Source organism: Coffea arabica, chromosome 3e (genome assembly GCF_036785885.1).
Source record: "Coffea arabica cultivar ET-39 chromosome 3e, Coffea Arabica ET-39 HiFi, whole genome shotgun sequence".
NCBI lineage: Eukaryota > Viridiplantae > Streptophyta > Magnoliopsida > Gentianales > Rubiaceae > Coffea > Coffea arabica.
This window is the reverse complement of record NC_092315.1, coordinates 32467386-32611564: the sequence shown is the minus strand read 5'-3', so window position 1 is coordinate 32611564 and position 144179 is coordinate 32467386. Positions and strand designations below refer to the sequence as shown.

General features: G+C 36.7%; 3 protein-coding genes, 1 long non-coding RNA gene and 1 pseudogene across 4 annotated transcripts in view; 2 read left to right on the top strand and 3 right to left on the bottom strand.

The window, feature by feature from the left end:
• The first annotated feature begins 48631 nt into the window (after positions 1 to 48631).
• LOC113737977 (chlorophyll a-b binding protein of LHCII type 1-like) lies at positions 48632 to 49370 on the top strand (annotated as a pseudogene).
• A 15382-nt stretch (positions 49371 to 64752) lies between these two features.
• LOC113737523 (uncharacterized) lies at positions 64753 to 66373 on the bottom strand. The gene is made up of 3 exons (XM_027264747.1): positions 65647 to 66373; positions 64941 to 65054; positions 64753 to 64838 (listed from the first exon to the last, which is right to left on the bottom strand). Exons 1-3 carry the CDS (start codon positions 66371 to 66373, stop codon positions 64753 to 64755), a joined length of 927 nt encoding a protein of 308 aa, XP_027120548.1.
• Positions 66374 to 101246: 34873 nt separating this feature from the next.
• Positions 101247 to 107955, bottom strand: LOC113737522 (uncharacterized). Its single transcript, XM_027264746.1, has 2 exons — positions 106783 to 107955; positions 101247 to 101501 (listed from the first exon to the last, which is right to left on the bottom strand). The coding sequence occupies exons 1-2, from the start codon at positions 107953 to 107955 to the stop codon at positions 101247 to 101249; spliced, it is 1428 nt and encodes a 475-aa protein (XP_027120547.1).
• Positions 107956 to 137015: 29060 nt separating this feature from the next.
• LOC113737165 (uncharacterized) lies at positions 137016 to 140898 on the top strand. Its single transcript, XR_003459948.2, has 3 exons — positions 137016 to 137434; positions 139739 to 139794; positions 140372 to 140898. It is a non-coding gene; the product is annotated as an uncharacterized lncRNA (long non-coding RNA).
• A 512-nt stretch (positions 140899 to 141410) lies between these two features.
• The window catches only part of LOC113737521 (beta-1,3-galactosyltransferase GALT1-like), a 2842-nt gene continuing 73 nt past the window's right edge, over positions 141411 to 144179 (bottom strand). Inside the window, exons 1-3 of the mRNA XM_027264745.2 lie at positions 144094 to 144179; positions 142139 to 142246; positions 141411 to 141988 (exon numbers count right to left, since the gene is read on the bottom strand). The exon at positions 144094 to 144179 is cut by the window's right edge and continues 73 nt beyond it. Of these exons, the coding sequence (XP_027120546.2) occupies positions 141779 to 141988; positions 142139 to 142246; positions 144094 to 144179 (404 nt within the window). The 3' untranslated portion in view covers positions 141411 to 141778. The remainder of the gene's footprint in view (positions 141989 to 142138; positions 142247 to 144093) is intronic.

Genomic DNA, 144179 nt, shown 5'->3' with positions numbered 1-144179 from the left:
GCCCAGTCTCACTCCGCGCAGAGACCACGGAAAGTGGCTCTGATACCACCTGTAACAGTTCTCAGGGTCACATCACAGGGTACCTATCAGCTTGCCACCCGCACGCGGGCATCCCCTACGGAGAGTTTCACTTCGTGACTCTTTACGAACGAGAGGCTAGGGGCTTTTCCAGACGAAGGACTTAAGGTCCCAACTGTCGGCATATGGCTCTGATACCACCTGTAACAGCCCCACTTTCCCCTAAGGCGAACCAAAGGGTTTAGCGGGCTGCCTGCCCAACTCTCGCCAGGACTAACGAGCAGTAACCCGCGATCTAAAACGTTTCGGGAAAGTAAAAGCGCGCTCGAACAAGCCACAAGAACCAAAATAACAAAAGAATAAAAAAAAATGAAAATGATGAATAGTGCCTGGAATAGTAGAATCCGAAATCCCACCAACCATTAATACATTGCAATTCAACATTTACAACCAATTTGGCATGCCAAAAGCTATTCATCATGGATACACATGTTCGGTTTGCCAATCAAAAGATGAACCCAATACACATTAGGGTTTCATGCAAAGAGCTATTCAAAATAGACATATACATGGCTCAATTTGGCAACCAACAAGTATGATCTTCCAAAAAATGATCATTTTCCTGTAAGGAAAACAAATGGAACAGAGTGAGCTAAAGCCCAGTGAGCAACTATCACATAAGCAACAAAGATCACCTAAGCATAACCGTTCATTTCAAGTATCCAAAGAGGAAGCAAAACAAATCGGTAAAAGGATACGGACGGCTCTCAAGAGCCCATTTCCACGCTTACATTCTTGATCCAAACTCATTGACCCTCCGTCAATGTTTAAGAATACCAACCGTAGAACCCACTTCACTCCCATCCCTTCCACCAAACATACCCCAACCGGGCCCGCACTCCAATCAGTAGCTTTTGGTAATACTCGAGTATACCGGAACCAAGAGTCTCATTACTACAAGATTCCCCAATACAGTCCCCGTGGCATGTCAATTTTCACGACCAAGCCCTCGCCGGCTCGATTCAATTGACTACCAACGGGGTTGAGCTCAGTAGTACAGTAAGGCCGTTGGATACTCGTCCAAACGACACCAAATCAGTTTTTCATGAAGTGAATTCAATATCTCATATAGCAAGTGCAGTATATCAGTGAAGCGGTAAACAGTCATTAACGGTATCACAAGGGGTGAGGGCGGTCAAGTACACCCTCACCTCAATCAATTCCAATAGCCAAATAAACCTTCAAGGCATCAAAATCACATATAGCAAAGCCACATTGTAACATTCAAGTGAGTAGTATACTCACCACTCACGTAGGTGAGGTTTCATGTACCGTCGTCAAAAAGGTCGCCGTGAACCCTCGTCACGTCCTAAAACACGTAAACAAATGCAATGAGACTCGATAACGAGTCCTAAATCCATGCCAATCACAACCCCAATAGGGTTTCATATGCATATATAAGCATACTAGCAAACCAGCAAATCAGGAAATGTAACTATATTAGCCCTCACAACAAAAACAGTTTTGGCCTCCTTATGCGGTAATGGTACAAAATGCGCTACGCTTATCGGATGAGGGTGTAAGACCCACCATCTCGAAGCTAAAAGACAGGGCTACAACAATGTAGAAGGCCACTCAGTCCAAATCCTAGCACAACTAGGTCAAAATGCAGAAAACCAAACCAGAACCGTAATTGCAGGTTTACAAATCACACTATGCTGTAATTCGTCTAACTCAGTCTATACAGGTCCAAATGCATTGATTCCAAAGGCATGCAGTAGCTAAGACATCAAGCTACATTTCATCAGAAGACACCAACATCCAAATCCAAAGCAATTCCAGTCAAAACAGACGATTACAACCGCAGTTCGCACATTCTGATCAACCCAGAACAGCAACAGTAAAATTGACATATCTCATTCTACACTACTCCAGTTGCCCTGAAATTTTACAGGAACCTCAAACACATCAATACCTACAACTTTCATGTTTTAAGCAAAGGCCAATTCGGCCTCTAACCATATGATCCAAAACCGGACAGAAAGGGGGTTATGAAACCCTAACTTTTCACATTTCCTTCCAAACCCAAAATTGGTTGGAATTTCCTATCATTTACATCCACTAGAATCATAACCCCTCATTACCAACCATCATAACTAACCACAACATCATGATCACATTAAACCAGAAAATTCATCAATAAAATAAAAACTTCACCAATTCATCTCAAACCAAGAAATAAATCACAAATTTCAGCACTTTAGCCACCATTAGGCACAAATTAAGCATCATTAGGTGTAGGAGGAAGTGTAAGCACCACTTATCAAGTAAACAAGAGAGAGGGAGTTGTAGAACACCTTAGCTTCCTTAAAAAACTTCACCAAACAACTTACTAGCACCTAATGGAAGGATTTTATGGAGTAGAAACTAGTTTATGCACTTGGTTTGGATGATTTGAGCTAGTTGGAAGCTTGAAAATTGGAGAAGTTTCTTCCTTCTTGAGCTTAAGAGAGTCGGCCAACATGGAGAAAGAAAGAGTCAATTTTAGTCAATTTTTTTTGAGATATTTAACTTAATGGGAAAAAGTCAAAAAGGTGAATAGTGTCCCATAAAGTCAACCCAATGATATAGTGACACTTGGCACCTCATAAATGCATTTCTATCCTTTTGTTACCTCTCACATCAATCACTTCACCTCCTCTACTTATCTCTTAACACCCGATAAATGTTACACAGTATCCGAAACTTAACCTTATTGGCCGAATTTTTCCGAACTTATCGCACTAGTGGGGCCCACGTCCATAATCTATCCGTAATTTTTCAAAAACTACCCAATACTAGAAAAATCATCTAAAAACTATAATTACCCATAAAATCCACCAAGAAAATTTTTCTAAGCCAGAAAATGCAGAAAACATGCAATTAAAGGGGAAAAACCCTAGGAAAATTATTAGGAAAAATACGGGTCCTCACAAAACCTTTGAACAGTGATTGCACTAGTCAATTTGACTGAACCATGAACCAAGAGCTCTCTGATTCACTCCCCGATCCAGGTTTAAAGGCACTAACTAAAAATCCAATTGGCATTTTTCCTAATTATTGGTAGTGGATAGTCAAATTAACATTTGTATAATATAAAGTTAAAAGCTTATCAGTTGTACGGGAAGCTTACTTGGTGCCACTAAAAGTCATGTTGATGCACTTTGAAGTAATATTTTCAAAATTCCAAAAAAAAAAATTAATATGGGGATTTCAATTCCAATTTAGCGCAAGAGCTGGCCAACCATCTTTATAATAAAAATGTTTATCAACTTCATTCGAGGGTTTTAATAACTAATCTCTGGTCAGGATATGTTTTTCAAATTCCAGGAATCTCTAACCAGTCTTTCCACTAGTAATAAGAAAGCTAAATAAGAAACGGAAAAACAAAGCCAACAAAAGGCCAATTTAGCTCCTTAACCCGTACCAAGAAAAAGAGGAATTTTTTTTTCTAAAAAAGAATAAACAAGAATTAAGACTCACTAAAACTTTTGGTTGTGTAATGTATTTGCTTGTAACCTTATTTCAGGAAAAAGAGAATGAACAACAATAATTTGAAATGAATCATCCATGAATTGAGTTACATAATCATATATTAAACTAATATTATTAAGAGATATAATGTCCCATATTGATTCACCGAGGAATTCCAATCATATTAACAAAAATCCTGTGCTACTTCATACCTACCGGTTGATTTCGAGAGGAAAACCCAAACTTTTTAGCATAGTATCGAAGTTCGATCTTGTCGGTTTATCAACTCATTTACCCTTCCACTCGCGACTTGATTCTTTATCTTCAAGCCTGTAGGCCGTTAGGGCTTTGTTAAGCTCATTGATTTGCACCAATGCTTCACGAGCCATCTTTGTTTCAGGTGCTCCCGCTTCTCATTTTATCGAGAATCCACAGGTATGAACACAAAAATCAATCCTAGCATCTTGAAAGGAAGAGTTCCATCGGCTTTTGTCCGTATTAGAACCTTTAGTAGGTGGCCACAGGTCTAATTTTGCTTGTGGGAGAAAGTAATGCTGATTTTGCCTTAATTTTGTTGTGTTTCACATGCTTGATAAAGGAAAAATTCTTTACTAATGCATTGATATTAAGCCATCATGGGGATTCCATTGTATGTTGGAATATTTTTAACTTTAGGACATCCATTTATTGGGTCGAACACAAAATTACTACAAGGAATAATTAAATCAAGCAGTAGGATTGTAGACTTGGGTTCCATTTGATAAAACTGAATCTGAATTTTGAAATCTGAATACTGAAACAATTAATTTACTGAATTTTAAGCACTAAAAAGAGATATATGAATGTCTGAATCTTAATGTTGAACCTATTTATACTGTATGAATGTCTGAATCTTAATGCTGAACCTATTTATACTGTTTGATAAACATTTATAATAGAATGCTTGATAAGTTAAATTGTACAATTTTGCCCTTCTATCTTTTCATCCAAAAAGGAAATAGAACCTATGATTCAATTAGCCTAAAATAATTAGGTATGAAAATAACAATATTTATTCTTAAATCAAATTAATATAAAAGATGAAATATATTATGGAAAACATTAAAAGAATGGATAATTTTAGAAACCTCCCCTGAGGTTTCTTACAATTTCATTGAGCTCCATTGAGATTAGAAAAATTACATTTATCTCCCTTGATTTGATAGTTTTAATAACCAAACCTTAAAATAATATTGACTTGGTCAAATTTTTAAGTGAAAAATAATTATTGACTTGGTCAAATAATATTAACATTACAATCCAATAATTCATATAACATCTAAATTCAACCTAAAAAATTTAGAAATGATTGTTTGTAATTTCTTCACATAGGTTATCCATGAATAATTGATCGGCTTGTCGGGATCTTCTCTTACTTCGTCGCTTGTCTCGTCATCTTTGATAAGGGTTTATTTTACGTATTTTTTAGTGCAGTTTATTAGTTAATTTTGGGTTGATTATTTAGTTTTATAAATAAAATAACTAGGTTTTGGTAAAAATATACATTTTTAGTAAAAGTGGCTAATATTGCATTTCTATTGATTTTAATGGTAAAAACTTCATTTCTATGCAGGAATGATGATTCAATCACCAATGGATGTCAAGTGAGGTGAAAAATAGACAATTGGTGATGAAGTCAAGTGGTTAAAAGAGAAATGAAGTGAAAAATGTTTAAGTGAGGAAATGCAACTCAAGACAGTTTTGACACTCTTCGGTATTTTGACTATATCTGGAGCTACATTTATTGGATTGAGGTGATCTTTATAACGTTTTAAATCTAAGAAAGAGACCTACAATTGGTATGAAGACATCGAAATCTAATTCTGCTGTTTTCATGGACAAAAAGTTGGAATACAAAAGTTGCATGCTGTGGTCGGAAATTGAACTGGAGTTTGACCAGGTGGTAGTATTTCGACCATATCTCAGGCTACAAAACTGCGAATTGAATGATTTTTGAAGCATTGGAAAACTAACTCAAAGGGCTACAACTTTTGTGTTTTGTACAAAAGCCAGCTCGGCCTTTATCATGGAGAAAAGCGCAGTTGAAGCAAGGCCAAAGTGAAAACACGAGTAGAGGAAACGCGAGTTGTAGCCACGTTTTGTGTAGGCGCGTTTTCTAGCCGAAATTCTGCAATTTGCTCTGCCATTTCTCTTGTGTTCATACTACTTTCCAGCTATAAGTTGCAAGGAAATTCGGTGCACATGCTTCAGAAGACAAAAGGGCAAGAAAGGTGGCTTATTTTCAAGTCAAAAACCTTTGTTATTGACTATCCTAACAAATGTTTAGATTTGGGAATCAAAATGTGGAATTTGACTTGGAAAAATGGAGCTTTGGAGTAGTTTATATGCAGAGACATTTGGGAGAAGCAATTATCATACGGGAGAGAACTTGAAGTGCAGAAATGTAGTTCTTTCATTTCCTTAGTGTAGGATAGTGTAGTAAGTGTAGTTAATCCATTCTTGTATAATAGCTACATTAGGATGAAGATGGAGATGAAGAAGGAGGAGTTGAAGCTCAAGTGACATGGGTTATCTCTACTCCAATTCTTTATCTTTTGTATTGGATTCTTAACTATGGTTATTATGCAAGTTCTGGAATTTATGTTTATTATTTGTTTCTAAATTTATGCCTTGGGTTTGGTTGAATTTCCTATGATTGTTGGTGTTTATTATTTGGCTATTTGATTGCTAGTATTTGAGCAAGTTATTTAGCACTTTGACTCTTGAAATCATGATTAATCTGGTACCATTAATTGTGATTATCTAAGGTGTTGTTTCTGCAATGAAATTTGAGATTTAACACTGGTTCAAGAAGTGCTGAACATAAGAAATACACTCACGAAAGTAGAGGTGCATCTATGTGGTTTTAAGTGATTCATTTCATGTAATTTCACTGAAGAAATGGACTTGTAGCTAATTTCATAACCATGAAAATAGGTATGGATTAGTTATGAGTATAATTGATTCACTACGAAAGTAGGTTTCACATGCATGAGAAAATTATACCATAACTAGCCTAGATAGTAGTATTCAATGATCTAAATATAGCACTTCCATGAGTAGTTAGGGATACCATAATTTAAGGAGCTTTCATTTGTTATTTTGTATAATCTCAGTAGGTTAAATTTGTTATAATTCATTGATAGTCTAAATAATAGAGAAGTTTTAGTAATACCGGTAATTATTCACTCTTCCTCGTGGGATCGACCCGATATATACCCTAAACTACTAGTTGACTTGTATACTTGCAGTGAACGGGTATAATTCGATTTTTTAACTTGTACGTATGTAAAATACCCGTCAAGTGTCAACCTCTTCTCCATTTTGTATTATGGCATCATTAAAACCAATAATCATTTGCAAAAATTCTTCACAAATAATTGTGAAGAACAATGCATACAATCACAATTTAGAAATGATTGTTTGTAATTTCTTCACGTAGGTTATGCATGAATAATTGATCGGCTTGTCGGGATCCTTCTCTTACTTCGTTGCTTGTCATCTTCAACCTCTTCTCCATTTTGTATTATGGCATCATCATCATCATATTATTAAAACCAATAATTATTTGCAGAAATTCTTCACAAATAATTGTGAAGAGCAATGCATACGATCACAATGTTTCTTTGCGTGGGAAAAGGGTATGGTTTCATCGTTTTGAGAATGGGAAAACGAGCTTTTAATACTCCAAAAGCACATTCCATTACATTTCTCAATATTGCAAGTACTTGGTTACATCGTTCTTTTTTTTATTATTTTTATCTTGCACGAGAAGCATTCCAAAAATCAAACAACCAATATCTAATATTTCACTATGGTGTCATAAAGCCACGTGTGTGTGGATAAGTCGCATCACATAAATAATAATTATATTTATCTACACAAATATATATATATATATATCAAAATATAATGTTTGTGGATGAAAACTACTGCAAAAAAAAAAACACTATTTGTAAAAAAATTTAACCTACTGGAGGAATATGAAAGTTGCGTGTTGGGTCTGCTAAGGCTTTTGACAAAACTCTAGGGTCATGTGCCACAGCTTCCCAATCCGCCAAAACGAATGTGAAAATCATGTTGAAATTACAAATAGCTAGTACATTTTGCATGCACTTGCCTTTTCCTGTCCCTCGATATGGAATTTGTTCATTTACGGGTATAATTGTAGGTATAAGTGTTCCATCTAATGCACCTATAGCACCCTTTTGAATAGGACAAAAAAATCAATAATTAGATACATATTTAACTTGAAAAAAGATCACTTAGACTTGAAACTACCTAAAATATTTGGAGAAGTCAACGTTGCCGTTGACTTGCATGCTGGTTTCGTTAAAATTTGAGACAATCATCTCTTTCAAAAAATATAGCATAGCTTGTAGCACTTCATAAAAATATGTATGAATGGTATAGGTCAAATGACTATATCTCCTTTTAACCATGCAATTTGTATCAATGACCCATAGTTGTGAGAAACATTGCTACTTTTTCTTCAACTGAAATAAAACGGCTATTTTGTAGCCAACCTCTATTTCTCAAATGAGTGCACAAATTCATAAATACTTCTTTTCTCATTCGTAATATTTCTATAGAGTGTGCAGGATTTTCATGAAGAATTTCATTTACATATTCATAATCTCTCAACATAGAATTTGTATCAGGCCTTCTTCCAATATGTCTCATTTGTTTTCTTTTTAGAATTAGTAATATTAATACAACTTTTAAAATTTGTATTTGCTGGTCCATCAACATCTGCAAGATTCAAATTGAGTATATCATTAAAAAAAAGTGCACAATACACTTCTTCCAATTATTATTTGACAAACCAAAAAAGAAAGTAAGAATAGTTAGCTAACCTATATATTATAATGTAATCCATTTATAAGAAAAGTTAAATAAAAATATCACATAAAAGAAAATAATTTATTCATTATCCCAAGAAAAATAAAACTATATTACAATGAAATAATTTATTCATCATCCCAAGAAAAATAAAATTGTTTGCCAATGAAGTTGTCTACAAATGAAATAAATTTAAAAGACACAAGATTGCAAAAAATCAAAATAAACCTAGCTTTCTTGCATTCATTGCAATCCAATTCGATCTAAATTCTTCATGTTTTTCTGCTATCTGGATCCATTGCTTTTTTTTTTATGCCAAACCTCGTACACGAGGGGGGATGCCAGCCCCAATTTATTACAAAATCGAAACATTACAAAACAGTCATTATGGAAGCGAATCTTAATAAATTCTTGTACGGAAATTAGGGTAACCTAAACTATCAAGCCTGACATCACCACGAACCATGCCAGGGAGCGATGCCAAAGAATCATAAGTACAAGTCTCTTGTAGGTCAACCCCTGAATTAGCAAGTTGATCAACTGGCTTATTTGCCTCTTTATAGCAATGTGATATAGCTTGAAAAGAATGCCTATATTGCAACAACTCCTCTAACTCCCCTTGCAACTCCCAAGGGCACGCCGAAGTTCCCTGAATCATGTTAGCTAAAACAAGTGAGTCAGTTTCAACATGCAAGGCATCATAGCCACATAATAAACATTGCCGGACTCCAAAGAGCATCGCCTTGAGTTCCACATGTAAGCTTGTCAAATTGCCAAAGAAACAGGAGTAACCGAAGATGAAGTGACCATGTCTATCCCACACCAAACCGCCTCCACCACTTAGCCCTGGATTACCTCTAGATCCATTGCTTTCTATAAGCTTTACTTTCACAAAAAATACTAGAAGCTGCCAGGTACAGTGGGTCCATTTCTGTTAAACTCTACATCTTATCTAAAATCTCGTTACAATCTTTAATACTTGGTCCATCTGACTTTTCCAGGATGTCAATAACATTCATCAATTGACTATCAACATCACATAGTTTTTCAATATTGGTTTTTTTTTTGGATGTTTGCCTTCACTCTTGATTTCCTGTTCTGATTTCTTAGCTGAAGAAGAGGCCATGTCAACTTCTTCCATTTCCAAATTGATACATGTCTGTGTACAAGCTTCAAGACCATCCTGTGGTAATCCCACCTTAAATGGACTCCACACATTTTTTCCACTAGCCACAATACCATCAAATAATGCCCTCATTTCATTTGGATATTCTAGTGGATTATAATGAAATTTGCTTGCTTTAGGACTATCCTATAACGATATGTACAAAAAAAAAACTATTTTCAAAAGTATGTCGATTATTTAACTAATAAAATTGATATATAAACTTAGGTACCTTTAAGTGCTTTTCCCATTGCTTTGAACTCCAACTGATGGTATTCGTAATTGAGTCATAATGAGTATTCCCTGTGTTACCAATGAGTTTTGCCTAAATTATATATTTTTGTTTCACATAATCCCATTTATTCTTCGATTGTCTTTGCATAAAATCGTCCTTATTTTCAGCTTTCAAAGTTGATCTAATTCGTTCCCAACATTTTTTTTTCAAACTGCTTCCACTGTAATTATTAGGATGTGCTTCAATCAAACATAATTCTATAAATCACCAGAATACTTCCGGGTCATTCCAATTAGCCCTGACAGAATTCTCTGGTTTCATATCTACATTGCACATAGGCAGACCTATATATCCTAACAAATAGAAAAGTATAAAAAAATAAAAGGAACCAAAAAACAACGATAAAAGGAATTTTTGTTGAATATCCAAAAACACCCATAATAAGGATAAGGCATATTAAAGTTGTGAGGACCCAAAAATTTTCTTATTTATCGGATATTACAAGTTTACTTAAATATTTATTTACTCATTTTCTCCGAATTATTCATTTCGACCATTTAAAAATCCATTTTATATGGAACAACGCCTCTTTTATATTTTAAAACGTTTTGTTGGAAAATTCACTTTTCAAAAATTCATTTAGTTCAGAATAACAAGTACACGTTTTCGAGGTTATATTTGAATCAGGAGTGTATTAATATTGGAGAATTAAAAATGATCAATAGTAGATTAAGAAAGGTTAATCGAGGAATTAATACTAGACTCCTGTGAGGACTCGCAAAATTTATTATTTTAAATTCCTATTTCGAGCTCATTTGAATATTTAATTGCCCATTTATTCCGATTATTATTTTTGTTGATCTTGATCCCTATCTTTTGATATTTACAAAACAAATGGATGATACTAATATCTTTTGAAGATATACTTTCAGTTATGAAGTTATTTGATTCCATGAACAAGTGCAATTGAAAGAAGACAAAGGTTGCTGAAAGCTGTCGGACGCTCAAAAAGACTGCATCGGACGTCCGACAACCATTGAGTATCTTCGGACGTAGAAAACCTGCCTACCGGACGTCCGAAAGGATGAAGAACATCAAGAAGGAAACTCTGTCAGACGCTCGTGAGGAAGCATCGGACGTCCGGGAGGATCGGACGCACATCGATCGCATCGGACGTCCGAGAAATTTCGCAAAGTTTTGATGACTCTCTGACGACGTTCGGACGCAGATGCTGTCGGACGATAAAATCTCATCGGACGTCCGAACGACAACTTGGCTGATTTTCGGACGATGGGATCGGACGGTGATTAATCCGTCGGATGTCCGACGGCCCCAACGGCTAGTTGACTGTTCAGCTACTTTCTATCCGTTGGAAGCTTTAATGAGGCATTTTCTTGGTCCTATATAAATAGTGGTTGGCCAGATACTTCAAATAACTTTGGCACACTGAAGATACAAAAGATCTAGAGAGATTTTAGTGAGAAAATACTCTTCAAAGAAGATTTGTAGTCTTAGTGGTGTGAGGTTCATTGTAAGCTTTTCATTTGTGAGTGAATACTTCATGAGTGTAGCTCTGTGAGGGTTATCCGAGTGATAGTAAAACTTTCTTGCTTGACCAAGTGCGGCTTGGGGCGAGGAGGAAGTGATCCTTCCTTTGTACACAAGAATGATTGTAATTCATCAATTTGAAGTAACTTGTTTGAATCAATCTACAAGCTCAAGAGGAGTTGGGTAGTTAATTGGTTTGTAATTCTTTCCTTTTTATTTACTTACTGTTACATTTGTGATCTTTGCATTGTTTATGTTTGTCTCATTGGTTGTTTTCGGGTCTTACAATTGGTATCAGAGTTTGGTCTCCTAGAGATTAAGCTTAACCGCTTAGAGTAAAGATCATGGCAACCATAAAAGTTTCCTTTTTAGAAGGGCAATCTATTGATAGACCACCTATGTTTAATGGTTCTCATTTTAGCATGTGGAAACAAAGAATGATGATTTTCTTACAATCCGTTTATATTGAATTATGGTATGTGGTAGAAGATGGTCCTTATGAAGCTAGAATAGTTGACTCTACCACTAATTTGAGTAGATTAAATACTAGACAAGAATTGAATGAAAAAGACAAGAGATACCTTTCTTTGAATGCCAAGGCCATGTATATATTGTACAATGCATTAGATGTAAATGAATCTAGTAGGATTAAAGGTTATAAATCAGCTAAAGATATTTGGGATAAATTGTGTGAATTTCATGAAGGTAACCAAGATATTAAAGAACAAAAGAAATCTTTGCTTGTTTCTTAATATGAATTTTTCAAAATGCATCCTCTTGAAAATGTTGATAAGATGTGTAGTAAATTTTGTGACATTATTCAAGATCTTAAATTGTTTGGAAAAGAATATTCTTTGAGTGAGAAAAATAGAAAGATTTTGAATGCCTTACCAAAAGAATGGGAAAACAAAATAAATGCTATAGAAGAGGCAAAGGATTTAAATTCTATGTCCATTGAATCTCTTGTGAATTCCCTAACCTGTTATGAATTAAAGCTGAAATTCAAAGTGCAAGAGGAAGAAAATGCAAGAATATATAAGAGAGACATAGCTTTTAAAGCATCTAAAGTGGGGGATAACCCATCCTTCATGGGTAATGAAAACATGGAAGTGGACAATGATATAACTCCTCACATCAAAAGTTTCAAGAAGATCTTCAACAAGAGAAGTTTAAGAGGAGATTACAAAATTACATGGGATGAATGCAATTCAAAAAGAGAAAAAGAAGAGTTGGCCCAAATAGCACTAATGGCCTTTGGAGAAGATGAGGTAAATTCTTATCACTCTTCTAGTGATGAAGATAATGAAGATGATGATGTGCAAATTCTTATGATTAAAATGCATAAAAGTTTGAGAGAATCTTATGCTAAAAATAAAGATTTGAAAACAAAAATAAATGATTTGTTGGAGAAAACTCCAAACTTTTTCAAGAAAACAAATGTTGAGAATGGAAAATGATGATTTAAAAAATCAAAAAGGTGTTTTTGATTGCAAAAATAATTTGAAAAGGAAGTTGGAAGAGAAAACAAAGTTTTATGAAAAAATGTTGGAGGAACAAAATTTATTAAAGAAAAGAATTAATGACTTGAACGAGTTTCTCCAAAATGAAAAATAAAAGTTTTCTCAAACAAAAGAAAGCAAATCTTTTCAAGGCACAAATAAGTTTGCTATGATAAGAAGTAAGAAAATTAGTTGCATTAAATCCACTTATGTGCAAAATACTTCTATCATGTGTCACTTTTGTTGCAAATTTGGACATATGCAAAATGATTGCTATGTAAAGAAAAATATGAGAAAAGGTATGAAATCCATGTGGATTGCTAGATCATGTTGTACTAACTCCCAAGGACCCTATAAAAAATTACAATTGGTATTTTGAAAGTTTTGACATTCTATATGGTCTTGATTTGAAAAATAAAGGGGGAGTTTGCTTTTTGATTGATGCAAAAAGGGGGAGAAATGGATGCAATGTGTAAGGGGGAGTTATTCTGAGATTATGAGTTTGGCTCTTGAAAGTTTTGGATGCAATGATTGAGGGGGAGCTTATACTTATTTTTGTTTCTTTTCATCCATTATTTTGTCATCATCAAAAAGGGGGAGAATGTTGATCTTGATCCCTATCTTTTGATGTTTACAAAACAAATGGATGATACTAATATCTCTTCAAGATATACTTTCAATTATGAAGTTATTTGATTCCATGAACAAGTGCAATTGAAAGAAGAAAAAGGTTGCTGAAAGCTGTCGGACGCTCAAAAAGACTGCATCGGACGTCTGACAACCATTGAGTATCTTCGGACGTAGAAAACCTGCCTACCGGACGTCCGAAAGGATGAAGAACATCAAGAAGGAAACTCTGTCGGACGCTCATGAGGAAGCATCGGACGTCCGGGAGGATCGGACGCACGCTTCGGACGCACATCGATCGCATCGGACGTCCGAGAAATTTTGCAAAGTTTTGATGACTCTCTGACGACGTTCGGACGCAGATGCTGTTGGACGATAAAATCCCATCGGACGTCCGAACGACAACTTGGCTGATTTTCGGACGATGGGATCGGACGGTGATTAATCCGTCGGACGTCCGACGGCCCCAACGGCCTCAACGGCTAGTTGACTGTTCAGCTACTTTCTATCCGTTGGAAGCTTTAATGAGGCATTTTCTTGGTCCTATATAAATAGTGATTGGCCAGATACTTCAAATAACTTTGGCACACTGAAGATACAAAAGATCTAGAGAGATTTTAGTAAGAAAATACTCTTCAAAGAAGATTTGTAGTCTTAGTGGTGTGAGATTCATTGTAAACTTTTCATTTGTGAGTGAATACTTCATGAGTGTAGCTCTGTGAGGGTTATCCGAGTGATAGTAAAACTTTCTTGCTTGACCAAGTGCGGCTTGGGGCGAGGAGGAAGTGATCCTTCCTTTGTACACAAGAGTAATTGTAATTCATCAACTTGAAGTAGCTTGTTTGAATCAATCTACAAGCTCAAGAGGAGTTGGGTTGTTAATTGGTTTGCAATTCTTTCCTTTTTATTTACTTACTGTTACATTTGTGATCTTTGCATTGTTTATGTTTGTCTCATTGGTTGTTTTCGGGTCTTACAATTTTCTAACCTCTTTAGACCTAATTACATGGGTCTATAGCTTCGTTATATTTTTAAAGTGACTTGTGTCAAAATTTAATTTTTGGAAGCTCGTTAAGTGAAAATAGTGATTACACGATTGGGGATTTTAGTTGATTTGGAAATACAATAAGCTTGGAAAATTGGAGACTTGCACATTGTCTCAAAATAGGTATTTTTATATTTAAGTGTTCAAAGGTTAGTTAGTTATATTACTGTTATAGGATTTCTTAGAAATTTCATTATCTCGCGCTTAAATTGAAAATACGCGTTTTTACGTATGCGAGTAATTGAGGAACCTTAGGCCATTATTTTGGGACTATTAAGAGTGAATAATAATAATATGAATGCAAGTGCATTAGAGGTTTAGTGCACTAGTGCAATAAACTCGCGAGGAATCGAGCCGAAACGCACGCGGATGTGCACTAAGTTAGTGGACAGCTTAAGTGCAATTGAGCCACACGTATAAGCTTACCATTAGAAGCTCATATCATCGGCATTTCATTCCTCTCCTACGCACAAACAGCCGAGCAGCCAAGGGAGAGCTAAACCAGAAAATTCCTCCACCCTCTCTCCTCAATTCCTTGCTCAATTTCCTCCAAATTTCACATGCAACCCTCAAATCATTTGGTGATCAAGATAAGCTAGGAATAGAGCTAACTAACACGGTTTTCCTCCAGCTCAAAGTGACCGAAATTCTCTGCCTTGGCTCTCTAAGAAAGTAAGTAATGATCCACTACTTAATTCTTGGTTTATGGAAGCTAAATTACACTCATGAGCTCTTGAATTCTCATGGGCAGCTTTAAATTGTTGAAAAATTGGTGAGTGGGCTCTATGAAATCCCACAATGACTTGGATGATCTGATTAGCTAGGATTGGATGCTGATTGTGTTGATTAAGTGCTAATTTAGTAGAGTTAAGTGGCAAAAATGAAAAGGAAGTCAAATGAGGAGCTGCATGTGATGTTGCCGATTCTGCCCTGCTAATTTCATGCATTTTAGTGTATTTTCTTGAAGTCCAATTGACTTGATTCTATGAAAATATGAAATATAGGTTGTGTTTAAGGTTTCCTCAAAATTTTACGTGATTTGGGTGAGTGCATGTTGAGTTTTAGAATCTGCCAAAACTGGGAAATGATTCCCGTCACTACTAGACAGCCAGTTTGTTTCGGCTATATTTCATCGCTCCGATGTCAGAATCAAGTGCCGTTTGCAGCACTGGAAACTAAACATTCCCAACTTTCATTTGGTATAAAATTCAACCCCTAATTCCACCCAAGTACCCCGTACCAACCGTTTAAAGATAACTGTCCTGTTTCTCTGTTTTTCTGGAACGAAGTTCAGAAGCTACAACTTGAGGCTCAAATTTGAGCTAGTTGTGTGTTGAATTTCAAAACGATTTCTTCTGTGAAATTATAACTTTATGAATTTATTTTCCAATGCCACCAACCATGCTCAATTCCGAGTTGAATTGAGTGATTTGTGATCAAAATACGAAACCTGCTCTGTCTTTGAAAACCCTTAATCTTGGACAGAATTAATGTTAGACTTGGTATGGACTTGCCAAATGAGTTTTTGGAGTTAAAACATCTACCAAATGTACCATGAATGTTCCTTAGGCTTTTCCTATACAAATGAACCACGTTTGAAGGATTTTCTTTGGCCAAATGGTTGGAATGGAAAACAAAAAGCTCAAGACAGTTTTGCCTTAGGATTTTTGAAACTTTGGTTGTTTGGTGGACTACCATTCCGAAGTTATTTCTCCATGAAATTTGGTAGAGGGACAACCCTTATATGGTAGTATTATACGGCTAATTATGGTGTTATTTCGAGGCCGTTTCATGGCTCAGATAAATTACCAAAGTTCATGACTTGAGTTTGAAAAACCCATGTTTCACAAGGAAATTTTGGTAACTTTGAGTTGCCATATCTTAGTACTCAAAGCTCTGTTTCCCATTCCGCTTGTTTTGTTGTAAACTTGGATTGCGACTCTAAAAGATTTCCAAATTTCAAGAGCTAGTTCCAATCAAGTGAATTTTGCCAAATTTTCAAAGTTGGCCAAAAACCAATCTAAATTGCCTTAGAAACCAAAACAGAAACTTTGAGCTTATTTTTGAATGTTTTCCATTTGGAATCTTAGAAACATGTATTCTAGAAACTTTTAGTACCTTGGAAGAGGTTTCCAACGGTACCAAGTTTTTCAATTTTTGACTTGTAAAACGTGAGATACGATTTTTCTAATGTATCATATCAAAACTGAAAATTTTCAAATTCCAAGGAAATGGAGTTTTTAAAAGTACTCCTTATTCCTTTGATATTACCTGAACGTTTTATACTTGATTTTAAAGATGAAAACTTGATTTCTCTTGCACTTTAAAACTCCACATTTGAGCCTTAATTTGTGAGTAATTTAGACTCATTTTTAGTAAAATTTTCTAGAATTGCACAAGGGTGCAAACTTCCTTGATAAATGGGGTTTCTAAGTGATTTTCACTATTAATTGTTCAGGCTCGCATGAGGACCTTCAAGAGGATCCTACGGTAGATACTTGAACTCCAAGTAACATTTCTCCTTGATTGACTGGGTGAGTGTCAAATGCATGTCTACTTGCACTTCGCTTGAGATTTGTTGCCTATATGAGCTCTACTGGAACCTGTTGTTATTTGAACTGTACTTGTTGGGGAAAGTGTGTACTTTACCGCACTTTATCTCCTTTACTTGGATCAATACATGACTTGCTACATGAATTACATGAAATTGCTGGATTTTACATGTACATGACCTAAAGTCGGATGCAGAGAAAAACTCATCGACTAAAACTTGGTTTGTTTCTGAAAACCTAACTTGTGGGGACGCCCAAAATCCAATGGTTATACCTCGTAATCTCGCAGCCAATCGTGAGGTCTTGGTCGGGAGAACTTGGTAAATCTTGGGACCTGAAACTTGATCTTTTGAGATCTTGCTTGGCATACTGGTATAGTATCGCCTTTACATGCCTGTTGGTTACGGATCCGAGTGGGTGAAATGATGGATGGAGGAAAGTAAGTGGAGAACTACGGATTGGAAATACCAACCCGGTTGACGGAGAGTCATCGCGGGAAGGTATACGAATGACCCTGACAATGCAAGTGGAATTTAGCTCCTGAGAGCTACCATATCCTTGAATTGTTTCTGGTTACATTCCATTTGAATTGGCAATTACTTGTATTTTATTATTTGACCTGTTAATTGGGCTTGTTATTTGGACTATGTGATTGCATGTGTGTCCTTGGCCTCACGAGCGTTTTGCTCACCCTGTAGATTTGTTTTCCTTAACAGGATTTGGCATGGAATGGTACTTGGAGGAACTCTTTTGATACACTTTTGGCTTAGGGTTTTAATATATTTTGAGTTAGACCTCTTACTGGTTGTACTTCGGAAACCTAATATATGGTTTGAATATTTGATATACCCGGATGTAGTATATTTTGGGTATTGATGTACTTTTTGAGAATTTAATGTAATGATTGGATAAGCGTTATGTATATTATTAAGTTTGGAAGTTTCCGCACTTTCTTACTTATCTAGTGTTATTGAATGATTTTGTTTTAAGCTTGAATGGATACTGCTTAAGTCCTGGCGAGAGCTGGGCAGACTTCCCGCAGAAACCCTCTGGTTCGCCTTAGGGAGAAGTGGGGGCGTCACAGTTGGTATCAGAGCCTAGGTTTCAGATCTTTGTAGTGTGTCCTAGGTTAAAAGTTTAGGATGCCAGACTGTGGAACTGGTTGGAAAGTTAAGTGACTGCTCGTGGGAATGAAAACTAGAACTTAGGTTTGAATTAGTGGATGATAAGGAGTCTTGATCTTGTGTGATACATGTGGGATAGTATGGGATGATCAAATCCAGTTTATTTAGTGTATTTGGTCCTATTTAAGTTTTTAATCTTAATTGTAAGTTACGGAAGGTAATGGTGGCATTGCACCGTCTTGGGGACGCATTATGGTAACCATGGCCGTGAAGGGCCTAGGGGAGGGCTCGTTGGAAGTGTAATCCAACTCGCCGAACAAGTACGTTATGTGATTTCCAAAGGATTTACTCGTGTCCAAATAATGGAGTGTTTATAATGACCGATCATCAGAAGTGGCTATTTCAGGAAAATAGGGTGATTCAAGGGGATAATCGAGAACCGAGGGCGATTGCGGATGCCTAGACTACTAGAATTTTTGAAGTGGAGATTGAGATATTTAAGGAGCGAGGAAGACAAAGACTCCTTGTGAGAAGCTTTAAAAAGCTAAGAATCGACTTTGTAGACACCAAATTTTTACTTATTTCATTTTTATTTATTTTACTTTTATTTTTAATTGTTAGTCTTTTGTTTTACTTACTTAATCTCAGGGTTTTAGTTTAGACATCTTTTTAGCTTTTTAGATACTAAGTTTTGTTTTAGTTTTAATTGTTATTATTTCTCATTATTTATTTCTTAATTAGTCGCTTAATTTTGATTAAAAAAAAAACCGAGCTCATACACCATGCTGCACTTGATCTAAACTCCACTCCATACATTTTCATCTGCAAAAGGACGCAGATAAAAAAATGGTTTTTTCCACTCCATTGTTGGCTCAATTTTCTCCTCCGTCTGATGATCTTAATAGAAGACACTTGGCTTAATCCAAAATTGATCAGAAAAACATGGAAATCTAAGGCTGTAAAAATGCAAGAGGAAAGGGAGTTTTTCGAACCGTAGATGTTAGGTTTCAGGAGAAAGTTTGGATATAAAAGAGCCGCAACCGAGAAGGTTTAGGGGGGTTTTTAGGTGACGGCTGAAAAGCAAGAAAAAACAGAGGGGAGCTAAGAAAGGAGAAGGTTTTAGGTGACGGCTGAGAGGAAAGACAGAAAGAGCGGAGCAGGAAAACCAGCAAGTGACGACTAAAAAGTGAGAGCTTTGAGAGTAAAAGGGAACGGGATAGAGAGAAAGTGGTGGCGGGAAGGTTGAAGAGTAAAAGAAGGGAAAGATCTGGGTAGAACAGAAGAGGGAAAAGAACGAAAACTAGAAGACTGGAGAGAGGATAGGAGGAGGAAATCTTCTCGGATCAGGCTGATTTTTGGCTCTATTAAGATACGATTTTCTCGATCAAATCGATCTCCTTCTGGGTTGTTTGAGCAATCTGGAACATCTACAATATGAGGGGAGTGATTTTCGTTCAGAGATATTGAAGAGAAAACCACGGGAAGGTAGCCAAATCGGAAGCCAAAGTGACAACTTCATCAGTACCGAAATGGGTTGACTAGGAAAAATCATGACTTTCGTGGAACCCAACTTCAGTTTATTGTAAGTTTTGTTCTATTCTTTATCTGCTGCATTTTCATCTTCTTGAAAGGGTCTGGGTTGAGAAATCTTTGGCAAATGCAAAACATGGGATGGAACCTTGACGGTAGAATGTATGTTCTTGTGATTTTGGGTTGAAAGTTTGCTGTATTTGTTGAATTTTGCTGCTACGTTACGTTGCTTTAGTTGTTCTCTGCTGCCTGTCTATTTTTTTCCCATGTTCCCGCAAGTCTGTTGTTCGCTCCCCTCTACATCAGTGGATGTTGGTTTCATGTGTTTGAGTGTTTAGATTTTTGTATGCACTTGAACTTGAGTTTCGACAAAATCTGAGTTAAGGAAAAGGCAACAGTCAGCAGCTATGTTTGAATGAGAATAAATGGTATTCATGAATCCGAAAGTGCAGCTTTTGCTTTGTAATTTTTGCTGGGTTTGATACATCGGATGGGTTGGGTGGATTCCGTTTAGAACTCAGAAGTTGATTGTGAATACTTGCTCCTGTTGCTTTGCAAGTTCCGTAACTCGCTGTTAACTTGTGATAAACCCATCTAGAGTTCACCAGAAATCTGGTTTTGTTTTTCTGTCGTTGCACACTCTGCCACTTGGATCCTCATTTGATTTTCAATAATTTGTTTCCTGCGGTTGGGTTGTTTTGATCAAAGGGTGTTCAAGTTTTTTAATGGGTTTTGGCTAGTGAGTTTGCTGGTCTTTGTTCGAATTTGCAAAGGGTGTTTGAATAGGTTCTAAAGTAACAGTAGAACACCAGCAATGAAGAAGATGAAGCTTCGTAACATGCATGAAATAATTCTGAATTTTGCCACTTTAACCCCCATTTCATCATTTTTGTTATCATATGTTCTATTGGGTCTCTGTCGGATCTTCAGTAAGCTTGGCATTAGATTTGAGCATGTTAATGGTTTATGTCTTGAGGTATACTAGTTGGTAGGATGCGGTAATTGCTTTATCATGTTTTTTTATTTGAGTTCATGGATGGTTTATACAAAGAGTAAGCCGCAAATTTGCAGCAGACTATAAGAAAGGTATTTTCGAAATTTTCTTTGCATGAGAGATTGCCAGAATTTGTATAACTCCATTTGGATTTGTTGGCCTGTTGAGTTATGCTTGTCTTTGGTTTAATGTCGAAGCTTGGATCGATTGGCTGAGCTTTTTAATTGCGAGTGCATTTGAAAAACCCAGAATGTCAAAAAGGGAAGGAACCAGTAGAAACAAAGAGTTTTTCCTACGTAGCATGCATGCATAAAGCTTCAGGAATTGCCTTTTACCCCTTGATTTCTATTAATGCCATTATGGCCCAATTCTGTTTTAATCTATTGCAATCAGGTCCTAAAGTAGTTGCAATTTGAACCATTACTTGACCCTTTCTTTACTCTTGGACCCTTGAAGTTCCTAATATGTTTTAATTGGGTTTGAGTGCTTGATTAATGTTTGCAATTGGGTCCTTGGTGGGTCCCTTTCTTAGAAATTATGCATTATTTGATTTCATTTAAGTTGCAATTAGAGAGGGATTTGGTGATTTTTGTTTATACTTTGCTATTTGAGGTGCCTTGACCCTTTTATTGTTTTGAAGCTAATATTTCCTTCATTTCATTACCATTGCAAGGGAGGTAACCTCTATCTCTTTGAGTTTATTTCTCCTACGTGCTCCTACGTGTTATGTGCGAATATGCATACTTTAATTCGCCTTTCATTTTATGTTTAATTGCCTATCTCGCTTTCTTTTCATTTCATTTTTTTTAGCAAGTCATTTGAAGGCACTTGAATGCCAAATTTGTAATAGTTAGGTATTTATTTTATTTATTTTATTCCGTTTCCCCTTTAGATTGTAGTAGGCATCCCCCTTTGTAATAGATAGGGCTTATGTGCTATGTGTTTGTGCGTGCCTATGTGTTTATTGCTTTATTAGGCTCTTGCATTTAATCGAGCATGCTAAGTGTTATGTGCTACGTGTTTATAGGTGACTTGCATGTCTACTTGCTTTCTATAATCGTAGATGAATATGATGGATGAATGCGTATATCATGGCTAGTCCAATGCTAGTCATGGTCCTCCCTTTAATCCTCACAAGTCCAACGCTTGTGATAAAGCATTTAGTGAAGGGCTAGTCCAATGCTAGACCCATTAGGCCCGTCCCTCTCGCTAGTGCATTTTTTATGTCTCATTACATTCCATGCATTTTTCTTAGTTTTTTAGCATTTGGCATGCTCCTCCAACCCTTTCCCCTTCATTTTAGGTTTTTGCATCTTCATGCTAGTTATAGGGTACATTTGTTTGAGAGTCCCCTTTCGGTAAAGGAAACGAGCGAGTGTGGCTACAAAATAGCCTTAGCACGCTAGTTCTTCCTTCTAATCAAAGGGAAAATTAAAATCATGAAGTTAGGAGTCATTCCCGTACCCGACTTGATGCATTCCTCTAGGTTCATACACTCTCATTTTATCATATCACTTCCTCACTTTCTTTATCCACATTTTCTCACTACTTATATTTTTCTCACTCCACATGCCATGTTTGCACATTTTTCTTCTTTCCCTATCACTTATTTATTTTTCTACCTCACAAATTACACCCAGTTGCACTTATATGCATTTACTACTATTATACCATATTTTCATCCACTTGCACACAAACACCTTTATTTGCTCAATTGGCACACATGCAATTTTCTTACATTTGCATACTTGCACTTACATTTGTATTTTTATTTTTATTTTATTTTGCATTCTTCTTACATTTTCACACTTGCACTCATATTTGGGTCTTCATTTGCATCACCCGTGACCTCTATGAGAGTTTTCCTTATTGGCCATCACAACTCATGTGGTTGGGACCAAAAAGCCTCATAAGAGACATTTTAGATTTAGGATTGCATTTTTTTTCGCATCCATTAGTCATATCCGACATGCAACACATACTTTGGGTAGAAGAATTAGGAAAAGAAGGGCTAAGTCACGCAACTAGCTTTGGTTAGGTTAAGGGAGTGCCTTAGGCTTTGCCTTTGCTTTCTCCTTTATCAAATGTGACCCCCGATCCCTTTCTTTGGTTACGTAGACCTAAAAATTCTTTAAAAAGGGTTTGTTTACTTTTCTTTTCCAAAAAATCACTTTTGGGTGGCTTGGTACACTCTAACTCTATACCAAGTGGCGACTCCTTTTCTATCTAAAACCCTTTGTTTGGCCAAACCGTCGCATTTCACAATCCCACGGCCTTTTATTTTCACTTTCACACACGTTCACATACATATCCCACACACTACTTTCACACCTCAAAAAGTGGGGCGCGACAGCTGGCGACTCCACTGGGGACCTCCTAAGTAGGTCCAAGCATATGATTTAGCCATTTTTTTTTCGTTTTCTACCCTTGTTATGCGTAGCATTTGGATATTAGGGTTGCATTTTCCATTTTAGGACCTTTTACCTCGCGCGCATATCAAACTACTCCCTCACTCACGTATGTATGATTGGTTGGTTGGATGTATGTTTTACTTGTTTTATCTCGCACTTTGCATTGCATTTTGGGGGGGGGGGGGGGGTTTGTCACCTTTAGAGCCTCGCGTTGGGTCTCAACCCTTTCCCTCAAAATAGGGAACATTTCATACGTGCACGTTTATTTACTGTTATCCCATTTTATTTTATTTTCGTGGGCTCTTTCCCACACCGCCTTGTAGGACTAGGAATGGTTTCTCTAGATATGTGGATGGTGTGCTCTGCGCCCATAGCAGTACCTAGGGGATCGCTTGAGCCACCGACCAAGGGTCTTGGGATTGATGACCCATTCCCTTAGGTCTGAAGGCTTGGGGACCTTTTTAAATCTTATCGAGTCTAGTTGCATTAGTAAGCCCCAGCCTCATGCATCCATGTTAGAGTTTTCCTAAGTTAGAGTCAGTCTCACCCTTTTTTAAGCACATTAGGCACGAGGGAAAGGGTTCCACCCCTTTTACATGCTTTTATTGTATTTCTTTTCTTAATTGCTCCCAATATGTTATGTGTACTATCAATTGCACTAACCATTTCGTTGTTTTTTTTGCTTGCATTCATGTGCCTTAGCAATAAGAGGCCTCTTTGGCTCTCTTTTAGTGACTTACCCACTAGATAACTCACATGTTTAAATTTTAGTTATTACACTTAATTTTCAATAAGTACATTTCATTTTTAGACCTTTTCCCCCGATGCATTATTTATGTCCTTTACGCCATATTTGTCACATATTTACATCGCTTTAATAAATGGCATCATGCATCCACCCTAGAAAGGGAATGCCATTTAGGGGATCCCGTGTTAGGAATAAAACCATCTTATGTCTCGGATACTTAATCCAAGGAGACTTGCACGTTTATATTTTGTACCATCCAAAGGGATAGTGCACAAGATAAGGTAGGATCCGATCTTTTCGAAAATGACAAAGCAATTTTTCCACATTGGAATATGAGCGTCTAATAATCACTTTTGGCCATTTTGTCAACATTGGTAAAAATCCCTTGTGTATAGGACATTAATTCGAAGAAATTCACAAATAATTCTTCACTATTGAGATGATAAATGAATTGAGGCCAAAATCTGATTTTAGAAGGCTCATAGACCAATGCATCGCAATAAATTTTTTGAAACTACCAGTTGATAGATTGCTTTTTAAATAAGCTGTTAATTCTATTCAATCAATTGGACCATTTCATTCATCAATTTCATCCAGTCCATTTTATCAACTTGTTCATTTTTAAGGCAACCTGGTCGATTTGGAATTCATTTGACCAGTTTACCCTTTTTTAAGGCAATCTAGTTGATTTTGAATAGATCACCAACTTCATTCAAATCATTTGATTGGTTTACCCATTTTTAGGGCAATCATCAACTCAAAAACCAACTACCATTTTCATTTGACCAGTTTACCCTTTTTAGGGTGATCTTGTCAATTTTGAATAAATCATCCAATACATTCGACCAGTTTACCTACTTTTAGGGCAATTCGGTCGATTTTGAATAAATCATCATTTCGTTTAATCAATTGATTTCATTTAATTCATTTGAGTAGTTTAATTCATTTTAGGGTTGTCCATTCAATTTTGAATAAATAATCAAGTTTCATTCAATGCATTTGACCATTTTACCCTTTTTAAGGTAATTTAGTCAATTTTGAATAAATCATCAATTTCATCCTATCCATTTGACCCACTTATTCCCTTTTAGGGTTTAAGTCTAAGGTTCACTGAATAAATTGGTCGAAACATTGCAACCCTTTCAAGAGCAGGCTTTTTTGCACATCATGCGTCGATCAAAACAAGCAATCCATTCGGACTTTGTCCTCATTTTTAAGACAAATGTCTCTTCTCACTCCAATTGGCCAAGTTTTCAAATTATTTTTTTCATTCAATCAGTTGATTGGATTCGTCAGGTATGGTATGGTGCCTACCCTAAAGGATTGCATTTTTATGCTAGGCCTACTCTTGGCATAAAAGGGCTCCCCCATAGGACATGCATACCGATTTTGCAGTCTTACCTACTAACTCGGGGTATTTTTTCTTTTGTTTCCCCCCTCCCCTGCATTCATAAAAATGCTTTAATAAGGTGAAAATATTTTTCTATGTCTGCTAAAATTTGAGAACTACAGGTATTATCTGATTCTTGGGCAGACCATACAATGAAAACATGGAAGATCCATCTGAAGGCTCTAGGCTAAAGTCTGAGAGATTTTGCAATTATTTTTCAAAGGAAAATTCTGTTTATTTGATTTTGTTAATACCTTTTTGGCCCAAAAGAAATTGTATTATGTGGAGCTCTTTAGAAGTTTTTTTCTTCTCATTTGTATTATAATTAAACGAGAAATTTTGTTCTAAACTTTTTCAGTAATAAAGCTTTAGACAATTATTGTTTTGTATATAATCATGTACATTTTATTCTTTCTTTTGCTCATTGGAGATTTCATGATTAATTTTAAGAAATAAGACCAAGTTGAGATTTCCTCAACCTCTTGCCTGAAAATTCACAAGATTAGTGATCCAAACTGTACAATAAGAGTGCCCAGAATTAAAAAAAAAAAAAAAAAAGAGCCACTCAAACTGATCGGTCACTCAAAAGGCCCAATGAGATACCTTTTCTCCTTCACAAAAGCATCTCAAAATAAAATCAGTCACATTGATTGATAAATTGCAAATTGGGGCAACCTTGGCTTGAAAATGTCCGCTGTGTCTAATTATATTCAACTCATATCTAAGTGAAAGCAAAAATGTGCATTATTCTTATTTGTTTTGAAAATTTGGAATGATACTTCAAGCGTTCGTTTCTCTATCTATACAGATTTTATCATTTGCTCTCCCATTTGAGCCTTTAAAAGAATAATTTCGTTTCAAATGAGAGCCTTAATGATCATTACCCTGCATCGGAAGATTTTCAAATATCAAAAGGAAATGGATTTTCAATGTGCAATTCGTTACTTTGGTTGTCGTGAAGCGTAAGAATGATGCTTTGGCCATCGTTTCTACAACCTAAACACTGTTCTACCCCTTGCATCCTCCTTTGAGCTAAAATGGGTGGTTCTTTTCAAAAGCACTTATGATCGCACCCCACATTGGGGAAGGAGATTGGAGAATTTTCCCAAAAAGAAGAAAAGCAAAATGCTAAAATTAAAAGAAAGAGAGAACCCCAAATGGGAAAATTTGATCCTACCTGGGCTTCAATTTTGAAAGAAAAAAAAAGAGAAGAAAAGAAAAGAGAGAAAGAGGAAAGGAAGAAAAGTTGTCCGGCGGATCCCCTATGTTTCACGGATATGGATGAACAAGGGTCTTTCTCAGTAAATTGATTCAGATGCATGCAAAAATTTCGCATTAATGAAAATTTTCCTTTCAGAGTTAATGTATGGAACGGATTAAAAGTCAGGCCCTCTTCTTTTCCAATTAAGCATTCTATCCCTAGTTATCCCTTTTGAGCCTTCAGAATAAATCACTTCATTTGGCAACCCCTGAGAATCGCAAACCCCACACTGGGGCAAGTTTGAGTTGAAATAGAAAAGTCCCAAGAAGTGAAAAGTGACAAAACAAACAAAATCAAAAGAAAAAAGAAAGAAAACCTCAGTTGAGCATAAACTGGGGCAAATTTTTGGAAAAGTTCAAAGGAATGGTAGAAGGCCGAAGAAGAAAATCAATCGAAAGAGAAAAAAAGAAAAGAAAATGAAAAGAAAAGCCTCAATGGAGAATGAACTGGGGCAAACTTTGATTTAATCCTAAAATAGGGTTGACACAACAATGCGATCTCAGATTCTTCAAACCGCTTTTGAAATCCGCTTTCAAACCTTAACCTTTCTAAGCACCCCACCTGACCCCATTACAAAAGCTGAAAGTCCTGACTTCTGTTCTTTGCAATGGCCCTGTCAAGAAAATTTCTGATGCTGAAAAATTTTAGCTGTATTTCTAAATTGCTTGGGTATGGGGTTGACGCTACTCACCATGTGAAAACCCACCAGGTCGTTGGAAAAAGGAAAAGAAGCAAAAGCAAAGCAAGAAAAGTAAATGCAAGAAAAATGTAGAAAAAAATTCGACGCTGAAGTCCCTGGTGAATGCTGAGAAAAATGCAAACCAAGTCCAAGATCTTTGAGTTCAAAATAGGGGCAATTTTGGGAAAAAGGCGATCTACGGTGCAATGTCCTTGAAAGTCTTATGCTTTAAATTATCGTTTTCAAGCCGCATTACGAGCACATAAAGTCCATCGTTGACTTATCCTTCATGACAACCCAAAGTGAGGATTATGCTCATAAGAAATTCATCAAATCATTTGTGATCATAAGGGTATAACCCGTTTCCACATGTTTAGCTATCACTTCTGTCCATACGTTACAAGCCTAAAAAGCTTATATGTTGACTAAATTTTCTTAAGAAATAAGGGTGACAAACTATTTGCTTTCACTAAGATGTGATATTGAAGGGTTTACATACAATTTTGGGCACAAGAATAAGACAAATCCTGACCTCTCATTTTCCTTAGCCACCTCAAAATCAGAAATAAAGTCACTTGATTGGTCCTGAAAGATGAACCAACCAGAAATGATGACCCATTATCCAAAGCATCGATGCTAAAGTGAGAAAGAAATCTTTTGTAATTTGGCATTATTTTGAAAAATTCATCATGAAATTTTTTATGAGTTTAAGCAAGACGTTCAATTTTCTTCACGTTATATAGGAAACACAGTTTCTTATTTTGTTCAAATAAATGGAATTTTTGCAATAAAATGAAGAGTCATCCAAACAAATTTTTGCAATTAAATGGTCCCACACTGGGGCAAATTTTTATTTGTAAAATTTCGCAAAATAAGCCCACACTGGGGCAAATTTTTTGATCTCAAATCAATCATGTTGCTCTTTTCATGAGTAGTAGTTGCATCAATTTTAAAATTTAAGTGCATGATTGTGCTTGGATAAGCCCCCTGTGCAGGTATTCGTGGCTGAAAATAATGAAGAAGCATCCAGTGATGTGGAAGGCTGATACTGAAAAGAGAAGCAAGACGAAAGGACCCGACACTGGGGCAGATTATCTTTGAAGAGATTCGCTCAAACAAAAATCCGAAAAAAAAATTCAAAAAATTCAAAAAAAAAAATCAAAATCAAACAAATCAAAAATCAGAAAGGTCAAAAATCAAAAATCAAGTTTAATTTCTTGTTTCTTGACAAATCAAATTCAATTTCTTTTCCACATACCTCGTTGGGACCGGGTTTCATCCCGCCAACCTCGTCAGGATCGAGTTTTATCCCGCTGACCAATGAACGTTGGGCCTGAATTTTGTGCCGCCAACATCACAAACGTCACGTTGGGCTTGGATTTCGTGCCACCAACATCACACACGTCATGTTGGGCCTGGATTTTGTGCCGCCAACATCACAAATGTCACGTTGGGCTTGGATTTCGTGCCACCAACATCACACACGTCATGTTGGGCCTGGATTTTGTGCCGCCAACATCACAAATGTCACGTTGGGCCTGAATTTTGTGCCGCCAACATCACAAAAATCACGTTGGGCTTGGATTTTGTACCACCAACTAAGGCAGGTTCGGGTTTAATCCCACTGACCAATGCATCACACTGGGGCAAACTTTTGGATAGTTTTCCAAGCAAGTCTTATACAGTTTTTTCACACATACTAGCGTTTCATTTTACATTGCCACTAAACATGGGTCAGTCCCACTAGTGGGCATCCCATGATTTTAATTTTGTTCGGGCCAGTCCCATGATTTTAAGTTTTATTCGGGTCAGTCCCATGATTTTAAGTTTATTCGGCTCAGTCCCATGATTTTAAAGTTTATTCGGGTCAGTCCCATGATTTTAAGTTTATTCGGGTCAGTCCCATGATTTTAAATTTTATTCGGGTCAGTCCCATGATTTTAAGTTTATTCGGGTCAGTCCCATGATTTTAAAGTTTATTCGGGTCAGTCCCATGATTTAAGTTTTTATTCGGGTCAGTCCCATGATTTTAAAGTTTATTCGGGTTAGTCCCATGATTTAAGTTTGTTCGGGTCAGTCCCATGATTTAACTTTTTGTTCGGGTCAGTCCCATGATTTTAAATTTTGTTCGGACCAGTCCCATGATTTAAATTTTGTTCGGGCCAGTCCCATGATTTAAATTCCTGTTCGGGTCAGTCCCGTTTTAAATTCCTGTTCGGGTCAGTCTCGTTTTAAATTCCTGTTCGGGCCAGTCCCGTTTTAAATTTCTTGTTCAGGTCAGTCCCGTTTTTAAATTTATTGTCTGGGTCAGTCCCATTTCAAAGTTTGTTAAAGGGGTCAGTCCCCATTTCTAAAGCGTCCATTGTTCGAGACATTTTTGCGGCCAAACAACACAGGTAGGTATTTGGTGTCTACTTCTTTGTCTCAGGTTTTTCCAAAATCCAGACAAAGAAGGGCAAACTGTAGACACCAAATTTTTACTTATTTCATTTTTATTTATTTTACTTTTATTTTTAATTGTTAGTCTTTTGTTTTACTTACTTAATCTCAGGATTTTAGTTTAGACATCTTTTTAGCTTTTTAGATACTAAGTTTTGTTTTAGTTTTAATTGTTATTATTCTCATTATTTATTTCTTAATTAGTCGCTTAATTTTGATTAAAAAAAAAAATCGAGCTCATACACCATGCTGCATTTGATCTAAACTCCACTCCATACATTTTCATATGCAAAAGGACGCAGATAAAAAAATGGTTTTTTCCACTCCATTGTTGGCTCAATTTTCTCCTCCGTCTGATGATCTTAATAGAAGACACTTGGCTTAATCCAAAATTGATCAGAAAAACATGGAAATCTAAGGTTGTAAAAATGCAAGAGGAAAGGGAGTTTTTTGGACCGTAGATGTTAGGTTTCAGGAGAAAGTTTGGATATAAAAGAGCCGCAACCGAGAAGGTTTAGGGGGGTTTTTAGGTGACGGCTGAAAAGCAAGAAAAAACAGAGGGGAGCTAAGAAAGGAGAAGGTTTTAGGTGACGGCTGAGAAGAAAGACAGAAAGAGCGGATCAGGAAAACCAGCAAGTGACGACTAAAAAGTGAGAGCTTTGAGAGTAAAAGGGAACGGGATAGAGAGAAAGTGGTGGCGGGAAGGTTGAAGAGTAAAAGAAGGGAAAGATCTGGGTAGAACAGAAGAGGGGAAAGAACGAAAACTAGAAGACTGGAGAAAGGATAGGAGGAGGAAATCTTCTCGGATCAGGCTGATTTTTGGCTCTATTAAGATACGATTTTCTCGATCAAATCGATCTCCTTCTGGGTTGTTTGAGCAATCTGGAACATCTACAATATGAGGGGAGTGATTTTCGTTCAGAGATATTGAAGAGAAAACCACGGGAAGGTAGCCAAATCGGAAGCCAAAGTGACAACTTCATCAGTACCGAAATGGGTTGACTAGGAAAAATCATGACTTTCGTGGAACCCAACTTCAGTTTATTGTAAGTTTTGTTCTATTCTTTATCTGCTGCATTTTCATCTTCTTGAAAGGGTCTGGGTTGAGAAATCTTTGGCAAATGCAAAACATGGGATGGAACCTTGACGGTAGAATGTATGTTCTTGTGATTTTGGGTTGAAAGTTTGCTGTATTTGTTGAATTTTGCTGCTACGTTACGTTGCTTTGGTTGTTCTCTGCTGCATGTCTATTTTTTTCCCATGTTCCCGCAAGTCTGTTGTTCGCTCCCCTCTACATCAGTGGATGTTGGTTTCATGTGTTTGAGTGTTTAGATTTTTGTATGCACTTGAACTTGAGTTTCGACAAAATCTGAGTTAAGGAAAAGGCAACAGTCAGCAGCTATGTTTGAATGAGAATAAATGGTATTCATGAATCCGAAAGTGCAGCTTTTGCTTTGTAATTTTTGCTGGGTTTGATACATCGGATGGGTTGGGTGGATTCCGTTCAGACCTCAAAAGTTGATTGTGAATACTTGCTCCTGTTGCTTTGCAAGTTCCGTAACTTGCTGTTAACTTGTGATAAACCCATCTAGAGTTCACCAGAAATCTGGTTTTGCTTTTCTGTCGTTGCACACTCTGCCACTTGGATCCTCATTTGATTTTCAATAATTTGTTTCCTGCGGTTGGGTTGTTTTGATCAAAGGGTGTTCAAGTTTTTTAATGGGTTTTGGCTAGTGAGTTTGCTGGTCTTTGTTCGAATTTGCAAAGGGTGTTTGAATAGGTTCTAAAGTAACAGTAGAACACCAGCAATGAAGAAGATGAAGCTTCGTAACATGCATGAAATAATTCTGAATTTTGCCACTTTAACCCCCATTTCATCATTTTTGTTATCATATGTTCTATTGGGTCTCTGTCGGATCTTCAGTAAGCTTGGCATTAGATTTGAGCATGTTAATGGTTTATGTCTTGAGGTATACTAGTTGGTAGGATACGGTAATTGCTTTATCATATTTTTTTATTTGAGTTCATGGATGGTTTATACAAAGAGTAAGCCGCAAATTTGCAGCAGACTATAAGAAAGGTATTTTCGAAATTTTCTTTGCATGAGAGATTGCCAGAATTTGTATAACTCCATTTGGAGTTGTTGGCCTGTTGAGTTATGCTTGTCTTTGGTTTAATGTCGAAGCTTGGATCGATTGGCTGAGCTTTTTAATTGCGAGTGCATTTGAAAAACCCAGAATGTCGAAAAGGGAAGGAACCAGTAGAAACAAAGAGTTTTTCCTACGTAGCATGCATGCATAAAGCTTCAGGAATTGCCTTTTACCCCTTGATTTCTATTAATGCCATTATGGCCCAATTCTGTTTTAATCTATTGCAATCAGGTCCTAAAATAGTTGCAATTTGAACCATTACTTGACCCTTTCTTTACTCTTGGACCCTTGAAGTTCCTAATATGTTTTAATTGGGTTTGAGTGTTTGATTAATGTTTGCAATTGGGTCCTTGGTGGGTTCCTTTCTTAGAAATTATGCATTATTTGATTTCATTTAAGTTGCAATTAGAGAGGGATTTGGTGATTTTTGTTTATACTTTGCTATTTGAGGTGCCTTGACCCTTTTATTGTTTTGAAGCTAATATTTCCTTCATTTCATTTCCATTGCAAAGGAGGTAACCTCTATCTCTTTGAATTTATTTCTCCTACGTGCTCCTACGTGTTATGTGCGAATATGCATGCTTTAATTCGCCTTTCATTTTATGTTTAATTGCCTATCTCGCTTTCTTTTCATTTCGTTTTTTTTAGCAAGTCATTTGAAGGCACTTGAATGCCAAATTTGTAATAGTTAGGTATTTATTTTATTCCGTTTCCCCTTTAGATTGTAGTAGGCATCCCCCTTTGTAATAGATAGGGCTTATGTGCTATGTGTTTGTGCGTGCCTATGTGTTTATTGCTTTATTAGGCTCTTGCATTTAGTCGAGCATGCTAAGTGTTATGTGCTACGTGTTTATAGGTGACTTGCATGTCTACTTGCTTTCTATAATCGTAGATGAATATGATGGATGAATGCGTATATCATGGCTAGTCCAATGCTAGTCATGGTCCTCCCTTTAATCCTCACAAGTCCAATGCTTGTGATAAAGCATTTAGTGAAGGGCTAGTCCAATGCTAGACCTATTAGGCCCGTCCCTCTCGCTAGTGCATTTTTTATGTCTCATTACATTCCATGCATTTTTCTTAGTTTTTTAGCGTTTGGCATGCTCCTCCAACCCTTTCCCATTCATTTTAGGTTTTTGCATCTTCATACTAGTTATAGGGTACATTTGCTTGAGAGTCCCCTTTCGGTAAGGGAAACGAGCGAGTGTGGCTACAAAATAGCCTTAGCACGCTAGTTCTTCCTTCTAATCAAAGGAAAAATTAAAATCATGAAGTTAGGAGTCATTCCCGTACCCGACTTTATGCATTCCTATAGGTTCATACACTCTCATTTTATCATATCACTTTCTCACTTTCTTTATCCATATTTTCTCACTACTTATATTTTTCTCACTCCACATGCCATGTTTGCACATTTTTCTTCTTTCCCTATCACTTATTTATTTTTCTACCTCACAAATTACACCCAATTGCACTTATATGCATTTACTACTATTATACCATATTTTCATCCACTTGCACACAAACACCTTTATTTGCTCAATTGGCACACATGCACTTTTCTTACATTTGCACACTTGCATTTACATTTGTATTTGTATTTTTATTTTATTTTGCATTCTTCTTACATTTTCACACTTGCACTCATATTTGGATCTTCATTTGCATCACCCGTAACCTCTATGAGAGTTTTCCTTATTGGCCATCACAACTCATGTGGTTGGGACCAAAAAGCCTCATAAGAGACATTTTAGATTTAGGATTGCATTTTTTTTCGCATCCATTAGTCATATCCAACATGCAACACATACTTTGGGTAGAAGAATTAGGAAAAGAAGGGCTAAGTCACGCAACTAGCTTTGGCTAGGGTAAGGGAGTGCCTTAGGCTTTGCCTTTGCCTTCTCCTTTATCAAATGTGACCCCCGATCCTTTTCTTTGGTTACGTAGATCTAAAAATTCTTTAAAAAGGGTTTGTTTACTTTTCTTTTCCAAAAATCACTTTTGGGTGGCTTAGTACACCCTAATTCTATACCAAGTGGCGACGCCTTTTCTATCTAAAACCCTTTGTTTGGCCAAACCGTCGCATTTCACAATCCCACGGCCTTTTATTTTCACTTTCACACACGTTCACATACATATCCCACACACTAATTTCACACCTCAAAAAGTGGGGCGCGACAGACTTGTTGGGGTAGTGTCCGAAATTAAAGACATGATGGATAAGTCGATGGCTGGGTGCATTATCTTGGTTGAACAAGTGGAGAATGACAAGATATTCGATAAGGGACATGAGATTTAAAACTCCTAGTGCTGGAAATGAAAATGATCCTACGGAGGTAATTAAGACTTTTGGGTCCGCCAACCACTAAGTTAGTGATTTAAACTATTTTAATAGTTTTTGCCAAAGATAGAAGGGGTGGCACTCGCTTAAAGGCCATTGCATTTTGTATCTTGTTTCACAACGTTTCCTACCTTTTGAGGCAATTAAACGTTACGCATGGCATGCTTGACTTTACTGTTTCATGATTTCAAATCCATGATTGGGTTGTACCCATTTGCGATTATTTTGGTATCTTCCCTTTTTATTCTTGTATTTGTTTGGCGTGATAAAGGTATCACTTTTCAAACTCTGTTTATATGCACTCACTTTATGTCATGCCTTTAAATATGTTAAATTTATGGGTGACCAAAAGAGTGAAAAGGATTGAGGGCGAGGGGTTAAGCAACCCCAAGCTCAAGGGGACGATTATAGAACGACTGCTGAACTGAATCAAAACCCTAGAAATGAATGAAAATAATCGCGTAGTTATTGCTATTAACTAGACGATTGATGCCCTAGCACGATTAGTGGAGCACTAAAGCCCTAAACCAATCAACCAACCTAAGAACCAAGTAAGGTTGAGGAGTTGAGCAATTCTTGAAATTCGCTCCATCTAAGTTTCACGGAGAATCTAATCTCGAAATAGTAGGACCGATTTAAGGGAATCAAATAAGGTACTAGTGAAAACAAGATATTAGAGTTTCTTCTCGAGTAACTTATAAGTAAGTATTGGAGAGTGAACTAAGACTTGAAAATTTTATATTAAGGAATAGGGTCCCTGCATCTGGTTATGTTTGTAAGTAATGATAATAATCTCTTGGAGACTTAAGAACTCGCCGTATTAAGCAGAGAATAGTTAAGATTTGTATTCTGGGGTAACCTATAAGCAAAAGAATGAAAGAGTATTATGACTCGAGCTTCCATTATGAATAGTTACTTATTTTGATCCTCTGATCTACCTGACAGGCTAGCATTTGAGTTAAGCCAACTGGTAAGATGACAACCTTGGAAGAAATGCGTAAGAAAATGGATATTCTTCGAAATGAGGTAGAATTTCAAAGAAAACTAGCTGAGTACTGGGAAGGATGGTGGAAACAAGAATATGCAGAGAAAACTGAGTTACTACGCCAGAACGTAGAACTGGAGAAGAAACACAAAGAAAATTCTCAAACTAGTCAGGCTGTCACTTCTCATGTAACTAGTGGATACTGTGGCAAGATTAACCACACTGAAGCCGGGTGCTGGAGAAAGCAAGAAAAATATTTTAAGTGCGGTAGTACCGAGCATAAGTTTTCGAGCCCTATCAAAAAGAGGAAATACTCAGCAGCCAGTTAGGCCGCTACAAAGCAATCAAGTGCCAGATGGAAGTAATTAGTACTAATGGTTATGAAGGGGGTTCTAGTTGTCGCGCCCCACTTTTTGATGTGGTGTTGTGAGTAGTGTGGAATATGTATGTGAACGTGTGTAAAATGAAAATACAAGGCCATGGGACTTGAAATTGCGACGATTTGGCCAAACGAAGTTCAAAAAGGGTTTTTGAATGAAAAATGGAGTCACCACTTGGTATAAAGTTAGGATGTACCAAATCACCCAAAAAGTGATTTTTCGAAAAAAGTAAATAAACCCTTTTTAAAGAACTTTTAGGTCTACATAACCAAAGAAAGGGATCGGGGGTCACGTTTGATAAGGGAGAAGGCAAAGGCAAAGCCTAAGGCACTCCCTCACCCTAGCCAAAGCTAGTTGCGTGACTTAGCCCCACTTTTCCTAATTTTTCTACCCAAGGTATGTATCGCATGTTGGATATGACTAATGGATGCGAAAAGGAAAGAAAAATGCAATCCTAAATCTAAAATATTTCTCATGAGGCTTTTAGGTCCCAACCACATGAATTGTGGTGGCCAATAAGGAAAGCTCTCAAGGAAGTCGTGATTAATACAAGTGAGGATTTAAGTGCAAGTGTGCAAGTGTGAGAAAACAAAGGTGTTTTTGTGTGCAAATGAATGAAAATAGGATAGTAGATACATATAAGTGCAATTGGGTACCATTTGTGAGATAGAAAAATAAATAAGTGATAGGAAGAAAGTGGTGAGAAAGTGTAAATTGAGAAAAACTCTAAATAGTGAGAAAATGTGGCTAAAAGAGTGTGGATGTGGTATAAAAAGAATGCAAGTGTATGACCTTAAGGGAATGCATCAGGTCGGGCACGGGAAGGACTCCTAACTTTACGACTTTGATTTTCCCTTGGATTAGAAGGAAGAACTAGCGTGCTAAGGCTATTTTGTAACCAAACTCGCTCGTTCCCCTTATCGAAAGGGGACTCTCAAGCAAATGTACCCTATAACTAGCATGAAGATGCAAAAGTCTAAAATGAAAGGGAAAGGGTAGGAGGGGCGTGCCAAATGCTAGAAAAACTAAGAAAAATGTATGAAATGTAGTGAACATGCAAATATGCACTAACGAAAGGATACCTAAGGGTCTAGCGTTGGACTAGCCCATATCTAGGAATTCCTACTAGCATTGGACTAGTGGAAAACAGAATAAGGAGCCACAACTAGCGTTGGACTAGTGTGGTGACGTACATTCATCAATCACATTCATCTACGACTATAGAAAGCAAGTAGACATGCCAAACACTCATAAACACATAGCACATAACACTTTAGCATGCTCGACTAGATGCAAGAACCATAAAGCAAGTAACACATAACACATAGGCATGCAACCAAGCTAATGAACCTATTACATTCGCTAACTAAAACAGAAGGGGAAGAATGGACAAGAATGCTCACCAAGCCCTATCTATTACAAGCCAAGAGGTGTACACATACCCCATAATGAATAACTTAAATAAAAGCAAAAGTAAATGAAATAAATGCAAGGAATTAAGGAAAGGCAAGGAAAGCGAAGTAGACATGCATATTCACATAACACGTAGGAGCACGTAGGGTCAAATGAAGTGCAAATAAGGGATAGAGTGTACCTCCCTTGAATCGATGCCCTAACGAGGCGAAACTACTAATTTACCCTCCAAAATAATAAAAGGGTCAAGGTACCACTTTAATTGATAAGCAATCATAAAAGATAGATAAATCATGAAAATTGAATTAATTAGCACATTCAACTAAGTTACACAACCCTTATTCATCAAATTGAAATAAACGGGGACCCAATTAAAAGAAGTAAAAGAAATTGGAGGCATCATTATTTCAAATATTACGGGTCCCACAAGCAACTAGATAAAAATCAAAGGCTCACGGTGAGATCTACGAATCAGAGACTAAAATTCACAAACATAAGTGATAACTAATTTACTACGATGAAACAATGAAAATTTCCCAAGTTTTATTAAACTCCAAGTCGAAACCATGGATCTATCGAAATTTATTAAACTTCAAAAATGCATTATAAATTCACCAATGATCAACTCAAAAATCATATAAAATCAAATCAAGAACAAATTGATCTTTAAAGGGACCAAAATGATTAACTTGTCCAATTCTTCGGGCCATGATAGAGTTAAACAATAATCAAGAGGTCATAATGGAATTATTGGAAATATTTCATGCATGCAACGAAAGACAAAAAGCTTCTGCAACGATTTTCCATTAAGCTTCAAACAACCGAGAAGGAAACTGTTGCACTTTGCTTGCAAACTGACTCGGATTTTCTGGTTCAAATACATAACTTCGACTAAGATTAAGCAACTAACAACTTTGGCTTGAGCAACCATGATCCAAGCAAGCAAACAACTCAGAAAAATATCATATTCAGTTCTGAAATAACATGCAGGCAACGACAAAAGGTTTCAGCTTCTGCAACGTTTTCGGCCAAACAACTTTGCTGCAATTTTCTTACAAACTCAGATTTTTATCACAACCTTGATTAGATGTTTTTAAACCCAACATCACAACCTTAAACCAAGCCACTAACTATACCACCACCATGATCCAGACAAGCAGGAAACTCAGAAAGATACCATACAAAATTCTGGAAAACTTGCACAAATGATTCGGCAGCTTCGATGGTTCATGTTTAGCAAGTTTTCAAGCGTGATTCAATATTTTTAGACCCAAATATGCAAACTCAGCACTAATCTTTCCTTTTCTTACCTTCGGCATAAGATCAAGCATGCAAGTTATGTATGAAAGCTCAACAAACCAGTCACGGAGAAGAAAACATCACAGAAACATGTAGCAGCTTTTTCTACTTCAGCCTAGATATGCTTGTGTGTGAAAACTCAAACAAACTCTACGCATTTGACAATCCCAAACCGAATGTAATTCGCACAAAACAACAAGCCACCACCTAATCTACTTGCTTTACAATGCAACAAAAGAAACAACCAAGCAACAGGAGCCTGCGAAGTAACGAAGCAAATTTTCTGCTGCAAAGCGAAAGATGATCATGCGAAGCAATGGGAATGAATGCTTAGTGACTTGTCCACCCAAACCTCAATGCTATAGCCTCCTACCCAGATTGTTAATCACTACCCAAATGCAAAGGTTTATCCCCCGGAAATTCTAATAAGGGAATGGGACATGAAAATGCAACAAAGCAACATGAACAGATTCATCCAACCCCAATTGAGATTCAACAACAGCGCAAGGAAATATAAACGTTCACTGACCCTAACTCAGAACTTCAAAAAACATTATAAGGCCCAAACATAACAGCAAGCAAGGTGCTAAGAATAAAATGGAAAGGAGAACAGCAAGCAAACAGCAACAAGGTACTGCCACACGTACACAGCTAGAAGAAACAGCAATCAGAATTGCCCAAAGTTTTACGCCATTTTCTGGATTTACTTGTTCAAATGCACCAAAATCAGCCATAAACATCGAATGAAAGCTTCATGGATTCATCATATATCCCCCAAACTACCATCCCTGAAACTTAGGTCTAATCCCCATGCATTCCTTAACCATAAATCAAACAAGAACAAATAGAAAAATCCAAACTTTGCAGGAAATCATGACTGGAATACCTTGGTGAAGATTTTGCCGGTAGTGATGGAGTGCACGGCAGTAGAAGGAGAGTAGCAGCAGAAATGACTGCGCCACCACTTCAGCCAATGTCGACGATAAGATCCTCTGGGGTTGCGGCTGCTCTGTGTTTTCCTTTTCCTTCCGGTCGCTACTACCGAAGCTCTCTTCCCCGTCACTGCCCGAGGTTCGCTGCTCTGCTTCTTTCAGCCGCCAACCTTCATCAGCCGTTCTCCTCCCTTGCCTTCACAGCCGAAAACCTGCTTGCCGGTTTTCTTCCTTTTTCCCTTCCGGTCTCTCTTTTCTCAGCCCTCAAGCTCTCGCTCGCTTTCGGCTCTCTCTCAGTTGTTTTCAGTTCTTGCTCAAACCCCAGCCGTATGCTCCCTCTGTTTTGTTTAGCCTGAAAACCTCCTTTCCTTGGCTGCGGTTTTTCTCCTTCTCTACCCTCGTCGTCACAGCTCTCAGCCTCACTCTCAAAAATCCCCGCCGCCCTTTCTCTCTTCTGGGTTTTTCTTTTTGCCGTTCCCAATCTCTCCAGCCGTCATTCGATATCCTCCAAAAACCTCTCCCCAAAAACTCTCTACTCTGTCGCTGTTTTCTTTTTTTTTCTCTCCTCCAGATTTGCGGCCGTCACTCCCTTTTTCCAACCTTGCTTTCTCTCGCTCTTTCCCGTTTCTCAGTTTTTCTTAGCCGTTCACTCCAAAAGAACTCCTCCCCTACGGCTGCTGCTCTTTTTTTGTATTTATACCAGGCTAGTAGCCCCAAAACCCTCCATTCAATGGCTAGAAATCATCTGTTCTCAAACCCTTTTTCTTGGCCATCCGATGGGCATGCATCTGTCCTTTGCAAGCTGCAAAAATATGCAGCTTGCATGCCGCGTATCCTTCTTTTTTCTTTTTTTCTTTTTTTTTTTTTGAAATTAATTAAAACAAAATTGATAATAAAAATAAATAACAAAAACAATTTAATTAACATTTGATAAAACTAAATAAACTAGAAGCAACAAAGTGCAATTTCCATTTTCCTTTTTTTTTTTTCATTTTCCAGTTTTCATCGTTCTTCTTCTTTTCTTTTCATTTCCAAATGAACCAAACGATTAATAAACAAAACTAATAATAATAATTAAAAAAAAAACAAATTAAGTAAAATTGACTAAAATAGAAAAATAAAACAAAAATGCTAATCTAAGTCATAATTCTTCTTTTTTTCCTTTCCTTTTTTCGATCAAATTAGAAGATAAAATAAATGCTTGTAAACCAATTAAAATACAATAAGAGACACGAAACAGGAATCAACCAAAATAAATCTAAAATTGAGACAAATAAATCCAAAATTAAACTAATTTTAAAAATAAAATTCGAAACCAAAAATTTGGTGTCTACACTAGTAGTGGAAGTTTTACGAGTGAGGATGTTTTGACTACACTCGAGGGATAGGGGTTGTAGTACCCTAGACTAGACTAGCACTTTTGGAAATTTAACCTTGTGAAAAAGGGAAAAAGTCTTTTGTTGTTTTGTATCTTGGCAATTTGGCACGTTTTGTTACGATCTTGTTGTTTCCCTTTTTCCTTTTGAAATGATTTGATAAATCTATTCCAACTTGATGTACCTATTATGATTCTTATGACATATGAAACTTTACTCCGCTTTTGATTGGTTTTACGACTTATATGTATATTCAAAATCTTGCCCCACACTTTTAGACTTATAATAAGACACGAACGGTGTTAGACATAGTCGAGATTGTGCTTGAGAATATAGACCACCCTAAGGTCTTGGAGGCGACTAGGGATCGTGACCAAATCGAGAGCTTAGTGTTGAAGTTGGAATCCAATGTTTGGTTACCAATTTAATATATTAATACTGTGAGACTTGGGTTAGTGAAAGAAAATCTTTGGTAGATTTCCTGAGCATAATGATTGAGGAGTCAGATATCACATTTGGAATGGAAGCTTGAGGGTATATATATATATATATACACATTATCGAGACTTGAACGATGTGACCACTAAGAGCAAATGCTCCGTTGTCTCACATAGTCGGAAATTTCGACCAATGGCAAGGAGCCGTGATATTATTCAAGTTGAATTTAAAGTAGAGCTATTACCAGTTGAGGACCCTAGAAACTGATGTGTTTAAAATCACTTCCAATTCAAGATAGAGACACTTTGAACTTTCAATTACGCCGTTGGGTTGACCAATGCACTAGTAGCAACTATGACCTGAATGCATTGGGGTTTTAGATCGTAATTGGATTAATCTGAGGTGGCATTTATTGATGATATATCGGTATACTCTAAGGTTTGAGAAGATCATGAAAGATACTTGGAAATGTTTTACAAAGCCCAAGAATGCACCAACTTTCGTTAAGTTCGACAAATGTGAGTTCGATTGGAAGGAAATAGCCTTTCTAGGTTATACAATATCTAAGGAAGGAATTGTTGTTGACTCAACTACAGTGGAAGTTGTTTAAGAGGAAACGACTAGAAAATCCTACCGAAATTTGGAGTTCTTGATGGTAGTCAAACCTTTCCTTTGGTTTGGTCAAGGAATTTTCTAAGAGTACAAGACTTGACAAGTTATTTGGGATTTTAAATGTTAGGAAGAATTTTGAAAGTGAAAAATGTTTAATCGATGCACTTGTGTTAGCCCTACCAAGCTGAGGAGGCAGTTTTGTGATTTATATAGATGTTTCAAATGATGGTTTACAATGTATACTACTGATACATGACGAGGTGATTGTGCATGCCTCTGGAAAGTTAAGATATTACGAGAGAAAGTAACCAACTCATGATTTGGAGTTAGTGGCTGTAATAATGGCATTAAAGAAGTGAGGACATTACCTATGTAAGGTAGACATGAGGGCGATGAAGTTGCCCTATGATTCGGAAGTTAAAATGCCTATTGGAAAAAAAAAATTTTAAATCAAGTTTTGATTACTAGTTGAATGAATAGAAATTGTGAAGTATAAGTTGGAAAATATAAGTTAGTGATTAATCTGGTAGACTTAACTATTAAGAGAATGATAATGTTCTAGATGTGAATTTCGAGGACAAAATTCCTTTTAAGGAGGGGAGGATGTGAGGACCCAAAAATTTTCTTATTTATCGGATATTACAAGTTTACTTAAATATTTATTTACTCATTTTCTCCGAGTTATTCATTTCGACCATTTAAAATCCATTTATATGGAACAACGCCTCTTTTATATTTTAAAACATTTTGTTGGAAAATTCACTTTTCAAAAATTCATTTAGTTCAGAATAACAAGTACACGTTTTCGAGGCTATACTTGAATCAGGAGTGTATTAATATTGGAGAATTAAAAATGATCAATAGTAGATTAAGAAAGGTTAATCGAGGAATTAATACTAGACTCCTGTGAGGACTCGCAAAATTTATTATTTTAAATTCCTATTTCGAGCTCATTTGAATATTTAATTGCCCATTTATTCCGAATATTATTTTCTAACCTCTTTAGACCTAATTACATGGGTCTATAGCTTCGTTATATTTTTAAAGTGACTTGTGTCAAAATTTAATTTTTGGAAGCTCGTTAAGTGAAAATAGTGATTACGCGATTGGGGATTTTAGTTGATTTGGAAATACAATAAACTTGGAAAATTGGAGACTTGCACATTAGTCTCAAAATAGGTATTTTTATATTTAAGTGTTCAAAGGTTAGTTAGTTATATTACCGTTATAGGATTTCTTAGAAATTTCATTATCTCGCGCTTAAATTGGAAATACGCGTTTTTACGTACGCGAGTAATTGAGGAACCTTAGGCCATTATTTTGGGACTATTAAGAGTGAATAATAATAATATGAATGCAAGTGCATTTTAGTTCACTAGTGCAATAAACTCGCGAGGAATCGAGCCGAAACGCACGCGGATGTGCACTAAGTTAGTGGACAGCTTAAGTGCAATTGAGCCACACGTATAAGCTTACCATTAGAAGCTCATATCATCTGCATTTCATTCCTCTCCTACGCACAAACAGCCGAGCAGCCAAGGGAGAGCTAAACCAGAAAATTCCTCCACCCTCTCTCCTCAATTCCTTGCTCAATTTCCTCCAAATTTCACATGCAACCCTCAAATCATTTGGTGATCAAGATAAGCTAGGAATAGAGCTAACTCACATGGTTTTCCTCCAGCTCAAAGTGACCGAAATTCTCTGCCTTGGCTCTCTAAGAAAGTAAGTAATGATCCACTACTTAATTCTTGGTTTATGGAAGCTAAATTACACTCATGAGCTCTTGAATTCTCATGGGCAGCTTTAAATTGTTGAGAAATTGGTGAGTGGGCTCTATGAAATCCCACAATGACTTGGATGATCTGATTAGCTAGGATTGGATGCTGATTGTGTTGATTGAGTGCTAATTTAGTAGAGTTAAGTGGCAAAAATGAAAAGGAAGTCAAATGAGGAGCTGCATGTGATGTTGCCGATTCTGCCCTGCTAATTTCATGCATTTTAGTGTATTTTCTTGAAGTCCAATTGACTTGATTCTGATGAAAATATGAAATATAGGTTGTGTTTAAGGTTTCCTCAAAATTTTACGTGATTTGGGTGAGTGCATGTTGAGTTTTAGAATCTACCAAAACTGGGAAATGATTCCCGTCACTACTAGACAGCCAGTTTGTTTCGGCTATATTTCATCGCTCCGATGTCGGAATCAAGTACCGTTTGCAGCACTGGAAACTAGACATTCCCAGATTTCATTTGGTATAAAATTCAACCCCTAATTCCACCCAAGTACCCCGTACCAACCGTTTAAAGATAACTGTCCTGTTTCTCTGTTTTCCTGGAATGAAGTTCAGAAGCTACAACTTGAGGCTCAAATTTGAGCTAGTTGTGTGCTGAATTTCAAAATGATTTCTTCTGTGAAATTATAACTTTATGAATGTATTTTCCAACGCCACCAACCATGCTCAATTCCGAGTTGAATTGAGTGATTTGTGATCAAAATACGAAACCTGCTCTGTCTTTGAAAACCCTTAATCTTGGACAGAATTAATGTTAGACTTGGTATGGACTTGCCAATTGAGTTTTTGGAGTTAAAACATCTACCAAATGTACCATGAGTGTTTCTTAGGCTTTTTCTATACAAATGAACCACGTTTGAAGGATTTTCCTTGGCCAAATGGTTGGAATGGAAAACAAAAAGCTCAAGACAGTTTTGCCTTAGGATTTTTGAAACTTTGGTTGTTTGGTGGACTACCATTCCGAAGTTATTTCTCCATGAAATTTGGTAGAGGGACAACCCTTATATGGTAGTATTATACTGCTAATTATGGTGTTATTTCGAGGCCGTTTCATGGCTCAGATAAATTACCAAAGTTCATGACTTGAGTTTGAAAAACCCATGTTTCACAAGGAAATTTTGGTAACTTTGAGTTGCCATATCTTTGTACTCAAAGCTCCGTTTCCCATTCCGCTTGTTTTGTTGTAAACTTGGATTGCGACTCTAAAAGTGTTCCAAATTTCAAGAGGTAGTTCAAATCAAGTGAAGTTTGCCAAATTTTCAAAGTTGGCCAAAAACCAATCTAAATTGCCTTAGAAACCAAAACAGAAACTTTGAGCTTATTTTTGAATGTTTTCCATTTGGAATCTTAGAAACGTGTATTCTAGAAACTTTTAGTACCTTGGAAGAGGTTTCCAACGGTACCAAGTTTTCCAATTTTTGACTTGTAAAACGTGAGATACGATTTTTCTAATGTATCATATCAAAACTGAAAATTTTCAAATTCCAAGGAAATGGAGTTTTTAAAAGTACTCCTTATTCCTTTGATATTACCTAAACGTTTTATACTTGATTTTAAAGATGAAAACTTGATTTCGCTTGTACTTTAAAACTCCACATTTGAGCCTTAATTTGTGAGTAATTTAGACTCATTTTTAGTAAAATTTTCTAGAATTGCACAAGGGTGCAAACTTCCTTGATAAATGGGGTTTCTAAGTGATTTTCACTATTAATTGCTCAGGCTCGCATGAGGACCTTCAAGAGGATCCTACGATAGGCGCTTGAACTCCAAGTAACATTTCTCCTTGATTGACTGGGTGAGTGTCAAGTGCATGTCTACTTGCACTTCGCTTGAGATTTGTTGCCTACATGAGCTCTACTTGAACCTGTTGTTACTTGAACTGTACTTGTTGGGGAAAGTGTGTACTTTACCGCACTTTATCTCCTTTACTTGGATCAATACATGACTTGCTACATGAATTACATGTACATGACCTAAAGTCGGAAGCAGAGAAAAACTCATCGACAAAAACTTGGTTTGTTTCTGAAAACCTGACTTGTGGGGACGCCCAAAACCCAATGGTTATACCTCGTAATCTCGCAGCCAATCGTGAGGTCTTGGTCGGGAGAACTTGGTAAATCTTGGGACCTGAAACTTGATCTTTTGAGATCTTGCTTGGCATACTGGTATAGTATCGCCTTTACATGCCTGTTGGTTACGGATCCGAGGGGGTGAAATGATGGATGGAGGGAAGTAAGTGGAGAACTACGGATTGGAAATACCAACCCGGTTGACGGAGAGTCATCGCGGGAAGGTATACGAATGACCCTGGCAATGCAAGTGGAACTTAGCTCCTGAGAGCTACCATATCCTTGAATTGTTTCTGGTTATATTCCATTTGAATTGGCAATTACTTGTATTTTATTATTTGACCTGTTAATTGGGCTTGTTATTTGGATTATGTGATTGCATGTGTGTCCTTGGCCTCACGAGCGTTTTGCTCACCCTGTATATTTGTTTTCCTTAACAGGATTTGGCATGGAATGGTACTTGGAGGAACTCTTTTGATACACTTTTGGCTTAGGGTTTTAATATATTTTGAGTTAGACCTCTTACTAGTTGTATTTCGGAAACCTAATATATGGTTTGAATATTTGATGTACCCGGATGTAGTATATTTTGGGTATTGATGTACTTTTTGAGAATTTAATGTAATGATTGGATAAGCGTTATGTATATTATTAAGTTTGGAAGTTTCCGCACTTTCTTACTTATCTAGTGTTATTGAATGATTTTGCTTTAAACTTGAATGGATACTGCTTGAGTCCTGGCGAGAGTTGGGCAGACGTCCCGCAGAAACCCTCTGGCTCGCCTTAGGGAGAAGTGGGGGCGTCACAAAAGTTTAATCAAATGATCATACCACTAATGCAAGTTAAATTAAAGAATCTAGAATCTTAAATTAAATTATAAAATAAATTGTAATAAACAAGTCAGTTTGCATTAAATGGTCCTGCCTTGAGAAATTTTGAAATGTATCATCATCAATTACCAATTCGGATACATATATATCTCCATTATGCTATTATCTATACTAGTACTGAATTGGGACATCAAACTAAAAATTCTGGGAATCAATTTGCCTATCCAAAAAGAGCAAATTGATGGCAAAGCAATATGACTATATATGTAGTCAAATAGTGTGCCGGGCACCCACTAAAATTTTCCTAGTTGTAGTCCTATTAACTCATAGGCATATTAATGATTCGGCTTTAAGGAACTACTTTTTGGTGTTAGCATAAATATTTAAGCCATATATATTTATGTGTGTGTACAGACTTATAGAGCTCATTTTTTTGACATTTACCCTGTAAAGTGACACCAAAGCATTGGTAATCCAAGGTTATACTATAGTTGCAATACACGTCCCACTCCCAAAATAAAATAATAATGATAGAACTAGTGATGGTACCTGTTTAAGCTCAGAAATTCATGATGGTCTCTCTTCGGATTTTGATAAGAAAAGTCCAACAAAAATATAAGCAAAAGTAAGCTGCAATAAACAAGTTTTAAATTCACACCAAATTATATAGAAATTTAATTACATCGATGGAAAAATAGTGAAGCAAAACAACAAATAATCAATGTCACTGGCCTTGAAAAAAATGAATTTGAGATCGGTGAGTACGGTAGCACTAAAACAATTGGGAGGAAAAAATAACAAAATTATGAAAGAGTAGAAAGATGGAAAAGGATAAGGAGTAGAAAAAGGTGAGGAGTATGGAGAAATTGTGAAAGTCATTAAATAGAGAGAAAATAAAAGTAAAAAGCCGTTAGACAGAGAATATCAGGTTGATTAATTAGATAAGGATTCTGAATAGAGAATATTAGGTTGTTTAATTATATAAGAATTTTCAACGTAATTAACAAATAAGGGTAAATTTGGTAGATAAGATAAGATAGTTGAAGTAAATCTGTTGATTTTTATCAGAATTAAACATTCAGTTACGATTTTTGTACCGAAAAAAATATATACGAATTCAGCACCACTTAACAAGTTCAGTGGATGAATTTTTATTTATCAAATATCCAAAACATCTAAATGTTTGAAAGAGTTCAATTTCAGCAATTTTTTATGTTATCAAATAGACTCTTAGAGTATTAGTTACAAGGAATAATTCGTCAGTCCAACTCGATTACATCATGTATCTGACCGTGAAATTTCAAGAATGCGTTTCAATCTTAATCTCAAGAGAAATTAATAAGGCCTTACCACTCATATAACGAACCAATTCTTATCACAGGGGAAAGATTACATTTTCTTTGATGATTCTGAGATGCCAAGTTCCTCCAAGGCTTCTAACATCTTGTACCTCCAAAACCTTAGCTTTGGTAGGAGGAACCATAACCTCGGATAGGCATTTGTCAAATTCAACTCCACTGTTGCAGCGAAGAAGATTAGGAGGAACAACAACGTTGGATAGGCATTTGCAAAATTCGCCTCCTCCGCTACAGCGAAGAAGACCAAGCTCTGTATGGATTGGCCTTTTTAAAAAAAAAAAAAAATTATGTTCATTTGTTGAGGCTATAATAGTAGTTTCAAAAACAACTCTTAAAATACACAAAATCTGAAATACAACTTATAAAAATATATTTAAAAAAAATCCTATCATATTTTCTTCTTCCACCCACCATACACCACCATCATCACCACTCCCCTCCTCCCTCCTCTATCGCCACTACCACTATCAACCTTCCTTCCTCCTCTTTCTCTCACTTCCTCTTCCTCCCTTTCCCTCCCCTCCCCTTCCTTCCCCCTAACTACCCCCTTCCCCCTTCCATTTGAAATCCACCAAATCTCGCAAGTAGCCCTCTAGTCAGAGGTCACCACAAGATCTCAAATCTAGTCGCGATTGGTCAATACTAGATCTCAAATTTAGTCGTAATCCTCTGCTCGCGAGATCTGGTGGATCTGAGATGGGTGGCTTGGGGGAAGAGATGGGAGGGGAGGAGAGGGGAGAGAAGGAAGGACAAAGGGGAATGAGAAGGAAGGAAGGCAGGGAAGGAAGAGAAAGAGGAAGAGAGAGGGGGTCGTAGTGGTGGTGATAGTGGTGGGTGGTGTTATTTTTAATTTTTAAAAGGATAAAATACAAGGAACTCCCTTGTAGTTTCGCGAAAAGACACCTTATCCCCTATCGTTTAGAAACCTCCACATAAATATCATAAACTTTATAACTAAAGTGGAAATTGACCTGTAACCGAGCGTGCGACCTAGTGACGATGGGTATGCGAGGTTCCTTTGAAAAGACCTTGAGTTTCATTCCAAAACTACCCTTCAATTGCTATATTGAAGTGACATATTAGGGTAGAAGACATTTGAAGCCATCAAAGAGTGAAAGGAAAAAGGGAGAAGAATGAAGAGAAAAAAATGTAGGACGATTGACGAATCTTAGGGAGAATCGAAAGTCGCCATGTCCACTTCTGCAAATTTTGGAGGAGGTTTGACGGATCAGAAGTTATTCATTCAAGATGGGCTATGCTTGGAGCACTTGGTTGTGTTTTTCCTGAGCTTTTATCAAGAAATGGTATCAAGTTTGGAGAAGCAGTTTGGTTCAAAGCTGGTTCACAAATTTTCAGCGAAAGTGGGCTTTGATTATTTAGGTAACCCAAGCTTAATTCATGCATAGAGTATTTTAGCGATCTTGGCTTCACAAGTTGTCTTAATGGGGGTTGTGGAGGGCTTCAGAATTGCCGGAGGACTGCTTGGGGAGGTGACTGATCCTATTTATCCTGGAGGGAGCTTTGGTCCTCTTGGATTGGCAGATGATCCTGAGGCTTTTGTTGAGCTTAAAGTCAAGGAAATCAAGAATGGTAGGTTCGCTATGTTTTCCATGTTTGGTTTCTTTGTTCAAGCTATTGTAACTGGAAAAGGACCTTTGGAGAACCTAGCTGATCACCTTGCTGATCCAGTGAAAACAATGCCTGGGCATATACAACAAACTTTGTCCCTGGCAAATAATTTGGTGGTTCTTATACTGTGATTTGTTCCAAAGCATTTGTGTGATTGGATTGTTACGAAATTGTTGATGATTTAAAGATGTAAATGATGGACTTTATGCATATAAAGTGTCATTCTTTCTTAAAGTAAATTTCAGAATATTGTTTCCTCCGAGAAAATGATGTCAAAGATCATATAGTGGTTGAAAGTTGATGTCTACAATATAAAGTTAGATGACGGTATTTAACCTGCTGCCCATAACTCAGCTAGTTCAGAAGGTAATTTCCACTTTAGTTATGAAATTTAGGGTATTTATGTAGAGGTTTTTAAATAATAGGGGGTAAGGTGTCTTTTCGCGAAATCACAAGGGATTCCTTGTATTTTACCCTTTTTAAAAATATATCTCAAAAATTTTTAATTCTAAAAACACTTCAAAACATATCCCCAAAAACATCTTGAAAGCTCCTAACCATTTAGAACAAAACTGTAAAAAGTTTTCACATATCACTACGGTAAAATTTTTAAATAGCCTCACAATATATAATCCATACAAAGCCAAAGGTTTGTCAATTGGGTACACAAGAAAAATATTCTTGCTGCACCTATTATGGATGCCTCATCATTTAGTTTTAGCCTATTAACATCACAAAAAGATAGAAGTATATTCCCCAGTTGAGAAATTAGATTAACTTTATATGCTTTTAATTTACACTTTTTTCTTGGATATTTATTGTTAGTAGTATAATGAATAATGATGAAGTTCCCAAAATTGTTCCCTTTAGCTTTAAGTTAGATTTTGAAACACGTGAACTATTTGCTACAGGTTTTTTAAATTTGGATCCTAAAATGCTCTGCCATTGCACGTTATACATCTAAATTGCCTTGGTCCACCTACGACATGTTGCATATTCAAAATCAAATCAATAAAATTACTAACTGCAATTCTTTGTTGCTCAAATTCAACAACCCAATGTCAAGTAAATTTTTTAAGTTGATTTTATCTTTCAATTATCTCAGCAAGCTATTCATTCATTATAATCACTCATTGTCCATCAATGGTGTAGCCTAAACCAGCCTTAACACCATATATAGCTCACAATTTGCACCAGTTGACTAAACCACGTCCATTGCAAAATAAGAAACTATATTTCTTTTTGTATCCATTAACTACAATTTGATGAAGAATCTTATCTGTTATAGAGCTGATTTTTTGCGGCTGATAAATCGACGCTGATATCGTATATGTCCACTTCAGCGATTAATATTTTAATGGTGTGCCACTCGCATTTAATGAGAGAAAGAAAAGAAAACATGCACTGATGAAAGCCTGACGTCTAGATTGATTGCTATTCGTATGCCTTGAGAGACCTCAAGGACTTAAAATTCATGCCAGAAGCAATCGGTAAAAGAAGAAAGAAGGACGTTTGACAAATGAAAATGAACTGATTAACTAAAGGACTGATGAACATTTATTGGAAATTAACAAGAAGGCTCAAAAAGCAGTATGGGACTAACATGGAATTCCATTAACAATCCTAATAACATATACATGACTTTAACTAGAACAGCGAAAATGAACATGAAACTGACATAAAAGAGCTATTAAAAGGAATAAAAAACCCTAATGATAGCCTAAGAATTCTAAATGGAAAGAAAACATTACTAAAGAACTACTTTGGGAGAGGGCATGAGCATGACTCTAAGATACTATTTTTTTTGTGTGTGATGTACGTTCGTTTTTCCTAAATCATCTGCGGGTATTTATAGCCAAGGTTTTCCTCCAAAGTATGGCGATTAATCAGTCTAATTCCGCTAAGGTCGTGAGCCACTTTTCCTCCCTTCATGGCTAACATTCCTATTTTTCTTGGGACATGGGGGATATCATGTCCCACTTTGCGGTTTTGATTATTGGCTGATAACTACTTCTCCTTACATCCTAGAGATAAGGTAACCACCATCCTAAGATGTATGTAGGGCGTATGTTGGAAGATCTATTTTAACGGCATGACTAGTCAACACCCAACTTAATCACTGGGCCTTTGGCTCAGTGGGGAGGCAAGGGTTCGGGCTCAGTGGCCACCACTTACTTGATGAGGTGGGAGGTAAGGGTCGAACCCTTGCCTCCCACCAAAAATGCGATATTTCTTTAGCTTGTCTTCAAAAAATTTAGATGAGTGTGCTGTGCAGTCGTCTGATTCGGTAGTGGTTCAGTCCCCTCCGATTTATTTTTGAATCTCCTTAGGTCCACCCCCTTCCCCTTAGTATATGATAAATTAAATTTACCATCTCCAAAAAAAAAAAAAAAAATCAACACCCGACTTGAACGGACTGTCAACCCTTTCTTGCTTTGTCGACCTCTCTGACCATAATTCTCTATACAATACCTTGCTTGATGAGTCACACTATTGAACTATCAATAGTGCACCAAAATCTGCCCTTCTCAAACATTTGATCGGTGGCTAATCAACTCATTAAATGTTTGATTCTTGCCTAGTCATGCTGTCCTTGGATTCTGTCTCTGGTGTGGTGACAGCTAAAGATTTCATGTTCATTCCACGTGTCAAAACCTTTTCCTTCCCGAGGTTTACTTTCTCAAATTTCAAAAAACTTCTTTTCCTTGGTGTGTAGCTTTTAGTTAGCCTTGATCATTATCTACACTCCTATCAGCACGCACCCTTTCATAATAAGGCATAAAGTTTGATTTTCAAATCACTCACTTACTTTGTTGGTTACTTGGTTATGCTACTTCCATCTTTTTCTATTCCTTTCTTTAAATCTTACTCTGTGCTAGTAGATTCTCAAAGCTTTTTTCTCTATCCATGGATCAAGCTTTTTCTCCTTTCTTCATGGCGTCTCATGGTCTCTGTTTTCAAACTCGGACCGGACCGGCCGGTCGAACCGGTTGAACCGGGAACCGGCCAGGTAACCGGTCCGAGTCACATTAGAAAACCGGAAATTTAAAACCCGGTCAAAGCCGGTCAAAAACCGGGTTTGACCGGGTTTGACCGGGAAAAAACCGGTTTTTCCGGTTCAACAGTATTTTTTTAAAAAAAAAATTCAAACTTTTTAATATTATGTTTTGACCCCCTAAATTGTTAAAACTTATTGATATACCTCAAATATTTGATACTTTATAAATATTGTCCTAAAATTTGATGTTATTTTTCAATTAAATTCATAATTTTAATTCTAAACTTGTTAATATTTATTAAATAATATAAATTGCTACTTGATTGTTCTAATTTCTTTGTATTTTCTTGTTAAATATATTTGAAACATCAAATATATATGAATATGCCTTTATTAATATCAATATATTATTAGATATTATATATATAACATTTTAATTTTAAAATAATTTTTATTTATGACGTCATCCGGTTCGACCCCTATCGACCCCCGGTCGAACCCATTGACCCCTGACCCCTGACCTCGGCCGAGTCGCTATCCGGTCCGGTTCTGAAAACATAGCTCATGGTGACCAATCTTCCAACAAGGCTGCAGCTGAGACTTCCGATGTTTCTCCTCGGGTGATCGGCCAAGTACTAATATCTAGCCTTTACTTCCCTATTTTAACTCTAGGCCTATGCTTTGACCAATACAGTTCAAAGTTGGTGCTCTCTGTACCTATCCCCCAAGAATCCCTTCGCTCTCATGAAATCCTAACGTTTCACGAGACCGATTGCTTTAATAGCAGAATTGTTGCCCTCCATACTTGGCCTTGGAGTGAGCCAAAAAACGCTTGGGCAGAAAGGTTTCAATCCCACTTCGAGCAAGCATGGCGGGCTACTGGGATCTTTGATGCCTTGCAACTTTGCAAGTAGCCTATACTGGCTAACTTTTAGCTTCTGGCTACTGCACGATGCTTCTGCAGCATCTCAATCAACGTGTTCCTCTTCTCTGATGGGCCGATGACTCCTACGGTGATAGACATTGACGCTATTACTGGCTTGCCTCCTCATGATACAGTCATCAATTTTAACGTCAAAGAAACCATCATTCGTAAAGATTTTGGCCCCAGTGGTTGAGAGACAAAATCTTATGGCCCTTTCTTAAAGTTTTCCCCTTTCTCGAGTCCTAAATCAGATGTCATAGAGAAAGAACACATCAATTTTCTCACTATTTGGCTCTATCGATAAATTTTTGGTACATCAACATTCCAAATCACTCAAGAATTTTACCATGTAGCACTTGCTCTTTCGAAAATGAAGACTCTGACCTTAGCTTCCGTCATCCTTTATCACATCTATCAAAAGCTTTTTTTGAGTATTAGCAAGGTCAACACGTTCAAAGGCAGATGTGATTTTTGCGGACATGGTTCAAGTGCTATTTTCCTTCCGTCAGGCCTGCTAACTTCCTTTTTTTGGAAAAAATAGGCATTCTTGGGACCACTTTTGTTAATCAACCCCTCAATTCTTTAACCTTTGCCGATTACGTATGAATCTTTTATGACATAACTCTCACTGTTGAGCCGTGCCCTGATGTAGTTTGGGGCCATGACCTTTCTCCTTCTTGGTTTGCCTTGACTCCCAACAAATCCGATTTGTTTAAAGAAGAAAGATGGATGCGCAATGAGGTGTGGGCCTCTTATCTGATCAATAGGCATTTGGATTATGGCTACGCACAACTTCCTCTCTACTCCACGAAGGCTGCTAAAGTTGGTGCTGAAATTTACTCACCTCAATTTGCTGTTCATCAATTTGGTATTAGCAAGGGCATCATGGCCTTCCTTCAGCACCCAATTAACTCTGCCAATTCTGCTCATACCTTTTCTGAGGATGCTGATGAGTTGAATGAATTCAAACATCATGAACAAAACATCGGCTGGTAAATTTAAGATCGTTCATTTTGACTTACAAATTCAGACTTCCATTGAATTTAATCTTTGGTGGCTCGATTTTATAACTAATGTTGGCTTGAACCAATTGATAGTCTCCTTCATGTTCTCTCGTGTGTTTCCTTTTAGGGTAGCTTCATCCAAAGGTAAACAAAGGGCCGACATTTTAGCTTTTGAATAGTATTACCACTTGAAATAGAATCCCGGCCAACGAGATTTTTTTTTTTTGGTGAAAATAGGGATTAAACATTAATAAATAACAGAGTTTCGCCCTATTTATTACATTGCAAAAGAGATAGTGCGGGAAAAATAGATCCCTTTCAAGTCCTCATCATAGACAAAAGCGAGTTCTTGAGGACAATTAGCAAAAGTTACAAAGTTGGATTGTAATCTGCCTCCCATTCTTGCGAGTGCGTCCGCGCATCTATTTGTCTCCCGGTATATGTGGGATATCTTAACATGCCGCAGCTGCGAAAGGAGAAATCTGCAATCCAAAATGATAGAGTTCAAAAGGTGATTAGGATTGGTAACAGCTTTTAACAAAGTAACAATAGCTTCGCAGTCAACTTCAACTTCAAGTTGAGAAATTTTTAAGGAAAGGGCTAGTTCTAGTCCATCTCGGATACCCCAACATTCTGCCAGCATGTTGTTTGTAGAGCCTAAGTTTCTGCAGTATCCTTTAATCCAACATCTAGAGGCGTCTCTGATTACACCTCCAGCTCCCGCTGGACTTGGATTTCCTAAGGTTGATCCGTTTGAGTTGAGCTTGAACCAATGAAGGATTGGGGGAATCCATCTGATAAGAATTTGGGATTTTTTGCGAGGGGGATGGTCAGATTTTGGGCCAAGGGAGTAGAACTCAATAGCCAACTTAATGCTGGTTTTGGTTGGTGGAGGTTGTGATCTGCTGGGCTCAAATATCTTTTTATTCCTGGATTTCCAAATGGTGGAGCAAGTAAAGGCAAAGAGTGTGCCCCAAGGAATATTGTAGTAAGGGGATGGTGTGGAAATTTTACATCCTTCCCTAATCCAGATATGAAAAAGAATGTGTAAAGTGGATAGATAATAGTTGGGATTGAGTTCCATCCAAATAGCTTGGGCGTGGACACATTTATGCAAGACATGATTAGTATCCTCTATCTGTCCTGGGCAGAAAGGGCAGATATTGTCAGGGAGGATGTTTCTCTTATGAAGGAGATATCTTGTAGCAAGTTTGTCTTGTGAAGCTAACCAGAGGAATAATTTGGTTCGATGAGGTGTGTGAGTAGTCCAAATCCAAGTGAAAGAATGGCTTGGAGGGTGGGGTGTTTGATCAGTGTATTTGGTCTTAATATATAGCATACGAACAATCTCATATGCTGAATTGAGACGAAATTCCCCATCTGGAGAATTCCTCCATATAAGGTTGTCTGTTTGTTTAGAGTGGTGAGGTCTAGGAATGGCTTTTAACAAGTCCAGAATGAAAGGAGGTAGATGGAAGGAAATTTTGTTGAAGTTCCAATTACCATTGCTGTCAAAGAGATCTGCTAGTAGTAGCTGATCTTCCTCTGGTAGGAGTGGTCCTTCAATTAAGGAACTGAGGGTGTTTGCTGAGAACCATTTCCCAGACCACACTTTAATTGATTTACCATCTCCTATGTTCGAACCCAGCCCTTGGTTGAAGATGTTGTTACCGTTTATGATATTCCTAAGGTTTATGGAACCACTAGATTTGCTGAAGCTAAGAGGGGATTCCTTCAATGGTTAGTTTCTATGTATGTAGAGATCTAAAAGTATTTGAACCCAAGGGCGATGTGTGTTTTTCATCATCTGCCAATTGAGTTTGGCCAAACTAGCTTTGTTCAAAAGGGCTGATTGTCTCAATCCCAATCCTCCTTCCTTTTTGGGGAGGGTAACAATTTCCCACTTAATCAAGTGAAGTTTTTTCTTCCCCTCTGTGGATCCCCAAAGGAAATTTTTCTGTTCTCTATCAATGGCATCACAGATTTTTTTTGGGATATGTGCTGCTTGGAAGAAATAGGTAGGGATGGAAGAGATACATTGTTGGATAATTGTCTTTCTCCCAGCAAAGGACAAAAGGTTTGCTTTCCAGCCTTGGAGGTTGGTCTGAATTTTTTCCAATAGGAAGTGGAAGGTTTTAGCTGTTGCTTTTTTAACACTAAGGGGAAAGCCAAGATATTTTCCTAGGTCTCGAGTACCCTGGATGTTTAGTGTCCTGGTGATAGAGTTTTTTGGTGATTTCGAAAATAGTATCCTTGACTTGGAGTGATTAATACGGAGACTAGAGAGGTCCTCAAAATTGCTCAGAATATTGTGGATAGTGGTTATGGAGGTATCATCTATCCTCGAGAAAAGGATAATGTCATCTGCAAAAAGACAATGTGATAGACAATGTCTAGATCTCCCAAATTTGAGAGGGGTCCAGTTGTTACATCCACTTCTTTGGTGATAGCCATTGACAGATATTCCATGCAAATAATGAAGATGTATGGAGATAAAGGGTCTCCTTGTCGAATGCCTCTAGAAGGGGAAAAATAATTTGTTGGGGATCCATTTATGAGTATGGCCAAATTGGTAGATGTAATGCAATGAAGAATGAGGTTGATGAGGGATGGGGAAATGTCAAAGAAAGTGAGGGTTTGATAAATAAAAGACCATTCAAGACTATCATAAGCCTTATGAAGATCAAGCTTGATGGCACACAGCCCATATTTGCCCTTTTTATTTTTTAGTCTGTGAATGGCTTCTTGGACAAGCATGATGTTATCTGTTCCACTTCTACCAGAGATAAAACTGGATTGGAAAGGGGAGATGCTGGTTGGAAGGATGGGTCTAACTTTATTGACAATGATCTTGGCTAGTATTTTATAAGTGGTATTGCAGAGACCTATGGGTCTAAACTGCTGAATGATATCTGGGTTGTCGAGTTTGGGGATCAAGCAGATTAAGGTATCGTTAGTCCCAGATGGAAGGGGTTTAAGATTGAAAGCATCATGAATGAATTGGGTGACTGAAGGAGCAAGGAAATTCTAAAATTTCTGGTAGAAAATTGGGTGGAAGCCATCTGGCCCAGGACATTTGAGAGGTTTCATATCAAACACAACCTTTTTTATTTCTTGGACGGTTGGGAGGGTGACTAGGGATATTTTGGTTTCTTCCTCCAGATTAGATTTCTGAAAAGGGAAATTCTATGGATATAAGGATGACTGAGAGTGGTGAGAAGTAAATAGGGAAGAAAAGAAATTAAGGATATGATTTTTTACAACATCACTATTGGTCAGCCATTGACTTACATTATCTCTCAAAGATACAATTTTAGTCCGTTTCCTTCTACAGAGGGTAGAAGTTTGGTATTGAGGTCATCTGAGATAGAATAGTCCAATCTAGATTTCATAATCCAGAGGGATTTTTCCTGATGAAGGATTTCATCATACTCAAAAAGCAACTGTTTTTCTAAAGACTCTAGGAATTGAGAATGGTGAGATTGCAACGTTTTTTGAGCACCTTGGAGTCTGGCTAGGATCTTTTTTTTTCTAAAGAAAATATTCACAAAGGTCTTTTTACTCCAGGAAAGGATGTTAGAAGTGAGGTTTTCGATAGAATTGGAAATAGAAGCGGGAGGCCCAGACCAAGATTGATGGAAGAGTTGAGGGAACTCCGGGTGTGACATCCAGAATTTCTCCAGTCTAAAAGGTCTGTTGAAGGAATTACTAATAGCCGGCTTGAGGTCTAAAAGAATTGGACAATGATCTAAGTGAGTTCTTGCAAGATGGTGTATTTGTGCCTCAGGATAAAGGTTTTTCCATTCAGGGTTACAAAAGGCGTGGTCCAGTCGTTCATAAATGTGACCTAGGTCCTTTCTAAAACACTGCCAGGTATAACAAGGTCCATTGAAACCTAAGTCTAACATGTTACAAGAGTCCAAATACTCTTTGAAAAAACTGGCTCTATTTAGACTAATCGGGTTTCCCCCTTTCTTGTCCGAATTCATTAAAATCTCATTAAAGTCCCCCATCCAAACACAAGGGAGATTAGGCTTATTAGAGAAACACAAAATATTCCATAATTGTAGTCTTTCCTGAAATCGTGGACTAGCATAAATTCCATAAAGAAACCGAGGGGGTGAGTAGGGGGTTACCTGGATTGAAGTGTGGATGACCTGCGATAGGTTGGAGATAGGATCTATGTGAACTTCTGCCTTGTTCCACAGTAGCCACATTCTATTTTTGAACCCGGAAGAGTCAACCACTGAGAAATTGTCAAACGGGAGTTGACTACAGATTTCGCGTGCTCAGTCTCCGTGAAGTTTAGTTTCTACTAGTATAGCAATGGCGGGATTATGAAGCTGGAGTAGTTGAAGGAAGTGATTTTTGAAACCCGGGTGTCCGGTACCCTTGACATTCCAGAATAAGATCTTCATAGAGTCAGGAAATGGGTTGGGCATCATCGGCTCTGGTGGGCTCTGAGGCCTCACTTGAGAGCTGGGATTTCCGTCGTAGATATTGTCGGGAAAGTGAAATTCTCGACTGAATCTTGGGTGTAGTGTTAAGTAGTGGTCTCTGGAGTCTACGCCTAGCAGTTCGATGGCCGTCATGAATATTTTTATGGCTAATATTTCTTTTTATCGACGTGATAATTGTGACAGAGCTTTGAGAGTCTCTGGCAGTGACTGAAAGTGGAGATATGGAGAGTACTTCTTGCCAGACGTTTAGTTGTGGCATTGTTTCGAGTTCTCGAACGGGGTTTGAGCCCGTGAGTTCCCGGGCATCTGTCCTCTGAGAAGTCCCCTGAGCTGTCGCTGGACGATTTTGAGTCCTCCTCCATGAAGGGGTCCAACGATAGTGGCGGTTTGGGTGTCTCCTTGGTTCCGGGTACTCCCTTCCTGGCCGGGACTGTTGTGACCGGTTGTGAGAGCGGTTTGGCCTTTGGTGGTGTTGTTCGTATGCAAGTCTCCCTGCTCTGATTCTCCTCACCTCCCTGTTCCTTGATGTCAGCTGGTCTTCTGGGTCCAGGTTTGTGATAAAATCTATCCTGGTCTGAGTTGCCCAAATCTGTATTCTTCCCAAACTGTATTGGTCCTAGATTTGACGGATCTCTTCCAAGGAGAGATGTGGGTTCACGAATAGGAGTAGGTCTACCACTCTGTGGGAGCATATCAGTACCCACTCCTCTTCCCTGAACATGTGGTTGAGTTGTGGTGCTTGGGAGTTTTCTTCCGATCTGTGATGGGAGTAGAGGTTCCAAACTTGGTGAGTTTGGTACAAGGGGTGGGAGTTTCTCGGGTTGGTTCTCGTCCTCCGGAACATTGATGATGTGATACCCCAACTTTTAGGATCATCTTTTGTTTAGTCTCAAAGAGGATATTACGGTTTCTTTAGTTTATTTTTATTCTAAACCATTATTTTGTTTTAAAGAAGAAACTAAAGTTATTTCTTTGGGTTCGATTTAAAATCTTGTTTTATTTGAAAAGATTAGAAACCCTAAAAGTCTAATCAAAACCCTAGTTTCACTTGTGACTGACCGTTTTCTCAAATTTCTCATATTTTAACCGAAACCCTAAATTCAATTTATGGAATTGTAAAACCCCTTACGTTTTTCTTAAAAATCCCATTTTATTTGGAACTTATGATTTTATAGTAGCCCTACCACCCAATCACCCCACAATAAATGTAAATGAATATAGAAGTAAGGGTTTTCGTTGTCCGTTTTCAAGTTAGAGCGAATTAGGGTTTTCACGTTTTTTCGTAGTGTGGCTATTCGGTACGGAGTGAGGATCAAATTTGGTGGGTAAGAGTGACTTTTGGATGAGGAAATATTATATGATTAGAAGTGATAATAATAAATTAGTGAATAGGAAGTAAAAACCCTAGTACGTGTGATTTAAGAAAAAACGGTGCGAACCGACGTGTACCGTGCACTACCGATTGAACACACCACTTTCTTACCATATAAGCTCATTAATATTTGTGCAAAATATCCTCTCATTCTCAGCTAGCTTTGGCCGAAAATGTTGACCAAATTTGCAAGGAAAAGAAAAAAAAATGAGTGGAAATTGGTAATGCCACTTGTTGGCCATCTAGGGCCTTGACCAAGACCAAATTGTCTTGCCTTCTTATCACCATTTAGCTTCCTTTCTTCATCATTTTCTGCTTTCTTTGGCTGAGAGAGAGGGAGAGAAAAACCAAGGGAGAGATACACCAATCCATCTTGAGTTTGAGTCACTTAGGTGAGGAAACAAGAAACTAATCCGATTAAAACTTTCTTCGAGTGTTTAGCTAGTGGTGTGTTGGTGAAAGTTGGAAGGAAAAGCTAGGGCTACTCTTGGAAGTAACTTTAGTAAGGTAATAATGCTGATTTACCATTTCTTACTCTTAATCTTGCTTAATTTGGCATAGCACCTTACATTTGTGGTGGATGATAGCTATTATAGTGTATGTTCTTGAGTTACATGAGTTAGGGTTTGAATGATTTTCTACCTATACTTGCTGTATGGATAGTATATGTTGTATCTAAACTTATATAAGAGGTTGTGATAGTGATTGAAGCAAGAAATGAAGAAAGTTTCCTTTGAAACCGTAAAATTTCAGATTTCTGGAAAACTGTAGTTTAGTTCTGTCCGGTTCCAGTTCGTGATGTTAGAGGCTGAATTAAGCCTAGCATAAAACATGAAAGTTTTATACAATGATGTTTTATAGTTTTCTACAAATTTCAACTCAATTGGAGCAACGTAGCCTGTGAAAAGACCAAAATACCCTCACTGCCCTAGGATGTATCCAGTGATCAGTTTTAAACAGTTCATCCAATTGACCGTGTTTATTCACTATGATCCGTGCTGATTTAGCCATTTTCCAAAACATGAAAGTTTTAGTAATTTGTCTTAGCTTTTCAACGCCTCCAAGAACATCTTAAACGGACTTTGGTAGCTTGAGATATGGCCATTTGAAGGTAGTGCAGTTAACTGGTCTATTAGTTGGAATTTGGTTCTGTGAATTGGGAATTTGACTGGGTTACCCTGGAATTTGGACTAAGTAATTTTCATAAAAATTGTAGCCCTTTGTCTTAGTTTCGAAACGGCATAAATTTCATCCCAATCCGATAAGCGTAGATTCGGTTGTGCCCGTTATGTAAAATCATGTCAAATTTGTCTTTTGCTAAACCTCATTTCCGCACATGTCGTTAGCTTGATTTTGTACTTGTATTACCTTGAGCCTATTGAACGGCTATTGAAATGAGATTGTCTTGTGTGTAACTTTGGGTTTGATTGAGAAAAAGAATGAAGCCATAAATGGCTAGAAAATAGGAAAATATAAAGGGCGTGCTGCCTAAATTTACGCTCAAGGGCTAGGTAGCCATACTTGCAACTTGAGTAAGGGTTAAGAGCGATTACCACTTGAACCATCTAAGATATTTGCATCTTCTTTTATCGAGATATATAAGTAAGGACTTGGCCGAACTTGTACCCTTGAGAAATAAAATAATGACTGCTCGGAGTATGTTTTCCTTGTATTTTCGACTCAAATGGTATTTTCAAGTATAAATGTTACAAAGTTATATAGTTTGAAAAGCGAGCGAGTGTTTCACAAATATTCTCCAAGTGAATTCCCATTTCTTGATTCTTATTGAACGAAACGTCTAAGTTTGGAATCTTAGCCATGTTTCAAAGTTCTTAAACTGAGTTTTATCGCAGATTTGGACTCAAAACCAGGAGTACAACCTGAAAGTGACCAGTAAAGGCACTATATCTTTTGGTGAGTGTTTTCAAATACCGAATTGAATTTGATACTTGTATTTGATACGTGACCAATGTGATTACCTGTTATATACGTGAATTGTTAGGGCGAGAGTGTACTTTATCGCACTTGCCCTAATATGAGATATACTTGTTTATTATTGCAATTGATTTGATATACTTGTCTATGATGTGCGCACCTCCTAGAATTCCAGAAACCCTGTGGCGAGTTACTCAAGTCGAGTCGGCAAGGGCTTGGTCGATTGGGTAACAAACCCTGGGTCTCTTGTTTTGTCGAGTAGAGTGATATCTCCTCGACTAATCAGTATACTCGAGTATTACCACCCGTGTTTATTGAGGATTTTGGGCCCAGTAGGGGGTGTGAATGGTGGACGGAGAGTAGTGTAAGTGGTGCTCTACTGGATTGGTTATTTACTTGAAAGTTGACGGAGTGTCAACTATTACGTGATCAAGCTCCTGGTGATACAATGGGAATTTGGCTCCTGAGAGCCCTCCGTATCCTTATACTTTGGAATGATTATTGCTTATTGGATTATTGATTCTTCTGAAAAACTTTTACACTCGCTTACTTTGAGATTTTCTACTTGAAGAATTATTATTCACTCTTATGAACTTTTGATGCCATTAACTTGCTACGTTGATATGCGTACCCTTTAAAATGGTCAATTTGATATTTGAAACTTCACTGGGATTTGGCTCACTCCATTAGTTTGTTTTCCTTACAGGGGGTACGAGCGAGGCATGAGACGTGTAAAGACTAGCGTAGTCTAGTTGTTTTGACTTTTGACTTGTACTCGCATTATCCCTCGAATAAAATATTTTGTATTTGGATTGTATACACTTTAAACCAGTTTGGGTATATTGAGGCTTTGTATCTTGATTGTGCATGGATGTATGCACGTGATACGAACGAGTGAGTGAGTCCTGGCGAGAGTTGGGCAGGCAGTCCGTCGAACCCTTTGGTACGCCTTATGGGGAGGTGGAGTCGTCACAGATGAGGCTTGTTGGCGATTCATACTGAGCTGGGAAGATTTTGGTGAGAGTAGCGTAGGATTTTTCTGAGGTTGGGGTGGGTGGAGGAACTTCTCTGGTTTTGGATAAGTAGCTGTTAGCGGGAGGGCTATGCCTGTCTTTCGAAGGTAGGTAATCGAAGCTGGCTTTCGGCGGGTCATTTTTGGATTTAGGAGGTGAGGGAGGTTGGAATTTGAAATTTCCATATGCAGGCAAAGTTTCTCCCGACTGTTTGCTAAGAAGTTTTGATGTAAGAGAAAGAGCACTAGGAAGGGGATTTTGGGACTGATGTTCAGTGGCAGGTCTGAGAGGCTCAGCAATTTTGGCGCAGTTAGGAAGCACAGAGTCAACATCAGATAGCAGGTCAAAATTATTACTAATTGGGATATCTGTGCCAATGGCTATAGGGACCCGGTTAGAGGGTTGGGCTTTGAGTTGACCAACACCTGGGCCATGAAGCCTTATGGTTCGGGATGGTCTGGAATTGACTTTTGAAATTGAAATTTGCTGACCATTGGGCTTACGAAGGAGAGGTCGCTTTCCTGACATAGAGAACGGTTGGCCGGTGAATGCCTGAACACGTCTCCACGTCTCTCCTCCTGGCTGTGCTTCCATTTGTTCATCGGAGGTGGGTTTAGGGCAGTAAGGTTGGTCGTGTCCCAACATACCACAATTTGGATAGAAGGTCATAGCTTCTACTGCCATTAGTTGATGATGTCCATCTAGTTGGATTGAGGTTGGCAGTGGACGTGTTATGTCTAATTCGATGCACAACCTAGCGAATCTTCCTCGTTTTGTATTGGCCGTCCTTGCATCAATGCTGATGAGCTTCCCGATTCTATTCCCAATGAGAGAGAGTGCTTCTTGATCATAAAATTCTAGGGGGAGTCCTGGTAGTCTGATCCAAACAGCTGTTGTGGATGCTTTCGCTTCGAAGGCATTAAAATATGGACACCAGTTGCGAATAGAAATAAGAGATTTATTGATAAACCATGGACCGCCCGTTAAGATTCTTAGGTGATCTTCTGGGTTTTTGAATCTAATTGCAAAGAAATCCCTACCCAGATCTAGGATTGCTATTTCGCCAATAGGTTTCCAGATTTGACGAATTTTAAGGTCGAAGTATTTGAAACCAGTGCTTCATCCTAGAGGTTTTGCAATCAGAATGAATTTCCAAGGTTCTCTGAGTCTGTCTGTGAGCAGGGGGGGAATTCTATGGTGAGGGACCCGGTTTGTGTATGGGTTTAGGGATCCTTAGAGAGATAACTAAAATCCAATGTTTTAAAACCCGGACCGTCAATCGAACCGGTGAGGTGAAAGGGTCGACGTTCAACCGGTCGGACCGGTTCAACCTCGGTTCAATAAATAAATAAATAAATATATGTACATATATATAGACACACACACCTATGCACAGAATAAGATATAAATGCTAAACCACAATAAATATAAGAGCAATATCCAACAATTAACACACAAACAATTAACATAGTTATCAAACTTACATGTCCAATTGTCTAAATATTAGAATTAACAAAAAACAATACAAGTATAGAAAACAATCAAAAGGTCCAAACAAGTCCAATTTTTTAGGCTTCTATAATCTTCTTCATAATTCTAGAACAACAAAGCTTCAAAAAAAGCCATCTTGACAAGTTGTCATCATCATCCAAGACCATTATATGAATCATTGACAAGTGATAAAAGTATAAAATCATATTAGTTTCATCACACCAACTGATACAAATCTTAAAAATAAAAATAAAAAAGTACAAATAATTCTATACCAATTACCATTTGAATATTTAATGCCAATCATCATCTTCATCATTAAAAAAGTTTCGACGCTGAAATGTTTCTAAATCAACATCTTCTGCTTCATCTTCATCATCTAAAAAATCAGCATATTTAATTATATACATATTCAACAATTGAATATCATATCATACTAGCTTTATTTTTGCATCAAACTAATGATTTATGTCAGACTAACCTTCAAGTTGTTCAGAATTTGAACATTGACCATGAATTGGAGGTTCTTCAAGCTCTTCCTCTAACTCCTCATAATCAAGCTCCCCTTCTTGTTCTTCTTCAACCACCCAAAATTCTGTTTTATCAATTGACTCATAATCAACGGGATCATACGATCTCTTTTGCTGATATATATATATATGTATATATACAACATATACACTTAGTTAGTACTAAAATATTTTCTTAAAAAGAATGAAATGTCATTTATAAAAATAAACCATTTACATATACATATACTGCAAACGCAAATTGTAATGCACATATACAAGATCATTGAGTCTTTGATGCTCCAATCTATTCCTTTTCTTAGTATGAATACGTTCAAAAACACTCCAATTACGCTCACATCCTGAAGAAGAAGCTGTTTGACTTAAAACCCGAATTGCAAGTTTTTGTAAGTTGGGAGCATCACAACCAAAGAGTTTCCACCAATTCTCTGTCATATTCAAAATTTAAATATAAAAAAAATATTTATAAATTAGATATATATATTAGAAAGATTTAAATGCTAGAAAAATATAAATTACCTGGTCTATCTTTCTTGCTAGTAAGAATAGCAAGTATTCTGCCAAAACTTCCCTCCCGCTCTCGATACATTCCAATTTCTTTTGTTAAATTTTCCTCACTTCACCAATCCACCTTTGATTCTATGTAATCCAACAAACCATTTGTAATTTCTGGATGTGTAGAGAATGTGGCAGTGTCATATTGAAAAGCGGGATTTAAAAAATATGCTGTAGCATGCAAATTTTTCCTCAACATCCTATCCCATCGGTCATTGATGATATCAATGTAAGGCTTATATAGCCTTTCATTATTCCTGAACAACTTCTTGATTCTAGTAATTGCTCTAAACATACCTTCATACACATACCCCAAAGAAGGCCTTTCATCAGTGTCACAAACTCTCAACAACCGAATAATAGGACCCATTATTCTCACTGTAATCAAACAATTATTCCAAAATCTATCATCCAAAACAATTTGTTTGACCTCTTTTCCTTTGTTCATTTTCAAGAAATTTTTGTAATCTCCACTAGTGACTAAAGCTTGTAAGCTGTCTTTGTGATCATGTAAGCTCTTTAGTGCAATAAAAGTGGTGGCAAATCGAGTTTCCCCCGGACGAATAATCTCCTTCCACCCATTAGTTTTTCTGAACCAATTTAGAACATATTTATGATTATACACAAAAACAGTTATTGTAGAAGCAAGAGACACTAGAGATTTAACAGTACCCATTTCACCAATATCCTTCAAAATCAAATTGATACAATGGGCAGCACATGGAGACCAGCAAATAGTTGGATATCTTTCATTTAATAAAGTTCCAGCAGCCTTATAATTGCTAGCATTATCAGTGACTAAATGCACCACATTTTTGGAACCAACCATTTCAACAATTTCAACAAACAGATTGCACTAATTTTCTGCATTTGTCACAATGTCCGATGCATCTATAGACTTAAAAGATATACCCTTAGGACAATAAACCAGAAAATTAATCAATGGTCTTTATCTACTATCTTTCCATCCATCACCCATTATAGTGTATCCAGTTTTAGCCCAAGTATTTCGAAATGAATCAACAACTAACTGCACATCTTTCTTAGCATCTCGCAACAAAGTGACTTGCAAAGAATGATAAGATGAAGCTTTATAACCATGACCCATTGATGCTATTTGATCGATAGCTTTTTGAAAAAATGGAGAATTAACAGCATTAATGGGAATACATGCATCATAGAACCAAAGAGCAATGGCTATATCAGTATTTTGCCATTTATCCTTACTTTACAAACAAGTTTTGATAGTAGGTTGAGAACTATCACGTCTACCCTTAACGAAAGCACGAATACCTGTAGGCGCAGTGATTTTTCTCTTTCCTTTACCTAATGATGTACCAGCCTCATTCATTGAAATATCCCTTACTCGAGGAGGTGGAACCTCTTGCACTTCATCACCAACAAATTTGTGCACTGGTTGACCAAAAGGATTTTCGACCCCAAAATCTCCTCTTTTTTCTTTAGATTTTTTATCATTCTCTTGCAAAGATGTTAATAATGCAAGCCTCACTGCTGGATCAACATGTGCACATGAAGTAATACTGCCGTTACTCCTGCTAAGTGTTGCTTCATTCGGTGGATGCCACCCCCATGAAATACTTTAAAACAATAAGTGCATGTCATGGTTTTTCTTCCTTGTGCATTTCTGCCATGAGAAACATATCCCCATGCTATATCCGTCTTCTGCCTATGACCTTGGGGTTGACTTGCAGATTCCTCACTATTAAATGCTCCCCTCAGTGAACATTGTGAGTTACTACCGCTACCGGTGTCCATCCTAAAATGAGATATTTAAAAATAATTAGTCTTAAACAAATAATTAATACACACGAACCTGGTATACACCTTAGCAAAATATAATCCTAGTCTTGTAATAATTGCCAAAACTAAAATATACACCTAGTGATGTACGATGCTTAAGACTATTTGTATTTGGGAACTGAAACTGTCACCAAAAGGTCTAAAGGGGTTAATGGAGACAATGAAACAACCATTTAGCACGAGTGAAGTTATTTCCCTAAGCCTTGTGCATTTCTTGAGGGTGTTAAGTATCTTCACGATAACTGGGTTTTGCACAGAGATTTAAAGACATCAAATATACTTTTAAATAATTGTGGTGAGTTAAAAATCTGCGACTTTGGATTAGCACGTCAATATGGAAGCCCTTTGAAACCATATACTCAACTCACGTCCAACATAAGACAAAACAGACTCATCTACATTAGGTTAAGTAAAATCTCATTTACATTAATTAAGTTAAAACCATTGTTTTATCTTCATCCTTCCAACATTTTGTCAGTAGCACCTCCATTCTAAGCCAATCAGTAGCTGTTGGACCTAAGAAGATATGCTACAACTACCCAAATTTAACCATACGAATTCCATATAATGTAACCTAATACTCATCAGACAACCATCAAATTGCTTATCAAAAACCATTTGACCTTAGAAAAGGCATCAAATTAGAGATGCAATTATTTCCACAGAATCCCACAAGTTTACAACTCAATCGCTGCATTATATCATCAACAAGAAACTTGAAATTTTAACACAAAGGAAACAATTAAAATTACTTTCAAATTTTTTTTACGGCAATTCATTAAACACCACCAAGGACTCAAAACCCCACAAATTTTTTTTTAAATTAAGACTAAAAACCAAAAAAAAAAATCATGTAAAGAAATGCAAGATTTCTAAACTTACTAGTGACAAGCAGCAATCCAGAGGTAAGTTGCTTACCTCTAAACTTACCTCTAAAAGTTTCTAAACTTTTATAACCAAGCAGTTTATCCATCTAACAGAAAACTCTATATAATGGAACCAAAATAAGGATGAGATTAAAGTTTGAGCAAGCTTACACTAAATTTAAGCCGTTCTTCTTTGACAGTGAGGTAGGTCAGTGAACTGGTTATCGCCCAAATTCCTAGAGGAAAATCTAACGGGAAGAAATTGGGTATTGATCGATGAGAAAGTGTGGAAATAGCACTGGATCAAAGATTGGAGTTTGGATAAGGGATTAGGGATGGCAGGCAATTTTGGCAATTGTAGGGGAAGTGGGAAGACCGAAGCGGTGAAGCGGCGAAGCGGCATAACGAAGAAGAAGACTGAGTGAAGATTGAAGAGTGAACCGGAGATTAGGTTTAGATAATTCGGTCAAAATTTAGTCAATTTTGCCAAAAATTAAAAAACCGCTGTTCACGGTTCATTCCGATTTAAACGATTTTTACGGGGTTGACCGGTTCTTGGACCAAGTCAACATTGGCTATGAACCGGACCGAACACATGGCTGGGTCGCGGTCGAACCGGCCGGTCCGGTCCGGGTTTGAAAACATTGCTAAAATCAACACCCAAAAAGAAGAGAATCGGCATGATAGGTACCTTTGATAATATTTTAACCTGTATGAATTTAATAATCTCCAAACACCTTTTTCGAAACCTTCGACCCACCACACTCTTGTCAGTATCCTCTAATCCCTTCAGTCGATTTTGCCATTGCTAATCCCTATGTTCCTTCAATCTTACAAACGGATCTGGTAACTAGGATCCCTTACTCCACTACTCTTGGTGATCGACGCTTTTACTAGGGGTCGTTAAGGTTGTTAATGGCATTCCAAGTCCTTGTATGAGGCCATTGATTTTAGTTCTTATTAATATACTAAATATTGACTTACTGTATCCTTCTGCAGAAACAATAGCTGCAGTTTCCTTAGAGGAGATCGGTTCGAGTGATGATAGAGCTGCTGAGTTCTAGGAACAACCTTCAAAAGTTCCCAAAAGGAAACTTAAAAAAGATGCCATTGCCTCTCTAGGTGTAAAAACTCAAGCTTCACTTCATCAGTAAGCCAAGAAACATAAACAAAAGAGGAGTCAATCCAAAGTTGCTAAAGTTGAAACTTTGAAAACTAGAACTTCCAAGAAATCGGCTTCTTGCTCTCAAGCCACCAGCTCGCCACTAAATGTCACAACTGTGGATTCCTTTAACCCTAGGAATCTCCTGCTATTGTAGCCCATCCTATGACCCTTGGGAGTAAACTACTAAAAAGGTAAGATTCATCAATTACCTTTTTTTGCTACATGCTTTTGATTGACTGATTCCTAATTTTTAGGTGCTTAGGAGTGGAACCCCTTCGTCGACAACAGAAACTGTTGATATGCTTGTGAGTTGAATTCTGAAAGTAGTCTTGATTGCTAGTTCAGCTTCCACCTCGACGCCTTTCCCAGGATCGGTTGATGTAGACGGCAACAAGCATGTCCTTAGTACCATCTTGGTAGGCATTTTTGATCAACTCTTTGACTTTCAAGCCGATCACTGTAAATCATTATTGGAATCACTCCTCCAAGCTAACCATCCTGAGCCCACCCTTGCAATGAAGGAAAATATCTAACACTTCCTTGCTGGTCTCTCTCACTGAATAGATGCCTTGTCTCAAATTCAGACGGACTTCTAGGACTTCAAAAAATACATAACTGACAAGGATAGCAAGGCTAAGGAATGCAATCAGTCAGTTGTAGGACTCCAAACGACTAATGAGCATTTGAGAAACCTTCCTGATGAAAGCTGCCGCTCGTAAGGTTCTAAAGGATATTCTGTGCAGATCAAGTGAACAGGCTGCTAATAGACATGCCTTGCCATTTCTTAGAAGGTCCTTGAAGAACTGAAGGACCTTAACACCCTAGTTGATTCCATGGATTTGAAACAGAAAATGGCTAGTATTGATAAGGCTCTTTGGAAAATGCCTTTGTTAATCTCAAGCCAATCCTATAATCCATCTTGCCGATGTTGAAATCCGCTCCTATTGTCAAAATTAGTCGGGCTATTAAACTAAGCACTTCCAAAGAAATCGCAGGTGGCAATTCAACTGATCCCAATCCACTGACAAGCTATAGCAAAGTCAGAGATGATTCCTCCTCCCTACAGTTCTCCCTTGAAACATCCAAAGGTTTTCCTTTGGCCTGATCAATCCTATATTTTTCTTGTCTTGCTTTTAAAGTAATGGTAGCCAATTTGTTTCAACCTTCAAACAATTTTCATGTCTTGTAATAACTTTACCAATTGTGCAACCAGTTTGATCTAGATGCTTTTACTTATTAGTTTGTGTCCATATTTTTTGTATTTGTACAGCCTACTAATTCGGCTATCAGCTCTGTGCCGATTAATCCATCTCGATATCCATCCCTATCTTGCAATAAATGGCTTGTCTTTTACTTACTGACATCTTATCCCATGTAGATGAATGAAAAGATTTCAAGTACATGCCGTTGATAGGCATAAGGTGTACTCGGTCATCCAAATCCGACAACCTATAAGCCCCTTTAGCCAGTACCTTATGTATAATTAAGGGCCCTTCCCAATTTGGACTCTATTGATAAGCCCTGTTGATAGAGTTAGGTGTACTCGACCATCCTAATCCGACAACCTATATGCCCATTTAACCAGTACCTTATGTATGATTAAGGACCTTCCCAATTTGGACTCCATTTTTCATATCGATCTTCCTTTTGACCGATGGAAAGGATCACTTTCATTACTTGTTCGCCTACTTGAAAATCTTGTGTTGAACATTCTTATTACACAGAGCAGCAACCCTTCTTTTGTTGGCTTCAATGTAGTCAAAAGCCGACAATCTATTCTCATCCAAGCTTACCAATTCCAATAGCATCACATAGTGATGTTCGTCGGTTAGTAGACCGTGTTGTTGGGCTAGCCTTGAGGCCCCTATTACAACTTTTGATGGGATGACTGCATTTTAGTCATACACCAACGTAAATGGGGTTGCACCGATACTCGTCTTAAAAGACATTCAATATGCCTACAGTGTTTCGGATAGGTGTTTGTGCCATCTCTTGGAGTTTTCAATGACCATTTTGCAAATAATGTTCTTAAGTACTTTATTCATGGATTCAGTTTGTTGGCAACAAATGGATAATCCAAAACTTGTAACTCTCTGCAAAACTCTTAAACTCCCCACTTGAGAAATGCAAGGCTTGATCGATGACTATCAATTTTGGAATCTCGAAGCTATGAAGTTTTCCTTAACAAAATTTATTACCGATCTTTAGTCGGCTTTCTTTGGTGGTACAGCCTCCACCTATTTCATAAAATAATTCATTGCCATAATAATGTATGAATGCTATTTAGAAGAAGAAGGCATTATTTTACCGATCATATCAATCCCCCAACATCGGAATGGCCAAGGTTTCATTATGATCTCCATGTCTCTAGTAGGGGCTCTCTGGATTGGCATGTGTATTTGGCTTTTAAAGAACCTTTTTGCGAACTCTATGCAGTCTTTCATCATTGTTAGCCAATAGAATCCATGCCTACTTAGTGTCTTCATCATCTTCCTTCCACTTTGATGCCCTCTGCATATGCCTTCGTGGACTTCTAGCATCGTTAAGTATGCTTCAGACTTCCCCAAGCACTTCAGGTACAATTTCGACTGATCCTTCTTATACAAACATCCATATAATAGCTGATAATGCACTGCCTTCATCCATATATTCCTGGGGACTGATGAGGACGGGTCGTTCAAGTATTCAATAATCGAGTTTCTCCAATCTCTGAGATCTACTGAGCCATCGATGGTCACTTCATTGATATCGATTGCAACTATTCTATCCTGATATGCTGGTATTGCTTTTTTGAGAATCCAAAAATCGATCATGCCTTGGCCCATGGCCATTGAGACTCTTGAAGCTAGCTGGGCTAATCCGTTAGCCTCTTGATTTGCTTCTTCTTCGAACATGATGAAAGTCTTCGCTCTCAAATTCTTAAATTAATTTGCGAGTCGCACTCACATATGAGCCATGATAGGATTTCGACATTGGAATTTGCCAGTAACCTACCCAATAATCAACATCAAATCTCCGTAGATCTCCAAGTTATCGGCATTCAACTTTGATAGTATCTCTAATCCAATTACGAGGGCCTCATTTATGGGTATGATTTTTCAAACCTTTTACTGCAGTTTGGGGTGTATGTTGGAATAGATACTCCATCAAATACAATGTCCACTTTCCTAATCGACCACTTTACATGGGCTGATAAATCATATATTTAACTAGATTGACTTTAGAAATTACATACGCCAATACGGGAAGCATGTAATGTCTCAGTTTGCGGGAAGCATAATACAAAGCCAAACAAAGTTTCTTGATAGGCCAATATTTGTGTGTAATTGGCATTAACATTTACATTAAATAGTACACAATTCTTTCCTTCCCTGTTGGGTCATCTTGGGCCAGAAAACAACCAATAGTATCTTTGGTGGCTGATAAATACAGCTTTAGAGACTTGGCCCTATCTAGTGGTGCCATCATGAGTGGGTTAATCAACTATTGTTTGGTAGAGTCAAATGCTGCTTTGTGTTCAAGTCCCCACACATGTTCATCATACTGCTTCAATTTCAGCAATTAGGAGAATGCTTTAACCATCAGCCTTAGGCTGGTGGCCACCACCAAGCGTTGAAGGCTTTGGTGGGGTGGGAGGCAAGGGTTCGAACCTTGCCTCTCACCAATTTGCCACAATTGTGGTTCTTCAAAAAATCCATATGAGTGTTTGGTGCACCCGTCTGGTCCAGTGGTGGCTCTGTCCCCATCAGTCTCTCATAGGCCCAGTTGAGTCTCCTCGTAATTAGAGTAAGATAGAGTAAAAGTAGGAATAGGGATGACGATTGACAAAAAAAATCAGGAGAATGCTTTGACTTTGCCAACCAAATTAGAGATAAACTTTCCTAGGAAGTTGACCTTTCCCATGAATTGTTGCAACTCCTTTTTGCTTCTTGGTAGCCATGCCTCGACATTGGCTTTAGCTTTGTTTTCATCGATTTTGATTCCTTTCTTGTGCACAAAGAACCCTAAGAAGTTCCCTGTTGGTACTTCAAACACGCACTTTAATGGATTAAGCTTTAGTTGATGGCACCGCATTTGTTCGAAGGATCTTTGCAAGTGCCCGAGGTGTTCCTCAAGACTATGCGATTTGATCACTATGTTATCTATGTCTACTTCTATAAACTCACCAATGTAGTCATAGAACATATAATTCATGACTCGCTGATATGTTGTCCCTACATTCTTGAGACGGAATGGCATCACATTCCACTGATAAACCCCGACCATTTTAGGGACATCTTCTTTCGCTATATATATTTGGTTGCACCCAATATTGCCATCAATAAAAGTCATCATCTTGTTACCAACCGATGCACCGATGAGAAGATCGGCAATTGGCATTAGATATTCATCACTTAGCAATGCTAGGTTAAAATTCCTGAAGTTGATACATACCCTAGTTTTGCCATTCTTCTTTATAACAGGCATCATGTTGGACAACTATTCTGTGTAGATAAAACTTCGATAAAATTGGCGAGGAGCAGCCATTTGATTTCTTCTTTGACTTTCAATACTATGTCTTCAGCGAATTTGTTTGGGGTTGCTTATAAGGCCGATACCCTAATTTTAGAGGGATCTTATGCTCTACCAGGCTACAATCCAGTCCGAGCATTTCACTGTAGTCCCAAGCAAAATAGTCTCTGAACTCTTTATGCATATCGATGAGTGGCTCTTGCTGTCATGTCATCAAATGTCCGCTGACGAATGTTGTGGACATCAAATTCTTAATTTTTGTTGTTGCTCAATTTTTTTGCTAAGATATTTATTTGCTTATTGATTATTTTCATATATGCTAACGTGATTTTTCTTATTTTTGAGTAATTTTAGAAAAAAAAGAAAAAAGAAAGAAAAGAAAATTCATAACAAAACTTACACACCCTAATCATTTCTCTTTCAACCAATATACTATTAGCGTAACATTACATTCCACCTATCATCCCTCTTTTTTCTCTATTTTGTACAAAATTCATCATCACACAACAACTACATACACCCACTCCACCAATTCCTTTCTCGCTCTCGATCTCTTTCTTTTCTTTCAAAAAGACACAACACATACCATTAGCATACATAGACAAACTCTCTCTATTCACTCTACATACACTAACACACACAAAACTCACCTAACTCTAGGCTCTCTCTCTTCCTTTCTCACAAATCACACAAAAAAGGAAAAAAAAAAGAAAGAAAAAAAGCTTCAAGAAAAGGAAAAAAAAAGGAGCCGTGAAAGAAGCGAAAAAAATTGTCACCTTTCTGCTACATTTGTGATCTTTACTTATTGTTACATTTGTGATCTTTAAATTGTTTATCTCTTCTACTCACAAGCACTTGTGCTTTCTCATCAATTGCTCCATTGTGTGGTCGCCTAGGACAGAGGTTGTCATCGGGTCTAACAGTCCAGAAAATTGGAAAATTAATCAATTTTATCCCTTTAAAAATGTTAATTTTCTTTGATATGATTTAATGTGGTTTTTGGATAGATTTTTAGTAAATTTTAGAATGAACTTTGATGGTTTAATGATTTTTGATAGATTTATAGTCTTGATTTGAATTTTAGTAGAATTTTGGGTAATTTTGTTGTTTGACTATAGCAAATGGGTTTTCGTTCATTTTTTGGTGAATTTTAGCATTTAGTTTTGATAGGATTCATCTCAAGCCTTAATTCTATTATTTTCACTTAGATCCTTAATATTTGTAATAATAATAATTTGACCCCTTAAATTTCTTTAATCCTTCCAATTGGGTCTTTGTTTGTCTTAATTTGTTAAATATGAGTAGTTTACTTTCCTTGGAATGCTTTGATTGATTCAATTTCGTGTTTATTTCCACTTCTTGTGATTATTTGTTAATTAAAGTTATGCCTTGACCTTTTTCTTTGTTTTGGAGGGTATATAAGAAAATTTCATTTCATTAGGTCATCAATTCAAGGGAGATACACTCTACTCCTTTATTTTGATTTTGTTTGATCCTACGTGCTCCTATGTGACTTTATGTGTGTAATTGCATGCTTTTTTTGAATGTTTTTATTTCCTCTATTTATTTATTCATTTCATTTGTTTTAATTTTGTATATTTATTTTAATTTCATTTTTAGTTATTTGAGAGGCATTTAAATGCCAAATTATAATAGTTAGGTTATTATTTTATTTCATTGCATTCTCTCCCTTTTTGGATTGTAGTTAGGGCCCAAATGTAATAGTTAGGTCTTCATTCGCTTTATTTGCTTTGTGTGTCTTGCACGCTTATGTGTTTACGTGTTATTCGCTTTCTTAGGGTCTCGCATCTAGATATCATGCTTATGTGCTATGTGCTATATGTGATTTATGTGTTCATTTGCTTTATTATATTTTACATGATTTAATTGATTGTAATAAATGCATGTCATCACCACACTAGTCCAACGCTAGTTGTGGCCCTCCTTTCCGATTTCTCACTAGTCCAATGCTAGTGAGAACTTATAGACATGGGCTAGTCCAACGCTAGACCCTTAGGGGCCATCCACGCGCTAGATCATGTTTGTGTGGCAATCACTACATTTTCATGCATATTTTTCCTACTTTTTAGGGTTTTTTTTATCATTTTGCATAACATTTCCCTTATATGTATATCTCTTATCCCATATTTTATCTATATGTACATTCCTTACCCCTGTATGTAAAAACATGACATTAGACTTGCATTCCATTTGAGAATTAGAACTAGGTTAGTACATTTTGCTTGATTAGATTAGCGAAATTACCCCTCAAATATGGGATATGGACGAGTACAGCTTTCTATCTTTAGCACGCTTGTATTCCCTCTATTAAAGGAAAAATTAAAGTCACGAATTTTAGCTGCCCCCGCACCCGTTATGATGCATTTCTTTAGGTCATGTATATTCGTATGATTCTTCCCTTCGAGTCTTATATTTTTGCATATTTGTGATCTCTGCGAGAAGTCAATTTTGGCCGTCACAATTAATGTGCTCGATGCCGATCAAACCCCAAAGAGATATTTTGCCCAACTCGATCCACCACTTGGTTAGGTTTGCATCCATATAGTGACATCCAAATGTGATAAATTTTTACGCTAAATTAAGAAAACTTTTGGCTAAATCACGACACTAGCCTTGGCTAGGTTGAAAGGGTGCTTTGGATTTTATCCTTGCCTTCCCTTTCTTCAACTTTGACTCCCGATCCTTTTTCTCTGATTTTTGAAGACTTTGAGTCGTTTAAAAAGGGTTTTCTCTATTTTTTTCTTTAAAAAATTCATTTTAGATGACTTGGTACACCTTAACTCAATACCAAGTGGTGACTCCTATTTTTTCATTAAAAACCCTTTTTAAATTATTATTTTTGGGTCAAAATCGTCGCACTTTAAGTCCCATTTAGACCCATTTTCTTTATTTATTTTCCAAAAATCAAAAATCATTTTTTAATCAAAATTCATTTATTTAATCATTTTTCTAAAAACCAAAATTCCTCTTTTTCACTCAAAATTTAATCAAAAATTCATTTTTGTAAACTTCGTTTATTTTTCATTTAAAAATGGGGGGCGACACATTAGCCTTATTCTCACAATTGTAGTGACTAACGGTTGGTTGAATTCATATAATAACTTTATTGAGTTCATTTAACTTGTTTCTTACCTTTTCTCTATGAAAATAGGTGAAGGATGATTCAAGGAGTTAAAGAAATTGGTGAAAACAATTTGTAGAGGAATTAGCCAAGACGGTTTCTCTTAAGAATGTCCATTGACGAAAGTAAGGACATACATTTGGAAATTATTCCTTAACAATTCATGGAAGCATAAGCATAATCACCTTAACTAACTTTTAATCTTGACATAACAAGGGATTCTAATTCTTAGGATCCTCTCATCTCATTTTTAAGCAATTCTACTCTAAGTTACCTTTACTTTCATTTATTTTCTTGCAATATATGACCTAGATGGTTGGTTCTACCACTTAATGGCCAGTTTTATATTTATTGCTTATGCTATATGGCTTGTTGTACCGCCTAACTAACTTCTAATTTTTTATGGCCGGTTATACTGCTTAAACTAATATCATTCATGGCCGGTTTTACTGCCTAATTAACTTTCTTTATTTTTACCTCCTTAAACTTTGATTATCTAGATAATAAAGCAAGTGATAAACTAAAGTGATTGCCAAATTCTAAATTCTCGTGGGATCGATATCTATTATTCTTATACTCAATAAATGAACCATGCACTTGCTGAAATAGGGTAATAAGGTTTTAAAATTTGTAGTGCAGTAAAATACCTTATTAACAATCAAATATTTTGATTACATGGATACTCTCTTTGACTATGCTAACAAGCACTAAGCTGGTTGCTCAAGCCTCATGGTAAGAGCTTCGACTTGGAACATGCCTTCCTTGGTTACTATACTGATAATCACTTATGTTTATGACTTTTTTAAATATCTGTAGACATGCATGAGCAGGCCAGCTTGTCTAGACTTAATGAGAAGACACTAACAATAATTCTTACAAGTGGGTATATAACCTATACCATTGGTATGAGCTAAAGGACTTTTCACTAGAATTGATACAGCCTGATTGTTGACCATACTCTTTGCGCCAGTGAGATATTCCTTTATATTCAACAATCTTAGAACTCTTGTGTTGTTATCCGATTCAACCGAAGAGGAATTCAAAGATTGTAGCTCTGGCATATTAATTTCACTGTTTAGCTCAGTTAACTCATGGTCAACTAAATATGAGAATCCAATCACTTTTTTTTTCAAGCTTCTATAATCACAATTGGATCAATGTTGTTGTTTACAATGAAGATGCCTTCATATTTAGCTCACTATTTTCCTTTTTTGTCCTGTGAAGCATAATATATACTTGTGGTCATACTCTATTTTTCTACACTTCATGAAAAATAGTGAACTTGAATCTCATGTTAAACAAGAAATGGAGTGAGATAAAAGAAGAATTACCCAAGTTCCAACTAAAGTAGCTCTATATTTCAGCAATACTTTTTCTCTCCTATGACGTATGATATATTCGAATCATCACATCCTATGTTTCTACACTTCATGAAAGATGCTGAACTTTATTCTCATGCTAAACGAGCAATAGAGTAAGATAGGGGAAGAATTCTCCAATTTCTAGATAAAAAAGCATTAACTATAAATCTAAATAAATGTTCATATACTACAAGAAAATTGGTCATCAGTGGCAACACCATGTTATCACAGAATACCAAAATGTCGTCATAGATGACATTTATTGATAACTTTTGTGTTTTCACAGAGTTGTCACTATATGCCTGTCGGTAAAAGTATACAATGACGACATAACATGTCGTCAGTGAATGGTGGTCTCTAGCGACGACAATCTGAAAGACTTTTATCGATGACTTACCTATTGTCAGAGATTTCCTGGTCAAAGTCATGACTAAAAAAAATTGACAGTTTTCACTTACACAGTCAATTTACAGACAACATTTCTCATCACAATTAGAATTTGAAGTTAGTGACAAGCTCCATTGTCATTGAGGAGTTTCTGTTTTCTATTCTGTGCAACTCATTTTTGTCAATAGAGATCTCAACTTTGTCACTATTTTAATAAACTCACAATTTTAGCCAGTAAATTACTTATTTAAAATAAATAAAAAAGAAGTAAACCTAGACAATTGATAACGTAGAAGTACTCAAATGTCATATTTAAGTGTACGTTAACCAACAAATATCTACGAAAGTAACACTGTGCCCAAATATCACATCTACGTAAGGTACTTTTACAAAAGGAATTTGAGTTCAAGAAACCGAAGAACATTTAACCGAACTACTGCATTTGCAAAAATGAAAACGGTAGCCGAACCACTGCATTAGCAAAAAAGGGCTTTATTCAACATCCTTTAGTCAAAACCTTATCTCTCATGTTCTTCACTCCTGTAATAGCTACTGATCTCTTACAAAGTTTGAATGAACAACATTTATCTGCAGTAAAATAGTACAATAAGTAGGAGAAAATCAAAATTTTAAAAGAACAAAATAACTTTGCTTATCATATCTGCCACGAAACTGGAGTCTAATAAAAAAACTTAGTAAAGATAAAAGCAAGTATTGGCAGCAAACTCCAACAACTATAATATTAGAAATATTCTGATTGGCTTCAAAAACTCACTAATTTCAATGGCTGGCCACACATGCTTGGAGTACAAGCATTACTAAAATGAAAATGTATTATCAAGTGAGAACAATCAAATGTCAAAACAACGTTTATGCATGAATGACTATAACCATATCCAAGTACCGGTGTAGTACTCATAATGAGTAACATAGCAAGTATAGTAAATAAGTTCGTAATATTTTAAATTTCAGAAATAAATGCACATAGAAATAAAAAGAGCATGATAATCAACTACACTGAACCTCTAATTCAGTCTTGATGGAAAAAAGTATTCAGCACACCATGCAAAACGTATAGACAATTCCCCTACACAAGTAATCAGCCATGACATCCAATTAGAAGGATACAGACCGGTCATTTTATGGCATCCTTTTATGCAAAATTTGTTTTCACCCATGCGACAACCACTTTGAAATTTCATAAGAATAAAGTCTAGAAAGTCACATGATTACATTGCTTGTGTAACTAAAACTCATGCAACAAAACCCACAGATCAAACAGAGTTCATAGATCATATTACAAACTTTTGAGATGATGTCCATGTTTATTTCCTACTTATCACTGAGTTCAACTAATATCCAGCACGAAAGATTATTACACACTTTTACAGCAAGGCAATTACATACTTCAGGTTTAAGCACAAAGACTATTCCAACTAGCCATGTTAAGAAAGTATCCAAATCTGAGTATTTTAGTGTTATTGTATGAGACAACTTGATGTATGTCGCGCCCCACTTTTTGAGGTGGTGAAAGTAGTGTGTAGGATATGTATGTGAACGTGTGTGAAAGTGAAAATAAAAGGCCGTGGGATTGTGAAATGCGACGGTTTGGCCAAACAAAGGGTTTTAGATAGAAAAGGAGTCGCCACTTGGTATAGAGTTAGGGTGTACCAAGTCATCCAAAAAGTGATTTTTGTTTTTGGAAAGAAAAGTAAACAAACCATTTTTAAAGAATTTTTTAGGTCTACGTAACCAAAGAAAGGGATCGGGGGTCACATTTGATAAGGGAGAAGGCAAATGCAAAACCTAAGGCACTCCCTTACCCTAGCCAAAGCCAGTTGCGTGACTTAGCCCATCTTTTCCTAATTCTTCTACCCAAAGTATGTGTTGCATGTTGGATATGACTAATGGATGCGAAAAAAAGAAAAATGCAATCCTAAATCTAAAATGTCTCTTATGAGGCTTTTTGGTCCCAATCACATGAGTTGTGATGGCCAATAAGGAAAACTCTCATAGAGGTCACGGGTAATGCAAATGAAGACCAAAATATGAGTGCAAGTGTAAAAATGTAAGAAGAATGCAAAATAAAATAAAAATAAAAATACAAATGTAAGTGCAAGTGTGCAAATGTAAGAAAAGTGCATGTGTGCAAATGTAAGAAAAGTGCATGTGTGCCAATTGAGCAAATAAAGGTGTTTGTGTGCAAGTGGATGAAAATATGGTATAATAGTAATAAATGCATATAAGTGCAACTGGGTGCAATTTGTGAGGTAGAAAATAAATAAGTGATAAGGAAAGAAGAGAAATGTGTGAACATAGCATGTGGATTAAGAAAAAATATAAGTAGTGAGAGAATGTGGATGATAAAAATGAGAGTGTATGAACCTAGAGGAATGCATCAAGTCGGGTACGGGAATGACTCCTAACTTTGTGATTTTAATTTTCCCTTTGATAGAGGGAATACAAGCGTGCTAAGACTTAGAAAAGCCACACTCGTCTATATCCTATATTTAAGGGGTAACTCTCAAGCAAATGTACCCTATAACTAGCATGGAGATGCAAAAAGCCTGAAATGAAAGGGAAAGGGTTGGAGGGGCATGCCAAATGCTAGAAAACTAAGAAAAATGCATGAAATGTAGTGAGACATGCAAGTATCTACTAACGAGAGGGGACAACCTATTGGGTCTAGCATTGGACTAGCCCTTTTCTAAAATTTTCTCACAAGCATTGGACTTGCGAGAGCTCGAGGGGAAAAACCATGACCAGCATTGGATTAGTCACGGTGATGCATTCATCCATCGCATTCATCTATGACTATAGAAAGCAAGTAGACATGCCAATCACCTATAAACACGTAGCACATAACACTTAGCATGCTTAACTAAATGCAAGGGCCTAATAAAGCAAATTAACACGTAGCAACAAAAGCAAGTAATCAAGCTAATGAATCTATTACATTTGCTAGCTAAAACAAATGGGGAAGGAAAAAAATGAATAAAAATGCTCTCCAAGTCCTATCTATTACAAGCCAAGAGGTGTACACATACCCCATAAAAGAATAACTTAATAAAAGCAAAAGTAAATGAAATAAATGAAAGGAATTAAGGAAAGGCAAGGAAAGCAAAGTAGACATGCAATTCTCACTTAGCACGTTGGATCACATAGAGGAGAGACAAAAAAGGATAAAAGAAGTTATACCTCCCCGTTTGTGATGTAAGTAAAGTGAACAAGACTTAACTTGGGCTAGAGTCACCAAAGAAAGAGATAACTTGGGTTAAAACCATCGAAGCAAGGGATTAATGCACCACTTTAAAGATAAGTAGACTAAAAGGCAAAAAGGAAACTCAGAACACCTTAGAAACTTCAAAAGGGGTACCAACAAACGACCAAATTCTTCCCTAATTGCGACTTAAATGTATTAAAAAAAATGCTTAATTACCAAGAAAGTGGAATGACCCATCAAATTCCCAAAAATGGCAACTATTAAGGAACCCAATAGAATGGTACATTAAAGTTAAGGATTCAAGGTGAACCTACCAATCAAGTGACGAAAACACGAAAGATAAATGAAACAACAAAAAATACTAAAAAAAATGCATTAAAGTTCGACTAAAAAAAAACACTAGGAAGTTATTCAAAGTCATTAAACCCTCAAAATCCATTTTAAAGTTTCTAAACAAGCTGCCACCAAAGGAAATTGACATTTAAAGAGGTCAGATTTGGTTGATTTTCAAAGTTTCTGGGCCTTAGAAGAATTAGTTAAGGATTCAGGGATTAAAGTGCAATGCTTGAAACCCATTCCTGCATGCAAGTTTCCACGACAGCTTTCTTCTTCATTCGTTTGTTTATTTTTGCAAACTTCAGCTACAACTTTCCGTCCATTTCATCAGGCAAACGAATTCATCAAAAACCAAGATCTTAACTATCAACCATCAACTAAATCAAACATCAGATTTTGTTACAAGATTCAAGCCAAGAAATTGAATTGACCGACCGATGAAAGAAAACGCAGCAAGGTTTCTCGGCAATTTCTTATCCTCCAAACCCCAAGGCCAAAACTTCCAACCCATGTTGTTAACACACACACAGCCTGTACCCAAAAAAAAAAAAAAACAACCACACGACTGGACAACAATAAAACAGCTTGGGATGAATGCATTGGTGGTATACCTATTGAACTACAAAGGGAACCCAACACTTCAAATGAAAACCTGAACCAGAATAAGCTAAAGGAAGGCGAGGGCTCTGTCCAGAATTTGGCGTAGAGGCAAAACAAAATTCAGGCGACATGTTCATGAAAAACTGACTCAACAATGCACAAAAAACGGAAGCTTTTCTTTCCTCAGTCCAAGAGAACTTCGGTAACTTATGACAAACACATGCCAAACATTATTTTGATATGAAAGATGGCAGAATGAAAGTAACCAACCCCTAAAGAAAATCCTGGATTTCTGCCTTTCAAAAACCAACTTTAGATCTATACATGATGAAAGCATAGAACTGCCAAAGCTGTAAACTTTCTGCAATTTTCTCTCGGCTAAGACAAAATCATGCAAGTCACCGATTCATTACCCAAGCCCCAGATTTTTCATTACACAAATAAAAACTATCAGTCATATTGACCGAAACAGAACCAGTAAACATCCAAAGAATGCAAACAAACAGCGAAAGAAAGCAGCTTTCAACAATACCTTAATCAAGGAAAGGAACGTGGGATGACTCTTTCAGAAAAAACTCAAATGATTCTTTCAGCTGCTCGAAGGAATGTCGAATGATGCTGAATGAAGGTCCAGTTGATCCCCTCTGCAACTTCCAACCGAGGATCCTTCTTGCTTTCTCTATCTTCACGCCCTTTCTGCCCTCACAAACTCTCTATTCCTCTTTTCCTTTTTCACCCTCAGCCTTACCCAGTTCTCTGTTTCTTGCTCTCTCCCCAGAACCCTCGTAGCTTTTGTTTTCTTTCTCTGTCCCCAGATTTCTAGCCGTCCCTCTTTTCTTGCTGTCTTTCTTTTCTTTTATAGGGGGAACCATTACCCCTAAACCCTCACCTCAAAGGTGAGGATGAAGGGCTGGTTCCCCCCCTCTCCTCAGCCATCCGATTCAACCGAAAACCTAAAAAAAAAATATCATCCTCTACGCTGCTGCATGCGCGTCTTTTTTTTTTTTTTTAAAACAATAATAATATTTTAAATAAAAATCAGATAATAAGAAGAAAACTCGGAATAAAGGATAGAAATAAAATGCCTAATAACAATTCATGTTTGATTAATGATTTTCTTTTTTCATTTTTTCTCGTTTTCTCAATTAAATAGTGAAAAGGAAATAAAACATATTTTTAAGAATAATTTTTCTCCATTTGACAAATTCTATGCTAAAAACAATCTTACAATAAAAATAAATAGTTAAAAGGGTGAAAACGAATACAAAATAAAACTAAAATAAAAATAATAGACCATAAAAAAAAACCAAAAGTCCAAAACTAAAATCAAGAATTTAGATAAGAATTATTACTAAAATAACAAAGAAATAAAATTAGGACAAAAATAAATAAAATAAAATAAAATAAATAAAATACAGAATATTTAAAAATTTTGGTGTCTACAATGTACACATAACATCTAGAATGCACAATCTATACCCGGATTAGAAAAGGCAACTTTTCTCACAATTCATTACTCCACCAGAAACACCAAGCAAGTATGTATGAACGCAAGAAAGAGCTCCATTTTATTAACACAGACAATTAGTGAACATTACTTTAAGCATTTGCAAATAATTAAGAATGCTATGAGATGGAGTTACATAAAAACAGATTGAGTTAAGATGCTCAAAGTTGAATAGATTCATTGTGACATGCACCTTTTTAACGACATACCAAACAAAGAAGAAAAGTAAATCCAAACTACAATAAAAAATGAAAAGAAAAAATTCCCTTCAATTAACCAATAACAGTTCCATAGCTATCTCTCCTGGCAAAGCACAAAAGAGAAAGGAAGAAGAAATAGAAGTGATTACTCTCTTGGAAACAGAATGAATGCTTCGTATTGCTATCTTCGAGAAAATTGCAGTTCGTAATTCGCGAGAAAAAATCATGGCAGCAGGAAAATAAGATCTCAAATTCTAGTGTCAACACCAAGTTATGGTAAAAGTTCAATAAAAGAAAAAGACAATCCAAAACTCTTATTCATAGGTATGAAGCCGAGGATAAGCAATTACAACATAGCAAAGTACCTCTAAAAACATATGGCGTAGCCAATGCTATAGCATAACCTACCAAAACAGTAGTTGAGCTCATAAAAGTGCCAAAATTAGTTGAATTAGCAGTATTAAGCTTGGCAATAACACTAGCATTACTGTGACAACCCCATCTCCCCCTAGGACGTACCCCAGGGTTTAGCGGACCGCCTGTCCAGCTCTCGCCAGGACTCACTCACTCACTTCGATGGAAATAAGTTACGACCTCAAGAGTAAATGAAATAACAGTTCCCAAACTTAGAATGTACAATTACATTCATTCCCATCTCAAACATTCATACGATCCCAAATATAACAAAAGATTTGAGTTCCAGATACATTCAACCCTAAACGAGCACTAGCGCGAGTACAATCGCAAAAATAAAAGAAACTAGACTTTGCTAGCCTGTACCGGTCCCCACGCCCTTGCTTGTATCCCCTGTAAGGAAAACAAATCTCATAGAATGAGTTAAAATTCAGTGAGGTTCCAAATCTTCATGCAGACCCAAATAACAAGTTGACCATGATTTAAAATCACAAGTATCAAAATAGCGAGCATATGAAAATCAAGAAAATGAGCCAAGCAATGAATATTTAACATGTCAAGTAAAAGGATACAGCCGCTATGTGAGGACCCGAAAATTTACTTACTTTTACCTTATTTTACTGGCTTTAATTATTTATTCAACTGTTTTCTCCGAATAATTTATTTCAACCATGTTAAATCCATTTACATGGAATAATGCCTTACTTATATTTTTAAAATGTCCCGTGAGCAAATTTAATTTTTCTGCTACTCGTTTAGTAAGGAATAACGAGTACATGTTTTTCGAGACAATATTCGATTCGAGAGTGCAATAATTTTGGAGAATTAAGAATGATTAATAGTAGACTAAGAAAAGTTATTTGAGGAATTAGAGGTGAGTGAGTTCAAATTTTTGCTTTTATCGCGCGCGCGTCGAAAGTTTCTCGTAAGTCATGCCGTTCCGATTAATTGGAAATTTGAGAAATTAATACTAGACTAGTAAGAGTGAGTAATTACAGTATTAAAGGAATTACATTGGAGGATTAGTGCATGAGTGTATCAAACCCGAGAGAAATTGGTAGTACGAAACCCTATTTCGTATTATTAAGAGTTGACTTTTATACACCATCTTAAAGTAGCTTTTCCATTCTTTCTCTCCAAGTTTTCATCACACAAAAACCCTCAGCACTCTCTCCTTCATTCAGCCAACCAAGAAGAAAGAAAAAGGGGAAGAAAACTTCAATATTCTAGCCTCCATTTCACTCACAAATCCTCCACCAAATTACTCACAACTTGGAGTACCACTCTAGCTAGGAGCAAGAAGCAATCTTGTGGATTTTCTTGGAGAATTTTCGGTGGAAAAATCTGATATCTATCAAGGGTTTCAAGGGTAAGCACTCAACCTCTTTAATCCTTTCATTTCTTCAAAGTTTAGCGGTTAATCTTCATGGGTTTAAAACCCTAACCGCATTGTAGGCTAGCGGACTTGAGGAACCATTTATCTCGCTTTAAATCATAGGCTAGCTGTCTTGATGAGGCCTCTAGGTAGCTGACTTGAGGCTTGATTGTTTGATTATGGTTGTTTATGTGATGAATGAGATGATTATGGTTAGAAAGTGGAGAGAAATCGAAGGAAAAAATGAGAATACAAGCTGGCTGAAATTTCTGGTCATGTTGCTCTGTTTTTGTTTCACAATTTTGATGCTTGGTTGACTGTGAAATTGATGGATATATGTTGTATATTGTGTGTACAAAGTGTCTTTCAAAAATTGTATCGGATGGTTGTGGAAAACTTGAGTTTTTGGTAGAGGTTCGAATCTAGAAAACGTATAACAGTGCACTCAGACAGTGCTTCTTTGTTCGAATGTAACTCTTTGTACAAAAGTCAAAATAGAGTGCCATTTGTGGTATTCAAAAATAGACATTCATAGCTTTTTAACGGTATAAAAATCCCCTACTGGTTCGTTTCGAGTGAACCGTAGCGAGTCGGCAAAGTTGGCTGTTCTGTTTCGACTGTTTATGCGAATAAAACTGGAAGCTGCATCTTGTGGCTCGATTTTGTCCCATTTGTAAATGGATTTTCAAAATGATGTCTTCTGATGAATTCTAACATTTGGAAGCTAGTTTCCAACACTGTAAACCAATCTCAATTTAGAGTTGTATAGAGTTAGATATGGTTTGGTTTCGAAAATGCGACAATGCTGGAAATTGGAAACTTTTCCCTTCCTTGTTGACCGAATGGTCAATTCTGTTTTGGGATGTTATATTTTGAAAATTTTAGTGTCATTTAACCATTGATTACTTATTAAATGTTTCTAGAACTTTGGTTTCAAAATTGGAGCGAATTGGGGCTGATTGTGTTGGACAAAACGTTTGAGAAAGGAAGCGAACTACGGTTGGCAGATTAGCTTTGAAAATTTCCCAAACTTTGGTCGTTTCGTTAACTGCCTTTCTGGGCGATTTTTTACCTGAAATTTGTAGATAAGTAGTCCCTATATGAAATTTTAAGTGTACCAAATTTGGTGTGATTTCAATACCATTTCGATACTCAAATAATGCCCCAAAGATTGCTCTTCAAATCTGGAAATTCACTGATCAGATTACAAAAACCAATTGACTTCCAACTGTTATATCTTGTTGCTCAAAACTCCGAATTTAGTTTTGCTTGTTGTGTTTGAAATTTTGTATGGAACTCTTATTGTGTTACAAATTTAAAAGGCTGATTCACTTTCTGTGAATTTTGCCGAATTTCCAAATATCACCGAAAACCAAAAACTGATTCTGTCTCACCTTCTTGAATCAGGAACTTTGAGCTAAAAAATGAATGATTTCTGTTTGGAATCTTGGAAGAGTGTCTTCTAGGAACTTTTAGTACTTTGAATCTAGATTCCAACGGTATATAGTTTTCCATTTTTGAACATACCAAACTCAAAATCTGATTTTACCAAATTTGTCGCGCAAAGCTGAAATTTCATGATTTCTTGGGAAATGAGTTTTTGAGAATTTTTCATTGTCTTTCGATATTGATTGTCCGTTTTAAACTCAATTTCATGGAGGATGCAAGTTTCTCTTGTGACCTTAAATCCTCACTTTTGAATCTCAATTTTCGAGATATTAAAGCTCTTTTAAGACATTGTCTTAGTATTAAACAAGTGTGCATTCTTCCTTGTTTGGCAAGGAGTTTGTAAGTATTTGTGGGTGATAGTTAATTGTTATTTTTTCAGGCGCTCAAGAGGATCTTGAAGAGAATCTCGGAGCCGACCACTAAAGATCTTTTTGCACTTACTCACTTATTTGAATTGATGAGTGTCAAGTGCATGGCTTGTTGCATAATACCTGAATTACTTCTAGTTGAATATATGAATTGGTTTTATTGAGTCGAGTGTGTACTTTATCGCACTCGTTCTCTTTTACTTGATTTTATACTTGACTTGCTCATACTTGAAAGTATGCTTATGTTTGACTTTTGTCGATTGGAGTGAATCTCATTGACTTATACTTCTAATTGTCGACTGGAGCGTTGTCTCGTCGACCATTCTTACTTATGGTGGACGCCTAACCTCATTGGCTAACTTTACGAATCGAGCCAGCATGGGTTTGGTCGAGAGACTTAGTAAACCATGACCAAACACGACGATTGATCTATTGGAGAGATCTTGCTTGGCATACTTGCATAGTATTGCCATGATATACTCGAGTAATATCAAAACCTTGACGAGCGGGCCCGGTAAGGGGGTGTAACGGTGAACGGGATCTAGGGAAAGTGGAGTTCCTACAGATTTGATACTTACTTGGTTGACGGAGTGTCAATATGGAATTGGATCAAGACCTTGACCCTACTACGTGGAATTTAGCTCCTGAGAGCTACGGTATCCTTGAATTATTTTTGCTTACTTTTCCTACTTGAAATGTTAATTACTCGAACTTTACAGTTTTACTTACTGTATAAATGTTGTTGTTACTTGGACTATGTGGTTGCATGTGTGTTTCTTGGCCTCACTGAGCGTTCACTCACCCCATTAGTTTGTTTTTTTTAACAGGAGATCGGATTGGGAAGAATTTTGGGGAGCCGACTTGAGTACTTTTGATTAAGGCCTTGAGATATATTTGACTAGTTGGCTTGTAGTGGTTGTTTTTTTGGAAAGTTGATGTACTTTGGAGAACTTGTGATGTAAGATTTGAAAATTTGTTTAAAGAAACGACTTTTCTTCATTTCGACTTTTATTATTTTGGTCGTTATCCTTTAAGTTTAAACTTGACCTGTATCGAGTTCTGGCGAGAATTGGGCAGGTGTTCCACGGATACCCTTTGGTTCGCCTTAGAGAGAAGTGGGGGCGTCACACGCTATTTCAAAATAGCTCCACCATAGCTTGATACAAGTAGTAGTTGACTCTCCGTCAACTTTCAAGTAAAGTAACCAATCCAGTAGTGCCCCGCTTCACGTCAATCTGTCCACCATTCAACCCCCTTACCGGGCCCGAACACCACGAGAAACACGCGTGGTAATACTCGTGTATACCGATTAGTCGAGGAGGTATCACTCTACTCGACAAAACAAGAGACCCAGGGTTCGTTATCAAATCGACCAGGCCCTTGTCGGCTCAACTCGATTAACTAACCTCAGGGTTTCTGGAATTCTATAGTGTTCATGCATAGACAAGTATATCAAGTCATGTGCCCTTAAGGCACAATAACAAGTCATGTTTAGGACAAGTGCGATAAAGTATACCCTTGTCCGTTCAAACAAGCAAATATTGTCTAAGCACATTAGTAAAACATGTAAAAGCAAGTATCAAGCATAAATATGCACTTGGAAGCACTCACCAAAGATCTAGTACTTTTCAAGGTCACACTCAGGTGCAACTCCTTGGATGGAGTCCAAATTTGCGGTAAAATATTATGCAAGAGTTTAAAATCAACTAGGGTTTGAAACACAGGAGTTTCGCTTTTAAAAAAAATCAAGTAAATGGAACGCGTTTAAGTAGTATTCAAGTTACTTATCAAACTCTAGAAAATTCAAACTCGCTCGTTTAGTTTTAATCAAGAAGTGATTTAGACTTTGGAAGTTGCATTTGGTATCAAAGACCGGGAAAATCGTATTTTTAAGGGTCACTACTTTCACTTTTCCAAGGGTACGAGTTCCAGTAAAATTTCAGCTTATATACCTCTATTAAAGAAAACTTGAATACCATAGATGATCCAAGTCCAATTCGACCACAAATCTTCGCTCAAGTCGCGAGTACATACGCCTAACCCTCGAGTGAAAATTTGGGCAGCGTGCCCTTTGTATTTAGCTATTTTCCATCCACTTAGGGCTTCATTTCTTTCCTCAACTCAGCCCAAATTCACATATAAGCAAACTTAACAAGATAGCTATTCCACTAGGCTCAATATCATTCAAATACAAGTCAATTCTAGCAATGCAACCATCAAAATCAAAGCTGGAAACTAGTTTTAAAGAAGAATGTCTAAGTGGCAGATTTGTCATCCTTCGGTGTTTTGGTCATAATTGCAGCTAAGTATATCGGATTGAGGTACATCTTATGGCGTTTCGAAGCTAAAACATAGGTCTACATTTCTTATGGCGACATTGACACCCAGTTCTCGCATTTTCGGAGTAAAAAATTGAAATCTCAGAGAAAATAGAAAGCTCTCGGTTAAACAGGGCATTTGGGTAGTCAGGGGTATTTTAGTCATTCCACAAGATATAGTGTTCCGATTGAGCTGAAATTTTCTGGGTAGAAAAATCACTCAAATCCCTACAACTTTTATGTTTTGAGCAAGAACTGTTTTGGCCTTTACCATAGACGAATATGCAGTTAAGTTGGTTCCAAAAACAGGGCAGAATCACTACAAATGCTGGAAATTCAACTTTAACTCTAAAATGTCACAACCAAACCATTAATCACTTCACCAAATCCATATCCTAGCTCAATAACATCACTTAATAGGTAAACAACAATAATCAAAGCTGAAAAATTGCAAACCCTAGCTAAACATGCCACTACACCATCAAAACTAAACATTCAACCATAATAAGCCAAGATTAAAAGCTTCTATACCAACTTTAGCAAGATTAAACATCAAAAAGGCAAGTTCAAGCCTTATACCTTCCAAAAGTTTCTTGCAAGTGAGAAACAAACCACTATCTTCCCAAAATTTCAGCACACCAAGCCTTCCAAGCACCAAGAGGTAAGTTTAATCGGTTTGGTTTTGTTGATTTCACTCAAACAAGGCTTGATTCAAGGTTGGAAATGAAGTTGGTTTTCTCTCTTTTTCCCCCTCCTAGTTTCGGGCACCAAGGTGAAGAAATGGAGAAAATGAACCAAAAATGAAGGATAAGAAGGAAGGAAATTGGTTGGTCAAAGTTGGTTTGATTTCCGCCAAGTGTCACTACAAGATGGTTCCTTATTTTTTTTCTTTTCCCCCTCTTCTTTTGGTCAACAATTTCAGCCACTTAAGAGGATATTTTGGGGGTGATTAGCTGAAATAAAAGCAAGGAGATTAAGGTAATAAAGTAGTGTTCAAGTGGTGCACTTAATCGGTAGCAAACGGTGCACGTCGGTTCAAGCCGATTTTCCTTAACTCGCGTGTACTAGTGTTTTAACTTATGATTCACTAACTTATTCTTTGCCATTGCCATCAACCGATTTGGATCCAGTTAGTGATTAGAAGTTAAAAACCCTAGTATACTCGATTTAAGAAAAATCGGTTCACACCGACGGGTACCGTGCACTATCGATTGAACGCACCACTTGACCACCACTTTCTTACCATATGAGCTCATTAAAATTTTGAGCAAAATATCTCCTCAATTCCAGCTGGCTTTGACCGAAAATTTGGACCAAAATGGCAAGGAAAAGAAACAAAAAAATGAGTGGAGGGTGGTGAGGACACTTGTCGGCCATCTAAGGGCCTTGACCAAGACAACTTGTCTTGCCTTCTTATCACCTTGGGCTACCTTTCTTCCTCATTTTTTCTGCTGTTTGGCCGAGAGAGAGAGAGAGAAAAACCCAAGGGAGAGCTTCACCATTTCATCTTGAAATTGAATCATCCAAGTGAGGAAACAAAAAACTAAACCGATTAAAACCTTCCTTGAGTGTTTAGCTAGTGGTGTGTTGGTGAAATTTTGAGAGGAAAAGCTAGGGTTGCTCTTGGTAGTCACTTTAGCAAGGTAATGATGCTGATTTCCCCATTTCTTACTCTTGATCTTGTTTAAATTGGCTTAGCACCTTAAAATTGTGGTAAATGATAGCTATTATCATGATTTGGGTAGATAGTGTATGTTTTTTTTTAGTTATATGAGTTAGGGTTTGAAGGATTGCTGCCTATACTTGCTGTATGGTTAATATATGTTGTATCTAAGATTATATAAGGGGCTTTGGTAGTGATTGAAGCAAGAAATGAAGAAAGTTTCCTTTGAAACTGAAAATTCCAGATTTCTGGAAAATTGTAGCCCTGTTCTGTCCGGTTCCAGTTCATGATGTTAGAGGCCTAATTAGGCTTAGTATAAAACATGAAAGTTGTAGATAATGATATGTTATAGTTGCCTACAAAATTTCAGGGCAATCGGAGTAATGTAGCCTGTGAAAAGACTAAAATATCCTCACTGCCCTAGGATGCTTTCCAGTGATCCGTTAGACAGTTCATCCATTTGGCTTTGTTTATTCACTATGATCCGTGCTGATTTAGCCATTTGCCAAAACATGAAAGTTTTAGTACTCTGACTCAGCTTTTAACGCCTCCAAGAACGCCTTAAACGGACTTGGGTAGCCTGAGATATGACCATTTGAAGGCAGTACGGTTAAATAGCCGATTAGTTGGATTTTGATTCTGTAAATTGGGAATTTGACTGGGTTACACTGGACATTTGACTAAGTGATCTTCATGAAAGTTGTAGGCCTTTTTCTTAGCTTCGAAACGGTATAATGTGTACCTCAATCTGATAAGCGTAGCCTCGGATGTGTTCTTTCCGCAAAAACCCGTCAAATCTATCTTTTGTAAACTTCATATCCGCATTTGTTGTTAGTTTGATTTTGTCCTTGTATTGTCTTGAGCCTATTGAACGGCTATTGAAATGGATTTGTGTTGTGTGTAACTTTGGGTTTGATTGAGGAAATAATGAAGCCATAAATGGCTGGAAAATAGGAAAATACAAAGGGCATACTGCCCAAATTTTCGCTCGAGGACTAGAGAAATATACTTGCGACTTGAGTAAGGGTTAAGAGCGATTACTACTTGAACTATCTAGAATATTTGCATCTTCTTTTATTGAGGTATATCAGTGAGGATTTGGCCAAACTTGTACCCTTGAGAATTACAATCATGACTACTAGGAATACGTTTTCCTTGTACTTTCGACTCAAATGGCATTTCCAAGTATAAATGATACAAAGTTATATAGTTTGAAAAGCGAGCGAGTGTTTCACGAATATTCTCCAAGTGAATTTCTATTTCTTGATTCTTAATGAACGAAACGTCTAAGTTTCGAATCTTAGTCATGTTTCAAAGTTCTCAAACTGAGTTTTATCGCAGATTTGGACTCCGAACCCAGAGTACAACCTAAAAGTGACTAGTAAAGGCACTATATCTTTTGGTGAGTGTTTTCAAATACCAAAGTGAACTTGATACTTGTATTTGATACGTGACCAATATGATTACATGTTATATACGTGAATTGTTAGGGCGAGAGTGTACTTTATCGCACTTGCCCTTACGTGATATATACTTGTTTATTGTTGCAATTGTTTTGATATACTTGTTTATGAGGTGCGCACTTCCTGGAATTCCAGAAACCCTGTGGCGAGTTACTCAAGTCGAGCCGGCAAGGGCTTGGTCGACTGGGCAACGAACCCTAGGTCTCTTGTTTTGTCGAGTGGAGTGATATCTCCTCGACTAATCGGTATACTCGAGTATTACCACCCGTGTTTATTGAGAATTTTGGGCCTAGTAGGGGGTGTGAATGGTGGACGGAGAGTAGTGTAAGTGGTGCTCTATAGGATTGGTTACTTACTTGAAGGTTAATGGATTGTCAACTATTCCTTGATCGAGATTTGGTGATGCACTGGGAATTTGGCTCCTGAGAGCCTTCCGTATCCTTATACCTTGGAATGTTTATTGCTTATTGGATTATTGATTCTTCTGGAAAACTTTTACACTCGCTCATTTTGAAATTTACTACTTGAAGTGTTATTGTTCACTCTTATGAACTTTTGATGCCCATTAACTTGCTACGTTGATATTCGTACTTTTAAAATGGTCAATTTGTTATTTGGGACCTCACTGGGCTTTTAGCTCATTCCACGCCATTTGTTTTCCTTACAGGGGGTACAATCGAGGCATGAGACATGTACAGACTAGCGGAGTCTAGTTGTTTTAAGTTTTGCTTTTGTACTCACGCTAGTACCCAACTAGGGTTGAATGTACACTCGAAATGTAAGTTTGAAGTTTTTTTTTTTTGGTGTGTAGAAACTTTGAATCTGGATTTAAGCATCAATGTATATATTAAGTTGAAGTGGATATGTTATTCATTTTCTATGGATGCACGTTATTTTGCTTGAGCTATGAGTGAGTGCGTGAGTGAGTCCTGGCGAGAGTTGGGCAGGCGGTCCGCCGAACCCTTTGGTTCGCCTTAGGGGAAGGTGGGGCCGTCACAAAATTCATATGCCGTTCTAGTTCAATGATTCACTGATCTACCCCTTAAAGTGTCTAGCAAATGAGGATCTGCTAAAGACATGTTAAAATTAGGGAAAAGGGTCACAAAGATAGTTCCAACATTTAAAGTTGTTTCAACAGTTGCTATGCAAGCATGCTGATATTTTGTAAATCTAGTGTCGAGTAAAGCTACTAGAGCCACTATTGGAAGCCCTTTTCTTCAATGAAAGGAGAGTTTCTTCTTGCTTTGTTCCCTTGCTTCCTTTTCCAGGATTTCAAGACATTTCTGATAATAAGGATGAAGTACCTTACTGGGTTTTGGGGTTTGATAAACCCATGATGTAGGAATTTTATACCCATCAAAGCTACTTTTGGATGATGTAAAATCATCGGCATCTGGTTGTCTTGGTTCTGGATCTGGCTTGCATGGTCTTGGCTCAAATGATACTGGGTCTACTGGCTTAGACCTTTTAGATCTGTTCTTTTTAGAACAGAGATCTAAAACATCACATTCCAATTGTTCTGCCAACCAGCATTCTTCACAGTTTATGCATGTATCAAAATAGATATGTCTAGAAATAGGATCTTGGAAGTAGTCTTATTAGCATTGGATGATCTTTGCAACAAAAGGAAGGTTATTCGTGAATATCTTAAAGGAGATGCTTGTCTCGATCAAGCTTGCAAGAAGCCTGAATTGATTATTAAAGGAAAGTGTCAAGCTTGTGTTCCATACAAAAAGAGGAAAAAGTTCAAAAGATTCAAAAGTTTCAGCAAAAGCTATAAGCAATTCTCAAGGAGACCTTTTAGAAAGAAGTGGAGCTACTTCAAAAGGAAAGGCAAACCATTCAAAGGCAGGAAAGGAAACAAATGTTTTATTTGTGGAAAGCCAGGACATTTTGCAAAAAACTATCCTCGAAACCAAAAGGGAGTATATATTAAGTTGAAGTGGATATGTTATTCATTTTCTATGGATGCACGTTATTTTGCTTGAGCTATGAGTGAGTGCGTGAGTGAGTCCTGGCGAGAGTTGGGCAGGCGGTCCGCCGAACCCTTTGGTTCGCCTTAGGGGAAGGTGGGGCCGTCACAAAATTCATATGCCGTTCTAGTTCAATGATTCACTGATCTACCCCTTAAAGTGTCTAGCAAATGAGGATCTGCTAAAGACATGTTAAAATTAGGGAAAAGGGTCACAAAGATAGTTCCAACATTTAAAGTTGTTTCAACAGTTGCTATGCAAGCATGCTGATATTTTGTAAATCTAGTGTCGAGTAAAGCTACTAGAGCCACTATTGGAAGCCCTTTTCTTCAATGAAAGGAGAGTTTCTTCTTGCTTTGTTCCCTTGCTTCCTTTTCCAGGATTTCAAGACATTTCTGATAATAAGGATGAAGTACCTTACTGGGTTTTGGGGTTTGATAAACCCATGATGTAGGAATTTTATACCCATCAAAGCTACTTTTGGATGATGTAAAATCATCGGCATCTGGTTGTCTTGGTTCTGGATCTGGCTTGCATGGTCTTGGCTCAAATGATACTGGGTCTACTGGCTTAGACCTTTTAGATCTGTTCTTTTTAGAACAGAGATCTAAAACATCACATTCCAATTGTTCTGCCAACCAGCATTCTTCACAGTTTATGCATGTATCAAAATAGATATGTCTAGAAATAGGATCTTGGAAGTAGTCTTATTAGCATTGGATGATCTTTGCAACAAAAGGAAGGTTATTCGTGAATATCTTAAAGGAGATGCTTGTCTCGATCAAGCTTGCAAGAAGCCTGAATTGATTATTAAAGGAAAGTGTCAAGCTTGTGTTCCATACAAAAAGAGGAAAAAGTTCAAAAGATTCAAAAGTTTCAGCAAAAGCTATAAGCAATTCTCAAGGAGACCTTTTAGAAAGAAGTGGAGCTACTTCAAAAGGAAAGGCAAACCATTCAAAGGCAGGAAAGGAAACAAATGTTTTATTTGTGGAAAGCCAGGACATTTTGCAAAAAACTATCCTCGAAACCAAAAGGGAGTATATATTAAGTTGAAGTGGATATGTTATTCATTTTCTATGGATGCACGTTATTTTGCTTGAGCTATGAGTGAGTGCGTGAGTGAGTCCTGGCGAGAGTTGGGCAGGCGGTCCGCCGAACCCTTTGGTTCGCCTTAGGGGAAGGTGGGGCCGTCACAAAATTCATATGCCGTTCTAGTTCAATGATTCACTGATCTACCCCTTAAAGTGTCTAGCAAATGAGGATCTGCTAAAGACATGTTAAAATTAGGGAAAAGGGTCACAAAGATAGTTCCAACATTTAAAGTTGTTTCAACAGTTGCTATGCAAGCATGCTGATATTTTGTAAATCTAGTGTCGAGTAAAGCTACTAGAGCCACTATTGGAAGCCCTTTTCTTCAATGAAAGGAGAGTTTCTTCTTGCTTTGTTCCCTTGCTTCCTTTTCCAGGATTTCAAGACATTTCTGATAATAAGGATGAAGTACCTTACTGGGTTTTGGGGTTTGATAAACCCATGATGTAGGAATTTTATACCCATCAAAGCTACTTTTGGATGATGTAAAATCATCGGCATCTGGTTGTCTTGGTTCTGGATCTGGCTTGCATGGTCTTGGCTCAAATGATACTGGGTCTACTGGCTTAGACCTTTTAGATCTGTTCTTTTTAGAACAGAGATCTAAAACATCACATTCCAATTGTTCTGCCAACCAGCATTCTTCACAGTTTATGCATGTATCAAAATAGATATGTCTAGAAATAGGATCTTGGAAGTAGTCTTATTAGCATTGGATGATCTTTGCAACAAAAGGAAGGTTATTCGTGAATATCTTAAAGGAGATGCTTGTCTCGATCAAGCTTGCAAGAAGCCTGAATTGATTATTAAAGGAAAGTGTCAAGCTTGTGTTCCATACAAAAAGAGGAAAAAGTTCAAAAGATTCAAAAGTTTCAGCAAAAGCTATAAGCAATTCTCAAGGAGACCTTTTAGAAAGAAGTGGAGCTACTTCAAAAGGAAAGGCAAACCATTCAAAGGCAGGAAAGGAAACAAATGTTTTATTTGTGGAAAGCCAGGACATTTTGCAAAAAACTATCCTCGAAACCAAAAGGGAGTAAACCTTATTTTAGAAATTCAGAATGAATTTAATTTACAATTCTCTGATATAGAATCTGAATTCTCTGAACAGGAAGAAATAACTGATAACACTCTTGTGGCTTTACAGGTTCCTGATATCCTTACAATAAGGACAACTCATCCACAAGAAAGGGTTACTTATCCTCAATCACTCGTTCATATCCTTATGGATAAGTATTCAACACCTATTCCCTTAATTGCATTTTTTAACACTGGTGCAGCCCTTTCCATTATGAAAAAAGATGTTTTATCAGACAAATATTGGACTACTTACACTCATGAGTTTAAAGGAGCTGATGGGAATTCTTTTTACACTACTTCAATTACAAAATATACCATTACTCTCAAACTTCTCCCTAATTGTTACATAACAACTCAGTTTTTGGGAGCCAATTTGATGTCTGGGAAAGACCTTTTACTTGGATTTGATATCTATAGGGAAAACAAGTTTTTCATCACAGCTAAAGGGATAAGATCAAAAACATTTTTTAAACCTTTCATTGATATCCCGAAGCTTTATTTACTAGATGATACAAATCCTTCTTTGGAAGAAAGACTCAAAGAATTTCATAATAAAATTATTCAAGAGTCATGTGCTTCCAATCATCAAGAGTTTTTACAGAAATGTGACCATCCATTGTGAAAAAATTCTGACTTTTACATTCGTCTTCCTTTCAAAAGGAATGAGGATATAAATCCCACAAAGCTAGTCATTTAGGAATGAATCCTGATGATACTTAGCTTGCTGAACAAGAATGCCAAGAACTCTTGAAATTTGTATTAATTGAGATATCTGATTCTCAATGGGCGTGCCAAGCTTTTTATGTCAACAAAAGATCAGAACAGGTAAGAGGAAAGATGAGACTGGTAATCAATTATCAGCCTCTTAATCTTTTTCTTCTTGATGATCAATTTCCAATTCCCAATAGGTTTACACTTTTTTCTCAGATTTCTAAAGCAAAATGGTTTTCAAAATTTGACTTGAAATCTGGATTTTGGCAATTGGGAATTCACCAAGATGATAGGCACAAAACTGGCTTTTGCATTCCAAATCATCATTATCAATGAAAGGTGATGCCAAAATGGATCCATATTTGTTATGGATGTACATCTTAGCACCATCAGCAAGAGATTTGGGGAGTGAACTGATAAAAGTTTGTTTTAGATTTATATCTGCACCAAGAATATAAAAAAGCTTAGTCATTTTCTTAAAATGTTTATTGAGATCTTTTCGATCATAAGATAAACACTTCATTAGAAAAAACTCTTTTCTCTTGGTTTCTCTGCTTTCTTTGACATCTCCTATAACATCAAGTGAAGGATGTTTATATTTTCTGAAAAATCTTGTCTGGTTAAGAAAGTCATCTTGTCTGTGTCTCCCAGACTTATCCACCATTCTTTCAGGATTCCTGAAAAATGTCCAGTAAAGACAGATAAAATTTCAAAATGAGATTCTTCATGCAAGTTTTGTGCAATCATCCAAGCATGAAAATCTTAGAATCTTGCTTCCCATTTTTCAGAAGGAATATCATCAATAGTAAAAAGTTGGACTCCCTTTGCTTGTGGAAAGTCTGTCCTTTGAGGCCTTAATGGGGAAGTTTCTCCTTCTGCTTCATCATCTGGTTCAACAACTTCAACTTTGGTGTTCATATTGATAAAAGGAATTTCTTCCTCTTCATTATGAACAGTTATTGACTGATCAAAAGATTCAGAGGATTCTGAAGTTTGTTCTTGGCTGCTTTCTGAATCAGAATTTGTGTCATCTGAACTATCTTCTGAAGATTCTGATTCTGGGGATACTGGATCTGATGTCTTTGTATATCTAGTAATATAAGGGATTGAATCTTGTTGGAGATCCTCTAACATAGATGAAAGAGGATTATCATATACCTTTGTAGCTTCATTTGCCTTTTGTTCCTATTCAATAGAAAAAATCGGATTAGTATGTACTGTATACATTAACGAAACTACTGGTTGATCAGCAATTACTTTAGCCTTGCGTTTTCTGTCTTCTTCTGCTTTTCTTTGTTCAGCTTCAATCTTTCATTGCTCATTTTCTTGTCTTTCTTGTTCTTTTTTATTTCTACGATATTCTCGTAGAACTGCAGCTATGTCAAAAGGTTTAGAAGCTGGTTGTGGTTGATCTGGAAAGAAAACTGAAGGATTAGGTGTTGTAATATTACCAAAATAAAAGGGGGTTGGCCAATTCCTAAGAGGAATGGTACCAAAACTTGAACTTACCTAGGGAGTAAGTTCAAATGGTCCAATATCATATTTTGGAACTTCTCCCGTTGCTTTCAAATTAGTAATTTGGTTTTGAAGAATTTAGTTTCTTTTTCTCTGCTCAAAACAAAATTTGCTAAAGATGATGAGGTAGTAGGCATATTATATTTAAGACTTTCAAGTCTTTTTTCAAGAACATTAATCATATGTGATACTTGATCTTTTTGAGACTGAACTGTAGTATCAATATGATTAACAGTAGTATCAATATGATTCACCTTTTTGTGTACCTCAGAAACATTATGATGAATTGTGGTGAGAGCAATATTCTGGACCAAGGAATTTTCTATCTGCCAGTTAAGAACCTCATCAGCAGGATTGGTTCTCTGGGTTTCTCCAGTTGGAAGGATGACAGGTGCTGGAGTTTGAATCTTTGGGGTATGTTTAAAATCATTTTTTACAAATGATTCTAAAGGAGGAAAATCAGCTTCTTGAAACATGAAACATTCGGTTGGTTGGGCTGAAGCCATGGGTTCAAACGTAGGGATTGAAAATTTTTGGGTTTGAACAGGTTTCCATTCCTGGGTCTGTTTCTTCTTGCTTTGTTCCCTTGCTTCCTTTTCCAAGATTTCAAGACATTTCTGATAATAAGAATGAAGTACCTTACTGGGTTTTGGGGTTTGATAAACCCATGATGTAGGAATTTCATACCCATCAAAGCTACTTCTGGATGATGTAAAATCATCGGCATCTAGTTGTCTTGGTTCTGGATCTGGCTTGCATGGTCTTGGCTCAAATGGTACTAGGTCTATTGGCTTCGACCTTTTAGATCTGTTCTTTTTAGAACAGAGATCTAAAACATCACATTCCAATTGTTCTGCCAACAAGCATTCTTCACAATTTCTGCATGTATCAAAATAGATATGCCCAGAAATAGGATCTTGGAAGTAATAGACTGCATCTCTATTTGTATCAAAATACTGAATTATATCCTGAAGGATGCAGGATTTCTTGCAATTTTCCTCATATGCTCCCAAGTGAATTGCTTCTTCTCTTGGTGATTTCATAGAAACTTCTGCAAATAAAATAGATAAAGTATTATTTTTTTATTTTAAATGTGAATGATCGAAAGCGATTGAAGTTCTCCCTTCTTTTGTCTGTGAGATCCTTGAGAGTGAAAACTCTAAAGGTTCATTTGATTGTGTGCAAAGACTCATAATCAGTGATCCAACTATCAGGCAAGAGTGTGATTGGATCTGACTTTGAGATTTGTCTAGGTACATGGGTGCAACATGCAGAGTTCTTCTCATCAACCCGAATAAGAAGAGCATTTTCACCACCTGGGACTACAAGGTCTAGTGCATGATTTTGCACTCGATAAACCATTTGGTAGTGAAGTGTTGCTGCAATTGCATCAGAAACCTGATCTGCTCCAACAATTTGTACCTATACTTTTAAAGTGTCTAGCAAATGAGGATCTGCTAAAGACATGTTAAAATTAGGGAAAAGGATCACAAAGATGGTTCCAGCATTTAAAGTTGTTTCAACAGTTGCTATGCAAGCATACTGATACTTTGTAAATCTTATGTCGAGTAAAGCTACTCGAGCCACTATTGGAAGCCCTTTTCTTCCATGAAAGGAGAGTGATATTCTGATGGCTCCAAAATGAATATGAGTGTATCCCTGTTCTTTCCATGGGGAAGGAAAATCAGTTGGAATATGAAGAGTAATAATTGTTCCTTCTTTGTAGCAAGAATAGGGTGTTGATCAACCTTTGAAGCTTGAATATATTCTTTGACTCCTTTGGGTTGGTGTGTGACAGCCCCACCTCCCCCTAAGGCGAACCAAAGGGTTCGGCGGACCGCCTACCCAACTCTCGTCGGGACTCAGTCGATCACTTCAAGCAACCATCGGAATAAACCACAAGAATGAGTATAACAATGATCCAAACTTAAAGTGAAACTTATATACATTGCTATCTCAAAAGAAATACAACTTCAATGTACAAAGATTCTCAGTTCTTCAATCATCAGCCCGTGCCAAAGCTAGGGCGAGAACCATTACAAAACAAAGAACTAGACTAGGCTAGTCTATACCAAGCTCTCGTCCTGGCTTGCCTTCCCCTGTTAAGGAAAACAAAACTAAAGGGATAAGCTAAAAACTCAGTGAGGTTCCGAACATATAATCAAGCCATAAATCAAATAACAAGTCATGAAACATTCACAATATAAAGCGATATTAACACATACATTAAAAGGATACGTTCGTTCATTCGTTCTCCTGTCATTTTCCCTTATTCCTCCAATCATTTGGAAAATGCATTTTTTTATAAATAAAACCCTCGTTCTTTCTTTCGTTTCATTCACCCCCTCCTGGATGTTGGCCAGCCTCCACCAGAATACAAGGTAATACTCGAGTATACCAAATTCACCCAGGGTCACCATATCGCCCGACCGAGTCTGCTTCTGGCTCGAGTCGATCGGTAACGAAGGGCAGGGCCCAGTTCAGCCAAAAGGCTTACATCATGCGCAACTAACGTTTCAATCATTAAATCCTTGAAAATTTCACATTTATTTAGGTCAAGTGCGATAAAGTACGCACTCGCTTAGAAAACTCGTTTTGGAAATCATTAAAAGCACTTAACACGTTATCAAACAATAATACAAGTCATGAACTCAAGAAAATATAGCAAACAAGGAACACTCACCTATTTACGCAAAACAAGGAGCAAAATATCCTTCCGGATATTACCTTTAGTCACCGAGAAAACCTATGATTAAACGAGAAAGAATATAGCACAACCAATTAGGTTAAATCGAAGAAAATCCAACTAATTACGAGTAAAACGTATAAAGATGGATTTAAAGTGAAAAGAGGACGTTTGGATTCATGGACGGGAATAACTAGGGTTTCATAAACCAAACGCAAAATCAAACTAAAAAGGGTTATAAAATTCCAACGGAAACATTTGACCAAGGACAAATTAAAATCCAAATAGATAGGCTAAGGAAATATTCTTTCTAAATCGTTTGTGTGGCTAAAAGTCAATATATATTCAAGTAAAGGTCTTAATGAAAATCATATGGAAAAGGAGGACACTTAACCTCATTTGAAAGTAGTTCACGTGTGGCCGAGAAAACCCTAACTAATACCTCTATATTTTGGTACGGAGTAAATAACTATTTGAGTTTCAAACAGAAGAGGTATCATGTTTTGAAATGGTAAAACGGTCAAGGTATTTGCCAAAAGAAAGTATACAAGTTCAAATAGAAACTTAGCCCTCAACCGCCTTTTGAAAGAACCGATGAAATTTTCAATGAAATACACCCAAATCAACCCAAAACACATTTCTAAAACCCCTTTAACTTATACACATTACAAGAAAATAAACGGACGGCATTTCCCCTTAACTTCTTCACTTTCACCCTACAATCACATACCCAATAACAATAATCCACCACAAAGACATTTTAACATCATAGACCATTAAACCCCCTTAATATTCAACCAATTGAGACCTCAATAAACAGCCATAAGAATTTCCCCAAATTAAAACCCTAATTCTGAAATTTATACCCATAAGCGGAAATTTTCCGCAATCAATCGCAATTAACGCATGTAAGCTTCAATTAACACCACATCATGTCACCATTCCAAGACTAAACAAGAGTTATCATATAAAATCAGGAAAATCACCAATAAATCAGAAATTTAGCAAAACTCTACTATCCACCATAAATCTTCCGCAAAATCACCTATTTAGCTACTATAAGACTCTAGTTTACAATTATTGGAACAAAAGGAAGTTTTCTAGGTAAGTTACCTTTTTAACTCAAGAAAGATAAGAGCTTAGAACTACCCCTTCAAAAATCACTCCACCAAAAGCTTTACACCTCCTTGGTAAACACTTGTACGGAGTAGTTTGCGATTTCACCGGTTAAAACTCAAGATTTGAACCAAAATTGAAGATAGAAAATGAAGAGCTTTTCTCTCTTTTCTCTCTAGACAACCGGCCAAGAGGAAGAAGAAATGAAGATATTTTGGCCAAAAAGTAGGATAAGAATGAAGGAAACAGCCGGTCAAAGCTGCTGACCGGCTGTGACACGTCAGAATCCGGCCGGATTCCTGGCCGGATACTGGCCAGAGAAGAAAACAAATTTTTTTTTCCAAAACCTTCAACAGTCAGGCCAGCAATCCGGCCAAGACTGGCCGGATTTTCGGCTGGATTTGGCCCCTTTCCTTTTTCGAAAAATTTTCCTTTTCCAAGCTCACACGCCGCGTTCGTCCGTACTTCCAACAAATATATATATCTATAATCTCACACAAAAACACTTAATGCAAACAATCACACGCTCATATATATGAAATGAAACCCTTCTTAGAAATGGATAGGGAATGGCTTTCCTTTTTTTCCTTTTCAATTTAGAAAAGGAAGTGAGCATAAACAAAATGCTGGGAAAATGTGAAAAATTTTAGGGTTCTCACATGGTGCTTGATCAAAGACTTGATTGTTCGGACAGGAGAGAAAGATTGTTTACCATATACAGAATAAGGATTAATAACAGGATGAGAGGTAGGATCAACCACCTTTGGTTCTACAGAGACTTCATACAAATAATCTAATTTATTACTATTAGTTTTATTTAATACAAGATCAGAAGAAGTAGATGAAGACATAACTAAATTATACTAGATTCTTCGAACTTTAAGATCCTTATCTATAACTACTCGACTCTTTTTTGTCTTTTCTCTTTCTTCACTATCTAGCTTCTCAGTTCTTATGACATGCAAACGCTGATAAAGTAGATCTAGATGAACTTGCCTACTAACTATAGTATAAGACAGAGGATGTAAATACTCACTAGCACTCTGTTTTTCATTTTCATACATTTCTATAAACATAAGACATTCTTCTTCATTATATTGATCATATGCACACCAATGATTACCTGCAAAATGACGATGACGAATACAACAATACAATTATTATAATTACCATATAAATTCAACCATTGCATATTTTGAAGATATTCATGGACAATATTCATGAGAATATAATCGGAATATGAGAGTATGGATAAGGGACTTATTTCCTTTAAACATTTGGCTCTGATACCAACTTTCAGAGTGGCCAGCATCCTTCAAGGTATTCCCGATCAACATAGCCCTCCTCTCGGCCTTCAACGATCAAGGGACTTTTATGAAGCGACTTTGGATACCCTTCTAGCCATGTATCTTTGCCTTGTTTAAAGGAATAAAAGAAAACTTAGGCTGCCATGAGATTTACAAACACTCTCAAACTTTTTATTGATAATTCTCGATGATCCCTTCCACTGGTAGAGTTCATCTATTTATATTACAAGGAAAAGGTCTTTCATCCTTTCAAGAAACACAGTTTGTCTGGGTACATGGGTGCAACATGCAGAGTTCTTCTCATCAACCCGAATAAGAAGAGCATTTTCACCACCAGGGACTGCAAGGTCTAGTGCATGATTTTGCACTCGATAAGCATTTTCACCACCAGGGACTACAAGGTCGGGAGAACTTCAATCTCTTTTGATCATTCACATTTAAAATCCAAAAATAATACTTTATCTATTTTATTTGCAGAAGTTTCTATGAAATCACCAAGAGAAGAAGCAATTCACTTGGGAGCATATGAGGAAAATTGCAAGAAATCCTGCATCCTTCAGGATATTATTCAGTATTTTGATACAAATGGAGATGCAGTCTCAGGATAGATTTAGGTTAATGCCCCATTTCTTTATCTGTATTTAGTGTTTAGTCTCCTTCGTAGCAGCAACCAGAGGATAAAACTGTACCCAGGTATACTTCTTTCGGTCCAGACTACAATATACCACATGGTTCAAAATGTTGGGTTTACTTGTTTCAGGAACTTAACCCTCAATTGGTCCAAAATACCATGCAGAGTGTATTATTATACCTATTGGCATGATTTCCTTGTCCTTGCAGTCAGAGATAAGATGAAAAACTTAAAGAAGAAATGGTCATCTTTAGGTCCATCATTTTATCACCGTTGAAATGGCTGAATTCCATACTCAAGATATTAAAGCAGCGAAGGCTGCGCATCAAATTAGCTCGTCATCTCTGTCTAGTTTTCCCTTATGCAAACAATTTTTTATTTTGAGTCAGAAGAAGGACAAGTAGAAAGGCATTACTGTCCCTTGACTATCAAAAGATGAGGATTTTCATCTTTTATCTTTTACATAATAATATCACTTAGTGGACGCTAGAATGTTGCTTTGGCCCATGTACAAAATTCTTTTCAGAATGGACACAAGAATCAGTTCTGTTTGAAAGTGGAGTGTGAATGTCAGAAATATTTCACCAATTTATATGAACTTTTGATAGTTCTAATGACTTTGCTCAATCTTATTGTTGCTTTGGGGAACACTCAAGCCATATCCTTTCAATATATTTTCAAGCTATGCGAAAACAAGTATTTTTTCCTATTCAAATATGATGGTTGAGACTCCCAGAAAGACAAATAGAAAAGGTACGAATTTGAATAAAAAGTAAAAATTTTCTATCCTATTTTTTTGATAAGATTGGTGTTTTTCAGCTAATTTCTTACTATGACTAGGACGCTTTGAAAGAGAATCAAATAAAGTCAGATCATTTATCCTAATTTTGTCAACCATGGGCCTTCACCTTTCTGCCCGGTGCATTCTGAAGGTGCCCTTTGCCCTCCGTGACAGAAACTTACGTTTTTTGGACAACGAAGGCAATTGTGTGCTAAGCTGCCCCTAATCCTTTTGAGGTTGTTCATGAATTCCTGTGGCAGAGTTCCTTGAAGGAAGTTGTACTCGAGAAACAAAGTTTTCCAAGAATACAGCTTTGCTCCATATTCCTTCGGGATCCAACCAGAGAATAAATTATGCCCAAGATAGATTGCTCTTAGATTCTGAAAGGTGATTAAATGCAATGGCAAATGACCACGGAGATGGTTACCGTGGGCGTCCAATAGCTGAAGCTGGCTGGGTTGATTCATGAATACGACTTCAATATCAGTGAAGAGATTTGCTGAGACATTGATGCTGCTTACCTTAGGTGATGTAAGGATATCCGGCTCTATTTTGCCAGAGAGCCTATTATCACTGAGATCTAATGTCTTGAGATGTGGAAGCCTTCCAATGGATGAAACATTGCCAGAAATCATATTGTGACTTAATAATAGCGTTCTTAAACTTGTAGGGAAGTGAGGCAGTGTACCATAGAATAGGTTGCTACTGAGATCTAATGTGGTTAGCTGCCATAGACCAGAAAAGTCTGGTAACTTCCCTGAGAATTGGTTGCCGGATAGTCGTAGGTGTAACAAGCTCCTTAATGCAGAGATCTTTGGAGGAATGGTACCAGAAAGCCTGTTCTGCGACAAATCAAAATGTTCAAGCCTCGTCATCTCGCTCAATCCTTCAGGAAGACCACCAGAGAAAAAGTTTTGCGACAAAAGAAGTTTGGTTATCTTTCTCAACTTGGCTATAGTATTTGGTATTGGTCCCCGGAAGTTGTTGTTCCTCAAGTTTAGGGTAGTGAGCTCTGTCAAGTTTCCAATTGTTGGAGTCAGAAAACCGTCCAATCCATCTCCTTCAAGGTTAATTACAGCTATTCGACTGCTAGAATTATCTTCAGGAGTTGTACATAAAACTCCTAGAAAATGAGGCCCCGAGCTTTCGCATGGATCTGTGTCAAAGTTCCAAGTGCTGAGAAATGAAGTTGAGGAGACAGTGTTGGGATCAACAGCCTCCCTGATGTTACGTAGAACTTGAATATCAGATTGCAGAGTTAGCGAAACAACAAGACATGGAACAAGAATAAGGGAAATAGCTAAAAAAGTTGTATAGCAGAAAAAAGACGATGCAAAATGCATAGATGTGGCCATTGCATTTAGAAAACTTTAGAGCAGTCCGAAGCTCAATATTGATACTCGACGCCTGCTGAAGCTACTTATATGCCTTCACAAGCAAAGCATGATAAACAGCTTAGGAAATCGTTAGTATCATTCAGGGCATCGGCACGCAAAATGAACTCTGCAAAGTAGGTTAAAAATACAGCAAGCGCTGCCAGTTAATTATTCGGGAATGTATATTATATGCCAATTTCGTCCTAAATTATTCGGTGAATCAAATCTTACTGTAGACTTAAGTTGTTGTGACTTTTTGTTAGTTGAAATCAGTTTATATTGCTCCTGCTCCTCCTTTGCTAATTCTGCACATTTTTGACAAATTTTTCATAATTACCAAAAGTTAACAAATTGTACAAATGTGTCATGGATTTATTTTTAATGGTGAAATTGAGCTGCTTCCCCGTTGGCTCGGCTCAGTTAAGACCCGAAGCCGAGAAGCCCCCAATCCCCTTGTGAATCATTTGGGGACATGTTATTATTACAGAATTTGGTTTTTTTTTTTGCTTTTCTTTTTTTGTACGTCTGAGAGTCCTGATGTCACATATCTATAAACACCCCCCCCCCCCAAAAAAAAACAAGGGATTTGGATTTCGGTTAATTACCACGAAGAGACAAATTGAGGGGAAAAGAAAGCATCGTATCTTGGGCTGTAGCTGGAAAACAATTTATGTAAACCAGACAAATCACATGAAAAAGTCACTTTTTTGCAGCAAATATTAATCTTCTCAGACTTGAGCCCGCAGCACATCCACCCATGGCTCACTTTTGCTTGTTTCCAACTACAGCCATTAGCCATTGTACCTTTTCATGAGTTTCTTTTTTTGGTTGGTTGTCAAATAATTATAGGTAGTACTACTAAGACTAATTAAGGTTGGCTAGAGTCATTTGTAAGTAGTACATAGGTTAAGTTTGATTAGGGTCCACTTACGTAGTGTATAATATACAATTATCATTAGTGATTGCCTCTCTTTTGTCCTAAAGTGATTTCTTTTTGGCTCATCATGCACGAATATATTAATTTGGGAATGGACATGGTTTTGGGACCTTTTTCTTCGAAGAACAAAGACCAAAAAACGTTGGGACTTAAGCAGGAATTTTTTATTCTATATTTTTTTTCTTTTCGTGCCTCTTATTAATGGATGCCATAATAAATAAGTTAAATAGGTTAGTCGGTCGATTTGAGGTTTTTCAAATTGACCCCAAGTTGACCGGTTTGTTTTTCAAACTATTTAAACGTGATTTTAGGTCGAACACTCAAGCCCACAACAAATGTGTTAGGTTCATATATGAATTCACTGTCCTATATATACTTTAGAAAATGGAGTCATGTGGCTCTGGATTTGCTTAGAAATGTTCACGCCTCGCTGCCCCAAGGATGAAATCAGGAGTAGATGTCTCAAAATGGGTGATTCGAGCGGATTTGAGCGGGTCATAATTGGATAATGAATATAATCGAGTCAATTCATTTATACTCATATAAATAAATAGATATATATCCATTTATACCCATTTAATAAATGGGTATGAGTATATATCCAATTACATTTTTATACCCATACCTATTTATGAGTCATTTAAAATTCTATTTATTATTTTTATTTTTTTGCATGCTGTTCGACAAGGAATGATGATATTTTATTGTTATTTGATTGGTAAGCTAGTTTGGACAGGTCAACATGATTGAATTGTATTGACACCTCCAGTCAAGAGTTGAGGAGGATACTACATCTAAGTCTTAGAAATTCATGTTTTTCACTTTAAACATCTAAAAATTTTCAAAATCTCCTTTAGAAATCACAATTTTGATTGATTTTTTTGAGTGTTTTTAAGAATATTTATAGAAAAAAAATAATGTATCACTTTTTTAAAATGTGGAGTAAAAATGTGATTCATAATTATTTTAAGATAATATTCTTAAAAAATGCAAAAAGGAAAAAAAAAACAGAAATGCAATCGAATGCACCCCACAAAAATTTTATATTGTCTGTGTGTGATGCTTGTCCTCTCCAAATAAATATTCTAGTTCTACTTCTGTCTTGCACTACGTCCCCATGAATCGGACCAAAGTAATATAATACTCCCTCCGTCCCATTTTGATAGTCCTGTTTTTCTTTTTCATCCGTCCCAAATTGTAGTCCAGTCTTCAATTGAAGAATGTAGTTGTATTTTAATTTTTCTAAAATACCCTTATTCAATGTAAGTTGTTGTTACTATAAATCTACCCCAGAGAGTTGATTCTTTTTTTACCATTAATTCAAGTTCCCATAAAGTTATACTCTAATTAATGTGAGGGTATTTTAGGAAAATAGTTACCTAAATTGATTGTTCTAACAAAATTAACTACTTTTTCTTAAACTGTGTGAAAAAGCAAACAGAACTATCAAAGTGAGACGAAAGGAGTATGAAAAAAAAGAGTCTAGAAAAGTGAAAAGGTGCAGAAAAAGTAAATGAAGCACGTGTCATTTCACCTGTCGACAACATGCAATTCGAGGATGATCCGTTCGAAGAAGTCTAATTGCTTTTAGTGTTTAATTTCTCATCAATACAAACACAATTTCTTTAATTCGAGGATGATCCGTTCCAAGAAATCTAATTGCTAAAGTTGCTTAAAACGATTCTTTATATACTAAATGGATGCTACTTTCCCTTTGTATCTTCCTTTCTGCTTAAAATGGTAACAAGGACTTCTTTTTTCCTTTTCTTTCTCATTTCTTTTTGTTCTGAGTAGTATTTTCTCTTTTTTTCTTTTTTATGGTGTACTACAAATATATTGACTGGTAAATTTTTATTATTTTTTCTCTCTGGTTTTGTTTCTTTTTTTTTTCTTCTAAATGTATGCATGAGAGTGCGTGTTTGTGTCGGTAATCTTTTTTTTTTTCCGCTTCTTCCTCATAATCAGAAATTGGGGCTATTGGTCATCATATTTTTTTTCCTTTAGGTGCTCCTCGTTCATTCTTTATATTGATCAGGGTTATAGTACATCATATTGTGGTACTTAATTATAATTATTGAATCCAATTAACTCGTCATCTTGCACAAGTATGAATTGAAGCATAATTAACTTGTCATCTTCCTTACCGCCTTTGACAACATGCATTATTATGGGAGAATGATTCATTCTACGAAGACGAAACGAATTAAAGAGGAACGTCATGGGTTAGAAATTGGTAAAAACTGCCTCTAGAAAAATAATCAGAAAAATTTTTGTACTGGAAGCATTATATACATTAGATATTTTTTTAATTAAATTCTCCTTGAACTAGAGAAGGGTTTTTATTTCTTTTTCTTCTTCTTATAGTATTGGAGCGTACAATTATGTAAAAGTACAAGAGCTATGATAATGCATCCCAAACCCCATAGGCTTTGGCCTCGTTTGGATAGCAATTACTACGTATTTTCGCGAACACATTTTCGAATCACTTTTTTACCTTACATATATCAAATATCTACAATAATTTTTTTATAAAAAGTTCAGAAAAATACAATCCAAACAAGGCCTTTATTTACCGGATATGGGACACGGACACTTGTGACAACTGCCCAGAATAGAACAGTGTAGAGGTGTCAACGGGTTGGGTTCGGGTTGAAATTCAAAATGTCTGGATTCGAACCCGTTTTTATGTAGTAGACTCGGACTCAATCCGTATATACCCGATGAGTCTTGATCTTAGAGTCTCGGAATTGGGTCTGACGGATCCGAGTCGGGTTCGGGTCGGGTTCGGGTCTAAAAGGTTCAAATTTAAATATTTTAAAATCAAATCCAAAAATAATCATAAATCAAATATCCAAACTTAAACAAATCAAATTACAAAACTAAATCACAAATAACTTGTCGCGCCCCATTTTTTTGATAAGAATAATAAATAAAAGACGACGAGTTTAGGAAAATGGCTTTTGATTCAAGTTTTGATTTAAAAATGAATTTTTGATTTAAAAAGAAAATGGAAAAAAGCATGGGTCTAAATGGGACTTGAAAATACGACGATTTGACCCAAAATATAGTTTAAAAAGGGTTTTTTGAATGGAAAATGGAGTCGCCACTTGGTATTGAGTTGAGCTGTACCAAGTCACCTAAAAAATGAATTTTAAAGGAAAAAGTAGAAAATCCTTTTTAAACGACTCCAAGTCTACGAAAATCAGAGAAAAAGATTCGGGAGTCACATTTGAAGAAAGGGAAGGCAAGGATAAGAATCCAAGGCACCCTTTCAACCTAGCCAAGGCTAGTTGCGCGATTTAGTCAAAGATTTTCTTATTTTAACCTAAAGATTTATCACATTTGGATGTTCTATATGAATGCAAACCCTAGACCTAGGAGGGTATCGGGGGTCGAAATGTATCTTTAAAGCTTATTTGGTACCAATCACATTAATTGTGACGCCCAATAAAGACTCTTCGAAGAAGTCACGAATAATGCAAGTCATGAGACTCGAAAGAAAGAAAATAATAATAATATACAAATGTGTATGACCTAAAGAAATGCATCATGTCAGGAGCGGGGGACTAATGTTCGTGACTCAATGTTCCCTTTAATAGAGGGAATACGAGCGTGCTAAGATTAGAAAGCCAAACTCGTCCATATCCCATATCCAAAGGGTTATCTCTAGTCTAATCAGGCAAAAATGCACTAATCTACCCCCTAATTTCCTAAATGAGATGCAAATCTAAATGTTATATATACATAGGGGTAAGGGATATTTTATTAGGAGGAATATTATGTGAAAATGATAAAGATCCTAAAAAATGGAAAAATATGCATAAAGTGTAATGTAATCATACAAACATGATCTAGCGAGGGAGGTTCCTAAGGGTCTAGCATTGGACTTGTGAGAACCCCGAAAAAAATATATATAAATACCATTCTGTAGATCATTTGCATTTCTTTTAACTCTATAATAAATTTTAGCATTAATTTCCCTTGTCTGCTTATAAGACCGTAAAAATAATTTTGTGTGAGAAATAATATAATTTTCATGAGTTATGAATTTTCTTGATTTTGCTAGACTAAATTAATACATCCGGAGTTAGTATAAATTATCGCCTTAAAATAAAATGCTAAAATACTTAGTTTTCTTTATGTTAAAAATTAACGCTACCTGAGTAGATTAATTATATAAAATTTCTTGAATTTCAATAATTAATCCTAATTAGCGAATAGCGTTAAATACTAGTAAGAATTTTCACGTTAAGACCAGAACCAATAAATTTTATGTGCAAAATATCGAGTATTCTCAAATTGGACTACGTGAATATATTTTACTCTATGTACTAAACTTATTAGTTTTGCTACTTTAAATTCATATTTCAATTGTAAACTATTTCTTTGACCTAACAATTAATCTCTCTGAACTCTAGTATTGTAATTAATTGTTTTGAATTAAAGTATGAAGATAATGTTTATGTAATAAATAATATAATTGTAATCAATATTGAATTATTCAGTTTTGTTATACTAAAAGTAATAATTCTTGAGCGATATTAAGTTTACTCTCTAAAAAAAATAAATTCCTTAATTTGCAATAGCTAACTTTATTACGAATAAGATTAAGGGTATACTGAAACCTTAGTATTAAGATGCAATCGATAAATTTTGGACAAGAACGATATAAGTATCCTAGATATACGTAGGACGTAAGACTTACGATAATTAAGGCCTTGTAGGACTAGTGTATAATTCGACGTTTAAATCACACTTGGGGATAATTTTTGGACTTTAGTTAGAGCCAAGGACTTAAGGGGATAATTGGAGGATTAGTGAAAAGTCTACAATACCCTCACAACCTCACAATACAACCCACGGCCTTAACCAAATTCTGCAACCAAACAACTCCCGGACATCATGATCATCAGCCACCCCTTTCGGCCAACCGCAGCTCCACCACCTCAGCCGGCCAATCACGCACTTCACCATTGCAGCACCACTTCACAACCTTATACGCTACCTCTTCATTCGGCCAGTGAGAAACTTATCCAATTCAATACTCAAACATCCTACACACTCAACCGAGCACCATTTCCATCTCTTCTGCACCACTACAACTCAGACTACAACCACCAGCCGCATTCCACTCCACATTTCATCGTGAGTATCGACCGAGAGGAGAGGGAGTTACCTGCTGTAACCGAGAGCAAGAAGAAAGAAATCCCTGAGCAGAAAATTTCCTGTTCTGTCCGCTAGCTGAGGGAGGAAGCCAGGTGACCACCGCGTGAGAACATTTGACCTACACCCTTCCCTCTTCTAGCTGTGACCATTTTCGACTTCAACCAAGCCGCATATCAGCAGCTCCAGTCGCAACTTTACAGCTACCAAAACCAGAACCAAATCCGTGCGTGTGAGCCGAGCGGAGGATAGGAATTTCAAATTTCTGGTGTGTGGACTTAGCTGGTTTCTGAGGTAATCTTTTTTTTTTTGGGTTAAATTTAAGTCAAGTATCAGTAGATGAAGTTTTACCAGAGCATGCTCGTGTTGTTTACATAGTCAGACAAAGAAAAAAAGATATGAGTGAGAAATCTGTTTTGGGAAGAATTGGCTTTGCCGTGAGCTTGAATCAGAAATGCAGACTTGATCATTGCTTAATTGAAGTAATCTGAGCTCATATATACGGTCACTTACCACTAAACATGATGTTCAAGGCCTTGCATGTGTTAATTTGTGTAATCAAATGATGAAACCAAAGCTGTGGAAAATTCTGTTTTGGGCAAACCATTTCTGCCGAGAAGCTGATTGAGCAATGCAGCTTAATTTGTGTTTTTCGGTGATAATTTGAACTCTTAAATGTCTTTAGCTGGGGTAAAACTTGATGATTAAGACCATGCATGTTGATTGTGCCTGCGGATGATAATGGCAAGGATTAAGGAAATTCTGTTTTAAGGGGAAAATGTCTTAGCCGAGAAACTGATTTGAATTGCAGTCCTAATGTGTTTTCCGGAAATGATTTGAGCATGCAATAGTGACTAATTAATCAAACCTTGGATGATTATTAAGATTAGGGTCAGGCATGAATTTAATTAGCCTGGATTACTTTGGAAATAAAAATGAAACAGAACTTGTTGCATGCATACTCATTCGAGTGTAGTCTCACCAATTTCTGGAAATGTGATAGTGTTTTGTCACTGCCGAGGACTGAATTGAATACTGCAACCTTGATCTGCTAAACAGCCATAAACCGAGCTTGTGTTTGGGATTTAATAAACTAACTACTAGCTAATGAAACCGCATACCACTTTGCATGTTCATGTTAGACCCTCGGATGGTGAAATTAGGAAGAAAGAAATTCTGGTTTGATGTTAACATTCTGCCGAGCATGACTAAGGATTGATTTATTTATTTAGCTTAATTTTTATGAGTTGTGGTTATTATCTTAACTAGCTAAGGGATGATAAAATGCTTAAGGGCCTGCACACTGAGTTACATTATTGGATAATAAAGCTAGGAACTTGGAAAAATTCTGGATTGGTGAATTGGATTGCAACTGAAATTTCCGAGGCCTAGAATTGAATCTTTAGTTCTCAATCTAGGATTATGGGGCTTTTATGAGTTAATGTATATGATTAACCAGTTAACAACATGTTAATAGAAGTTGCATAAGGTTTTGTAGCCTGGCTAACCAGGAAAATAAAAAAATGAAAACAGAAAACTATTTCACGAACTACCATCCGAACTTAGTAGACAAAATTCTGGATTTGTGTGATGATTTCGGTTATAGTATGAATCTGGAGTGTTTTGGGAATCTTTAATAACTAGCTACATGTTTTCAAGAGCTAATGGAGTATCAAAAATCCTGTTTTAACCAAAGAAAAATTCTGTTTTGGCATCATTGCTATTGCTGGAAATCCTTTTCGAATTACCGTTAACTTGAACCTGGAAATCTTGAAAATTATAACAGTGGTTTAACTCCAACCTCTGAACGAAAATTGTGCATTGTTTAGCTAAGTCATGGCATGAGAAAGTGAGAGTTTAATAGCCTACTTCACTCGAACAAGTAAGGTGAAAACAGAAAATTTCCTTCATTCAAGATTCACCCGTGGCTTGCTAGAAAAACTCTCGAATTGTTTTTGGGATGTTAGGAACCTGAAATGCATGATAAAATGTACACGTAGCCTGTGGAAATCGTATGGTATCGAATCATTTGATATCTTGTGAATTCGATTTGGAATTAGTGAAGTGAAGTTATGGATATAAACTGGAAATTTTTCAGCCTTGGTCATGATTGATAAAGAACCCGTATGGTTTACTTCATATATCTTGGAGCTGTGGAAGAAAATAGTATTACTTTCGAATTTGCTTTATAATACCTTGAAGTAGTCATGCATTTGATTATCGAGGTGACAACGTGATATTGTGGATGATATTTCTTGGCTTTGGATCATATATTTGAATAGGAGGCTGCTGCAAATGTGATCTTTGGTTCTAAATAACTGTTAGTGGATTTAAATATTTGATATGTTAGCTTGATTGTCCCAGGAATTACTGGTTGAGTGCTAAGGGCTAATGATTGATGAAGCCCTTAGCCATTGAAATGATTTCTTTTATAAAGTATTACTGGATGACGGAAATTAACTGCTGGAATGTCTTGGGACTTCACTTCTATTCTATTTGCTTATATTGGGTTGCTGAAACCAAGAGGTAATGATTGATGAAGCCTTGGTTGATTTATTGAAAATTGGTTGATGGTGGGCTCTATGAATTCCCGCCCTGAATGGATAACTGAAGTGCTGAAATTGTTTAGAAATCTGTGCTACTATTTTGTGAAACCGTGAGTTGATATAAGTACTGATTACCAAGTGCTAAGTATTGACGAAACCTTGGTAAATTTTCCTGCTTATGCTTAGATATAAATTTGTTGGAACACAGGGCTAAGAATTGACGAGCCCTAGTGTTATTACTATTTAAACTCTAATTGTGCAATATTGAGAAAATGTGATTTTGGATTGGAATCGAAAATGTGAGAAGTTGTACCGACCTTGTGACTCCAAGTAAATGATTGACTAAGTAAATGAAAAATATTTTTGCTTTAAGTCTCGAACGGTACAGATTTAGCATCGTATTGCTAAACATAGTATCTACTATTTTTGCCTTAGAAACTTGGGCAACATGACTTTTACCCCTTAAGTTAGACTAGCCTTATCAATTTGGGAAAATGATTCTCCCAGACTCAAAACCTTAGTTTTGTTTCAAATTCCTTCCTTCTTTATAAACAGTCTAAGGCTAGTTGTAATTAAGGAAAAGTTTAAAAAGGTGGGTCTTGATCCCCTTAGCCTCGATATTAAATAGCTTGTCGACTTATTTTAAGAAAATAATAATAGTTTTTTTTCTTTAAGGAAAGGTATTTCAGGAGACACATGAGAAATATGGTACTGATCTCACAAGCTTGACTCCAAGTAAATATTTTGAGAAAAGTAAGCTAGCTACACGCTAGATAAACTCTACATGTTCAAGCCGAAAGTTCCAATAGAAAACTTATGGCTTAAATTCTGATATGTTAGGATTTTACGAGGACGCAGAATTTGATCCCCAATCCAATATCTGGACTTCACTCTGGGTGAGTGTCCTTGCCTGTTCTTTTCCTACTTGAGTTAAGTGCTTTCTTGACTTGCTATGTGATAAACTGCAAAGAAATGAGTTTTGATCCATCGAAGTGAGCAGTGTGTACTTTATCGCACTAGCCGTTCGAGTGGTGACATGTGTGAATCATTTTTTTTTTAATGAATCCTTGAATCTAAATGTAGTGAGTCGTTGGGTGAATCCCTCGACATCTGAATCGATCTACAAAAACCTTGAATCTAAATGTAGTGAGTCGTTGGGTGAATCCCTCGACATCTGAATCGATCTACAATAAAGTCGATAGGTGAATCCTTCGACAAAATTTTATTACGGGTATATCTCGAGTATACTGCGTCGGTAGATGAAGTTTGGGCCCAAAGCGGAGGTATGAACGGTGACGGGTTAGGATTAAAATGAGTGGATCTACATGGATATTAGGTAGTGAAAGTTGACGGAGGGTCAACTACGACGAATGGTGATCAAGCAGGGGAAAACGGCTCCTGAGAGCCCTGTATCCTACCTTGTGCTGTTATACGCTTTCCTACTTGTTCAATTTGTTTAAATTATTACTCGCTGTTTGATTTAGGTGATTGCATGTTTTTTTGGGGCACCACTGAGCTTTAGCTCACCCCACGTTTATTGTTTTCCTTAACAGGTTCTGGAAGTTGAAAGCTGGAATACTTGCTTATATTTCCCTTCTTGAATGTACTGAATACTATGACTTATGTTGTGGGCTGTATTGTGTTTGATTCGGATAATGTACTTTTTATTTTGGATTGCCACTCGAAGCTGGAAAATGTGTAAACCCTAGTTCGATATTTGGTTGAATAGTTTTATATGTATTTGGGATTGTGCGATCCTATTCCTTGGTTGTAATGCGTGAGAAGTTTAAGAGCGGTAGGTTGGAAATTTTAATTACTGTTATCTGTGTAGTTAGTGTGGTATCGTGATGAGACTATTCGAGGAAATTGTTTTGTAATAGATTAGATTTTTATTCGAAAGGATTTGGGTTAGAATGCTTGCGTGAGTCCTGGCGAGAGCTGGGCAGACGGCCCGCCAACCCTTTGGTTCGCCTTAGGGGGAAGTGGGGTCGCCACAGGACTAGCCCATGTCTATGGATCCTCACTAGCATTGGACTAGTGGGAAATCAGAACAAAGAACCACAACTAGCGTTGGACTAGTGTGGTGAGGGGAAAGGAATCACAGCTAGTATTGGACTAGTGTGATAACATGCATTTATTACAGTCTAAGAAATCAGATAAAGCATAATAAAGCAAATAAACACATAAATCACATATAGCACATAACACATAAGCATGATATCTAAATGCAAGGCCCTAAGAAAGCGGATAACACCTAACACATAAGTATACAAAAGCACACAAGACAAATATAAAGCAAATAAAAACCCTAACTATTACATTTGAAGGGAGCCCTACTACAATCTAAAGGGGGAAAGGACTTATAAAGGTAAATCCTAACTATTACATTGACTAACTAAGACATGTCTTCAAGAGAGGGGCCAAAACCTAGCTATTACAAATTGGGGTTCAAATGCCCTCAAATAACTTGCCAATTAAAGAAAGCGAAATAAAAGGAAAGCAAAACAAGAGATCAAACATTAAAAATGAATTAAAGCATGCATATTCGCACATAGCACGTAGGAGCACGTAGGAGAAATAAAATCAAGGAGATAGAGGTTACCTCCCTTGCAATGGTAATGAAATGAAGGAAATATTAGCTTCAAAACAATAAAAGGGTCAAGGCACCAATTAAATAGTAAAGTATAAACAAAATCACCAAATCCCTCCCAATTGCAACTTAAATGAAATCACATAATGCATAATTTCCAAAAAAGTAAATTACCGATCAAATTTCTAAAAATAGAAAATAAAAATACCAAGGACCCAATTGCAAACATTAACCAATCATTCCAGCCCAATTAAAACATTTTGGGAACTCTAAAGGTTCAAGAGCAAAGAGAGGGTCAAGTAATGATTGAAATCGCAATTACTCTAGGACCTAATTGCAAGAAATCAGCACATAATTGGGCCGTAGTGCAACAAAGGGGAATTAGAGGGGTTAAAGTGCAATTTTTCAAAACCATTTGCATGCAAGTTCCATGCAACTACGTAAAGGCTTAAATTTCTGCAACTAAAAAAAAAAAAAAGCCTGCTGTCTTTTGCTTCCAAACTTGCTGCAATTTCATTCGAGAGCTTTTACAACCCCATGAAACCTTCGGCAAACAAGATACATGCAAGACTTTAATCCATTTCCAATTAAGCATGGCTAAACACCTATTAACAAGGGGACTCTTGGAAGACTTTCATGCAAGTTTCATGCAATGAACGAAGACAAGAAGCTTATGCAACTGATTTCTATTAAGCTTCAACAACCGAAAATGAAAAAAAAAACTGCTGCACTTTGCTTTCAAACTTAGATTTTCGATTCAAATACACAGTTTTGATCAGATATTTTTCAATCCAACATCACAACTTTAGACCAAGCCACAAACTACACCACCACCATGATCCAAACAAGCAAGAAACTTAGAAAGATATCATGAACAATTCTGGAAAAACATTCATGCAAAGATGGTTCGATAACCTGATTGTCTATTTTTCCATCAAGCATTCAATCATAGCTCAAGTATTTTTAGACCCAAACACCCAAACCCAACACCAAATCATTCCATTCCTTGCCCTCAATACCAGATTAAACATGCAACTTAGGTGTAAAGACTTGATGAGCAACCACGGAACAGAAAACAGAACAGAAAATGCAACTTCTTTTTGTTTTGCTGCGAAATTTTGCAGCTACAAGCTCATGTAGATTAAAATGCCGAAACATTGCATTAGACTCACCATTTATTCACCAAACGCACACACATTTTCCAGACATCAATTTTAGCAGTGAGGAAACCAAAAATATACAGCAAAGAAAACACCAACATTCACTTGAGATGTTGAATCAGGACATTTGAGAAAACATTTTAACTCTCGGACCATGAAGCAAGTAAAGTTCTAGACCTCTACACAGGGAGTTCCGAGACAATATCATGCAAACATGAAGAGACTTATGGTGAACATACTCATCATACATCAATGGAACAGCAAAGATCATCCCCTAATTTTGATCAAGTCAAGAAACCCCCCTCGGCAATAAACGAAATTGCCGTTGCTACAAACAAACAAAGGGCTTCAACCCTGTTGCAGCAACTTCCAGCCCCAAAAGAGGACTACGAAGCCTAATTCATTATGCAAGAACTTCAGTATCTAAACACATAGATTCCAACCGAACCCAATAATCATTCTAGCGCAAGGAACCAGAACAGAAAAAGAAAGGTAAGCATAGCTGTCATGGGTAAAATGGAATGACTCTCTTACCATGTTTTATTCCCTTTTGGCAACCAAGAAACATTACTCAATGCAACATCATCTTCATGGCATCTCAATTAATCAGCAAACAACAACAAAACATTAAACAGGCCACAATCCTCAATAGTACATAGAAAACACAAAAGGGTCTATCCGTACGGTTGCAACAAACCGAGAGTTTGAAGCTGGTTGTAGCAAACTCTAAATCTGACTCTTAAAGGTCCTAACATCCATAACAAATGATACACGGACCATTGTCGATCAAAACAAGAAGGATGCACGGGGAAAAACGATTGGTTTCTGTTTCTGATGAAATCTATGGTGATATCATCCGAAACCAACTAAAAGTTTACAGCTTCATCATCAGACATCCAAGCTGACAGCCATGACACGGATCCACCATCTCCCAAGATGCACAAATAATAATAAAACGTGAAGGAAGAAACTTTCACAGCAAATTTGGCAACAAATCGATTTAACATCCAGATGAAGGCCTGATGATTCGTGACCGAAAGAAAAGAGAATGAAAGGTTACCTTCGCTCCCTTGAATTGTAAAAAAAAAAACAGCACCTGGATGGAGGAGCAATGAATCCTTGACGCAGGCCAAGCGCAACTGGGAAAAGTTTCACCTTTTTGCTGCGACTGCCCTCCAGATTCTCTATCACCCCCTTTCTTGTTGAGTTGCCGGTTTCTTCCTTAACCCTCGACTGTTTCCGTCTCCCTCTTGGTTCTCTCTCTATCTCACACTATCTCTCCTTCTTAGCTTTTTCCAGCCGTCAAAAGCCTCTCGGTTTTTCTTTTGTTTCTTTTCTTTCCCCGATAGTTTTCTCCCTTTCTCAACCTCTCAGCACTCTCTAGTTTTCTTAGTTTCCTCCGCCGCTGTTCTCTCTCTACCCTCAAACCTCAACCCTTTCAGCCGTCCCCCTTTCTTTCATCCATTGTTCCCAAAACCCCCTCCCTTTTATATCCAATGGCAAACCCTAAATCCTTATCTGAAGGGATCCCCATGAATCCTCAACTCTTGCCTTTTTTTTTAAGCCATCGGATCCTTTCGCTTTCCGCATGCTTTTTTGTAAAAAAATATGATACAAAGAAAGAGTTTTGATCTTGTGTGGGTCACGGTGCATGAGCTTGGTCTGTCCCCCTTTTTTTATTATTTTTTTAAATAATGAAATAATAAAAATAAAACAAGATAAACATAATGCTAAAAGAAGGCGTATTTTGTGAACCTTTTCTTCTTTTTTCTTCTTTTTTTTTTTGAATTTTAATGCTAAAAATGCCTAAACATAAAATTAAGAGACTAATGAGCAAACATGGATAATAAAATAAAACAAAAATTAAAATTAAAATAAAAAATTAAAATTTGGTATCTACAGTTTGCCCCTCTTTGTCTGAGTTTTGGAAAAATTTGAGACAAAGAAGTAGACACCAAATACTCACCTGTGTTATTTGGCTGCGAACGACTCGAACGATGGACGCCTTAGAAATGGGGATTGACCCCTTTTGACAAAAAATTTAAAATGGGACTGGCCCAAACAGAATTTAAAATCATGGGACTGACCCGAACAGAATTTAAACCATGGGACTGACCCGAACAGAATTTAAAATCATGGGACTGACCCGAATAAAACCTTAAATCATGGGACTGACTCGAATAAAACTTAAAATCATGGAACTGACCCGAACAAAATTTAAAATCATGGGACTGACCCGAACAAAATTTAAAATCATGGGACTGACCCGAATAAAATTTAAAATCATGGGACTGACCCGAATAGAATTTAAAATCATGGGACTGACCCGAATACAAATTTAAAATCATGGGACTGACCCGAGACTAGTGGCAGTGCAAATGAAATGCCTTGACAATCGGTCAGTGGAATCAAACCCGAGCCTGCCGTGATAAAACCTGATTTGATTTTTATTTTTTTATTTTTGATTGATTTTTTATTTTTGATTTTTTTATTTGATTTTTTGACTTTTTCTTTTTTTGACTTATTTTTTTATTTTTTTTGACTTTTAATTTTTTTGATTTTTTTTGACTTTTTGACTTTTTTTATTTTTGAGAAACTTTCCAAAAATAATTTGCCCCAGTATGATGGATTGGTCAGTGGAATTAAATCCGAACCTGCCATGAAAATTAGTCAGTGAGATTAAACCCGAGCCTGCCATGAAAATCGATCAGTGGAATAACACCCGAGCCTGTTTTGGTTGCACAAAATTCGAGTCCAATGGGATGTTAGTGGCATAAAGTCCAGGCCCAACGTGATGTTGGCGGCACGAAATCCAGGCCCAATGTGATCTTCATTTTTGTTCGGCAAGCTATTTTCACATCAAGCCACTTTGAGACCTTCAATTTTCGGCATTCCATTGAAACAAACTTTTCTGTCTGGAATCAAGATTGTCAACTGTTCGTTGTTCCATTGTGCTTTCTTAGGGATGAACAGATTCAAATGCGCTTTTAGTAAATCAAAAGATTGTCACTTGCCCAAATCCCATGATTATGATCATATACTGTGCAAAACCTTTAGCATGAAACGTCATCCTTGACCCTTTCAAATATCTTTGCTCCGGAGTCCAGTGTTGGCGAAAGCACTTAGTGCCCTTTAGGGTTTTCGCTAAGGTCGCCTCCACCCCTTTTGTTTTGTCTTGTGCTTCTTTCTTTCTTTTCTTCTTTTTTCTTTGATTTTTCAATTTTCCCATTTGGGAGAATCTTCTCAAAAATAATTTGCCCCAATTTCCACCAATTATTGTGATGCTGCTCATTTGATTTGCGTTACGGCATGGTTGCTCCTCCTTAAGGTCTTGATTCGCGAGATTCTGACTTACGCTTCTTCATCGATTTCAAGCCATGGATTCCTGCACAAGGGGCTTACCAACGTACAACATGCACTTAAATTTCTTGATGCATCTACTACTCATGAAAAGAGCAGTATGCTTGATTTAAAAACGTCTTGCTTGACTCTTGGACGAAATCCTCAAGTGGGTTACAAAAAATGTTGCCCCAGTGTGGGCTTATTTTGCAAAATCTCTCAAATGAAAAATTTGCCCCAGTGTGGGCCCATTTAATTGCAAAAATTTGTCTGGATGACTCTCCATTTATTTGAACAAAGTAAGAAACTATATTTCCTAACAGAAAATTTCATGACGAATCTCTTGAAATAAAACCCAGTTACAGAAGATTTCTTCCTCACCTTAGCATTGATGCTTAGAGTAATGGGTCATCACTTCTTGTTAATTCATCTTTCAGGACTAATCAAGTAGGTGTTATTTCTGCTTTTGAGGTGACTAAGGAAAAATGGGAGGTTAGGATCTGTCTTATTCTTTTGCCCAAATTGTATGTAACCCATTCAATATCACATCTTAGTGAAAGCAAATAGTTTATCACCCTCATTTTTTAAGAAAATCTAGTCAACATATAAGCTGTAAGCTTGCAACATATGGGTAGAAACGATAGCTAAAACATGTGAAAACAGGTTATAGCCTTAAGATCACAGATGATTGATGGATTCCTCAGAAGTATAATTCTCACTTCGAGTTGTCATGAAGGATAAGTCAACGATGGATTTTATGGGTTTGTAATGCGGCTTGAAGAAGATAGTTGAAGAACAAGACTTTCAAGGACGTTGCACCGAAAATCACATTTTTTCAAAATTGCCCCTATTTTGAACTCAAAGATCGTAAATTTGGTGACTTCCATCATCACTTAACGGGGACTTCACCATCAAATCCTTTCATTTCCTTTGCATTTATTTTTGCTTTTTCCTTTTCTTTTCCTCGACCTGGTGGGTTTTCTCATGGTGAGTAGCGTCAACCCCCATACCCAAGCAATTCAGAAATACAGCTAAAATTTTTCGACATCAGAAATTTTCTTGACAGGGCAATTGCAAAGAACAGAAGTCAGGACTTTCGGCTTTTGTAATGGGGTCAGGTAGGATGCTTAGAAAAGTTAAGACTTGAAAGCAGATTTCTTAAAAGTGGTTCAAATGATCTGAGATCGTATTATTATATCAACCCTTCTTTAGGGTTAAATCATAACTCGCCCCAATTTATTCGCAATTGAGGGTCTTCTTCTTTTATTTTTCTCTCTTTTTCTTTTTGGCCTTCTGCCATTCTTTTGAACTTTTCAAAATTTGCCCCAGTTCATGTTCAACTGAGGTTCTCTTTTCTTCTTTTGTCTTTTGATTTTGTTGCCTTATCACTTTTCACCTTTTGAGATTTTTTTTCTTTTTCAACTAAACTTGCCCCAGTGTGGAGTTTGCGATTCTCAGGGGTTGCCAAACGAAATAATTTATTCTGAAAGCTCAAAAGGGATAACTAGGAATAGAATGTTTGATTGGAAAAGAAGAGGGCCTGACTTTTAATCCGCTCCTTACATTAACTCTGAAAGAAAAATTTTCATTAATGCGAATTTTTTTTTTTGCATGCATCCGAATTAATTCACTGAGTATGACTCTCGTACATTCATATCTGTGAAGTATAGGTGATTTTCCAGACACTCCTCCTTCTTCTTTTCCAAAATTGAAGCCCAGATATTGATGGTAGGATCAAATTTTTCCTATTTAGGGTTCTCTCTTTTGGTTCAGCATTTTTACTTTTCCCTTTTCTTTTTGGAAAATTCTTCAATCTCCTTCCCCAATGTGGGGTGCGATCATAAGTGCTTTGAAAAGAACCACCGATTTTAGCTCAAATGAGGATGCAAGGGGTAAAACAATGTTTATGTTGTAGAAACGACGGCTAAAGCATCATTCTTATGCTTCATGACAACCAAAGTAACGAACTGCTCATTGAAAATCCATTTTTTTTTTATATTTAAAAATTTTCCAATGTAGGGTAGTGATCATTAAGGCTCTTATTTGAAACGAAATTATTCTTTCAAAGGCTCAAATGGGAGAGCAAATGATAAAATCTGTATGGGTAGAGAAACGAACGCTCGAAGTATCATTCCAAATTTCCAAACTAAACAAGGATAATACACATTTTTGCTTTCACTTAGATGTGAATTGAACATAATTAGACACAATGGACATTTTTCAAGCAAAGATTACCCCAATTTGTAATTTATCAATCAATGTGACTGATTTTATTTTGGGGTTAAGTGAAGGAGAGAAAGTATCTCATTGGGCCTTTTGAGTGACCGCTCACCCCTTTTTTTTTTTTTTTAAACTCTGAGCACTCTTATTGTATAGCTCGGATCACTAATTGAGCGTACGTAAGGATTTTAGAAAGCATACACTCGTGAAATTTCAGGCTGGAGGTTGAGGAAATCTCAATTTAGCTTTATTTCCCAAAATTCATCATGAATCTCTGATGAGCAAAAGAACGAAATGTACATGAATACAATAATTATCCAAAAACTTTATTGCTGAAAAAGTTTGAAACAAAATTTCTTGTTCAATTACAATACAAATGAGAAAAACTTCTAAAAAGCTCCACATATACACTTTTTGTCTCCTTTTCTTTTGGAACAAAAATGTATTAACAAACAAAACTTTCTTTGACTAACAATTATGAAGTCTCTTAGACGCTTTAGCCTAACGCTTCCAAATAGATCCTTCATGCTTTACATTGTAGGATCGGCCCAAGAATCAAGTAATACTTTTCAAACTTTATCGGATCAAAATTGTTATCAGATATAAAAAAATATTTTCACCTTATTGAAACATTTTTATGAATGCAGGGGAAGGGGGAAAAACAAAAGAAAAAATACCCTGAGTTAGTAAGTAAGACTATAAAATCGATATGCATGTCCTATGGGGGAGCCCTTTTATGCCAAGGGTAGGTCTAGCATGAAAATGCAATCCTCTAGGGTAAGCACCATACAATACCTGATGAATCCGATCAATAGATTGAGTGAGAAATGATTTGAAAAATTTGGCCAATTGGAGTGAGAAAAGACATTTGTTCTAAAAAATGAGGACGAAGTCCGAATGGATTGCCTGCTTTGATCATAAAATGATGTGTAAAAGAGGTTGCAATGTCTCGATTACTTTTATTCAGTGAACCTTAGACTTAAACCCTAAAGGGAAAAAACGGGTCAAATGGATTGGATAAAATTGATGATTTATTCAAAACAATCGAATTGCCCTAAAAATAGGTAAACTGGTCAAATGAATTGAATGAAATTTGATTTATCCAAAATTAATCGGATCACCCTAAAAAGGGTAAATTGGTCAAATAGATTGAACGAAACTTGATTTATTCAAAATCGGCTCGATTGCCCTAAAAATGGGTGAATTGGCCAAATGAATGAAATGGAGTTAATGATTTATTCAAAAATGATTAGATTGTCCTAAATTTGAATTGACAAAATGGATTGGATGAACTTGATGGTTTATTCAAAATCGATAAGATTGCCCTAAGAATGGGTAAACTAATCAAATGAATTGAGTGAAATTGGTGATTTATTCAAAATCGACTAGATTGCCCAAAAATGAGTAAATTAGTCAAATGAATTCAAAATCGACTAGATTGCCCTAAAAATGAACAAATTAATAAAATGGACTGGATGAGATTGATGAATAAAATGAGCCACTGGAGGGAATTGAATTGACAGCTTATTTGAAAATCAATCTATCCACTGGTAGCTTCAAAAATTTATTGCGATGCATTAGTTTATGAGCCTTCTAAAATTAATTTTTGGCCTCAATTTATTTATCGTCTCAATAGTGAGGAATTACTTGTGAATTTCTTCAAATTAATGTCCTTTAAGCAAGGGATTTTTACCAATTTTGATAAAATGGCCAAAAGGTGATTATTAGACGCTCATATTCCAAAGATCGCTCTTGAAAATGATCGGATCCTACCTTACCTCGTGCACTACCCCTTCGGATGGTACAAAATGTAAACGTGCAAGTCTCTTTGGATTAAGTATCCGAGACATGAGGTGGTTTATTCCTAACACGGGATCCCCAAATGGCATTCCCTTTCTAGGGTTTATGCATGATGCCAGTTTATTAAAGTAATAAAATATGCAATTTAAATCAAAACGTGACCTAAGGAACCCTTTATACGCCAGGGTAGGCTAAAATGATATGCCATAAATGCAATATACCAAAATTTTTAAACGTGCAATATCCTATCTATAAGGGTAGGTCCTAAAAGAGGATCATGCCAGACCTCTTATTTCCTAACGTTTGTGAATGCAAAAGACAAGAGACAAGGAAACGTGAGTTCAACACATAATCACATAACACTTTGGACAATTAGATAATATAAAAAGCAACAAAGATAAATAAGGAAAGAGGGTAGGACCCCTCCCCTCGTGAATAGTGTTCCTAATTTAGGTTAAGGTCGACTCTACCCTAGGCAATTCTAAAATGGATGCATGAGGTTTGGCTTACTAATGCATCTAGACTCGATAAGGCTTCGGCTCCCAAGCCTTCAGAGCTAAAGACAAAGGGTCATCATTCCCAAGGCCTTCGGTCGGTGGCTCGAGTGATCCCTTAGGTAGCGCTATGGGCGCAGAGCACACCATCCGCCTACCCAAGGCAATCGATCCTAATCCTACAGGGAGATGTGGGATAGCGCCCACGATAATAAAAGAAAAATAGGGTGACTAAAACTATGCATGCACGTATGAAGTGCTTCGTTTGGAGGGGAGGGATCAAGAACCAACGCGAGACTCTAGGGTAAAGTTCCCCCACCCAAATGCAATGCAAGGCGCGAGATTACATAAATAAACCATTCATCCATCAAATCAATTGTACGCAAATGTGTGAGGGAGTGAGTTGATACGCGTGAAATGCAAAAATCCTAAAAAAGAAAAATGCAACCCTAAACATCCAAATGCGATATATGAAAAGGTTAAAAGAAGAAAAAGATTGACTAAATCAAATTTGCTCGGACTCTCTAAGTCCCCAGTGGAGTCGCCAACTGTCGCGCCCCATTTTTTTGATAAGAATAATAAATAAAAGACGGCGAGTTTAGGAAAATGGCTTTTGATTCAAGTTTTGATTTAAAAATGAATTTTTGATTTAAAAAGAAAATGGAAAAAAGCATGGGTCTAAATGGGACTTGAAAATACGACGATTTGACCCAAAATATAGTTTAAAAAAGGTTTTTTGAATGGAAAATGGAGTCGCCACTTGGTATTGAGTTGAGGTGCACCAAGTCACCTAAAAAATGAATTTTAAAGGAAAAAGTAGAAAACCCTTTTTAAACGACTCCAAGTCTACGAAAATCAGAGAAAAAGATTCGAGAGTCACATTTGAAGAAAGGGAAGACAAGGATAAGAATCCAAGGCACCATTTCAACCTAGCCAAGGCTAGTTGCGCGATTTAGTCAAAGATTTTCTTATTTTAACCTAAAGATTTATCACATTTGGATGTTCTATATGAATGCAAACCCTAGACCTAGGAGGGTATGGGGGGTCGAAATGTATCTTCAAAGCTTATTTGGTACTAATCACATTAATTGTGACGCCCAATAAAGACTCTTCGAAGAAGTCACGAATAATGCAAGTCATGAGACTCGAAAGAAAGAAAATAATAATAATATACAAATATGTATGACCTAAAGGAATGCATCATGTCAGGAGCGGGAGACTAATGTTCATGACTTAATGTTCCCTTTAATAGAGGGAATATGAGCGTGCTAAGACTAGAAAGCCAAACTCGTCCATATCCCATATCCAATGGGTTATCTCTAGTCTAATCAGGCAAAAATGCACTAATCTACCCCCTAATTTCCTAAATGAGATGCAAATCTAAATGTTATATATACATAGGGGTAAGGGATATTTTATTAGGAGGAATATTATGTGAAAATAATAAAGATCCTAAAAAATGGAAAAATATGCATAAAGTGTAATGTAATCATACAAACATGATCTAGCGAGGGAGGTTCCTAAGGGTCTAGCATTGGACTAGCTCATGTCTATGGATCCTCACTAGCATTGGACTAGTGGGAAATCAGAACAAAGAACCACAACTAGCGTTGGACTAGTGTGGTGAGGGGAAAGGAATCACAGCTAGTATTGGACTAGTGTGATAACATGCATTTATTACAGTCTAAGAAATCAGATAAAGCATAATAAAGCAAATAAACACATAAATCACATATAGCACATAACACATAAGCATGATATCTAAATGCAAGGCCCTAAGAAAGCGGATAACACCTAACACATAAGCATGCAAAAGCACACAAGACAAATATAAAGCAAATAAAAACCCTAACTATTACATTTGAAGGGAGCCCTACTACAATCTAAAGGGGGAAAGGACTTATAAAGGTAAATCCTAACTATTACATTGACTAACTAAGACATGTCTTCAAGAGAGGGGCCAAAACCTAGCTATTACAAATTGGGGTTCAAATGCCCTCAAATAACTTGCCAATTAAAGAAAGCGAAATAAAAGGAAAGCAAAACAAGAGATCAAACATTAAAAACGAATTAAAGCATGCATATTCACACATAGCACGTAGGAGCACGTAGGAGAAATAAAATCAAGGAGATAGAGGTTACCTCCCTTGCAATGGTAATGAAATGAAGGAAATATTAGCTTCAAAACAATAAAAGGGTCAAGGCACCAATTAAATAGTAAAGTATAAACAAAATCACCAAATCCCTCCCAATTGCAACTTAAATGAAATCACATAATGCATAATTTCCAAGAAAGTAAATTACCGATCAAATTTCTAAAAATAGAAAATAAAAATACCAAGGACCCAATTGCAAACATTAACCAATCATTCCAGCCCAATTAAAACATTTTGGGAACTCTAAAGGTTCAAGAGCAAAGAGAGGGTCAAGTAATGATTGAAATCGCAATTACTCTAGGACCTAATTGCAAGAAATCAGCACATAATTGGGCCGTAGTGCAACAAAGGGGAATTAGAGGGGTTAAAGTGCAATTTTTGAAAACCATTTGCATGCAAGTTCCATGCAACTACGTAAAGGCTTAAATTTCTGCAACTAAAAAAAAAAAAAAGCCTGCTGTCTTTTGCTTCCAAACTTGCTGCAATTTCATTCGAGAGCTTTTACAACCCCATGAAACCTTCGGCAAACAAGATACATGCAAGACTTTAATCCATTTCCAATTAAGCATGGCTAAACACCTTTTAACAAGGGGACTCTTGGAAGACTTTCATGCAAGTTTCATGCAATGAACGAAGACAAGAAGCTTATGCAACTGATTTCTATTAAGCTTCAACAACCGAAAATGAAAAAAAAAACTGCTGCACTTTGCTTTCAAACTTAGATTTCCGATTCAAATACACAGTTTTGATCAGATATTTTTCAACCCAATATCACAACTTTAGACCAAGCCACAAACTACACCACCACCATGATCCAAACAAGCAAGAAACTTAGAAAGATATCATGAACAATTCTGGAAAAACATTCATGCAAAGATGGTTCGATAACCTGATTGTCTATTTTTCCAGCAAGCATTCAATCATAGCTCAAGTATTTTTAGACCCAAACACCCAAACCCAACACCAAATCATTCCATTCCTTGCCCTCAATACCAGATTAAACATGCAACTTAGGTGTAAAGACTTGATGAGCAACCACGGAACAGAAAACAGAACAGAAAATGCAACTTCTTTTTGTTTTGCTGCGAAATTTTGCAGCTACAAGCTCATGTAGATTAAAATGCCGAAACATTGCATTAGACTCACCATTTATTCACCAAACGCACACACATTTTCCAGACATCAATTTTAGCAGTGAGGAAACCAAAAATATGCAGCAAAGAAAACACCAACATTCACTTGAGATGTTGAATCAGGACATTTGAGAAAACATTTTAACTCTCGGACCATGAAGCAAGTAAAGTTCTAGACCTCTACACAGGGAGTTCCGAGACAATATCATGCAAACATGAAGAGACTTATGGTGAACATACTCATCATACATCAATGGAACAGCAAAGATCATCCCCTAATTTTGATCAAGTCAAGAAACCCCCCTCGGCAATAAACGAAATTGCCGTTGCTACAAACAAACAAAGGGCTTCAACCCTGTTGCAGCAACTTCCAGCCCCAAAAGAGGACTACGAAGCCTAATTCATTATGCAACAACTTCAGTATCAAAACACATGGATTACAACCGAACCCAATAATCATTCTAGCGTAAGGAACCAGAACAGAAAAAGAAAGGTAAGCATAGTCTGTCATGGGTAAAATGGAATGACTCTCTTACCATGTTTTATTCCCTTTTGGCAACCAAGAAACAATACTCAATGCAACATCATCTTCATGGCATCTCAATTAATCAGCAAACAACAACAAAACATTAAACAGGCCACAATCCTCAATAGTACATAGAAAACACAAAAGGGTCTATCCGTACGGTTGCAACAAACCGAGAGTTTGAAGCTGGTTGTAGCAGACTCTAAATCTGAATCTTAAAGGTCCTAACAGCCATAACAAATGATACACGGACCATTGTCGATCAAAACAAGAAGGATGCACGGGGAAAAACGATTGGTTTCTGTTTCTGATGAAATCTATAGTGATATCATCCGAAACCAACTAAAAGTTTACAGCTTCATCATCAGACATCCAAGATGACAGCCATGACACGGATCCACCATCTCCCAAGATGCACAAATAATAATAAAACGTGAAGGAAGAAAACTTTCACAGCAAATTTGGCAACAAATCGATTTAACATCCAGATGAAGGCCTGATGATTCGTGACCGAAAGAAAAGAGAATGAAAGGTTACCTTCGCTCCCTTGAATTGCAAAAAAAAAAAAACAGCGCCTGGATGGAGGAGCAATGAATCCTTGACGCAGGCCAAGCGCAACTGGGAAAAGTTTCACCTTTTTGCTGCGACTGCCCTCCAGATTCTCTATCACCCCCTTTCTTGTTGAGTTGTCGGTTTCTTCCTTAACCCTCGATTGTTTCCGTCTCCCTCTCGGTTCTCTCTCTATCTCACACTATCTCTCCTTCTTAGCTTTTTCCAGCCGTCAAAAGCCTCTCGATTTTTCTTTTGTTTCTTTTCTTTCCCCGACAGTTTTCTCCCTTTCTCAACCTCTCAGCTCTCTCTAGTTTTCTTAGTTTCCTCCGCCGCTGTTCTCTCTCTACCCTCAAACCTCAGCCCTTTCAGCCGTCCCCCTTTCTTTCATCCGTTGTTCCCAAAACCCCCTCCCTTTTATATCCAATGGCAAACCCTAAATCCTCATCTGAAGGGCTCCCCAAGAATCCTCAACTCTTGCCTTTTTTTTAAGCCATCGGATCCTTTCGCTTTTCGCATGCTTTTTTGTAAAAAAATATGATACAAAGAAAGAGTTTTGATCTTGTGTGGGTCACGGTGCATGAGCTTGGTCTGTCCCCCTTTTTTTTTTATTTTTTTAAAATAATGAAATAATAAAAATAAAACAAGATAAACATAATGCTAAAAGAAGGCGTATTTTGTGAACCTTTTCTTCTTTTTTCTTCTTTTTTTTTGAATTTTAATGCTAAAAATGCCTAAACATAAAATTAAGAGACTAATGAGCAAACATGGATAATAAAATAAAATAAAAATAAAAATTTGGTGTCTACATAACTCATAATAGTCAATTCAAAACTAATCACAGATCAATCTACAAAGTCATTACTAAATTGTTAATTTGGTAAAAGAATATATTTAGAAATATTTATATTTTATAACTATTAATATATTGTTCGAATCCGGATCGATTACGAGTCGAATCCTATGTTTCGTATTGTGAGGACTTGCAAATTCCTTATATATTTCTTGAAAATTTCCTTTTATTTGAAAATTATTTGGAAAATATTATTCTATACCAACTTACTCATCAATCACCCTAGAAAAATGCCAATGATTATAGGAAATTAGGGTTTTCCTTTTCGATTTCAAATCGAAGTGAAATAAGGTTTTTCGTGTATCCGTAGTTTAATTATCCGGTACGGAGCGAGAATCAAATTTGGTGCTTAAGAGTGACTTTTAGGTGAGAAATAATATGTGATTAGAAGCAATGATATAAAGTTAGTGAATAGGAAGAAAAAACCCTAGTACGTGTGATTTAAGAAAATCGGCCCGAACCGACGGGTACCGTTTGTTACCGAGTGAGTACACCACTTGACCACCACTTTATTACCTTAATCTCCTTGTTTTAGTTGAGCTAATTAGCTCTTAATTAACCCTTAAGCCAGCCACCATTATTGACTAAGGAAAAGAGAGATATTTTGGTGGACATATTTGGGATTAAGCCATGTGTCACAAATCCAACCAAGGTCTTGACCAAGACCTTTGACCAAGACATTTTCCTTCCTTTTTATCTTCTTCTTGGCTCCATTTTCTTCCATTTTTCTTGAGCTTGGCCGAAATTTTAGGGGAGGGAAAAAACAAGAGAGAAACCTTCAACTCCAACTTCAACTTGTGCTTGAATCTTGAGTTCCAATCAAAGTTTGTACCAACTACTCCATAAAACTTGCTCACTAAGGAGATTTAAAGGCTTTGGTGGAGTGATTTTGGAGAGGAAAACTCTACGCTACCATCTTTATTGAGGTATTGGCTGTCCCTTATCTTTGGTGCTTTTATTCTTGCTCAAGTTGCTATACAACTCAAGTTTTGATTAAATTGGTAACTATACAAGTAGTTGTGATGATTTTGGGTGAATTAGTAAGGTAGGGTTTTGTGTTGTTCAGCCATGTTTCTTCTTGTGTGGATGGTATATAGTGTATACAAGCTTGTCTAGGAGGTTGAGGTGGTGAATCAAGCCAAAAATAAGAAGATTAGCATTGGAGTGCATGGATTTCTTAAAATTCCAGAAATGAAACTTATGACTGCTTGGTTCTGCCCGGTTCTGTTACCCATAGTTAGAAGCCGAATTGGCCTTAGCACAAAACATAAAAGTTGTAGATAATGATATTTTATAATAGCCTGCAAAATTTCAGCTCAATCGGAGCAACGTAGCCTGTGCAAAGGCCAAAATATCCCTGCTGCCCTGTTTCTATCCGAACATGCTAATCAGCTTCTGTAATTGGTTAGTTTGACCAGGATTACTACAGATTTGGTTGATGATGTCTTCTTAAGAATTATAGCCTTGTATCTTAGCTTTAAAATGGCTTTTGAATTACCTGAATTGGAGTTGTGTGTGCTGAGCCTTGCCAAGCTTATCTTAATTCCTTGTCTTGTAATGCTTAATTACACTAACTAACATCTAATTAATTCCTAACACAAGGTCATAAAGTCTCCGTATATAAAATTTTTTCCAACTACATTTTTACAGCACCAATCGCCCTAGTGGGTCCCACAACCACTATACACACCTAAAAACACAGAAAATAACCTATATCCTGAAAATGATACAAAATTCATATTTTCTCATAAAATCCCTCCAAATATTCATATAATAAAGAAAACACTAAAACTAAGCCTAAAAGCCTAAAATAAAATGTCTAGAAATAAGAAAATTTTCGGGGTCTCACAGTCTCCACCAAAATGGCTCACACTTTTGCGTCCTATTAGCCATTAGATGTTAGAAATCTCCATGTTTTTTTTTTCTGGGTTGTCGTTCTGCTGTCGTATTTAATATTAAGCAGCTAGTACCTATGTAGTCACCACGAAGTTCCGAGGAGAATGGTTTTGCTTTATTAGTCTCGGATTGTGGCTGTTTTTGTATCTCGTCTTATAAGTAAAGCTGTTCTTCGTACAATTTTCATATTTATGTTGCGTTATGATTGAATGGCAGAACTAGGAAATGGTTTGTATCTCGTTGCATTTTTGTATCAAGTACTCCGGATAGGTTAGCACTCCCGTAGGGTTTAATACGGGCATTATTTTTGTGAAATTGTAACTGATTGAATATTTAATTTCTCCATGATTGACAACAAATGAAATGTCTTACAATGGAAATAGTCCATTTTTCATAATCAATAATCTCAATATATGTAGAATGACACGATTTGGTATAAAATTGACTGCTTTTCACTCCTGTTGAGCATTCTCTGTGAGAACCCTGAAAATAGACATATAAATATCAGTGCATATTTTATTTACATTTTAATTCTTTAATAAATTTTAGCACGAAGTCCAATTGTTTTTAAATAAGTATGTAGAATTAAACGTTATGTGCAAAATAAAAGAATTGTGCTAAACTACTAAACTTCTTAGTTTTGTTACATTAACTTCATATTTCGATGGTAAACTATTTCATTGATCTAATCATTAATTACTTTGAATTCTAGTATTGTAACTAATTGTTTTGAAATAAAAGTGTAAAGATAATTTCTATGTAATAAATAATATAATTGTGCCAATATTAAATTATTCGGTTTTGCTATACTAAATTAATATTTCTTGAGTTAGAATAATTCTATTACTTTAAAATAAATTCTTTGATTTCCGATAACTAGCTTTAATCGTTAATAATGTTAAATGTTAATAGGAATTTTCGCGTTAAGATGAAAACCAATGAATTTTAGATAAATATGATTCTAATATACTAAACATACTTAATGCGTGAAAATTCGATAAATATATCCTTATCTTTCGTTGTTTTCGCAATAAGTGCGTAAAAATACTCTTATGTGCAAATTGACACCTTGGATTTAATTATTATTTCACTTGACTTTATATTATTAAATCAATAAATTTCGAGTTAGACTAACTCTATTTCTTGAGAAATAATAATTGGAAATTATAATAACTAATTTAATCGCTGAATAATATAAGAATTACTAGGAACCTTAATATTCAAGTTTAATCGATAATTATTCGATAAAAAAATGGGTTAGGTATATTAGAGTATAATTAGGCGTTTGAATCGCGCTTGGGGATAATTTTAGAATTAAGATGGAATTGAGAAATTAAGTTGAGGTTAGGGAGTGAAGTGAAAAGGCTAAAATACCTTACCTTACCTTTCCATGCAAACCAAACGAGACGTCTGACTGCAAATCAAATCACGCAGTTATTACCAAAATTGTACGCAAGCCGCTCTTACGCGCAAACTATTCTCCTAAACAGCGGCACTTGTATCATTCTCTTTGTTTCACGTCTCAAACCACAATACTTTCTAATACCACTCAATCTATTTCAACCACGGCCCACAATATTTCTTCATACTACCAATCCAATTCATATCACAAAACCACGATACCATTTGCTCTATTTCACAGCCACAAGACACAATACCAATTTCCTTCTCTGCACAAACCACAAACCGCAACTTCCTTTCTTCTCTGTACAAGCAAACCGCTTCCTTTCTAAATACCGAGACACCACCTTCATCAAATTCCATTTCTTTTCTGCACAACTCCACCGAAACCACTGCACTCCATCTTCATCGTGAAAAGGTAGCATCCGAGAGCAAGAGAGGGAGAGCTGCTCCTCGTGAGTATCGACTGAAGAAAAGCCGCGAGCTGCATTTTCCTTTTGTCTCTACTCTGTCCGTAGGCTGAGGGAAGAGACCAGGGAAGTCAACCTCAGACCAACATCCACCAGCTGCAACCACCTACATCACAACACCATTTCCAGCTGCAAATTGAACGCAGGACCAAACAGGGTGCGTGAGAGCCGAGAGGAAGGAAGAAAATTCCAGATTTCTGTGCGTAAGTTTAGAGTGTATCTAAGGTAAATTTCTGGGCTAATTAAGTTAAGTATTATCAGAGGAAGTCTTATCAGAGGTTGCATGTAATTTTAAGCAGCCGGTTATGGAAATCAAGGTCTTAGAAAAATTCTGCTTTGGAAGTAAAAGTTCTGCCGAGAATTTGACATGATATTTCCTCTTTGATCTGGTTTATTTGATGTGAATTTTGTGGTTTAAGCTTATAATCATAATTAGATAGCTAATAACAAGAAATTAGGCTCTGCATGGGGTCAATTAGTTGGTTAAAGCAGGAAAAAAAAAAAATTAAGAGTGCAATCTGCCTCAGGGCATGATCAACCGAGCCAAGCAAGGAAAATTTTGGAAATTTTTGATGTTAACGGTTGTTGTTTGAGCTTGATTTCAGAACTGGACACGTTTACTTGCTAGCCAGATAGGTGTAAACGGAAATTGAGAGTTTAAAGGCATGTTTAAAACCCGAAAATGAAATGAAAACAGAAAGCCCTTCATGCATTGATGCAACCGTGACTAGTTGGATGAGATTTCTGATTTTTTTTTTATTTGTTATATGAACCTGGTTTTGAAGTGGAATTTTTTAGCAACTAACTAGGTGTTTATATGCTGAAATTGAGTACCTAGCACCATGTTTAAACCGAGGGAAAATTTGATATAAAGCGTATTGGTGGCTGGAAAATGTTGGAGGCCGCTAGCCAGGTTGAACCAGCAATTTCAGTTTGTTTTTGGAGTTTAATTGGTTTTTGGTAATTTATTTTATTTTCCTGGAAGTATGATGATTTGGAAGTACAATAGGGTTGTAAGTTTTAAATTGTATAATTTGTTTAGCAAGGAAATATTTGATATCTTGAATGATTTAACCAAACATGTGGGTATACAAATGCTGGAAACTTTCTTGTGGCTGCCGAAAGTTGAGTTGAAATATCAACTTGGATTTTGGAAATTTTCTTGGACATATAATGGATGGCAATGCCTGGAAAATGTTGTTTTGAAGTTCTATAAGAAGTATAAAGATGGTTTGAATAAAAACATTTTGGTGTTAAAAGAGAAAAAAGAATTTTCACAAGTGAAAAATGGAAGTTCCAGATTTTCGGATATTCCATGACCAGTCTCAATAAAATGTTGATATTTTGGTGTAGGAAAATCCGTTTAAGGCGCCGTCAGTGGCGTTTGAAACTAGAATCATAGGCCTTTGTTCTGTAGAAATTTCGTACTTTTCCTCCATGTGTACTGCTGTCTGTGAAACCTTGAAGTGGACTGTTTTGGTATGAATGTCCTGTTTTCTTCATGGAATTAAATTCTGATTTGAATTGAACTTGCAGCTTACTTGTGGTTTAAATTCTTGATTAAATTGTGGTTGGAAGTGATTAATGTTGTCAAAGGCTAATGATTGATGAAGCCCTTGGCCATCTGAATGATTTTATAAGTACTACAGGGTGATGAAAGTTAATTGCTGGAATGTCTTGGAGGCTTTACTTTTATTTTTAATTGTTTATGATGGGTTTGCTGAAACCAAGTGCTAATGATTGATGAAGCCTTGGTTGACTATTTTATTTTATTCAGAGGTGCACTTGTTGAAATCTAGGGCTAATGATTGACGAAGCCCTAGTAATTTGCTATGTGATTATTTGCCATATTTTAATCCATATTATGACTTCGAAACGGAATCGGAGCTGTGGAAGTTGTATCGACCTTGCGAACTTGAGTAACTGTGATCAAATTAATCAAAAATATTCTCCAGCTAGTATTAAATTATAAAAACTCAATATCTAGTGTTTTGCCTAAAACTTTCCAACTCGATAATTTTCTTTAGCTCAAACTAGCCTTGATAGCTATAGTAAATAAGTTCTATAGCTTTTGGAAACTCTAAGTCTTATTTTAATTCTTTTTCTTTCTTTAAGCTTTGCACTTGGATAGTTAACTATAGGAAAAGTTCCAAAATACGAGCTTTACTAAGATTAGTGAAAAGCTTGGGAGACTTGCTCGGCAAGAAACCCTATTTTAGGAAAAATAGTTCTTAAGGATAATTTTTGCAAAAGCCGTAACTTTAGAGAAATGTTCAAAGTAACTTTCTAACATTGTTGTTGAGAGATTTGTCGACTTATTTCAAGAAAAGGATACTAGTTACCCTTTATAAGGAAGAGTATCTTACGGAAAACTATAAGAAACATTTCTTCTAAATTTGTCAAGTTTCAACCTATGGAAATTCTTGATTTTTCTAAGGGAAAGTGAACTAGTAGTATATTAGATATACCTCAATATCTATAAGCTTAAAAACTGAGTAAAAACTCATAGTTTCAAAATTTGGTTTCTAGGATTTTGCGAGGACGCGGAATTCGATTCTCAACTTGATATCTGAACTCCACTCTTGGTGAGTGTCCCTGCCTGTTCTATGCTTACTTGGTTAAAGTGCTTTCTTGACTCGATATGTGATAATTTGCAAAACTAGTTTTTGATCCATCGAAGTGAGCAGTGTGTACTTTATCACACTAGCCGTTCGAGTGGTGACTTGTGTGAAGTGTTTTTCGTGAATATTTTGCTTGCGCTTGCTATAAGTGTTGGACGTAATGTCGTTGGGTGAATCCCTCGATCAGTCTATAATAATCAAGTGCTGGACGTAAAGTCGTTGGGTGAATCCCTCGATCAGTCTATAACAATCAAGTGCTGGACGTAATGTCGTTGGGTGAATCCCTCGATCAGTCTATAATAATCAAGTGCTGGACGTAAAGTCGTTGGGTGAATCCCTCGATCAGTCTATAAATATAAGTGTTGGACGTAATGTCGTTGGGTGAATCCCTCGACCAGTCTAAGGTATACCCGAATATTATTGCTTCCCTATTTGTTTACTTCAGTCGAATCAATACGTGTTAATTGTTTCAAGTGATTGCATGATTTTGGGGCACCACTGAGCTTTAGCTCACCCCACGTTTATTTGTTTTCCTTGACAGGTTCTGGAAACTGAAAGCCTTGAACTTACTTATGTTTCTTTTCTTTTGGATGTAATGGATATTATGGCTATTGTGTGGGTTGTATTATGCTTCAACATGAATTATGTACTTTTGTTTTAGATTGCCACTTGATGCTGGAAAAGTGTAAAACCTAATTTCGATATCTGGTTCGTATGAATTTTATTTGTATACCCGATTTGTACAACCCTATTCCCTGGTTGTAGCGCCTGGGATGTTTAGGGGCCGTTGACTGGCCGTTTTAAATTACTGCTACCTCTGAAGTTAATGTGGTTTAGTGATTGACTTTTTTGAGGGAAGCGATATTGTAATAGTTTAGGTTATTCTTCGGAAGGATTCGGGTTAGTGTGCGTGCGTGAGTCCTGGCGAGAGTTGGGCAGACGGCCCGCCAACCCTCTGGTTCGCCTTAGGGGAAAGTGGGGTCGTCACATTCTCTAAGAGATGTAAAGACTGCGTTATGCTTCAAAAGATTTAATGGCAGCGTCAGAAGACAGTAGTGCTTTTGTTCAGTTGCTGTGTTAATTTACTTATTTTAATTGTTTTCCTGTGATCTTCTATTTGCTCGTGTTTATTGTTTAGAGATACAAGATGGCTTCAATGTTATAATCCTGCTGGAGAAGAATATTACAGGGACTGACTTTGGGGATGAAATGACAATTACGAAATTTTATTCTAGTTACCTAATGAAACCATCTCCAAAATTAGAAAATATTCACCCCTTAACGGACTATATTATACTAATTGAGAATAGTTATTGCTTAAGATTGGATCATCACTTTTTATCATTTTGAAAATTCAGATCAACTCACCAAAACACTTCCCGTAAACTAACTGTTCACAAGTGACGACCGGGTTTTCTGTCCAAGAGTCTGAATGTAAATCTAACGTCCGCGGAAGTTACCAAGATCCCTCTCAGCCATGCCCCATAAACATTAATCGAGGGTTAATGCCGGTTCCTAAAGGCATGGACCAAAGGTTTAGCTTGGAATTTGGACGATTTGGAATTGCAAATCATAACTCATTAGGTATAAATAAATGAATTATTATGATGGCTTTGAGTAAAATACCACATATTTTCTATCCATCTACGCAATGGCATAAGCCGCATCTTCTGATCATTCCCTCTCAACATATGATACAAAACCTAACCGTAGCTGCTCATAATGAACAGCATTGCAATATGTCCTACGAATTAAGCTCTCTAACCAACATACGTATATAAGCTGATTATCTATCTACATAACTACTAATTGTACTTGTAATTCCTTATCACTGTCCAACTTTTCTCCAGCTCCACTCCAATATGGGAGCATCCACATCGAATCTTCTCTGTCTGTCAAATGGATCTCCATCAATCATCCATCGGCCAAGGTTACTCGAGTAAATGTTCTAATCGCCACAGCAGTTGGCACGTTTTGCCTCCCGAAGCTTCTGCCAAAGACAAAGCATTTCTCGAGGACCTTGATAGTGGGCAATTACATAGCCATCTCTGCATCCCACATTGAAGATCCTCTCATCTGTTTCATATTTTACTTCCAAACCTTGCTTCTTCATATCTGAAATCCAAATTCCCATAGCCACATCCTCTAGCTTGAACATCTGCAGCAGTAAACCACAAGATTTTTAGCATTTCAATGACTTTACAAGAGTTAATCAAGGTGATGGAAGCAATCTTATTTACATGCAAAACAACTAAATTAAATATTTCTGAAAGACTACTGGCGTAGAGAGACTGATGCAAAGTTGTACCTTAAGTTGGCCTTTTCTGTATCTCTTGTAGATTGCCTGTGCTATATCATTTGATACAACATATCCAGGACCATGTGCCCAAGGAGGATAGGAGTCATCTGGCCATTCCTGAATTGAAATACAAAAGAGAATGAGATTTGATCATATACCACGGTTATAATCGAAAGAAAATAATATATATATCATGGTTCGAAGTCTCGGCCGAGTCGTCACCGTCTCGGCCCCTACCGATACGATACCGTGACGAAACGATATCGAGATACTTGACTCTCCGAGAAATCGGCCGAGACGTCACTGCTATGGATTGACTCGGCCGAGTCACCCCGAATCACTCCGAATTATCCTGAGTCAAGACGAGAAATCAGTCAAATTACACCGTGACGGATTGACTCGGCCATTTCTTTTGCTATTTTTTATTATTTTTGTTTAGCATACTATTTTTATATTATTAACAATTTTTAGAATATTAAATATTTTAAAATTTGCGTCTCACCGAAACCGCGACCGATATGCCGAGACCGATGTGGAACGTTCCAGGCCGCGACCGTGACCGCGACCGCGACTTTGAACCATGATATATATCACAAGTTGAAATTAGAGATGCATCTTCCAAAACCTCACGAGGTTCAAAATTTCACGAGAAAACTCCATAATCCAGCATCCTGGGGTTATTAGAAAGCTGCTAGAAATGTATGCAAAATGAAAGTCTGTGAACTTTTTTCGGTGGACATGGCAAGGTTTGAAAACTGGAGCACCATCTAACTGAGCTAATGCCCAGGTAGAACTTGAATTTTGCCTCCCTTCAGATAAACAGTCGAGTTGAAAGGAGAGGGAACAGGATTGTCTGAAAGCCTCTTTAGACAGAGGATTGTAACCTAATTAATTGCATTTGCCACGACAGAGGTGCCAGAGGTGCCTAATCTTTGACACCTCTTCCCCATAAAGCCTAAGATTAAAAGTGTCATTACGAACTCTCAGTGTTTCATAAATGTTGAAACCATATTTTGTGCCTTTTATTGACAGGATTTTCTCTCTTAGGTTAGCATAGGGTTAAGCTTTACCCTATAACCACAATTTTCCCAGAATAAGACTTCAGTTATATTGCATTTCTAAGTCCCAATGTCTTCTTAACATAGATGAACACACATATTCTATAAGATATAGCTATCCTTGCATCTATTCCTGTATCTTATGGCCGCAAGTAGAGGTGGCAATTTGGATTGAAATCCATTTATCCATCCATATAATCCATAATTAAATGGATTTGGATTATCCATTTATAGTATTGGTTTTAAATGGTTGACCAAAGTAAAACCATTAAATTAAATGGATTTATATGGATTATCCATAAAAATCATATATATCCATTTACTTAAAAACCAAATAAAATTGAAATTTTGGTGGATAGAGAATTGGGGATCAACTGTGACCGGATTGAGGTGGGTGAGATGCTCCAAGTTGCTCTACTTTGCACTCAATACCTCCCCGCCCACCGGCCTAAGATGTCGGATGTGGATCGAATGCTTGAAGGAGAGGGCCTAGCAGAAAAATGGGCAGCCTCCCATAATTATACAAATCAAGGCACAAACCTTCCCACCCTCAATGCTGTTTTGTGTTTTACCATGTATGTATATATCGTTTCACAGTAAGAGATACTGATTGCTCCAATGAGTAAATAATATTTAAATGGATTATAAATGGATAATTGGTTTTTATTTAATCCATTTAGATTCATCCATTTAAATCCATTTATTAAATGGATCTAAATGGATTAGATAAATTTCATCCACCATCCATTAAGTTAAAATCAATTATGAACCATTTATCCGTATTGCCACTTCTAGCCGCAAGTATTATGTGCATATCTAATCTCAGATATAGATTTTCAGTGATAAAAGGATTAGGCCCTAACAATAAACTAACCACAGAATGAGATGCATTCAGGACAAACTTACTTCAGGACTAATGTACCACTTGCTATCAGGACTTCGATGAGGATGTGAATCAGAATTAATGAGCCCATAAAGCAAACCACAGCTCA

Bases quoted from the DNA above. Each gene is read 5' to 3' on its own strand.
- LOC113737523 (XM_027264747.1), bottom strand. From the start codon at position 66,373: ATGGTTGGTTCCAAAAATGTGGTGCATTTAGTCACTGATAATGCTAGC. The intron at 65,055-65,646 runs GTTTGTTGGATT...TTGATAAAACAG, and splicing joins ACATCCAGAAATTACAAATG to AATTTTGGGTGGTTGAAGAA. The intron at 64,839-64,940 runs GTTAGTCTGACA...CTGATTTTTTAG, and splicing joins AAATTCTGAACAACTTGAAG to ATGATGAAGATGAAGCAGAA.
- LOC113737522 (XM_027264746.1), bottom strand. From the start codon at position 107,955: ATGGCCACATCTATGCATTTTGCATCGTCTTTTTTCTGCTATACAACT. The intron at 101,502-106,782 runs GTAAGTTTCTGT...TTAAAAGTATAG, and splicing joins GCCTTCGTTGTCCAAAAAAC to GTACAAATTGTTGGAGCAGA.